Here is a 144,179-nt window from a genome sequence, read left to right as displayed (position 1 = left end):
CAGCGGTAAGTGATCTATCTTAAGCCTGTTATTCATTTCAATTTTGAATTTTTTTATTGAATTTTTTAATTTTTATCATGTTAAAGTCGGTCATTTTCATTTTGTCATGTGAGACAGGATCCTGTCTCGTACGACAAACTGATTAATTTTATTTTGTCGTTTAAAACCACTAGTTTTGTCGTACTATGCCTACCCTTATGTCGTACAATAACATTCAAAAGAGCCCCTTTTGTCATCCTAAGGCTAGTCTTGTGTCGTATGGGAGTCTTTTGTCATAATAGGCCTATTTCTGAGTCGTACGAGTTTCTGCCCCTGTGATGTTTTGTCGTTTGGAAAATAGTGAACATTTTTGAAGGTCCAAACTTAAAATTTTGACTGTGCAATTAATGTAGTTGGATTTGCATGGTGTTTTTCTTCTCTTATATGCTTATTTGAAATGTTTTTTGATGCTCCGTTGTTTGATTTTTGCAGGTTCGATTGCCTCATGTGTTGTTCAGATGTGTATATCCACCGACGATGATATTAGTGTGTCAATTGTCAGATGTTGATCGGGCACATATTGATTTGTGCAGATTGACCCACCTTCTTGATTTACCTGATATTTGTGTGAATCATGGTATGCTGACCGCATTAGTTCAGAGATTCCACTCAGAGCATAACACATTCCATTTTCCAGTTGGGGAGATGACCATCACTCCCGATGATGTTTACAAGATTCTTCATATCCCTTTTGCTAGGGGTAAGGTTGATTATGATGCAGCACAGCTTCCTGGGTTGCTAGCTGTTAGACATGTCTTTTAGGGATCCTAATATTCTGACACGTTCTATCAGTTGGGACATGATGATGGGTAGGTACAGTGAGGACTTTCCACTTGCTTGCGTCTTGGCAGGTTTTATCCGTTGTTTTCTGATGCCAGACAGGGGACAACAAAGATTTTTGTGTGGATGGGGTAGGATTTTAGAGAGGCTTATTGAGACCCCTCAAAGATTAGGTTGGGGTTCTTGTATATTGGCACACATGTATCACGAGATGCATGAGATTGTATATAGGGAGGGGAAGAGTATGGCTGCAAGAGTTTTGATTTTATAGGTATGGGCCTAGGAGGACCTCCTAGTTTGCAGGCCGATTGTAGATGACGACAAGGATCTTGGTCAACCCATTGTATACAAATATTTAGGATATGTTACTCAGCCCCATTTGGGCAAGACAATTTTTTGGAGACGATAGCTAGATGACTTGATAGCTGTGATATGGAGACCGTACAGGGGTCTAGAGCCATGGGACGATTGGAGGGTTGTTCACAGGGATTTGTCCGTGACTCGACCACTCATCGACAGATCACAAACTCTAGTTGAGCGATTCATTGTTTCCTGAGTGATGAGGAAGTATGGTAGACCTCAGGGGATCTCGCGGGAGTTCACTGCATACGCTCGTTATGTAGATGAGGAGAGGCAGGGATGGGGACCTAGGCTATCATACACCTTGAGCATGCAGGAGATGACTAGGTTACAATGACTCAGATGGGACTATATGGATGATGTTGTAGATGCGAGGGTATTGCCCCAGTACAAAGATTGGTTCCAGCAGATTCTATTCCCGAGATTCATAGATCCGGTTGAGAAGGCACCTCGCATAGAGGAGGTAGAGGATGATGCACCTATACAGGGACAAGGACATGGACAAAGGCAGGGATAGAGGGTCGAGGCTCTGAGGTGGGCAGGTGGTGATCTTGGTGCTAGCAGCAGTAGGGTATCGACTAGTGGTACACAATAGAGAGGAGAGGGTGGATCCTTAGGGATGGTTAGAGTGAGATTGAGCAGAGTGAGGGTGTGGGAGGGTGGAGGGGAGGAGAGAGTAGTGTCGAGACAGGTCAGGCAGAGGAGAGAGGAGCAGGGGGGCCATAGGTGGAGATGGAGGAGAGCCTGCAAGGGAGCAAGGAGCTGATGCAACGTGGTTGATGAGAGCACGCCTAGCAGGTTTGCAGTCATAGCCGACAATGGCACAAACTCAGTTGGCAGAGCGAGATCGATAGTTAGCAGAGATGAGAGCAGAGCGAGACTCTTTGTGACAAGAGGTTATTCATCAGACGAGTCAGGCAACCTACTATGTTGCGGCTTACAGCGTAGCAATTCCAGTAGCGCAACAGGTTGTACCATATTCACAGTATATGGCTTGATCAGAGGGAGCTCGGGCACCTAGGCAGGATCTAGATTAGCAGGCTCCACCTCCTCCACCACCTGGCGATGAGGGAGAGGCAAAGAGCTAGATTTTCTTTTTGTAGCTCTGAGATTTTTTTGTAGACACACCCATTTTTTGTAGCCCTTACAATTCTTGCTCCAATGGGAGTTTGTATTTGACAGTTGACATTATTTTGTACCCTGAGACTTGATATATATATATATATATATATATATATATATATATATATATGAGATCTTGATTTGACTTCATTTTACTTGTGTCGATCGATTTATGAGATGTTTTTCTATATGCTTTATTCTATATGTATGCATATCTTTTCAGTATGGATGTAATGTAAATGAATATGGGTGTTTATTTTTGTTTCTTTTTATGCAAATAAATGATGATGCAAATAAATGAGGAGAATGAGCAACTAGTAATGCAAATGTCTTTCATTTTTCAATGCAATAAGATGAATGCAAATGAATGATAGTGAATGTATGAATCTATATAAAATGCTTATGTATGCAGCTAAAACATCTCAATACACAAGTACTCAATCGAAGAAATGGTGAAGAAGAGACCACTTAGCTAAGAAGTTATGAAGCTTCAAAATCTCATTCAGAAGATAAAGAGATCATTGTTACCATACGGAAATCACTCTAAATTGTTAAGATGTAGAATGAAATGCGAAATGAGATGCAACCTAAACCTAGTCACTGGATTTGAAAAGCTTAATTTTCATCATTGAGCATTTTACAACCACAACATGCAGATTAGAGTTCCTTGCTTTACATGTGCAATATGAATTATCTTGTCCACAATGACCCTTTTTTCGTTCATATCCTTGGATAGATTTCACAGGGACCTAGATTGCATGATAAAGAAATTCCCTCAAAATAGACAAAGAAATGATGGGAACCTCCCTATAGCATTCAAATAAGCAAAGAAAAGGTATGTGTGGCGATTTCACCTTAATGTGAAGGTACTTATCACAGACAACTAGTTGATTAGATGTTTTCAGATCACCAGGATCATTCCTACAAGCAAAAAACAAAGAAAAGTATTATGCCCCCGATCCTTGCTCCTCTTAGTCAAGATAGACTTCCTCGAGTTACTCAGAGGGATAATAATTGAAAACCAATATAAAAGACAACACACAAAGAAAATTTCATGCATATCTCAAACAGTTTAGTGATTGTTTTGAATAGTCTTGTTTTGCTTTTGTACTCAGTGATAAAACTCTTCAGTAGTTAGGAGACCGGTGACTGACTCAGAGTGGATGACGGGGTTTGATTGACGTAAAGTCGACTTGGGTGATGCTACTTAGGACATGTAAATTGCTTAGTTGATTAACCTAAGACTAGTACATTGATCAGTTTCAAGCCATGAGGGTTCCAAAAGAACCAGGATGTCATGAAAGTGACTAAGAGAAAGCAAAGATGCATGAAAACGGGAATTGCCAACATTGTGTTGATAGATGGAGCGTTTGAGTACAAGAGGCACCTGTTTGCTAGGTTTTCACCTACTTGGCAAAGATTCTTCTTTTTTTTTTTTTTAACCAAGGTTCTTGTTTACTAGGTTTTCACCAAGGCATTTTCTCTCTTTTTCTCTTTTTTTTTTTTTTTTTTGATTTTTTCAAGATATTTTCTGATTTTTAGGATTTCTTTAGGACATTTTCTAATTTTTAGGATTTCTTCAGGACTTCTTCTGATTTTTAGGATTTTTGTTTAGGACATTTTCTAATTTTTTAGGATTTTGTTCAGAACATTTTATGATTTTTAGAATTTTTGTTCAGGACATTTTATGATTTTTAGAATTTTTTCAGCTATGCCCCCAGTATGAAAACCTATATGACATGATGATCTGCCGAATGCATGTGGAGACAATGAATTTTTTGATATTTATATTAATGCAATATGCATGATGAAGATGCATTTCCTATTTGAACAAGGATGACCGTGTTTGTTTAGCACTTTGTAATACATCAATTGAATTGGAGGTATAAAACATTTCATAGATAAGTGGTCAATTGATCCTCAAGGTCCCTTGAAACATCCAAATTAACACACATAGTGACTAGGATTTACAAATAGAGACACATAAAATTTCCTCATTGATTCTTGAAACTTTGATCTTCTTTTTCTCATGTGAGTGCAAATGAGTTAATTCTCGCTCTTGTTTTCACTAAAGATCCTTAGCATCCTATATGACTTGCTACATGGATTATTCTAACTTCAAAAGCATCCCAAATAGAGCCTCGCTGCCAGCAAGCTTTTAGAGCTCCGACGAGGTTATAGACTATAATTTCTTGAATATTACTCCATTTCGAGTAGGCGTCCATAGCCTTGATGGAGTTACTCGCATGTTCCCATAGTCAAGATTTTTGTCGCACTTGTATACATGATATTTCAAATATATATCATTGCTCTTTTGCCTTGAGATGAATATTTGGCATAACACTTTCTTTTTTTATTTTCTTGCCTTGACTTGTAAGTGATGAAACCTACTTAGGTGTGACAATTACAATGGTGCTGAAGTAGAATGTTGGATTTTTCACTAGTCATATGATCAACTAGGTGTCTATAATGAATTAGAGATTTTATTAATGTGTTTGAGATATAGAAATTGATAGATTTTGGGTTAACAAGTCTCAAATAGTGAAATCACTACCCAACCATAAGTAAAGCGTCGTCACAGGGTAATGTTGGAAAATGAATGACCTTATGACCTCAAGGACTTCATATCTAAATATTTAAGAAAGGAGAAGATCCTTGTTTGTCTTGAATGAAAAAAAATGATAAACTTAGATAGTTTCCTTGTTTGATTAATGCTGCTATATGCAAATGCATAAATTTTGTGAATGCGATGCATTTGAAAAAGAAACTATATGCAATGCAGTGCTTTTCAAAAAATGATATGTAGTGCAAAAAGAAAAACCGAAACTAACCCAACCCTTGGATATATATCATTTAAGGTGCATGTTGTTCATAGGCTCAAGGAGTTTTATGTAGGTAGTTCATTGGTCTAGCGTAAAGATGTCTTTCCAAGAAGGACTCAGCTAAGTGTACATGTCCAAAATTTCCAATGTTGATTTCCTTAGTTTTTAGATTTGATGACGAAACTAGGGTAAAGTCTTATGCAAAGGATCGGATAAGGGGTATGGAAGGATGAAAAAGAGGTGTTGGATAATGGATAAGATATTGAAAGTTTGGTGCATGAGCGAATGGAAATGTTTGCAGGATCATCATTGGCACACATCTTGAGGGATGGTGGATTGATGGAGGAAAAGTGGATCTCATAATTTGAGATTTGGATGGAGGAACAATTAGGGATTTTGGGACATAAGGATCCAAAATGGACGAAGGAGGTGATGGAGAACTAGATTTGGAAGGTTTGGATGGAGAAACAACAATCTTGGCTATTGATTTGGATTTTTCTTTAGACTGTTGTGCTTCAAGGAGACACTTAGGGATCCATATGGTTTTTGGCTTTTCATGCTTTTGCAATTTCTTGGAATGCATTGCTTCTACAAGTGCCTTAGGAACCCATATAGCTTTATTTTTCTTAGTGAGCCTTTGTATCCTTTTAGATAGATGGAAGGTATGCGAAGATGTACGCCTTTGTTGATCTTGCACAAGGGATGGAGGAATACAGGGTCCTAAAATGGATGGAAGAGATAAAGGGGAAGTTGTGTACTTGGATTTTGGTTTAGTAAGGATACCAACATCTCGAGGAATTTCACTGAGACCATGACCCTTAATATTGTCTTTAGCATGGAGGGTTTTTTTCTTGTGAAGGTCTACCCCTTTGCGTTTATAAATATTTTGACTTGTAGGATCATGAGAGGGTTTTGTATGCATGACATATCCTTGAGTGGAACGTGGAGGATTATGACAAGGAGATGAAGAGATACTTTGATCTTGACATGGAAGATGACCATTGGATATAGTAGGAATGGTGTTTGACTCTTCATTTTGAATAGGATCTTTTTCAACCATTGGATGGGATTGAGGAGTTTTGGTGTCTTGATCTTGATTTATGATAGGACTTGTTTCTTCATTCTTCAAATTATTCTCCTAACACGGAACCACTTCTAAGGAAGGAATAAAATTTTACATAGGCGTCGGGGATTCTTGGAAGGTCACCATATTTTGGCATGATGGGGAAGCATTTTGAGTGGGATTCTCTGGAGTGGGAATGTTTGGAATTGGAGTGCATGATGGCATAGGATCTAGGATTTTTAAATATTTAGAGGAACTTGTATCAATATTGGCATTAACTTAGATTTCCATAGGAGATAGCCCTTGAAGGTAAACATGATAAGTTTTATTGTTTGAAGGAGATGGTATGGATTGTTGCTGAGAAGCTTTAGGAGATGAAGGCATCATGGAAGAGATGGAGGCTACATGTAAGCCATTTCTAGACACAAGTTCATAAATTTGACCATGCTTGGAAATGGTTCCTTCTTTTTCTTTAGGTGAGTCATTAGGATCTTCAATTTCAATGAAATTGTTATCAATGAGATCTTGAATCTTATGTTTTAATTCTAGGCACATTGAAGTCTTATGTTTGTTATGTCTATGATATGCACAATAATTACTCAAAACTTCACATCGCCATGTGGTCTTTTTAGGCAATATGATAAGATTGCGCTTAAGAAGATCTTCCAAAATCGACTCAATAGATTGCCCCAAAGGTGTAAATTGTCTATCTAGAGGATATTTGGAGGAAATGTCTTTATGTCTTGGTGAAGGTTTCTTGTGAGCTTGTTTGAGATTTGGTCTTTGGCTGTCAATTATTTGTTGTTCCATCTTATTTAATTGTTTCAACATTTCTTGAAGTCTAGTGTTCTTGATATCATGAAGTTTTATCTCAAGAGGTGTCATTGAATCTTTTCGTTGAGCTTTAATGTCATATATTTCTCTCTTGAGATCTTGAATTTGTTGAGCTAAGGAAGCCATGGGCTTCTTTCTTTTGTCAGAATTTATAACCGACGAGACCGAGAGCTAGATGGTTTGAATATGCATTTATAACCGACGGGACTGAGAGCTAGATGTGTTGCAGAAGTCAAGATCAAATTGTAGCTAGTTGTTCGTTTAACGTAATGATTGAGTGAAGTAACTAATATCTAGTTTGGTTTCAGGAATGATCTATCCCATGTAAGACATCATCTAGATTAACTTAGGTTTGATGAGATGTTGTTTGAACTAGCCGAGAGATGATCGACAAAATTGTGCAATGCAATGACAAGGGTACAATATCAAGGTTGTTTATGCTCAGGGGGATGATAACCAGTTTTAGGCCTGCTGTAGACTGATTTTAGGCAAGTTTGACTATTTTGGATTGGCAAAATTAGAGATTCGTACGATAGGATTTACAGGACCAGACGATAGTATAATAGCTTCAAGAAAATGATAGTACTATTTTGTACGAGTTGTTGCCTAATACCATACGATAGATGGGTATGTCTGAAATGACAAACTGATAAATGCAAGGGTTTATCATATGACATAGGATTCAAGATAAAATGATAGTTCTTAGACTCGAGCAACAGACAATCAGGTCTCGTATGACACAGGATGGAGACTAAAATGACATACTGTTAGGACTAATGGAATATCGTATGACATAGAATATGAAGAAAAATGTAAAACAGAAGGCTCGTACGACTGTGTCTAGACAGAGATTAAATAATGAGTTTTTTTGATGACTGAGTATGACCAGTTTTGAGGCGGACTGAGTTTTCACTGACTGACAAAGACTAGTTTTTGACACTGACAAAGTTTATCACTGAGTTATTTGGTATTGTTTTCTCCATTTTTGGTATTCCAGTTTTAGTTTCAGGGATGAAAACATAGAAAACATGCAATACGAATAATAAATTCAATCACAACATGCAAACCCTATGGAAGTTAGCTTAGAGAAGAAAACCTTTTCTTTTCGACTTAGGTACACACCCAATAGCTAATCAGAATATGACCACTGAGTCTCACACAATGGGTTCTCAACACCGTATTAGCCGACTCCAAACGCTAATGGGGGCACGATATGGCAAGTGTCTTGGGAGAGTTACTATCTCTCTTGCACAAAGATTATCAACCTTTTGGAGGTGAATCGGGTAGCTTCTAATTTGAATTGGAACTAGTAAGGGGTCCATTCGGTGCGTTGAGGTATAAACTCAATTAAGAGGTCTCCTAGCCTTGAAAACCAAGGTTTAATATACCCGAAGGTATAGAGGAGAGCTATTCCCGAGCACTGCTGTTGACTTGATTTTCATCAAATCACATTTATTTTATAGTGGGTTGGAGTACTTGGTGTTTAGCCATTCCCACTTGGGTCGTTCCCCTCTCACTGATTGTAATGGCTATAGAGTTATTAGCTCCTTGGGAGGGTAGGCCTGCTAAAGATGTACAAATCTCAAACTTAAAGAAAATGCCTCAAGGGTTTGGATTTCTGATTGTCTATACAGACAAGAGCATACTCTCCTACCTCTCAAAATTTTCTTAAAACACGAAAACCAAATTTGTTCTTTAACTAGATAGCAAGTTAGGTGCCTAAAAAATGAATTTAAAGAATACATGATGTTTAGTTGATTCTCTTTAGGCAACCTGCAAAAACAATGTATCAGTAGTCATGCTGTTTTTATTATTTGACAGGCCTATGTTTGATTGATAAATTCTTTGACAAGCATCCTACAAGAAACTGGTTAGGCTGTGAAAATATTAGGTAGACAAAAGACGATTCAGGGTTAGCGTTAGCGTAATCAAAATTGGACAGAAGACCTGAAAAGTGAAACTTGTTTTAACCCAACCGAATACAACATTGTATAATAATTATCACAGAGTAAAATGACAAAAGGCTTTTATCATACAAGTTAGAACTGAGCATAAAATGACAGAGTACAAAATCAGATATTCAGAACAAAATTTCATATGATACCCTTTTCTGATTCGTATGACAAATCAGAGGCTTTGATAGAATGTCGTACAATGCAGTAATACCACTCGTATGATATTTCATAGAGATTGTATGGATGAAACCTACAGGATAGAAAAAGTTCTTTTAAGGCCAAAAAAAAGTAGTCTTTTGCCCCACAGTGGGTGCCAAAACTGTGTGTGTGAAAAGTGGACCTGTATCTGTATCTGGAATACACAACACTTCAATTAAGTCATTACATGTATGGTTAGACAGATATAAGAATGAATAATAAAACCATAACAAATCGACCCATTACCTTCTAAAAGATGCGAGTATAAGATTGCTCTCGTATTTGTATAAGCAATACTAGTGACTAGACTACACCAAGATGAAGGATTTAATCTATATGAGCATGAGATTAAGCTAAATGGATGCAAGATTAATCTAACATGATTTAACCAATATATAAATATTTAAGCTAAATGATTTAAGCAATATGAAATAACTAATATGCAATATCTCAATGCAAACTCTCAATGAACCTAGAGCAAAAAACAACATAATAACAATATATTCTCCAGGATTTTTTTTGAGAGATGAGAGCCTGAATTTATAGAAAATTCAGAAAGAAACCAAAGGCTGAGATCAAATGATGATGAGTGGTCAAGATTTTCCAAGAAGAAGCACAATCCAGGTGAATTGATGTGATTGGATGCTTTTCTCAGTTTTAAAGAAAATTGAACTAAAATTAAGATAAAATCAAGAAAAAAATGATTTATTCTCTATTTCATTCAATTTTAATATTTAATTGTTTTAATTGCTTTCTTTGAGATTATTTATAAATTTTTAATTTGTTTTTTCAAGATTATCTCCAATTGATTTCTTTTCTCAAATTTTTAATTCTTTTTTTGGTCAATTAATTCCTTTTTTAAAGATTTGATGGCAAATTGATTTATTAAATTAAATATGCTAGGATATTCAATAAAATAAATAGGATAATTGTTTAAAAATGATTTATTTGGAATGATTTAATTAATTAAATAAATATTTAATTAATATTGAGTGATTAATTTTTCCATGTGACATTTGATGATTAAAGAATTAATTGTGTGCTCAAGATTTATTTAATTGCCTTTGGTTAGGACCTTGGTGACATTGTCGAGATTAGGGGCTCATGGTTTAGATGACCATTTTTACGGTATTATATGAACCAGATAGGGTCTTCATTACATTCCCAATCTTTGGGGTTAAAACTTGGTTCCTAGTTTTTAAGGGTCAGCGAAGCTTTGCCTAGCATCGAGGGACCTCCTGCCAAAATAGATCGAAGATCTTCTTCATAGGCGAATGAAAAGGAGAAGAAGTCACCAACCATAGCAACAACATCAATTTGTCCTTTACCTTTCCATTTTCTAGACACCCAGGATATAACAGCCTCAATATTAGAACGTGGTCCAACGAATTTACCCACCAAGACTAAGTTCATGTGAGCCATATTGTGATCCACAATATAGTTCAGAATAGAGATGGAGCAAGCGCCAGAATCCCGGTCAACTTTATGCGTTACCAATGAAATGGCCTTACCCTTAAGCTTAGTTGCAAATAAAGAAGCCCATTTCTTGTTGCATTCCATAGACAAAATATTATTATTGGGGCCCTCAACACCACCAGGTTTGTTGGAGATGGCAAATTTACCATTGGTAGTAGTCTGCATGGTACCACCATCCCATGTATCATTTGAGGCTCCATCCAAGGGATTAGGGACCGATTCATTGGGGCAAGTCATGGGGGAATCCCTTGGACTCCCAACACAAGAGCCATTCAAATTCAAACCTAAACTTGCTCCCGTGTCAACTCCTACTCCTGCTCCTGCTCTTGGAAAGTGTGCCACTTTAGGGGTTTTAGTGTATAAACACTATTTTGGCTTCTTTGTTTAGTTTTTGGGACCCATGTCACTCTAGGTTAGACCGAAGACTTGTTCCTGGGTTTGTATCTTCTGTCATGTAATTTATAGAGGTTATATGAGTGTTATTTAATGGATTCATGTTTCTCCTTTGAGTTATATGCATTCATTCATTATGGTTTGTTGATTCTACATTCATGAAGATGTCTTGAGTATATTTGGATAAAAGAATGTAATGTGTCTCAAAAAGTGAATTATGGTTCATCATCTGATTTAGAACCAATGTGATGTGATTTATATGGTTTAATTTAGTATGGAGAACTAGTTTTGGATTGGTGATCACATGGCCAATCCCATACTTTGATGATTATGAATCAATGGATTCAAGGCTCAATGCTTTTATTGATAGTGGTATTATGAAAGTTTTGTTTTAATTTATGAGATTAATTGTGATGAATCATTATATGTACCTTAGATGTCTATGAGGTTGTTGTGATCCTTTTTGTGTACCCATAGGTTAATGGTTTCTAGATGCAATCTAGGGGAGTGACTTCAAAGTGAGCGTTGGGCCCCAAAGTGGCTGCTAAGATCACTCATTGGAAATTTCTTTAATAAGTGATAACATTAAATAAAATGAATTAAGGGGTGGGTAGAAAACACACATTAATAAGATAATTATTGGTGCCCCATTCATGCCTCATGTGCTCACATAGATAGAGGATGAAATCTCATGGCCTGGAGTGCTTATTTAGATTTAGGATGAGATTGTGAAGGATTGTATGGAAGATCGACTTCCTTGCATCCATGGAAGGATCGATCATTTCCACATGTGCAGTCAAATAGGTGTCGAGGTCTAGAGTTTGGAGAGGTTCAGACTACCAGGATCAACCATGTCGATGCCATGTGATGGCACTCTTCCCTAGTTGTATCCTGGTACCCTATCCTATGTGGTGTTGTGGAAGCCTCTGGTAGTTAGTGTCATGTATTGTTCTAGTCCTTGTGATTGTTGCATACGTGTGTTCATTGCATTTCCATGGTTGTGTTAGTGTCAACTTTAGTGGTATGTCAGATGTGTGGGGCCTTATGTCATTGTCCGGAGCTAGGGGGGCTAGAAATTTGGGTTCCACATGGTTGGGTGGTTGATGCTTTTTTCCATTGGGAATTTTGGTGATATGTTCATGAGCTTCATGGATGGACTATGTCTTCTTTAGTTACAAGTACTTTGAAATCAGGATGCCAATTGTATACTCTTATGTAATGTTTTATTCATATATCTAGAATAGATTTCCATTTATATTAATTATGTTATATGAACACTCTATTTGAGAGGAAGATGTAATGTAAATTTAATCATGTGATTATTTATGAGTTTAGATAGTATGGTATTGGTACTATGTACCCATTATGAATGATTCGATTATTAGTGAGTAAATGTTATATGTAGTGCATAAAATTTCATTTGATGAGAATATCATTTATTAAGTTTAGTTGTCATGGTTATATGCTAATGAGGAAAGTAATCTTAGGAACATTTGGATTTTGCATTTAAAATGAACCTAGTTTCTAGGAGTAACTATGTTGTTTAGTTCTTATATGATAGCATTTGTTTTTTAAGATTTATCTATTTAGGTTAAGGCATTATGTTATGCTATGGTTAGTTTAGATTTTATTCTTATGCCTTAGTAAGTGTTAGTGTTGCCTTCTAGCAACATTAGGGGACCTTAGAGGATGTAGGTGTTATTATTTTTTGTTGTTTCCGCTTGTGCTTAGATAAGTTCTCATGTTAAACATTATATTATTCATTATTATAGTTTAATGAGTTAATGTATCTCATTAGAAAACAAAATGTTTGCCTTCTTGAGGTTAGTTAGTTAGGTGAGCTATCCTCTTGGGCTCCTTAGCAGGGTGTTACATTTGGTATCAGAGCCCATGTTGCAAACACTGGGATCTCTAGTTAAGGTTGTGTCCTTAGTCTTGTGTGGTGTGCTATAGTGTTCTCTTCTTGTGCTTGTCCTTCATGATTTATGTTTGGAAACATTCATTAGGACCTTGGATGTTTTATATGCTTATGCTTTGTGCTCTCTTTCTCTCTCTCAATCTTTTTGAAAATTATATTTGTGTGTGTCATGTGTATTCATCTCTTGTGCATACCTCCTTGATGCAAGCAATTGTTATATGATGCTATGTTCCCTTGATTTTCCTTGTAATTTCTAGTGTTTAATCTAATTATAAAGGTGGTTTAGGTGTATAATTGATCATGTTATAGAGAAAATTGTACGTATCCCCTTAACTGCTGCTATGTTCTTATGACTAGCTTATTACGTTGGAATAATGTATTGCTTTATTTATGAATTGTAAGGTGATGTGCTTGTGTTTTACATATGAACTTGACTTAGTATATATTATAATGCATATGTGAAGAACTTGTATGGAATGTATATGTGGTAAGTAGATGCATTATACAATTAAGAGGACATGTCTAGAAAATCTAATCATCCTTCAATTACCTTGCGTGATCTAGTGTGTGTATATATATATGCATACAATTATTGTTTGGCAACTCTCTTCTTCTTCTCTCTATTTGGATATAAGGTTCATAAGGATGTTCTTAGGAATGCATTGTTAGACAGTTCAAATAACCAGAAGACAACTGAGAGGGGGGGGGGGGGGTGAATCAGTTGTCACAAATTACCAGAACATTTAGCAATTAAAACTTTAATACCAGAACCCAAAACATTAATACCACAATGCTTAAACCAAATACCAAAATAGCAGTTAAACCAATTAAGGATAAACAACAATCAGAGAATAAGCAGCATCCACATGACACCAAGATTTATACGCGGAAAACATGGTAAAGGGAAAAACCACGGTGAGAAGCCTACCCGCATTTAGATAATACTTCTGCAGTAAGTATGTGAATTACAATTGAGGGGCCTACACTTGTAGGAAGGCCAACAACCTAGAGCGCACTGCTCATCACAAAAGGAGTCTCATTGACTACATAGAAATCCAAACTACAGTCTGAAAGAAGGAATGAACTGCAAAGATAGCATCTCCTATGCCTAAGTATAGTTCCTATTAAGCTCAATATCAGAGGAATAAATCCTCTTACATAAACCCAATTTTATCTCCAATGATTGACCAAATCCTTTGCCTGAATGATATTACATTATTCGCACATTACATATCCATATCCCATTCCATGACCATGATCTACAATGAGATCTTACATCATATATATACAAACCCTTGACCATAAACAACCAGGTCGACCGCCAGATAATAAACCAATTATATAATTACAAAATATGTCAACCTTAGACCAAACAAATAATATCCAACTCATAAGAAATCTCAGAAACACATCGAGAGGTCCAATCCACATGTTACATTAAGTCGTTCCATAACCTAGATCAATCAGGACCCAATATAGGTCCACACACCAAAGAAATGATCCCAATCCCCCAAGTCTTGAACATGATCACCATCAACATCTTGAATCCATACCAGAAGCTGCACCAACACCACTTATGCATATCATCAAAGATCTTCAACAAAGATCTGCTGGTGAAACCCTCACCGAAACCACAAACCAAGCTTCCAAGAAAATAGGATAGCATCTGATCATCAGACCAAAACCAACTAACTGAATATGAACATGAGTAAGCCAATTCCATAACCAAATCATACCGAAGCATACCAAATCATGCCAGATCCAAACCAACTAGAAACCACTCAGCCTAACGGGACCATAAGGGTGTCGGTAAAGCATCCAAAATAGCTAGTGTTGACATCAATGAAAAAATATCAATGCAACACATAATCAATTCCTCCAAATGGCCAACAATCTCTCCCTTTAGCATTGATGGAAACACTAGATGTGAAAAACATCAAAGTACCAGGAAATGCCAAACAAGTCTCCCCCAATGGAAGACAACCAACAATCTCCCACTCAAAGATATAGCAATGAAGTTCTGAAACAAATACCAAACTCCCCCTTTAAATAATATCTTTGTAAAGCTCTGAATTACACATATATCTCCCCCCTAATGTATACAACTCCTTAAGTTTTTCACATCAATATCTCTCCCCGTTTGACATCAATACCAAAAATTTGACAAGAATATCAAAGCAAAAACATAAACCATTGAATCACAAGGCTAACTACTCCCCCTAAGCAGTAGCATCCCCACATCAATGCTAGAATGAATAATATCTCTGATAATACATACCGGACTGATGCCAAAAAGAATCAATCAGTTCTCCATCGGAGGGGAAGAAACCCCTAACCTATCTCTCAGGTATTCAAATGGTTTTTTAGGCAAAGATTTAGTGGAAATATCTGCAATTTTCTCTTTAGTGTTCACATAAACCAGTCTAACTTCATTTTCTTCCACTTTATCCTTCAAAAATTTATACTTGATAGATATGTGCTTTGTCTTAGAGTGAAATACAAGATTCTTTGATATGTCAATAGCAGCAGAGTTATCACAGTGAATAACTACCGGTATAGTGCAATGCACTTTGATATCCTTCAACATTTGCTTCATCCATAGACCATGTTTATAGTTAGTAGCAGCAACAACATACACAACTTTAGTAATAGATAAAAAAGTACACGATTGTTTCTTGCTGATCCATGAAACCAACTTCTTTCCAAGAAAGAAAGCTCCACCAGAAATACTTTTCCGGTCATCAGCATCACCAACCCAATTAGCATTTCCTACCAGTCCTTTAGGTACTCTTCTAGCAAATAGTTCTTCAAGTTTCTCAAACTCATCATCTTCTCTCTTCATATAATCCAATTCCTTTGCATATAAAGCTTTCAAATCTTTCTTATCGGTTGGTGATGAAGATGCATGAAAAGAAGGTTCAAACTTCACATCTCTAGAAGGTCCAAATTCTTCAAGCTCAAAAGAAGATAATTTCCCAACCAAAGTATCTATGTTGACATAAGTATTAGACATTGTTCTCAATTTATTAATTGTAGTAGCCTTCATCTTGTAAGCCGGTGGTAGGGCTCTTAGAACTTTAGAAACTATTTCATCTTTACTCAAAGTTCCACCACAACATTTAATTCCCATAGCAATCTCATTTACCCTTTCCATGAATGCGGTAATCCTTTCATCTTCTTTCATCTTCAGGTTTTCATATCTCACTTGGTAACCATCAAGTTTAGAAATATTTACAGTAGGGTCACCTTCATTAAGAGTCTCCAACTTATCCCATATAGCCTTTCCAGATGATTTGTCGGTTAATCCAATTATTTGCTGACCAAAAAGTGCACACAAGAGGGTTTCTCTTTCTCTACAATCATTCTCAAGCTCCTTATCCAATTTTTTCGAAGGAGGATTACCAGATGCTAGATTATGAGGTGTAACACCATCTGTGTGATCTCCCAAATCCTTTATGAAGACATCTCAGATGAGTCTCCATCTGAATCTTCCATACTGTGTAATTTATTCCATCAAGCCTAGGAATATCTCTCCAAAAGATAGCTCCAGATGAACTAGATGAACTTGAACTGTTAGTCACCATAGGATCTTCCTCAAGCGGTTAAGCTTTCTGTAGAGAGGACTAGAGCTCTGATATCAATTGTTAGATAGTTCAAATAACCAAAAGATAATAGAGGGGGGGGGGGGTGAATCAGTTTTCACAAATTACCAGAACATTTAGCAATTAAAAATTTAATACTGGAACCCAAAACATTAATACAAGAATGCTTAAACCAAATACCATAATAGTAGTTAAACCAATTAAGCATAAAAAACAATCAGAGAATAAACACCATCCACATGACACCAAGATTTATACGTGGAAAACCTGGTAAAGGGAAAAACCATGGTGGGAAGCCTACCCACAGTCAGATAATACTTCTACAGTAAGTATGTGAATTACAATTGAGGGGCGTGCACTTGCAGGAAGGCCAACAACCTAGAGCGCACTGCTCATCACAAAGGAGTCTTGCTGACTACATAGAAATCCAGACTACATTCTGAAAGAAGGAATGAGTTGCAAATATAGCATCTCCTATGCCTGAGTACATTTTCGGTTAAGCTCAATACCGGAGGACTAAATCCTCTTACATAAACCCAATTCGATCTCCAATGATTGACCAAATCCTCTACCTAAATGATATTACATTATTTGTACATTATATATCCATATCTGATTCCATGACCATGATCTACAATGAGATCTTACATCATATATATACAAACCCTGGACCATAAACAATCAAGTCGTTCACCAGACAATAAACCAATTACATAATTACAAAACATGTTAGCCTTAGACCAAACAAATAATATCCAACTCATAAGAAATCCCGGAAACACATCGAGAGGTCCAAACCACATGTTGCATTAAGTCGGTCCATAACCTAGATCAACCGAGACCCAATATAGGTCCACACGCTAAAGAAATGATCCCAATCCACCAAGTCTCAAACATGATCACCATCAGCATCATGAATCCATACCAGAAGCTTCATCGACACCACTTATGCATATCATCAAAGACCTTCAATAAATCTCTACTGGTGAAACCCTCATCAAAACCACAAATAGCATCTGATCATCAAACCAAAACCAACTGACTGAATATGAACATGAGTAAGCCAATTCCATAACCAAATCATACTGGATCATGCTAGATCCAAACCAACCTGTAACCACTCAACCTACCAGGACTAGAAGGGTGTCAGTAAAGCATCCAAAACAACTAGTGTTGACATCAATGACCAAACATCAATGCAAAACATAATCAATTCCTCAAAATGGCCAACATGCATTTGATATCAAATAGAAGCATTGAATGCTTATTGATGAATGCCATTTGGCATGTATAAAAGAAAAAGTTTAGTTAGAATACATTTTGCATTGAAGGCCTAAATTAATGCATTGCATCTATGACCCCATTTAAAAATGAATGAGTTAGGTAGAATATATTTTGTAAATATCAGATCATGTTATAGTATAAGTGTTGAAAAAAAGGTAAAGTTGGTGCATTGTATGTAAAATGTGTATAGGAAATTTGAAATCATTCCTTCATGTTCCTATTTGATTTGGAAAGATAAAAATCTTTATCTTTGTGAAAGATCTGCATCGTTTTGAAGAAATGTTGTGTTTAATCAAATGAATGGGTTAAGCAATGGTGTTGTCTCATCACCTTATTTGAATTTAAAAATGATTGTTCTTTCTCAACAAACTTAAGTAGAATGGATTAATAATGAGATGAATGATATTATAACATGTTAATAACTAACAATCTTCCTTCATTAGCAGAAGGCATTAAGTTTTTGAATGATCATATTTAAGTGTTGATAAGAGGTGAGTTTGGTAAGAATATATACATATTTGAATTAGTGTGGTGTTTAATGTAAGTTAAAATGAAATTATTACAAGTAAGGCTGTGGTAATTAGTTCCATGATTTGATTAGTTAGTGATTTGTTAGGAAAATTATCATAGATGATATGAGTGATTGTTATTGAAATCTAATATTAATTTTTGTTTATGATTAAAGTAATGGGATTTGTCTCTTAAAAGTAATGATGTGATGTGTGAGTGAGTATTTAAAGGACTAAATTGTCTTACAACATCATGAAGGGAATTCTAATTATCTGTATGCTATAGATTGTGCATTATGAGTGTAGTGTCACAAACTGTACACCCTTGCATCTTGCATCTTGCATTTCTCATTCCCCTTTAAGCATTTAATTAATTAATTTAAATAAATCTAAGGTCATGTCTCATCACTTTACATATCATAAAGTTGGGCCTTTTACCCTAAGTGTGCCCCTTTTCATCTTATTCCTCCAATGAATCATTTAATCATAAACCCTAATTATGTCTAATTTTGATTGTTTAGGCCCGATTTCGTATATCAAAACATCTTGAAATCAACTGTAACTTTGGGATGTGCTCTAATATCATCATATCTAATGACCCCAAAGATTTAGTGAAAAGTTGGTCGAACCGTGGCGAGAATGCACATGGTCTGCAACTTTTTCCCTGAAATTTTGGGAGCACAATCCTATGATATTATAATGCTTAACCCCAAAATACCAGCAGGAAATTCAAATCCTAGGTCGGCCTAAACATGAAATTAAGATCTAGGGTTTCATACTTAAGAGCTCTCTTTCTTCATTTGAAAGGGTCTTCTTCTAAGAATCTAAGAGCAAGTTTTTGGAGCATTAGAGTCTTATTTGCAGTGAAAGAGTAGATGTTGGAAGTCTTCAACAAAATTCAAAATTCATCAAGAATCATTTTATCAATTGGGGGCTTTTGAAGATGTAGAAGAACAATAGGAGATCACCGACTGGTGATTGACTTGTACCTTTCCCTTGGGGTTGGGTATTGTTTCATGTTGTTTTCATGTCTTTGCATAAGCTTCATTTTGATTCATATCATACTTTACATCACTTTGCATTGTGGATTTAGAGCATTTACTTTGTCAATTATAAGCAATTAGGGGGTTTACTCTTTACGGTTGCTCTAGGTTGTTTACTTTCATTCTTAGGATCTTGCACACACACAAGGTTCTTGCACACACATTTTCAATACATTATCGGCTATTCATGGAGGTGGAAATCACCAACATGGGGGTTTGACTAAGGAAAAATGCTATTTATCAACCCCAAACCCTCTTTTTTAGCTTCAGGTACAGGTTTGGTTCTGAGCGTCGCTGGAAGTTTTGGGATGGAATGAGCACCCAGGGACAGTTCTGGGTTGTAGATCTTGGCAAAAAACCCAAGGACAAGGTTGTGGTGCCCTGGTCCTTCCTAGGATAGTGGCATGGGGCTATGGTCTTGTCCTCTATTAGTAGGACTTGCCAGAACAACACTTTGCAGGCTCCAAAATCCCTCCTGTCGGTTGTAGCTCCAGAATTGCAGATTTAGGACAATGACATGGCACCCTGGTCCCAAAGTTTTTTGCTCAGATTTCAAACATAGGTGAGCCTCTGATTTTACCTTCTGATCTGTACTTTTCAGTAGTGTATCAATTGTTCTTTGATCTACATTCTCAGATTAGGGTTTGCTTGCTTACTTGCATTCTAGGTTAGATTGCATTTTGCATCATTCCTCTCTCATTGACAACAAAGGAATAGAAAACCTAAGAGGTAATACATGACTCTCTCTTAATTAATAAGTATCCTACGTGCGTTACCTCCCTAGGCTCTTTCATATTCCATGAGTGTTTCTAAGAGTGGGATTAGGGTTACCATACTTAGTCTCACTTTTTCCCCTACACATCCTTGGTGAACTTGACGTGAATCCAATTTAATTTTCATTGCATTGCATTGGTAGATATAGATCTAGTTTATTTAATTTTCTTTCAAAACACACACAAAAAAAGAGAGAGTTAGGTTTCTTTTATTTTTCTTGCATTGTGTGTTTAAGTTTCATGCAATTTTCATTTTAAAATGTCAGATTTCTATTTGCAAGAGGTGCATGCTTTTGATGATGTATGCAATTTTGTTGATTATGAGTTTAGTAAGGATGAATTAGATGAAGCTATATATTATTTTTTGAACCCTAAGCCTTCTAAACCCTCATTTTGCCAAAAATTAATCAACCTTGTTACTATGCCATTTTGTGGTGATGAGAAAGATAAGTTGAATGATTCCTCTCATGGGTACATTCCTATCAACTCCTCCACTAGATATAGCAACATGGTTGACTCTCATGATTCCCTCTATGATGTTATGTCTCCTTTTGAGTCCAAAGATAATCCTTTCAATCACTATGACCATCCTTTATTGGATGATGCCCTTGATGACTTCATGTCTTTGCCTAAACTTTCAAACAAGAATAATGCATCTAAAAGGTTAATCAATATGATCAATGTGAATAAACATAGAAAACCTCTTTTTGTTGTCCAAGGTGCTTGTCGTTCTCCAACTTCACCTCTTCCTAATCAACCTCATTTCATGGTTCAAGGTGGATATAGTCATGATTCCTTTAGCACTCCAAACAAGCCTATCATTACAGTTCAAGGAAGGAATCCCACTAGGAGTCATTACAGATATGCTAGACAACTAAATAAGGAGAGTTCTAATGCAATTGCCCATACCTATAACACGAGAAACAATAGGAAACCTAACCCTCCTCCAGATGTTCCAACTCCCTTACCTGATTCTCAACCTATTCTTCCTCAAGCACCTCGTATTTCACAAACCCTTGGTAAGGAATATGATCTTATCGAACAACTTAAAGCTACTCCTGCCAAGATATCCCTTTGGGATTTTCTTCAAGCTTCCTTGACTCATCATGGAATGCTACAAGATGCCTTGAAAACATTGAATGTCCCACCCGTAGTGAAATCCAATAATATGGCTTCCTTGATTCACTCTATTACAACACCTAAGGCTCAAATTGTGTTTACACAAGATGAGTTGCCCTCTAGTGAAGTTAAAAAACAATATGATCCCTTAATGATTATGGTCATTATAAATGATAGTGCGATGAGATGAACATTAGTGAACAATGGTTATGGCCTTAATGTTTGTAGCATTAACTTGTTGCATAAGATCAATGTTGATACATCTCTTATTAAGCTTGATTCTCTCACTATCCATGGCTTCGATAATGTTGCTAAATCTTCACTACGTATCATCACCTTTCCTGTTAAGGTAGGTCATGTTACTTTACCTACACCTATCCATGTCATGTCTACAGAGTTGACATACAACTTCTTGCTAGGGAGACCTTGGATTCATAGCATGCAAGTTGTTCTCTCTACATTGCATAGGCAAATCAAGTTCATTCACAACAACACAACATACACCTTGTTAGGTGACACAAGATTCCAAACTTGTTTGCAAAAATCAAGTTCTAAATCCTCTTCAATCAATTCTTCCCCAACTATCTTAGATAATTCCTCTAAAGAGTCTACTTCGATTAGTGTGACCAGTTCATTGAATCTGTCTCCTATATCTGAATCAATTTCCAATTCTTCCTCAAGTGGACCTAAGGTTTTTGAGGAAGAGTCTTCTCAGCCTGACCCTACGATTCATAACACTTTCTCTCCTTAAAAGATTCTTGCAGAAGATGGTTGGGGATCCCTTTATTTCAATCCTACTTTTGTAGAGGAATACAAAACCCCCCTAGAGAACCTAAGGTTGAAAAGAAGAAGGAAGAAGAAGAGCCTAAAAAGAAATCTACTTTATCTGGGTCGTTGAGTAGTAACTTTGTGGTGGCTTCTTAGACTTCATCTCCCTTAGTTTCTGGTCTGGAGTATTTTGATCCTTCACTTTTTGAAAATCCTCCTTCTTCTTCAGAAATGACTTACCTTTATGGTCTTGGTTTTCACATCCTAGCTGGGTGTGGATATAACAGAAATGGACGTGGTGATCAAGAACAAGGGATTAAGGTTCCCTTGGAAAACAAATTTTGTGATATGACATTTGGGCTTGGTTATGATCCTTTCAAGCATACTAAAGACTCTAAGAGACCATCTATTAGTGTTAATGTCATTTCTGCTTCTCTCACTAAAATATCTAGAATATATTGACTGTGACCCTTCTTCTCTCTTTGCTTTGGATGTTTTTTTCTACCGATGATTCTTTAGCTGAATTCTTGGGAGCTTATGAAAACCTTCCTCATTATCACCATAATCATAGTTTTCCCTATTGTCTAAATGTAGAATCTTACTTTGGGAAAGAAAGAAATAACGATGAGATAGTTAAAGAATTTCCTCAATTAAAAGATGCTCCTCAACAAAGCAATCTCCTAATAAATGACACCATTGATATCAAGATGGATCCTTGTGTTGAAGATAAAATCATCAAGATAGGGAAATGTCTTGATGAAGAAGAGAAAAAGCACTATGTCGAGTTGTTCCATGAATTTCCTAAGAACTTTGCTTGGATATATTCTGGCATAGATCCTAAGATTGTCACTCATAACATTGTCCTAATTCCTGATGCTAAAACTATGAGTCAAAAGATTTGAAAGATTCACCCAAAAGTGGCATTACTTGTTATAGTTAAAATTGAAAAACAATTGGATGTTGGATTCATTTATCCTATCGATTATTTCCCATGGATTTCAAACATTTTGGTTGTGGCTAAAGATGAAAACAAGATTAGGATGTGTAGTGATTTTTTGTGATTTAAACAAGGCCTCTTTAAAGGATGACTTTCCTCTCTCGAATATCAATATGATAGTGGATTTGGTAGCAAGACATGCTTTATTATCCTTTATGGATGGTTTCTCAAGATATAATCAAATCTTCATCAATCCCCAAGTTCAATATAAAACTACTTTCACCACCCCTTGGGGTACATTTTGTTAGATTGTGATGCCTTTTGGATTGAAAAATGCAAGCGCAACCTATCAATGTGCTATGACTATCATCTTCCATGACTATATGCATACAACCTTAGAAGATTACGTTGATGATATCTTAGCCAAATCTGTTCTTCGTACAGATCATGTTAAGATCCTTCATCAAATCTTTGAGAGAATTCGTAAGTATAACATGTGTTTGAATCCCTTAAAATGTTTTTTTGGTGTGGATAGTGGAGAACTATTAGGATTCATAGTTTCACATCGTGGCATTGAGGTAGATACGAAGAAGATAGATGCTATTTTTAACATGCCACCTCCTAAAAAATGTTTCTCAACTAAAAAGTTTGTAAGGAAAGATCCAAGCTATTCGTAGGTTCGTCTCTCAACTTGCAGATCTTACCTTTCCCTTCACACAATTGCTTAAAAATAATATCACTTTCCAATGGAATGAGGATTGTTGTCAAGCATTTGAAGACCTAAAGACCTATTTGGCCAATCCTCCTATTCTTCAACCTGCTGATCCTACTAAGCCTTTTCTTCTAGACACCGCTGCTTCCCCTTAAGCTCTTGCAACCTTATTGGCACAATGTGATAAGGATGGTAGAGAATGACCGGTTTATTACATAAGTCTCACTCTACTCAATTATGAATTTTGATATTTTGCGATAGAAAGATAGTGCCTTGCTTTAGTCTTTGCAACTCAAAAGTTGAGGCATTATCACTTGAATGCTGAGATCCATGTTATCATTACATTCGATCCTCTTAAACATATTTTCTCCAAAATTGACCTTTTTAGACGCTTATCTAAGTGGGTTATGATGTTGACCGAGTTTGACCTTAAGTTTGTCTCACAAAAGGCAACAAAAGATCAAGAGTTGACTGATCACTTAGTTGATGCTCCCTCACCCTTCTCCCTACCTAATCCAGAGTCTTTTCCTGATAAATACATTTTTTCCATTAAGGTTGACGAGACCTTGGAACTATACTTTGATGGTTCTAAGTGTCGTACATGATCGGAGGCAGGGGTGGTTTTAATCTCTCCTAAAAAGAAGCCTATTCCTTTATCATATTGTCTCAATTTCTTATGTACCAACACCATTGCTGAATATGAAGCTCTTATAGCTGGAATTAAATCAGCCTTGGCATTGAATGTGAAACATCTACATATTTATGGAGATTCTCAACTAATCATAAGACAAGTGATAGGAGTTTATCAAGCTAAGAAAGACAAATTATCACAATATAGAGATCTAGCTATATCCTTGTTGGAAAAATTTGATTCTTATACCATGGAGCCTGTTCCTCAAAAATATAATCGACATGCTGATGTGATGGCATGTGTTGCATCTCTTGTGTCTCTAGAGGACCCCTTGGTAGATCTTAAATTCACTATTCACAACCTTACTACCCCGACTATTTCTGATAATCCTAGTGATGTGGCATATTGTTGCATTATAGATTTTGATGATTGGTACTCACATATCGTGAGATATTTGAGTGATGGTAGCTTTCTTGACTCTGCGAATAAGAATACTAGGGATAAGATTCACAAATTAGCTGCTAGATACATTATCCTTTCTAATGTTCTTTATAGGAGGGGTTATAATGGTCTTCTTATTCGATGCTTAAACAAGGTTGAAGTCCCTATTTCTCTTGAGGAAGCACATTTAGGTGCTTGTGGGGGGAATTTTGGGGATAGATCCTTAGTTCAGAGATTGCTCCAAATGGGATATTATTGGCAAACCATGGAAAATGATTCCTTTGCATTTGTTAAAAAATGTCATCAGTGTCAACAACATAGAAATTTAATCCATGCCCCTGCCCAAGAGCTTTGATCACAGGTAGCATCTTGGCAATTTTCTACATGGGGTTTGGATCTTGTTGGTAAAATATCTCCTCCTTCATCTCAAGGATATACCTTCATCATAAATGCCATTGATTACTTTATGAAGTGGGTGGAAGCTATTCCTCTTCGATCCACTACCGCTGAAGTAATTTGTCAATTCATTTTGGAAAACATTATTTCTTGATTCGGGATACCTTCCGCCTTAGTTTCAGATAATGGAACGTCATTAAAAAATAAGGATGTGAAGAAATTTCTTGAGAAATATCATATTCAACATAAATTTTCTACACCTTATCCTGAATTAAATGGTCAAGCTGAGTCTTCTAATAGGATAATTGAACAAATTATTCGGAAGACTATAAACAAGCATGGTAAGGATTGGCATACTCAATTGGCCTATGCTTTATGGGCTTATTGCATGAGTTTATGTGTTTCTATGGGTTGTACTCCTTATAATCTTGTTTATGGTGCTGATGCCATTATGCCTTTGGAGTTAGAAATTCCTTCTTTGAGAGTTTCTCTTAGGGGTATAGTGGATGATGATTCTGATAGAGAGAAAAGACTTCAGCAACTTGAGATGCTCAATGAACGATGTATAAATTCCCTCGAGCATATCTTAAAACATTGCAACGAAACTACAATGATAAGGTTATTCAACTATTCATACATTATCGACTATTTGTGGAGGTGGAAATCACCAATACAGGGGTTTGACTAAGGCAAAACCCTATATAGCCACCCCAAACCCTCTTTTTCAGCTTCAGGTATAAGTTCGGATCCAAGTGTCGCTGAAATTTTTGGGACCGAAAGAGCACACAAGGATAGTTCTGGGTTGTAGATCTTGGCAAAAACCCCAAGGACAGGGGCGTGGTGCCCTAGTCCTGCCTAGGACAATGGCGTGGTGCCCTGGTCCTGCCTAGGACAATGGCATGGTGCCATGGTCCTGTTCTCTATTAGACTGACTTGGTAGAACAACACTTTGTAGGCTCCAGAATCCCTCCTGTTAGTTGCAACTCCAGAATTGCAGAACCAGGATAGTGGCATGGCACCCTGGTCGCAGACATTTCTGCTCAAATTTCAGACATAGGTGCACCTCTGATTTTGCCTTCTAATCTGTACTTTTCAGCAATGTATCAGTTGTTCTTTGATCTGCATTCTCAGATTAGGGTTTGCTTGCTTACTTGCATTCTAGGTTAGATAACATTTTGCATCATTCCTCTCTCATTTAAACTAAAGGAATAGAAAACCTAAGATGTAATCCACGACTCTCTCTTTCTCATACGAAGTAGCCGACGTGTATTTTTGATTAATTAAAAATAGGTTTTAAGTAGCCGACGTGTGTTACCTCCCTAGGCTCTTTTGTATTCCATGAGTGTGTATGAGAGTGGGATTAGGGTTTCCATACTTAGTCTCACTTTTTCCCCTACACAATGAGAAATGGTGTATGTTGTAGTATGTCACCAAGTGATTAATTATGAATTTTATGTCTATTTTCATTATAGCCATAATGTGGTGAATGTGATTATCTTGTGACTGAGTTATCTTAAATTAATGCTGGTCATATATTAAGTGAATTCCTCATGTGTGTATGAGATGTTATATCTCTCCTTTGCATATGTATTCTTACATAAAGGATGATTGCATAAATTCTCCTGTAAAAGGAAAAAGATAGCATTGCATTAATGATGGCAAAATGGTTGCTCGTAAGTACAAACCATGATTGCTTTTAATGTTGCATAATTTTTTAATGATTGTGTCCTTGGGTGTCATGCAACAGTTACTCCCTCTAGTTTGGCTGATATTATTCCCCTCATTATGTGGTACCGAATGTGTTGATTGATTTGCCTTGAGTTATTTGTGATTTGTACCTGGTGTCGTTGGGATAGCTTGATTTTTGGATTTCCTTATGCTAGGACTGGCCACTAACCTCTTCTTTCTATTTATTTTGTGGCACTTGTCACACTTTGTTTACGGTTTATATTGCTGATATTTAAAGTGATTTAATGTTGAATTTGAAAATTGCCCCATTTGGGTTTCTCTTTTGATGTCTTTGGTGGTCATTCCTAATGTTTAGTATTGTGGGCCCTAGTTATGTATTAAGTATTGTTTCTATCATGTTCATTTTTGAACCTCTGATAGAGAGTATAAGGGAGGACACTATGGAGAAGTGCATTAGGCATGGTGGAAAATTAGATGAAATGCATTTGTAATTTCATGGGCTATATGAAATGTTAGAGAGAAGCGTGTTTGGATTAAAGAAGTTTGAATATTATGCTATAGTTATATGTTGATGAATTGCATGTTCTCTATGAATGATTATGTATGTTTTGTGTATAATTATTGAAAACGATTCCTATGAATAATTTTTTGGGTGAGGAATGCATCAAGTGTTTGTAACATGTATTGAGGTTCTCTCCTTCTCTTAAGTTGAGACTATATTGTACTTCATGCTTAGAACTTTTGGTGTGGATGTTGAGATGTTTTATACATAGTGAATCTTGTTTTCTTTTATGAGCATGGATTATGGATTTTGGATATTGTATGATATCTTAATTGCAATCAAATTTGATAAACTTATTTCAAGAAACATTCTACTCATATAGATGTGTGTTGTAAATTATTTGGTAATATAGATGAGTGTGTATGTGTTAAATATTGTGTAAATGTATATCTATCTTCCTTATTGTGTATATAGATGTTAAAGAACTATTGTCATGACTGAAAAAGTGTGAGTTGCTATGCTTTGTGTTTTATGGATACCAACTTTGTGATGGGGAATATGATTGAAAATTATATCTTGCTATTAAGGATAATTCTTGTTGTTACTATCTTGTTGTGAGATAAGAAAATGATTGGAATAAGATGTTATTTTTACCTATTGATGAATCCTGTAATGAGGAGATTAGCTATATTGCTTGTATTTATCCTAAAGGAAAGGTATACTTTAGTATCATTCAAATACAATTTCAAGACTAAAGTGTGCATGTTTTCATCTCAACCTTGCAAATTCCAAGAGTAGGTCGAGTCTTAGGGGGGAGGATGTAGTGCCCCTCCATGATTCACACTCTATGATGGTTATGATAGATACTGGTAGCCTCTTCTCATGTCTGGATACTTCTTGTTTCATGCTTTGCTCTTTTATATTTTGAGATGCTTCTTGATATCAGTAGATACAATATGGTATTTATGATGATGATTTTATATTTAGGGTTACTTGATGATGTTAGGGTTTACTATTTGATGGACCTTGTGATAATACATTTCTTAGGTGATATGGTTTCTGTTTACTACTTATGGTGTTATATCTTGTGCTAACCCTAATTCAGATGATCTCATTGAATGATAGTAGTTTGATTATGTTATGTTTATTAATATGATGTTTTAGTGTCTACAAGTGTGTAAGGGATGATATCACATCACTCATCATGAAAAGGATGTGATGTTATAATTCTCTTTCACCTAACTATGTTGATATGATGTACACATGTACACACACACACACACACACACACACATGCACATGCCTTGCCCTTTGATGATGTGCAAAAATGTAGGTACTAGACACCGACTCCACCTGGTTCCATAGGTTTGAGCATGCCTCCTTTCCTAATGGTAGTTGATCAGAAGTGACACTAAGGCCCTACCACACCTAACCCTTGTGTGTGTCTTTGGTTTTTTCCTTTTGTCATGCTTGCATTATCATTGGCTTATTCCTCTCTCAGGGTGTGTGGTCTTGAGGATGGTTATGTGTTTTGTATGTTTTATTCCTTTTACTCTATTGTTTTTATTTTGTTTAATTGATATTTATTATGTTATAAGGTTAATTATTATTAATATTTATTTATTAAATTAATTGAATGTTATTTACATTAGATTAAGTGTAAGCTATAATTATATTATTCTTGTATTATTTATATGTGTGTTTTTTAGTAAGTGTGATTGATTATTTTTTGTGATTGTGATCCCTATTTTCATTCCTAATTTTTAGGAGGAATTATTTGATTAGTAATTATGTTTTATTAGTGGTAAAACATATTTATATGCATAAACTATTATAAGTGGGATATTATATACATACGACTAAATATTAAATGAGCTTTGATTTATATAATTTAATCTTTTGTTGTGATTGGCTGGGGGAAATTTTGTTGTTTCTAGTAAAACACCAAATAATTTTTTTTGGGAATGGTATTGGTCCAGGAAATAACAAGGTTTTGATGGGGATTTAGTTGGAGAGTTTTGGGTTTTTTCGAGATGATTGTGAATGATATTGACAACCTCATTGGTATTGGTTTGAGAGGATTTTTTACAGAGATTTTGTGAGTTTGTGAGGAGATTTCTTTGAGACTTTTGATAGAGATAATTTTTGTGATTTTCATGATTGGTTTTCTTGCTTGATTAGCTATAAATTCTATTTGTGAAGCGGTTGTTCGTGCAAGAGATCGTTCTTCCTTCTTTCTCTTGACCTTTCTCTTCTATAAACAAGTTGGATCCTTAAGCCATTTGAATTTTATTCATTGAAATGATTTATGGATTTGCAATTTTTTATTTTATTTGTGTATTTAACGCCTTGATTCCATTCTAGAAATATTATGTGTTTGTGGTTTAAAATTTGTAAGTTAGATGTAGCAAGTGTTTCCATTGATGTGTTTTTCTTGACTATTTCTGGTGTTTTGGATCTTGGATATTTATTATGTATATTGGGGGTGATTAAATAGAATTTATGGAAAGGGTCTCACCCCTCTTGAATGGGTCTCTATTATTTTTTTCATTTTGATTGGTTTGGTTGTCAAATTTTGAGCCCAAAGTCAACCCTGGGCTTCAAGATTACTTGATGTTGTAAATGAACTAAAACAACATGAAAATGCACCAAAAGAACTTGAAAATGTGCCAAAATAACTAGTAAATGCACTAAAAGAAGTGGTAAATGCACCAATTCAAGGGTTTTGGTGTAGAAACCCTATTTTAGCTTCTTGGTTCAATTTTCGGGGCTCATGTCGGTCTAGGTCAAACCAGAGGCTTGTTCTTGGGTTTGTATATTTTTTCATAGAATTTATAGAGGTTATATGAGTGTTTTCGAAAGGATTCATGTTTTTCCTTTAAGTTCTATGCATTCATTCATTATGGTTTGTTGGTTCTGCATTCATGAAGGTGTCTTGAGTACATTTGGATAAAAGAATGTAATGTGGTTCAGAAAGTGAATTATTGTTCAAATTTTGATATAGAAACAATGTGATGTGAATTATATGGTTTTATTTATTTATGGATAATTGGTTTTTGATTGATGATCATAGTCCCAATCCCATTATTTGATGATTATGAATAAGTAGATTTGGGACTTAACCCTTTTGTTGATAGGGGTACTATGGAAATTTTGTTTTAATTTATGAGATCTTTATTTATGAGATTGATTGTGATGAATCATTATACGTGCCTCAGATGTGTATGAGGTTGTTATGATCCTTTTTGTGTACCCATAGGTTATTGTTGTCTAGGTCCAAGTTAGGGGGAGTGGCTTCCAAGTGAGCGTCGGAGCCCAAAGTGGCTATCAGAATCACTCATTGGAAGTTTCTTTAACAGGTGATAACATTAAATTAAATGAATTAAGGGTTGGTTAAAGTACACACATTAATAAGATAATTATTAGTCCCCATTCATGCCTCATGTGCTTGTATAGATAGAGGATGAGATCTCATGGCTTGGTGTACTTGTTTAGACTTAAGATGATATTTAGAAGGCCTGTATGGCAAACTGACTTCCTTGCCTCCATGGAAGGATTGATTGGTTCCACATGTACAGTCAAATGGGCATTGGGGTCTAGAGTTTGGAGAGTGATAGACTGCCAGGATCACACATATTGAAGCCAAATGATGACACTCTTTCCAAGTTGTATCCTAGTACCCTATCTTATGTGGTGTTGTGGAAGCCTCTAGTAGTCAGTATTATGTATTATTCTAGTCCTTGTGATTGTTTTTGATTAAGGTAAAAATAGGTTTTGAAGGGACCCCGAAAACCTTTACAAAAGGACCTTACAAGATGAAAGCATTAAGCAACTAAGAGGAACAAACCCAAGAAAAGCCAGCAAAATAACTAGAGAAAACCAGCGAAAGCCCCAAAAAACTAGCAAAATCCGGCTAGACCCAACAAAAGGAACTAATTAATATTTTTCAGGGCATTAGCCAAGTTATTGCTAATACCATATAGGTCTTTGATATTTTCCCTAAGATTAGGGATCTCCTTAGCAGATGCAGCAACAACTTTCTTAATGCTCGCTCTGGTTCTCTTTGCAGCTCCACCCGATGTAGCTTCACCACTTCCAATCTCGATAGCATCTTCATCCATGTCAAGGTCCACCACCGGTTTGGGAGAGCTGGAATTATCGAGGACCTTCAAAATATCCTCAAGGTTTTTTGTGACCACAAACAAGATATTCAGGATAATACCCAACATGTTTTTCATCGCCACTTTCCCTTCTTCTAGCAAGTTAATCTGAGCAACCATTTTTTTAACTTTCTCCTCCATGTCCTTCTTTCATTGCTTGTGATCCTTGTCATCTTCCTTCCTTTTCTCATCAATATGTTTCCCATTTTTTTCCAAGTTCTTCAATAGTTCATATGTCCATCTGTCATAACCCAATCTAGCCTCAGTGAGGCTTTTAAGGTTATCCAAGAATAAACCTTCTCCAACACTTTCCTTATCCTCACTCAAACTATCCTTAGCCATATCCTTCTCAGGTTCCTTGTTCTTCTCCCTCTCAGAAATCCTAGTCCTTGTGATTATTGCATATGCGTGTTCATTGAATCTCCATGGTTGTGTTAGTGTTAGCCTTAGTGGTATGTCTATTGTGTGGGGCCCATGTCATTCTCCAGAGCATGGAGGGTGGACCTTTGGGTTTTAAATGGTCGAGTGCTTGATGCTTTCTTGCATTGGGAGTTTTTGTGATATGTTCATGAGTTTCATGGATGGACTATGTCTTTTTTAGTTACAAGTGCTTTGGAATCAGGATGCAAGTTGTATACTCTTATGTAATGTTTCATTCATGTATACATAATAGATTTCCATTTATATTCATTATTGTAAGATCATAAATTGTACACCCATAATTAGGGTTGTCTTATTTCACGCTTAGGTTGGCACCTGCCTTAGTGTGTTGTATTTTGCATTTTAAAGTTCCTTTAAGAATTTTAGTAATTAATTTAATTAAATCTAAAGTCCCCTCTAATCATTCTATGCATTATAAAATTGGTCCCTTTACCATAAATGTGCCCCTTTTAATTTTATCTTCCTTAATCAATTAATTAAATCCTAATAAAGTCCTATTTCAACCTTCAAGGCTCATTTTTGCATATCTAAACACCTTGGATTGACGCACTGAGTTGGATTTAACTTTCAAATCATGATACCTTGCATCCCTAAAAATTTGGAAAAAAAGTCGATTGGACCATTATGGTACCATCCTAGTCCCGACTTTTTCTTCTCGAATTTTGGGATCACGTTTTGGTGATATTATAATGTTTAAATATTACTTTATGCAAAATTTTATCAATTTTATGTTGGCCCATGATCAAAAATAAAGTTAGGGTTTCATATATATAACTTTTTCTTTCCTCATTTGAAGGAACCATTCTCTAGCAATTGAAGGAGACCTCTTATGAAGTGAAAGCACACGTTTTATGTGGAGTCTACAATCAAAATCTTCATCATTCACCCAATTGATAATCAAGTTCAACTAGATGGACTAGGTATGTGGCAAATGTACTTTGATGGAGCATGTAGTAGAGAAGGTAATGGAGTTGGAGTGGTTTTTATTGCATCTAGTGGCCAAAAATTCAAGTACTCTTTCCTAATGTCATTTGAATGCACAAACAACGTGGTAGAACATGAAGCTTTGTTGTTGGGAAAGAATTAGGCTATTAAGCATGAGATAAAGTCATTACGTATTTTTGGAGATTCTAAGTTAATTGTCTCACAAGTTAGGTCGAAATACTCCTCTAAAAACAAAAGACTACAATAGTACAAACATGTTGTATGAGATTCAATAGAAATATTTGATGCCTTTTCAATTGATTGGGTTGAAAGATCAAAGAATATAATGGTTGAATTTTTGGCAAATGTTTCTCTAAGACAATGAATTGACCCTTGTTGGTATAACATAAGTGTAAATCGAAACAAGGCCTTCAGTACCCGATAACATATATCATTGGTAGGTTTTTAATGATGATGATGATTTGTTAAAATTCTTGCATTACACATACCGATATGAATAGTAGGAGATAGACTATAATGCTTTAGTCCAAGTTGTGGATGGCTAGGAGACAATGTTTGGAAATCAAATGAAGTTGTACAATGAAAGACTAACAAGGTACCAAAAGTCTTGTTATCTTTCGATCGAGTCTTTGATGGAAATGATAGATTGAATTCTAAGGCAACCCCTATCAACAATGAGGATTTGAAAGAAATAAACCTAGGAACTGACAATTATCCAAATAAGGTATATATTGGTAAAAGGATCAACCCAAATATTAAACTAATGTTTATAGACCTACTCAGATAATATAAACATGTATTTTCCTGGTCTTATGATGATCTTAAAGCTTACAAGGAAGATTTATTTCAACATGAGATTTCATTGAAGCCTAATGAAAAACCTTTTAGGCAAAAGAAAAGGCCTATAAATCCCATGCTGGCATAAAAAATACAGTATGAGTTGCAGAAACTTAGAGATGGTAGTATAATCAAACCTATCAGACACTCTTCATGGGTTTCCAACTTGGTACCTGTAAGGAAAACAAATTTTGATATAAGGTTATGCATTGATTTCAGGAATTTGAATATATCACCATTAAAAGACAACTATCTATGATGGATGACTTCTTAGGCTATAATCAAGTCAAGGTCAAAGAGTCTGAATAGTACAAAAACATATTCACTACTCCTTGGGGAACTTATGTTTATGTCATGATGCTATTTGATCTTACCAATGGAAGAGAAACACTCAAAAGAGCAATTGATGTAGCCTTTGTAGATTTGATCAATATTATAACAGTGATCTAGTAGGATGATTCAACTACATATTCAAAGGTGGAAGATCACTATATTCATTTGGAAAAAATATCTATCAAGGCATTGGAATATGGCATTTCACTAAATCCTAAGAAATACCATTTTTCTATTACTGAAGGTAAATTGCTAGGGCATATAGTTTCTAAAGATGGGATTAGGATTGATCCAAAGAGAGTTGAAGCTATAGATAAAATCCCTATCCCTTAAACAATAAAATCTATTCAGTCTTTCTTCGGCCAAATAAATTTTCTCAGAAGATTCATTTCCAACTTTTCTAAAATTGTCAAACCTATTTTGAAGATGTTGAAGAAGGGGGAAAAGCTTGATTAAATGGTTGAAGCTATAGATGTGTTCATGTATCCATTAAGAGGGCTATCAAAGAGGCCCCTATATTAAAGTCACTCGACTTTAGTAAGACTTTTCAGATTTTCTCATTTGCCTCTTTCCACACCATTGTTGTTGTCATGTTACAAAAGAATGATGAGGGGTATGAACAACCTATCTCATTTTTTAGCAAATTGCTTCAAGGGGCTAAATTAAAGTATGTCATTACTAAAAAGAAAGCCTATGCATTGGTGAAAGTTGTAAAAAAATTTAGACCTTACCTAGTAGGAGCACAAGTAGTTGCCTATATCCCAAATGTGGTAGTAAAGGATGTGTTTGCGCAGTTAGAAGTCACAGGAAGAAGGTGCAGATGGTAAATAGAATTTAAGAATTCAACATTGATTTTAAATATGCCAAATTGGTGAGAGGATAAGGTTTGGCAAAGCTGATGGGCGAATCAAATTTGGAAGAATACTAAGTAAATAATGTGGATACAGAAAAGGATGTTACTTATAGAATTGAACACACCTCATGGTATACAAATATAGTTTATTTTCTTAAAAACATGAAGTGTCTGGATGGTATGACTGATAATAAAAAAATAACATTGAAGCTCCAAGCATCTAGGTATGTTTTTATAAGTGGTAATTTGTTTTAGAAGAATAATGATGACATTTTGTTATTATGTTTGGATGAAGGACATGCCAATGCTATTTTGAAAGAGTTGCATGAAGGAGTTTGTTGTGGACATTTCTCAGCCAAAACTACAACACATAAGATATTAAGGGTTGGGTATTATTGGTCACAGGTGTTCTTTGGTGCTCATCAATATGTAAGGAAGTGTGAAGCTTGCCAATTTTTTTTTGGTAAATTAAAATATTAGGGGGCCTTACCTTTGAGACCCATGTAGGTTGAAGCACCATTCCACCAATGGGGAATTGAATTCATAGGATAAATAACTGATTAGTCTAGTGGAGGGCACAAGTGGTTCTTGGTAGGCAAAAACTACTTTAAAAAGTGGATAGAAGCAATTCCTACAAAACAAGTCACTAGTAAGGTGGTAATAAACTTTCTAATGGAAAACATTATGACAAGGTTTAGGGTTCTTGTTAGGCTTGTTATGGACAATGGAATGTGCTTTAGATAAGAAGAATTTAAAGAATTCTGTGAGTCATATGACATAGCAATTTCATACTCTTTTCCTTAGCATCTTCAAGGAAATGGGCAGGCTAAATCAAGCAACAAGATTATATTGAAGATAATCAGGAGGATGCTTGAAAATAATAAAAGGCTGCAATATGGGTTGATAGAATAAAAATAAAAAAGGCTATTGGGAAGTCTCCTTTTGAGCTAGTATATGGGACCTAGGCTAGGATGCCAATGTACAATCTCTTGCTTATATATAAATTCATCTTACAAGACAATTAAAATGTTCCTGAACCCATGGAGGAAAGAATGAAGTAGCTAGCGGATTTGGATTAAATTAGGGTTGAAGAACATAAACAAAATGCTAAGGTACAATAGTAGACATAATATTTGCATGATAAAAGGGCCAAAGAAAGGAAGTTCATGATCAATGACCTTGTCCTCATGTGGAATGCAAGGGGTCAAGATAAAGGGAAGCATGGGAAGTTTGAGGCTTTATGGTTAGGACCATTTATTATTACAAAAGTGTGGAGAAGATTCATACTATTTATAGAACATGGTGAGTGAAGACTAGTAATTGCTAGTGCATGGACAATTCCTGAAACTCTTCTTTTCTTAAGAAGTTCTCATATTTGTGTATAATATTTTATTTTTGTCTAGTCTTGTTGTGTCAATTGTGTTTTTGTTTTAGGTTTTGGTCTGCCTCCCAAAGTTGTTCTTGATTTTTGTAATGATGAAATACGTCATTCATCCCCAACAGGAGCCACTATTAGAACCGCAAAAAATACTTTTGGAGTCCTAAGTTTCAATTTTATATCTTTTCCCCTTCACATTTTGAAATATTTAATCACCCTTATGAATTTCCATATGTCTCAAGTTTTTCATATCTTTGGAATTGTTGCATTCTTATTTGGCCATAGAAAACCCTTTTCAAAGTTGTCATATTAGCTCGTAGTTACCTCCTCCCCGGTTTCCACAACCACGCAATGGTCATGTCCAAGAATGATTGGGAAGTCGTGGGATGGCGATAAGAAGAAAAGTACAAAAATTAATATATCGCATTCTAGTGGTCCTTTGTAATTAGGTTGCCTAATGTTTGGTGGGACAATGATAATAAAGGAGAAGAGTAAAGATGTCCCACTATCCTGCAAAGTTAATTAAACATTTGTTGAGTAGGTTTGTGGCTTAATGGTATAAAATAAGTTAGTCTAAGGGCTTACTGCTATCTCGTAGAACTAAATATTCAACTTATGGGTCATATGGCGGAGATGCAATAAAAAAAAATGTTACTACATGCCCCCGAAGTCCTACAAGGAGATTGATAAAGACATGTAAGTTGTATGCGGGTTGGCAGTAAAGGTGATATATGGTACCACAGTCCCATAAATGGGATAATCAAGATCAGAGACATACTTGTGATATTGTCGTCTGAACCATGACCTTGCAATAAAAAGATATTGCTTAGTTGGCCAAGTTGTGGTGTTACTATAGACATAAAAGGTGGTGGAAAAGAGATTTTGGACCATGCAAAGATCTAAATGACATTAATTCGGAGTTAATATTTGAGCTTCAAACTAAGAAAGTTGATAAGCTTGGCATGAGGGAGGTAAATGATAAAGTGATGTTCAAAACATCCAAGATTCATAGCCTCATTCATTCAATCATTTCACATTTGCAACAAATGTCATTGGAGATATTTGAGTGTTGGTATTTTGGATATATTGATATGGTTTTGTCATTGATGTCAACACCTATTAACACTTATCAACTCTGGCACTTTGGAGATTTGGCAATGTTCACCAGCAAGCAAGTGACTTTATGCACAGTCATCGATATCTGGTTCATTGACAGGATATATTATTCACTGGCACTTGGAATGACATGGAAAACACTTGGTTATGTTGAAGACATCGTTTGGATGCTTTGTCTTGGAGATTTGTTCATTGGTATATTCGTGTTTGCATATTTGCTTTTATCGACAAATAGGTCCAGAATAAGCACCCAGGCTTATCTACTCCAGATCAACATGACACTTTTTGGAGATGATTTATCAATGTTGTAAATGCATTAAGCCGACATGTTGAATCAGATATTGCATCAGTTATTGATTTACTTGTAATTGATTTTATTGTAATATCTTTTAGAGTCGACCTACTAAAATTGGTCTTAGGTTATGATATATATGTAAGATCTTATTTGTATTATCGATATGCAATTGGGAAAAAGAATTATAAGAAGGTGTATGCAAGAATAAGCAGAGTTATACATGTAGACATCATTTGAAGGTGAAGCAAGGTTTTTGTGAAGGCATATCAGAACTACACCGGTACTGAATCCAGCATATGAAGATGCTATTTTGAGCAGTACATCATTATTGGATTTAACCATCCAATTGTAGTTAGTGTGACTCCTATTTGTGATTGAGAAGTGAGCTCTAGGCACTTGGCCTTTCTGCATGTGTAGACCCCAATTGTATACACATACTATCTGCAGTAGTATCATCTGATTGTGGGTAAGGTTTCCCATCGTGGTTTTTCCCCTTATAGGGTTTCCATGTACAAATATTGGTGTTATGTGTTGTGGATGTTATTGTCTTTCTGTTTCATGCATTAATCCTTACCGATACTCCAATTAATTGATAAACTGTCTATCGACATAAAATTTGGTTTACCGATATTAAGCATTAAGTCTGGATAAGTTTTTTTTGGTTTGAATTTATTTGACAATTGATTCACCCCCCCTTTCAGTTGTCTCCAGGACCTAACAATTGGTATCAGAGCGTAGTCCTCTTTTGCAGAAGTTTAACAACTTGAGGAGATCCAATGTCTACTAACTATTTCAGGAAGGACAGTCCTAAACTTGATGGAACCAACTATGGCATATGGAAGATTAGGATGGAGACACATCTAAATTGCATTGGAAAAGACATCTGGGAAGTTACAAAGAATGGCTATACTGCTCCTACTCAAAATCAGCCTAATCCACCTACCTTAGGAAAAGATGAAGAAAATGATTGCAAAGCAAGGGAAGCACTTTCGAGCGCATTATCAAATCAACAAATCATGGGATTATTAGATAGATCTGTTGGCATTATGTGAACCGACATGAAGACATAATGATATTGTATGTTGTCATTGATGTCAATATATGACATGGTGTGAATCGGCACATGAGATAGGTGAAAAGAGAGAGGAACTGACATATGTATGAACTGGTTTATATGCCAAAGTGAAGCGGCATATTTGTTCAAGCTGAACTGACATGCAGTTATGGGAACCGGCACATGGAAGCATTGTGTTATTATCGGTTGGTAGGTAGTTTCCACTTCAGGATTTTCGGTTCGAGTACCTCAAGCCTGTGTGAGTCAATCGGTGATCTTTGTGTGATGAGTTAGTAGTATAATGGAGAATAGATCATGTTGCCACGTAAGCTCTGTGCGTGTGAAGGATCTTGCATGAAGAAGACTATTCCTATCTACCTCGGGAATGTGCAAAGTCTGTCAAACGGTGATAACATGTGATGGGTTATCAACCACCATGAAATCGATGGAAAATGGATGATGGAGAATGTCTTGAGATCGATTCAAGATTGTTGCATTTAATGTAGTATGATTCAACGGTCAGGATTGAACCGCTTGAATTTCTTAACCTAACAGTTTTAGGGTTTAGGGTTTTTGCTATCGACCTGTCTGTTTCCTATAAGGTCAATGTTGTGTTTCTTTCTAAGTTTGTTGGAAAAAGTTGTAAGTGTGTATCCAAGGGAAGTGATACGCGATTCTTTCTAGACCAAAGGAGAGAAGAGATATCTGCAAAGTGAATGTGCAGAAGGAGAAGATGAGCCAAAATGGATCTGCATTAGCATTGAGTGCTGTTATCAGATCATTGTAATTCCTGTTGATCTTTAACCACTTCAACAGTTGTGAAATCCCTTAACAGGGTAGTCTTAATAGGCTTGATTCAAATCCCTTAACAAGGTAACTCGAGGTTAATGAGTTCTGAGAAGCTATAGAGCTCTTGAGATCCATTAGCTATTGAGTTCTTGAAATCCTCTAACAAGGTAACCCTAACTGAGTTTAACCCTTAATTGGGTATTATAGCCATCCCTTAACTAGGTGATCCCTAACAGGATTGGTTCCTAGCAGAACCTATTGTAATGTCTTTAATCGGACAAGGCTCCTAATAGAGCAGACTTCAAAAGAGTTCAAAAGCAACTTGTGGGTATTCATCCCCATTGTGGTTTTTCCTAGTTGGGTTTCCACGTGAAAAATATGCGTGTCATGTGTGATGCTTTTATCTTGTGATGCTTTGTTTTTACCTGTTGAGCATATGATGGTTCTATGTTTTATGCCTGTCTATAAAACATATTGAATTCACTGTTATGAAGATCTGATGTTAGTTTACCTGTTCATGCATGAGAGTGTAATGGTACTATAGTATTGAGCTAAGAGGAAAGCTTAGTGAGTGACCCATTTATGACTGTTTGAGCTGTACTGGATGTTATCGGTTGCATTCTGTTTTAACCAGTATCCCTATTTGCTAGTTGTTTGGAGTATTTGCTGTCAAACCAGTTTTGGATTGTATTTGTGTTTGTACCAATTCACCCCTCTCCTCTCAGTACCGGTTTGGTACTAGTGGTTCATCATTGAGTTATCAATTGGTATCAGAGCGCCTCCAGGTCCTCTATGTTGTAAGCTTAACCACTTGAGGAAAAGATCCTAGTCAAATGATGAAGAGGGAAGGTCCAAAGTTTAACAGGGAAAATTGTGGTATATGGAAAGACAGGATGAAGATATTCATCAGAAGCATGGGTCTTCAACACTGGAGTTATGTTGAAAATGTATATGTTGTTCCTACCGGTACTCTCACCGATGACCAAAAGAGAGAGATACAAGAAAATGGGCAAGTCATGGAAGCCCTCATCAAAAGTCTATCTAACATTGAGTTTATTGATGTTCAGGACAAGGCAAATCCCAAAGAGGTATGGGATGCTCTTGAAAATATCTATGGTGGTGATGAGCATGTAAAATAGGCTAAGGAAGAAAGCATGAGAGGGAAGTTTGAAGACATGCGGATGGTTGAAGGAGAGACCATTCAGCAGTATGGAATAAGAATCAAAATGGTTGTTGGAGAAATCAAGAGTGCAGGTGGCAAAATAGAAGATTCCACTGTGGTAAGTAAAGTCCTAAGATCCCTGTTGCCGGTCTATGCAATAAGGGTTGCTTCTATTCAGAAGCTGAGATCAATAGATAAGTCTAAAGTATCCTTGGACTCCATCATAGCCAAGTTAATAGCCTATGAGCTAAATATTTTTGATGGCAGTGTTCAAAAGACTGAATCAACATTTAAAGCCTCTGCTATACCATCCAGAAAAGGAAAAGAGGATAGTACTAGTGGGGAACCTAGTTAGAGAAGAGAAATGAATGATGAGGAGATTCTGATGGCATTTGAAGCTCTCCTTGCCAGGAAGCTTCCTAAAGGAACCAGTAAATACAAAGGTAAGCTACCTTTGAAATGTTTTTCTTGTAACCGGATAGGACATATTGCTATTGTAGACACCTAAAATTGTCATGTGTAATTAAATAAATATTTTTATTTATTTAATTATCTTAAGCCTAATTCTTCTATTAATTAAATAAATCTTTATTTATTCAATTAATTCATTTATCCTCTTCTAGCCTTATTTCTCATTTAAATAAATACATTTATTTATTTAAATTATACTTTTCCTAAATTAAATAAATATTTTATTTATTTAATTTGATCCCACTTCCTCTATTAATTAAATAAATCTTTATTTATTTAATTAATTCATTAATCTTTTCTACCCATGACACATGCCATTCATCTCTTAATTCATACACTACCTACCCTCTCATTATTTTTTTATTTTCTCTACCTACCCTCTAATTGTAGCCGACCATTTATCTTTTACACCTCTCAATCTTATCCCTCCATTTCATATAGTGTCTTCTATATAAGAGGATACTTCCTTCATTATCAACCCTAATCAATCTATGCATCCTAATCAATTGATTAAACTCACTATGCATTCACCCTCGACTATGCTTTCGAACTTGCATATGCAATCAAGCCTACTTGCAACCACATTTCTGTTCTTTGTTGAGCTCTTGTGCACATATAAAATCTGAGAGCAAATATATCAAGAAAGATCAATGGAGATAGGAAGAATGGAGATCCAAACCCTATTGGACATGTGATGGTATAATCTTTGTGATTTCATTTGATTTTCATTGTCTTAGGTAATCTTCATATGTTATGGTGGATCTTTGTTGTTGTTAGGCTAGGGTTTTGTGGTTGAATTCATTTAGTCTTTCAATATTATTGTTGTATCCATTTTCACCATATACAACTATAAACTGTCCTAATGGCGATAACAAGGACAAACCAGAAAGGTTTAGGAAATTCAAAGGAGGAAACCAGAGAAACTGTTTTGTGGTAGTTGATGAAGGTGTCATAGATGAGGAATCAGAAGATGAAGAGAATGAAGACATTGTGGTTGTTGCTGTAAAGGAAGATGTGGCAAACAAGAAGGCTCTTGTCTCCCGGTTTGATAATTCAAATGAGTGGATCATTGACAGTGGTTGTTCTCACCATATGACTGGTGACCGGAGCAAGTTTCTATCCTTGGACGAGTATGATGGTGGTGTGGTTCACTTTGGCAATGATGCACCATGCATGGTCAAAGGCAGAGGGTCCATCTCTTTGAATGGAAAGAGCAGTGCTAACAATGTGTACTGGGTTGATGGTCTTAGACACAACCTTCTAAGTGTTGCCCAGCTAAATGATAGTGGCCTCACTCTGGAATTCAAGAATGGAGTTTGCAGAATTAAAGGAAAGATGGTAAATTGGTGGCCACCGACATGCAGACCAAAGGTAACCTATTTCATCTGAATGCTAATGTAAGTACATGTCTTATGGCTAAGCTTGATGATAGCTGGATATGGCATAGGAGACTCTTCCATGTAAACTTTGATAACATTGTGAAGGCTAGTAAGATCAAGGCAGTTAGAGGGTTGCTGGTGCTAAACAAACCGGATAATACCTTGTGTAGAGAGTGTCAATTGGGGAAAATGTCTTCCTCAACCTTTAAAGGTAAATCTTTCACTGCTGACAACTTGCTTGATCTTGTACATACTGATTTGTGTGGTCCTATGAAAACTAGAAGTGTGCAGGGTGATAGGTACTTCATGATCCTCACTGATGACTGCTCAAGAATGATGTGGGTCACATTCTTGAAAGACAAGTTTGAAGATTTTGGGAAATTCAAAGCTTTCAGAGAATTAGTGGAGAAGGAAAGCGGTAAAAGGATCAAGTGTCTTAGAACTGATCAAGGAGGGGAATTCACTTCCGATGAATTCAACAAGTATTGTGAAGAATTTGGCATCACGAGATAGTTGTCTGCCTCCCAGACTCCACAACAGAATGGCCTAGTAGAGAGGAATAACTGGACTGTGGTTGAAGTAGCTAGAACCATGTTGATTCAAGGAAAGGTAGCTCACACCTTTTGGAGAGAAGTGGTGAGCACTGCAGTCTATACTATGAACTAGGTACTCATCAAGAAAGGTAAGGACAAAACTCCTTATGAGTATTGGACTGGTAAGACACCAGTGGTTAGCTACTTTAGGGTATTTGGTAGCAAATGTTACATCAAGAGGAGTGAATGTTAGGGCAAATTTGAAGCTAAATGTGATGAGGGAATATTTCTAGGATATTCCACCAAGAGTAAAGCTTTCAAGTGCTACAACAATAAGACTCAGAGAATTATAGAAAGTATCAATATATGAGTTGATGAATCCTCTGAGAAAAATGAGGAAACCGACAGTGAGCAAGCTGTAAATGAACCAGTTGCAACCTTCTGGGAACCGGTTGTTAGTCAACCAAGTACCAGTAACAGTGTCCCTGAATTGGTGAACGCTGATACTGATGAAGATGAGGATGAAGAGGAAAAGCAAGAAGAACCAGTTAAGACCATTCCTCGGTATGTCAAGTTGAATCATCATCCTAAGCAGATCATAGGTGATAAGGATGCAGGAATCCTTACAAGAAGAAAGATCAGAGAAAACTCATGTATGATCTTTGAATTTGAGCCTAAATCATTCAAAGAGGCTCATAAAGATGAAGACTGGATCAAGGCAATGGAAGAGGAACTTGACCAGATAGAGAAAAATGGTACATGGTCCTTGGTACCCAGACCAGAGCATAAAAATGTCATTGGCACCAAATGGGTGTTCAGAAACAAGTTGAATGAGGATGGCACAGTGATTAGGAATAAAGCCAGATTGGTGTGCAAAGGATATGCTCAAGAAGAAGGAGAAAACTATGGAGAAACCTTTTCTCCTGTAGCCAGATTGGAAGGAGTTCGCATGCTTCTTGCATATGCAACTTTTAAAAGGTTCAAAGTATATCAAATGGATGTAAAATCTGCATTCCTGAATGGTTTACTTGAAGAGGAGGTATATATAGAGCAACTAGATGGGTTTTCCCTATCTGAAGATAGTGATATGGTGTGTAGGATACATAAAGCCTTATATGGTCTAAAGCAAGCACCCAAGGCATGGTATGAGCACCTACATTCCCATCTTGTGAAGATTGGATTTGAGAGAAGAAGTGAAGATAGCAATATCTACCTGAAGTTTGAAGGAGATCAGATCCTGATCTGTGAGGTTTTTGTTGATGACATTATCTTTGGAGGAGATGACAAGATGAGTCATGAGTTTGTTGATGAGATGAAGAAAGAGTTTGAGATGTCACTCATAGGGGAGATTAAGTTCTTCATTGTATTGCAGATCCAGTAGATGAAAGATGGAATCTTTATCACTCAGTCCAAATATGTCAATGAGGTGTTGAAGACCTTTGGCACGAAAGATAGCAAACCGGTTGGTACACCAATGGTGACCAGTTGCAAATTGACAAAAGAGGATGATTTCGCACTGGTTGATGAGAAGGAATACGGATCAATGATTGGTAAGTTGCATTATGTAGTGCATAGCAAATCAGATATTGCACATGCAGTTGGCATTACTACAAGGTTCCAGAAGAGTCCCAGAGAATCCCACTTGATTGCAGTCAAGCAGATTCTTAGGTATCTGAAGGGAACAGTTGACTATGGATTGTGGTACCCATACAACAATGATTTCAATCTGAAAGTGTTCACATATGCTGATTGGGTAGGTAATGTGGATGACCGGAAAAGCACAACCGGTGGTGCATTCTTTCTCAGTGGTAGACTTGTCTCATGGATGAGTAAAAAGAAGAGTTGTATCTCTCAGTCTATAGTGGAAGTGGAGTATGTTGTAGCTTTCATGAACTGCACTCAGACAATTTGGATGAAGCATGTACTGGAAGGCTTCAAGATCCCTGCATCTGAACCGGTAAGTATATTTTGTGATAACACAAGTGCTATCAATATATCAAAGAATCCGGCTTTACATTCTAGAACCAAGCATTTTGAGCTTATGTATCATTTCTTGAGGGAAAAGATTTAGAATAAGGAGATTGCACTAGAACATGTTTCCAGTAAGGAGCAGCTAGCAGACATATTCACCAAGCCTATCCCAAAGACTACATTTGTGCACTTAAGAGGTGAATTAGGGGTATTGCCCCTTCAGGAGGTGAACTAAAAGTAATTGTTCCACATCAGTCAGGTATTGCAAAGTCAAATTTTTGTTGATTGATGTGTTGAAGGATGCTACTCCTTAGGGGGAGCAGCATAATGGAACAGAGATGCTTGTGCCTCCACTTTGGCATTGTTGTCAAAGGGGGAGAAGGAGTGAAGCGAAAAGATATCTGCAGCAAATGGGGGAGAAGATGTGAAGTGGAGAAGATATCTTTGTATATTGCCATCAATGCCAAAGGGGGAGATTGTTGGCATTATGTGAACTGACATGAAGACATAATGATATTGTATGTTGTCATTGATGTCAATATGTGACATGGTGTGAACCGGCACATGAGATAGGTGAAAAGAGAGAGGAACCGACATATGTATGAACTGGTTTATATGCCAAAGTGAAGCAGCATATTTGTTCAAGATGAACCGGCATGCAGTTATGGGAACCGACACATGGAAGCATTGTGTTACTACTGGTTGGTAGGTAGTTTCCACTTCAGGATTTTCGATTAGAGTACCTCAAGCTTGTGTGACTCAATCGGTGATCTTTGTGTGATGAGTTAGCAGTATAATGGAGAACAGATCATGTTGCCACGTAAGCTCTGTGTGTGTGAAGGATCTTGCATGAAGAAGACTATTCCTATCTACCTCGGGAATGTGTGAAGTCTATCAAACGGTGATAACGCGTGATGGGTTATCAGCCGCCATGAAATCGGTGGAAAATGGATGATGGAGAATGTCTTGAGATTGATTCAAGATTGTTGCATTTAATGCAGTATGATTCAATGGTCAGGATTGAACCGTTTGAATTGCTTAACCTAACAGGTTTAGGGTTTTTTCTATCGACCTATCTGTTTCCTATAAGGTCGATGTTGTGTTTCTTTCTAAGTTTGTTGGTAAAAGTTGTAAGTGTGTATCCAAGGGAAGTGATACATGATTTTTGCCAGACCAAAGGAGAGAAGAGATATCTGCAAAGTGAATGTGCAGAAGGAGAAGATGAGCCAAAATGGATCTGCATTAGCATTGAGTGCTGTTATTAGATCATTGTAATTCCTGTTGATCTTTAACCACTTCAACAGTTGTGAAATCCCTTAACAGGGTAGTCTTAACATGCTTGATTCAAATCCCTTAATAGGGTAACTCAAGGTTAATGAGTTTTGAGAAGCTATAGAGCTCTAGAGATCCTTTAGCTATTGAGTTCTTGAAATCCTCTAACAAGGTAACCCTAACTAGGTTTAACCCTTAACCGGGTATTATAGCCATCCCTTAACCAGGCGATCCCTAACAGGATCTGTTCCTAGCAGAACCTATTGTAATGTCTTTAACTGGACAAGGCTCCTAACAAAGCGGACTTCAAAAGAGTTCAAAAGCAACTTGTGGGTATTCATCCCCACTGTGGTTTTTCCTAGTTGGGTTTCCAAGTGAAAAATATGCATGTCATGTGTAATGCTTTTATCTTGTGATGCTTTGTTTTTACCTGTTGAGCATATGATGGTTCTATGTTTTATGCTTGTCTATAAAACATATTGAACTCACTGTTATGAAGATCTGATGTTAGTTTACCTATTCATGCATGAGAGTGTAATGGTGCTATAGTATTGAGCTAAGAGGAAAGCTTAGTGAGTGACCGGTTTATGACTATTTGAGCTATATTGGATGTTACCGGTTGCACTTTGTTTTAACCAGTATCCCTGTTTGCTAGTCATTTGGAGTATTTGCTGTCAAACCGGTCTTGGACTGTATTTGTGTTTGTACTGATTCACCCCCCCCTCTCAGTACTGATTTGGTACTAGTGGTTCATCATTGAGTTATCAAGATCTACTACTAAAGCTATTTGGGACCATTTGGAAACATTGAATGAAGGAGATTCCACAGTCAAAATTGCAAAACTTGAAAGCTTCCGGGCCAAGTATGAAAAAATGAAAATGGAAGAAGATGAAAGGATTTATGCTTTTGTGGAAAGAGTTAATGAAATTGTTTTGGGTATTAAATGTTGTGGAGGAACCTTGAGTGAAGATGAAATTGTTTCAAAAGTTTTAAGAGGATTGCCACCGGCATACAAAATGAAAGTTACTGCTATAAATGAGTTAAGAACAATGCGTAATACATCAGTAACTAGGGATACATTGATTGGAAAACTTTTAGCTTTTGAAATTGAGTAATTTGGTCCTATTGCTACTATAAAGACAAATTTAGCTTTTAAGTCATCAACATCATCTGCACCATCATTTGACAAATTTGATTGGAAAGTCTTTTATGCAAGAGAACTTGAGGAAAGTAGGAGAGAAAATGAAGAACTTGAAGAACTTGAAGCACTATTTGCAAGGAAAATGTCTAAAGGTCTAGTTGGAAGTAAGTATGAAGCTAAAGCACCCTTTAAATGTTTTAACTGTAATAAGATTGGTCATATGGCCTCAAGATGCCTGGATAGACATGCTAGACTAAGAGAAGAATTTAGAAGAACATACAAGCCTAACCCTGAATATCAGAGATACAGATTTAAGAAGAATAAAGATAAATATTGTTATCTTGTTGATGAAGGAGTCATTGATGGTTCTATGAGGATCCGACAGACAATGGATGGGTTTTTGTTTCTATAACAGAAGATCAACCGACACCTAATGTTCAACCAGTAGAGCAAGCCCTGGAAGCTAAAGTTGAAGTTAAGGATGAATGGATCATTGATTCAGGATGTTCACATCATATGACTGGTGATAAAGGTAAATTCTTGAACTTTCAGGAATATAATGGAGGTCTAGTAAGATTTGGAGATGATAAAGCTTGTTTGATCAAAGGAAAAGATACCATATCTATTGATGGTAAGCATAATATCAACAATGTTTACTATGTAGAAGGTTTAAAGCATAATCTTTTGAGTGTTGGTCAATTAGTTGAAAAAGGATTTCAATTACAATTCAAGAATGGAAAATGCAAAATTATGAACAATACTGGTTTGCAAATTGCAATTGGTAATCAAACTAGAGGAAACATCTTTCATTTGAATAACAATGAAAAGACATGCTTGATTGCTCATATTAATGAAAGTTGGTTGTGGCATAAGAGACTTTGTCATGTAAATTTTGATTGCATGGTGAAAATCAATACTACTAAGGTAGTTAGAGACTTACCTAAGATTGTCAAACCTCACAATCCAGTATGTAAGGAATGTCAATTTGGAAAACAAGTTAGAGCATCTTTTAAAATTATTCTTGAAAAATCCAATAATGCTCATGACTTAATTCATACTGATTTATGTGATCCAGCTAGAACTAAAAGCTTACAAGGTGATAGATATTTCATGCTAATCATTGATGACTATTCTAGAATGTGCTGGGTTACTTTTCTCAGAGAAAAATCAAAAGCACTTGGAAAGTTCAAACTATTCAAGGTAATGGTAGAAAATGAAACCGGTAAGAAATTCAAATATCTGAGATCAGATCAAGGAGGTGAATTTACATCTAAGGAATTTAATGCATTCTATGAAGTGAATGGAATCAGAAGACATTTATCAGCACCCCAGACACCACAACAAAATGGAGTTGTAGAATGGAAAATATAACTATCTTGGATGCAGCTAGAAGTATGCTATCAGAAGCAAATCTACCACATGTATATTGGAGAGAGGCAGTAATCACAATGGTCTATACATTCAACAAAGTTCACATGAAAGGTGAAACTGGTAAGACCCCTCATGAACTATGGTTTTGCATTACTCCTACTCTTAAATATTTCAGAATATTTGGAAGTAAATGCTATATTAGAAGAGATGAGTATATTGGCAAATTTGATCCTAGAATTGATGAAGGAATATTTTTTAGTTATTCATCTAAGAGCAAAGCATATAGATGTTTTAACAAAAGATTGCAAATTTTTTTTGAGAGTACAAATGTGAAGATTGATGAACAATTTAGAGGAACTTCAAGGTATATAGACTCTGAACCGACAATAAAAATACTGAAAAATGAACCTACATTGAACCCACTGGTATTGAACCCACCGGTATAGAATGAAGATCTAGTTACACCGGTATCATCTGAAAAATTCCACTATAACTGAGGAACAACAACAAACGAAGACACCCCGATATGTAAGACCAAATCACTCTGAAAATCAGATAATTGGGAACAAGTATCAAGGAGTTATGACAAGAGGAAGACTAGAAAATGAAGAGGTATGTCTTATTTCTCAAATTGAACCATCATCAATTAATGAGGAATGTGAAGATAAACACTGGATTAAAGCTATGGAAGAAGAACTAGAACAAATTGAGAAGAATAACACATGGACATTAGTTCCCTAGCCTAAAGTCAAAATTGTGATTGGAACAAAATGGGTATTCAGAAACAAACTTAATGAAGATGGTAAGGTAATCAGAAATAAAGCAAGACTAGTGTGTAAGGGATATTCTCAGAAAGAATGAATTGATTATAATGAAACCTTTGCACCGGTAGCTAGAATTGAGGCAGCCAGATTATTCTTGGCTTTTGTAGCACACAAGAACTACAAACTATATCAAATGGATATTAAATGTGCATTTCTGAATGGAGATCTTGAAGAATAAGTTTACATTGAGCAACCTGATGGATTTTCTTTGACAGATAACAAAGATATGGTTTGCAGGTTAAGGAAAGATTTGTATGGGTTGAAGCAAGCTCCAAGAGCTTGGTATGCTAGATTGGATAAATATCTTTTGAAGATTGGTTTCTCTAAAGGTAATGCTGACAACAATTTATACTATAAAGTGACTAATGATGACATCTTGGCTATAGAATTTTTTGTTGATGATATAATCTTTGGAGGAGAAGATGGATTATGTAAAGACTTTTCTATTGAAATGCAACAAGAATTTGAAATGTCTATGATTGGAGAGATAAAATTATTTTTAGGATTGTAGATTTCATAGTCTGATAAAGGTATATTCTTGAGTCAATCCAAGTACTTGAAGGAGTTACTAAAGAAATTTGGGATGGAAAACACTAAACCGGTAAGCACACCTATGACTACAAATGACAAATTATCACTAAGGGATGAATCTACACCTGTTAATCTGATTAGGTACAAATCTATGATAGGAGGTCTACTGTATTTGACACAAACAAGACCTGATATTATGAATGTAGTATGTATTGTTTCAAGATTTCAGAGTAATCCTAAAGAAAATCACGAGTCAATAGTAAAAAGGATTTTTCGGTACTTACAAGGCACTACAAATCTTGTTTTATGGTATCCTAGAGATGAAAACTTTGAGTTATGTGCATACACAGATGCAAATTGGGTAGGAGATGTGGATGATAGAAAAAGCACCACCGGCAGAGCATTTTTTCTTGGAAGCAGATTAATTTCTTGGTTGAGTAAGAAACAAAGTTGCACATCTTTATCAACAACTGAATTAGAATATGTTGCAGCAACAACTAACTGTACATAGGTATTATGGCTTAAGTAGATGTTGAAGGATGTAAAGGTAAAATGAAAGGAACCTATAACTATCTATTGTTATAACACAACAATAATTGATATATCTAAGAATCTGGTCTTCATTCCAAAACTAAACATGTTTCTATCAAATTGAATTTTCTGAAAGAGAATGTTGAAGCAAAAGAAGTAAAACTGGTTTATGTGAATACTAAAGAGAAGATTGTAGATATTTTCACTAAGCCTTTGCCTAAGGAGAATTTTGAATATCTCAGAGATCAGCTTGGGGTCATACCCCCACCAGTAGAGACTTAGATAGTTGATGTTTGTCATCAACCGATAGAATTCACTGAGAAATCTTTTATTCCAGCTTTGATGCTACTTCTAAGGGGGAGTAGTTGGTATACTAAATTGGTTGGTATTTTGTATTTGAACTTGGTTTTTATACTAGCTTTGGCATTTGATGTCAAAGGGGGAGAGATTGATATGGAAAAACACATGGATAACACATGTTACACCTAGGAGGAGAGACTTGGGGAGTGATTGTTACTTTGGGGAGAGATTTATTACTTTATGTATCTAAATTTTGATTTCTGGTTATGATCTCTTTTGGGAGATTGTTGGTTTTTGGTATTTGGCATTTCTGTTTTGGCACTTTGATGGTTTTTCCATCTTGTGTTGCCATCAATGCCAAAAGGGGAGATTTTTGGTATTTTGGATATGTTGATATGGTTTTGTCATTGATGTCAACACCTATTAACACTTATCAACTCTAGCACTTTGGAGATTTGGTAATGTTCACCAGCAAGCAAGTGACTTTATGCACAGTCATCGGTATCTGGTTCACCGGTAGGATATATTGTTCACCGACACTTGGAATGACATGGAAAACACTTGGTTATGTTGAAGACATCATTTGGACACTTTGTCTTGGATATTTGTTTATTGGTATATTCGTGTTTGCATATTTGCTGTTACTGACAAATAGGTCCAGAATAAGCACCGACAGGCTTATCTACTCCAGATTAGCACGACACACTTTGGAGATGATTTATCAATGTTGTAAATGCATTAAGCCAACATGTTGAATCGGATATTGCATCGGTTATTGATTTACTTGTAATTGATTTTATTGTAATATCTTTTAGAGCCGACCTACTAAAATTGGTCTTAGGTTATGGTATATATGTAAGATCTTATTTGTAAGATCGATATGCGATTGGGAAAAAGAATTAAAAGAAGGTATATGTGAGAATAAGAAAATCTGTACACGTAGACATCATTTGAAGGTGAAGCAAGGTTTTTGTGAAGGCATATCAGAACTACACCGATACTGAATCCAGCATATGAAGATGCTATTTTGAGTAGTACATCATTATTGGATTTAACCATCCAATTGTAGTCAGCGTGACTCCTATTTGTGATTGAGTAGTGAGCTCTAGGCACTTGGCCTTTCTGCATGTGCAAACCCCATTTGTATACACATACTATCTGCAGTAGTATTATCTGATTGTGGGTAAGGTTTCCCACCTTGGATTTTCCCCTTACAGGGTTTCCATGTACAAATATTGGTGTTATGTGTTGTGGATGTTATTGTCTTTCTGTTTCATGCATTAATCCTTACCGATACTACAATTAACTGATAAAATATCTACCGACATAAACTTTGGTTTACTGGTATTAAGCATTAAGTGTGGATAAGTTGTTTTTGGTTTGAATTTATTTGACAACTGATTCACCCCCCCTCTCAGTCGTTTCCAGGACCTAACATTGAGAACTAGGGAGAACTACAAGTCAGGTCAAAATTCAACAATAAGTAAGGTGTCTATGCCACAACTTGTTAAGCTCAAAATTAAAATTGCATCATTTAATCCATTTGATAGAAGCTAGGTAAGGAGAGAATTATGTCATAATGCCCCATAAGGTTACTAGTTCCAAACAAAAGGGTGAATCTTCGAACCCTACAAAAAAGAAAAGGCCATTGCAGTATTCTCTGTTGGATATTTTGCCACAATCAGAGGATACAGGTTCTAGAAAGGTGTTTAGAGATGATATGCAGGGTTGCATGGATGCCCTAATTCCTCTTGTTGAGTGGGATTTGTTAGGTACTCTATGAAAAATGAGATGGGAAGGTTCTAGTGTCAAACTCATGGACCTTGCCAAGCTAATTGTGCCAAATGTGCTTGTGGATGTTGAGATGATTCAATTGTTGGCAGAGCACTACCATCCTATTACTAGGACCATCAAAATGCCTAGTGGAAACCCTTTGCTAGTTGTGACAAGGTTAGCTATAGTTGATTGTTTCGTGTTGAACAAATAGGCCATAACAAAGATTGATTAGGAAAAGCTTAAAGAAAACTATGATAGGTTGAGAAAAGCCTACAAGAGGGATGAGCTCCCACTATACAACAAATGAGGTTTTAATAATAGGGTTATGGAAATTATGGAAAATGAACCATTTGTTGTTGATGAATTTCAAGTCTACTTTAAATGGAAATACTTTTCCCTGTGTCAAGTGTTAGGAGAAGATGCAAAGGATAAGATGCTAGTTTCTCTAATGTATATGGCTATGAGGATACAAAATTCTAAACTATATCTTGAGTTTGACTTTGCCCTAGAAATTGAGAGGAGAATTCATGAGCAATTTTCTATGATGAAAGAGAAGAAGGGGTCATGTGATTTTTGAAAGTACTCATTGTTGTTTCATTTTGATTTTATATCAAAATAGGAAACCTTTGGAGCAAAAATTGAGACTGAGAATTATAGGCAATATGGGAAATACAATGCTTGTTTAGATGTGATGCTATTTGTGGGATAAAAGGTGTAAAAATAATGACTACATAACATTCCATGATGTTTTTGTTGTCTCAGTAAAGCATTCTTTGAACCAGTTTATTGAAAGATTATCTTCTAAGACTATGGAATTAATAAGGCCTCTTGCTATGAAATCCAAACAAAAGGCATACCCATAATTTTGGAGATTGGTTTTATATTGTTGAGTGCACATTGATCAAGGTGTATGGTTGTCCACATGCCCTTCATCACTTGTCATTGTTTATATCTAATAGAATAACATTCTTATAATTTATGTGGCAGATGATGTGGATAGAGAAATGGGTAATGGATAGATAGAAAAAGGGGACATTCTTACCCCATGTCACTAAGTATGCTGGGTTTTCCATTGGATCTGATGTCCTTGAAGAATTGCAGGGATATATAAAGACACATTATTCTATGAAATTAGGATAGGAGAGAGTCTATGATCCTGAGGGTCACATTGATTTTGTTAAACAAAATTTTTTGACCAAGATAGGGGTTACCCATGAAGTGTTTCATGATGAACATGTGATTAGGAATGTTATCACTTTTAATGATACTCTTTAGATAAAAATAAAGTGGAACATCTTGGTCAGATTAGAAGAGGAAAGGAGGAAAATGATCCATGTTTTCCAGGATTCTTTGTAGAAGAAAAGGAAATTCTTAAAAGGATTGATCCATTGTTAAACAAATTTGAAAAATTATATGGAAAGTCAGTTGGTGATGATCCACCATCTAATACTTGATGTCATGTATGTTCAAGAGTCTTCACCTAGTCCACCCCCAATAAATAAACAAAAGAAAGTTGACCCTATACTCTTTGTGTCATATGCTGATACCAAAGGGGTAGGTGATGTAGATAAGGCCATTAGTGCTTTGAGATCTTTGAAAGATGGTGAGGGAGTTGATCAACCCCAAGTATCACTTCCAAGATTTGAAGAAGAAGCACATGGACATAATGCTCGGATTGAGGGAGAGGCATTGCCTTAACACCATGAGGTTGAGAGGATTTTTGCATCTATGAGATTTGTAGAGGATGATGAATTCATTTGGATACCTAAATTAAAATATTTCTAGATTAAAATAAAAATGGAGTTTGAAGAGAAAAAATAAATGAACATCATGGGTGTTGAAGAATATAAACATGATGAGATTGTTTTGTGAGCATTTAAGGAGTTGAGATTTGACGATATAGATGTTACCCCAGATGAGGATAGGGATATGGTGTTGAAAATAAATATGTTGATTGTTCTAGGGATGACAATGAAAAAATGATATTATTGGATCAAGTTAGACACCAAGAGGACCCCATGTTACTTGCAGAATTCAACTCAGAACAGGGAGTGAGTGGGAAAGGGTACAACCTCTGGACAAAGACCTTGGCTACATGGGTGAGATACAAGAGCACAAACAAACCTAAATTGGTTGATATAGTTAAGGAAACCAAAAGTTCTGCTATACTTAATACATCAAAGGATACTTCTCCCTTGGAGGTTGCCACAATGACTATGCATTCAACTATGTTTCCCATGGATGTTGTGAGGAATATGTAACAAAAATTAGTTGAATATTTAAAATCCAAGCTGACATGAATGAAGAAATCAACAAATTGTATATTAAAAATATTAAATTGAAAGATCAGTTGAGGGTGGGGAAAATCAAAGTAAATAAATTGTTCTCTACAAGTATGTAGTACCAGAGCCCACTAATGATACCATTGATAACAAGAAATGGATTGAAGAGAAAAAAATATGAAAACTAAATTGAAGATTTGAAGAAGATAAATGAAGACACTAGACAAGGAGTGTCAAAACAAATTCTTTCTACATTTGAGAAGGTGTTACTACATAGGGTGAAATACATGTCATTGATGGGATAGAGGATGTGTACAAAAGCTATGAATCAATGCTGAAGGTGTTAGAAAAACTTAAGGAAAACAAGCTTGTATTAGAACCACTATTCAAAATGTGGCAACCAGTGCACCATACCTTGATCATTTTGTGTAAAATGTTGAAAAGGGACCCAAAAACCCCTCCTGCTACCAAGATAACCAAAAGAATGGTGAAGATGGTAATTGATGAGCTTAAGTATATTTTTGTAGAGGATTCAAAAATAAAGGCTAAAATTGATTCATTTCATACATTTAAGCACTGGACTATCCCACCAATTGTTGACCAAGACAAAAATTTCAAAGGCTTTGATGACTGGAAGAGTGAATTTGGTCAAATAGTTCCATGAGTTCTTTCAAATATGCAAGAATAAAAGGATGTCAATGTTTAGAGCCTCAATCTTTTCCTTGATAGTATAATTACATTGGATAATGGATATGCAAGATTCATCTTTGAGGTGCTTGGGATCATAGATAAAAGGTGGAAGGATCACTTGGAAAATATTCTAGAGGCTCAAAAATATAAGTGGCCCAAAGATTATGATGTGTACAAATGGGAGACCATGTATCTAAAGTCATCAAAAGAATGATGAAGTGCAACAAAGATTAGTGAACATAGGAGAACACTCCAACTTTCAGTAGAACCTTGTCAGGCCAACAGGTCACGGGTTGCTACTCGAATTATGAAGATAAGGAGTTATTTTCATGTTCACTAGCTTTCTCTCTATTTGATTTATTTTCTATAATGTTGACTTTGTTTTAGCTGTAACCAATTGAAACAATATAATTATATTATGTTAGCTTTTTAAATGAAGAGACATGTCTTTTCATTTTCAGGTGGGGTAACTAAACAATTTCTTTTGTAATGGTTTGAAGTTTGTTGCTTCTCCCATTTTGTATATACGGAAGAAACCAAGACCATGTAATGGGTTGAAAGATATTAAGGAGAACACATACATTTATTAGTAATGCCTTTTTTGTAGTGGCAATAATATAATGATAGAACTTGGTGTCTGAATTCTCAATTTCAATTGTTTGTGATAAAATTGATAAGTATTGTTTGGTTGTCTCCAAGTAGATTTATTTCCTATTATTTAAATCAATATATCAAGGATATTTATGATTTACCAAAGTAGTAATATTGCTTTGTGTGGTTTATTTGATTGGTTTCTACAAGGCGGAATTAAATTCATTTAATAAGTCACAATAACTTGAAAGTGTCTCTTGGATTAAAAAGAAGAACCCGATAATGTACATTCCTGCATGTTTATGCAAGGAATGAACAAATAAAGTGTCAAATAATTTGAGATATAATCAAAAGGAAGGCATATATCATTTAGAATCCATTGCCTTGCAAAGAAAGGTACCATTCATAATTGTTCTCAGAACTTCTTTCAACTGAATTTTTAATCATTTCTTTTTGTTTCAGTAGTAGAGGTAGGAGTTAGATTGATATTTTTATTATCTATTTCAAGTCCTCAATGCTATACTGAAATAGATAAAGGAAGGGATATCTAATTGAAAACATTATTCATACAAACCTTACTATTTGTATGAGGGTAATAATTTGCTTTGTTATCATTAGTCGTTTCAAAATAAGTAGAATATTGTTGATGATAGAGGTACACTCGCCTAGGTGAGCCTAAAGAGAAGAAGACACCAACCCTCAGATTGGCACTTGTTCATTGTCCATATCACTTGTGAAACTTGATAATAGAATTTGGCATACTATTAGGTTTTTACAATCTGTCAATTTGGTAGCCAACAAATTGTATGACTCACTTTGATGTGTATGTTGATAGGCGAAAAAATCCCGAATTTCCACTAGTATAGGACAAACAAGGACGATTCAAACACTCTTTACAAACTAAATGTCAAGCAAGATTATCGAAATAGATTAGTCCCACACTTGGTATCTCAAGAAGGTAGTCCACGACACTATTATTGTTCAAGAGAAGGATGGATAAGGGCCCTAGGGATGGAGGAATGATCCAATCACCCTCTTTTTGGAGGCTACAATTAGCATATGTAACCAAGAAATTTCTATCTCAACTAAAGGAGATACAAATGGTGAGTATCTTCATGACCGATGTTCATCCCTTACACTAGTCTATTCGAAGACACAAAAAGGCTTCTAGTCTCAAGGTTTCTTGTCAGATTCATGGATACCCACACATATACATTTGGTGGTGAGACAATAAAGCCTCTAGTCAACCCAATATGGTCTTACAACTACAAATTTTCACTCTCACCCTTTCTATATAGCATCCTGAATGAAATAGGGCTCAAGGTCAAGCCAAGGGTTCATGAAATCCCTAAGGAAGCCTCTTATACAAAAGAATCTTATGATTTTGTTAGAAGTATGTGTTGTGGTTGTCATTGATGTCAAACATGTTGTTACAGATATTTGTTGGTTTGGAATGTCAATGGTGTAGAGATATCTTGTTGTATTGGTTTTGCAGTTATTCTATTGGTTGTTCCAGAAGTGTTCAGGTCCAAAAACAGTTGTTGATGTTGTTTTATACATTGTTATCTTATTTGGTTATGTTTTTTGGCATTGTGGATGAGTTATTTTTATGGTCCATAAATATCTTTATATTCTCCAAAAGTTGTGGTATATTTCATAGCAGGTTGTAATATTCTATGTTAAACCTATATTTGGGTCTAGATATGATTTGTGGAAGGCTATTTGATATGTTATAGGTCTCACAATAGTGTTTGGAGATTCAGATAAGAGTAAGTTGTATTGGAGAGTTTGTTTTGACCATTAATTGTTTATATGGATGTGCTGCATGTTGGGATGTTGAAGTTTTTATTTTGGTGATTTCAGATTGGTGGATTGATCTCTGGAAGATATATTTTGGTCCCCTCATTCTCCTAGAGTGGATTAGTGTGTGTATTTTTGGTCCAGAAGGTGTATTGTGTTTCAAGCCAACTTGATTAAAGCTTTGATGATCTATCTTGTATATAAAGGATGTGTGTCATTAAGTTGTAAGGATATAAAGAAAGTTAGAGGATGAGAGGAAGTATGTGATGTGAAGTTAATCAAAAAAATTCAGAGAAGAGAAGAAGAGTTTTGTTCGAATGATATGTGAATTGTTTGAGACAGTGGTAGAGGTATGAGACATAGTGTTGATAGATGAGGTTTGAGTTGTGTGTGTGGATGTTGGCCACTTGATTCAGAGTTCAAGGACAACTTCATGGTCAAAAGATCCTTCTTTTCAAAACATTTTTGTATCTTGCCTTGTTGTAGTTAGCATCAAGTTTGCAAGTCCTCTTTTTGTATCTTGAGCCAAGAGAAGTTAGCCTTGGTTTTCAAGTCCAGAGAAGTGAGCTCATTCATTGTAATTTGATATACATAGTGGATATATTTTGTGGGTAAGTGCTCACCATGGGTTTTCCTTGTTTGGGTTTTCCATTTAGAAAATATTGGTGTCTGTGTTGGATATGTGTTGTTGATTAATTGTTTATGTATTGCATTAATTTTTGTTTAGACTGATTCACCCCCCTCCTCATTCTTGCCTTGGGTTAAAAAATTGGTATCGGATCATAGAAAGGTTCCTCTTAAGTAAGCTTAACCGCATGAGGTAGATCTAGTATGGCACATGACATGCATTATAAGGTTCCTATCTTTGATGGTACAAACTTTGTGTAATAGAAGGAGAGAATGTAATCACATTTGGAGACATTGAAAAATGGAATATGGGAAATCATTTAGACTAGATATACATCCCTTTAGGGTTGTTGTCAGACTCCGTATGAGATAAAGTTGAAGGAGACTAATGGGAAAGCTAGAGATATAATTTTCAGTTGCATAAGTGATTCAAGGTTTGAAAGAGTAAATTGATTGAAAGAAGCTAAAGCAATGTGGAGCAAGCTATGTTTGGCATTTCAAGGAGATTCAAAGACAAAATAGGCTATGCTAATGAATCTGAAGTAGAAGTATGAATATCTGAGAATGCTTGAAGATGAAGATATTGAGGACTATATTCATAGTGATTGATCTTGCTGATGGCATTAGAGATATTGGTGGACATTTGGATGAATGTAATGTTGTTCAAAATATCTTTCTAACCCTACTGAAATCCTACAAAGGAACAAGGTGTGCCATACAAGAGAGTAATGATTTAAGAAAGTATACTATTGATCAACTTACTGGTACCTTAGCAGCCTTTGAAATTTTAGAAATGGAGTAAGAGAAAAGAGAAAATAAAGAAGCAACATTTAATGTTTCAAATAATGAAATGAGACTTGGACTCGACTTGGACTCAGCAAGGCCAACTTGACTCGGGACTCGGACTCGGCAAAATAAACTTGGCTTAGACTCGACTGGACTCGAGAAAGTGAAAAACTCAAGAAAATTAGAGATTATTAAAGATTTAAAACTTGTTTCATGCACCCTTTATTAAATACACCTTAAAGACATAATAACCTCATCAAATAGAAGGCAATTTGATTACATACACAAGTATACATCAATCACATAAGCATAAACGCAAATTGTAGTTGAAGGAAATAACAAACATAGATATATAAATACTATCAAATGTATACAATATTAAAAATCTCATTGAATAAAAAATCCATGTCATTATATGATCAGATGCTCCATACAAACATCAAAAGTAAAAACAACTACAAGCCTATAGCTTAGAGGATCCTGCATCCCTCCTATGAAGCATCTAAGGTAGATCCTCGATGATTTGACAACCATAGCCTCTCCCTGTGACATCGTGCCACCCTCACCAAAATCAAGTATATAAATATATATATCTGTCACTGTCTACCTCTGGCTCTGCTATCTCTACTCCTCCTCTGCCATGGCTATAGCCTTAGCCTCTATAGCTACCTCCTTGACCCAATCAATGTCATTGTGACTAAAGACAAGTTTTGTACCCTCAGTGGTCCACTTGGCTTCAGGGTCAACATCCTCTAGAATGATAGGGGAGATGTCATTTTGTGCACTCCTTGTCTGTCTGAGGTGGAGGTTGTAGTGAACAAAGACAAGATTGTTCAACTTCTTCACATATAATCTATTGCACCTCTTGGAGTGTATGTGCTCAAACATACTCCAATTGTGCTCACAACTAGATGCGCTGCATGGTTGGCTCAAAATGCAAATAGCCAACTTCTGAATATTTGGTGTTTTTGGGCCAAAAAGGTTCCACCAATTATCTAAATTTGAAATGAGAAAAATAAAAAAATCAGTTTCTCTTAATTCTCATTTAACGATATATAATAAAATTAAAATTATGCCTTAGAATGTATTTTTACCTGGCATCATATCTGTCCTAATTTATTTGCAGATAGGATGAGAGAAGTTCTCCCCTTGAGCACTAGAAAACAACTATATCTCTCACATAACTTCAGTAGTAGTACAACCAACAGGTTCCATATGCTCTATGACTGAGTACAACCCACTAAGAACCTCATCATCTGCCTTGAAAGTAGGGTTGAAATGGAAAGCCAGATTAAGATACTATGCTACTGCATGGATGGGCCTGTGAAGCTGGTTATGCCACCTCTTATCAATGATATCTCAAATGGGACGATACCTACTCTCATCTTCTCCTTGGTCCTATCCATGCTCGCATATATGTAGCCCATTGCAACCTTTTCCCCATTAGCAACTCGTAGGAGAACCACCAAGGGCTTAACAAACTGCAAAATTGCAAATATTGTGTAATTTTAAAAAAATGAGCAAATAAGAGAAAATGATGAATAAATTATAAAACAGAAACTTAAATTGTAGAATTTATAAAAAAATTACCTTCACAATCTCAACACAAGGGGTCCAAAAGCCTCCCTCATCAAAAATGCAATCTGCCATATCTATCCCTGTAGCGGTAGCAGTATAGGATGAGGAAAGCCACTCCTCACCAACAATCATACATCTCAAATCTGCCTTACGCTGAAGCATGGACTGTAATGTAATAAAGTTAGTGACAAATTTGGTGATTCCAGGATGAGCTAACTCCCTCTACTCCGTGTATTGCCTCATAAGAGCTAACACCCATGAATGATTATATACAAATTTGCAAACATTTCTTTCCCTTTCTACACATCTCTTAATCCATGGGAGTTTCCCAATATCCTTTAACATGAGGTCAATGCAATCGATGACACATGGAATCCAAAATATAGATGGGTGCCTCTCCATTAAAAGTCTACCTACAACAACATAATTTGTAGCATTATCCGTGACTACCTGTACCACGTTCTCCTCACCCACGTCATGCATCACCTCCTCTATTTTATCACATAGGAATGTGACATTTTTATAGTGTGCAGAGGCATCAATGGACTTGATGAAAACAATGCCCCTTGAAATTAAAAATAAAGCAAGATCAATGATCATTCAATAAATCATTAAATAAAAATTAAAAAAAAATTAATGACTAAATGAAATTAAAATTAATCAATTACTTGCGAAAGAAACAAGAAAATTAATGAGAGTTCTATTTCTCCTATCTATCCAGCAATAAGTCATGATGGTGCAACCTGTCCTACTCCATATTTGGCATTGATCTTGTAATTCACCCTTCACATCATGCACTAAATCCAATAAAATTGGTCCCCTTAAATCAGATTCATAAGGGTCTTTGAACCCCGACCCACATATGGTAGTGGCATCAACCATTTCCTGTCAATAAGGAGACCTATCACAAATAAATTAAATGAGATAAGTTAAGTATGTACTAAGTAAAACAAAAAATCAAACAAAGAATCAAACTATAAATATTAAAACAATCAAACAAAAAATATTCATTTGGCTACAAAGAATGGAATAATGTAGTAGACCCAAAACCCATCGATTGCCAATCTAGCGGTGTCATGGACCTCTTTGTTCCAACCCATGCTCTCAAGAGACAGTTGGGAGCTAGGAGTAGTGCAAGGCTCAAAGTAGGAATCCAAGATATATTTACAAATTCAAGGACCAAGGCTAACACTTCGACTACCACAAGCAGTGCTAGGACCATGAGCACTAGCGGAAGCAGAAGCACTAGCAGCGGGACACTATGGAGGTATGAAAGAAGGCCCTCCAACACAACCAATGGCTGTCAAATCCTCCTTTTGCTTCTTCGCTTCTTTCCTTCAAGTGCTTCAACTGCCACATAACACTCATGTGTAGTCTCAATAGTTGCTAATGTGCATGGCTCGGTATCATGGCCAAGTATGATGACAAGATGATATTTTAATCTATATATTCCTCTATGGAATATTATTTTGCAATATTTACACTTTGTTTGTCCTTTTTTTCCTGATAAAATCTTCATGATATTTCCAAGTGGGGTCCTTTCTAACTGGGAGTTTAGAAGTAGACATTGTATGTTTGTAATGTGAAAATTGAGGTAAATAAAAAAGTCAAGGTTGTTGCAATAAGACATTATTACAAATACAAAAAAAATTAATATTTGAGAATTTGTGTATTGTCATAAATTAATATAAAAAAAATTGTACATTTTTTTCAAAAAACTAATGTAGGTACTAAACTAGGGTTTGTAAATTTTTTTAATGATCAAAACCTACATTTCTTTTTAAACAAAATTAAAAAACCCTATGTCTTACCTACATTATATTTTGGAAGAAAATGTAAAACTTTCAAATGAAATGAATAGAAAATTAATCAAACAAATTACAATGATATTTTTGCTTACGAGAAACAAAAAAAACTCAAAAAATCAATCTTACCTCTTACAACAAGCTCGAAATGAGATGAAAACTCTTCCTTTCCAACTCTTGATGCACCAAATCAAAGTATAATGCAGCCCCAATGTGATTTATGGATGAAATCTTGAGCTTCCTCTTTGTTGTTTTTCCTTCAATGAACCCTTGTTTCTCCTCACAACTCACCTTTCTCCTCCTATTTTGCCAAAATAATGAAATGAAGTTCACTTTTAGGCTCAAAGAATAATATAAACAAAAAAAATTAATTCAAAACATATTGCAAGTTTTATTTTTTTAACTTAAAATGTCATGCCGCTGGTCGAGTTTGGGAGTCAGGACTCGCCAAACTCGACCAAAATCGCTGAGTCCGAGTCCAGGCAAAGATTATAAGAGTCTGGATGATGATAAGAAGAGAAATAAAACTAAGAAGTGTAAATTTAACAAAAGAAGGGCGTATGTTCTATAGAGGAACATACATCTAAATATGAAATTGATGATGACACAAATGAAAAATCCTTGTTTTCTAGCAATGGAGGAAAAGAAGAATGCATTAGAGAAATTGGAAGAGGAAAAGGCAGTCAAGACTTCATTGCATGCTAAGATATAACCAAATACATGGATTATTGACTCCAAATGTTCAAACGATATGACTGGAGATAAAGACAAGCTTATTAATCTCAAGATATGATGATAGAACAGTGAAATTTGTCAAAGAAGATGCAATAGTTATTCAAGGTATTGGAAGTGTTTCTATTGATGGTAAGCATAAAACTGATGATGTTTATTATGTTGAAGGGTTAAGACATACTATTTTAAGTGTTAGTCAGATGTGTAGAAAAGACTATGTAGTTTTTTTAGTAGCACCGGATACGTAATTACAAAACTAAAGACTAATAACAGAGTTGCAGAAGGAATTAGAACAAGTAGAAATGTATATTACATCAAAGATAAGACAAAAAGAAGATGTTTTCTAGCACATAAGGTAGAGATTGGTCCAGAAATTATAGAGAAGACAAGTGATCCTAAAGAGAACAAGGAGAAAGAACCAAATGATGATGATGAAGAAGAAGAAGAAGAAGAAGAGGAAGACTCAACAAAAGTTCCTACTAAGTATGTTCAAAAGAATCATTTAGAAAATTAGATAATTCAAGACAAGAAAAAAGGTGTTTAGACAAGAAGGAAGATTGAAAAAGCTCAAGAACAAACCAATTACTATTTTTTATCAATGATTGAGCTGAAGACTTATGAGGAAGCAAGTAAAGATGAGAGTTGGATAAAAGCAATATAAGAAGAACTAAATCGGATATAGATGAACAAGACTTGGGAGCTAGAACCTAGAACGATGGAAAAGAATGTGATAGGAACTAAATGGGTGTTCAGGAACAAGCTAAATGAGAAAGAACAAGTTATAAGGAAAAAATAAAGACTGGTATGTAAAGGATATTCATAGATGGAGGGCATAGAATTTGAAGAAAATTTTGCTCTGGTAGCAAGGATGGAAGCTATACATATGCTTCTTTCTTTTTTTTTCTTACAAGAACTTTAGAGAGTATCAGATGGATGTCATGTCAACATAAATGGAGATCAAGAAGAAGAGGTATACATTGAGCAATCAGATGGGTTTAGATTGTTAGAAGCTTCAGATATGGTGTGTAGATTGAAGAAAGTGTTGTATGGACTTAAACAAGCAGCTAGAGCTTGGCATGCAATATTAGATACGTATTTGCTACGACAAAAAATTAGGAAAGGTACAATAGATAGTAATCTTTACTTCAAGATTGATGGAGATAAGTTATTGATTGTTATAGTTTATGTTGATGACATTATATTTGGAGGAAATGATAGCTTATGTAAAGAGTTTGCTAAAGACGTGGAGAATGAGTTTGAAATGTCAATGATTGGTGAGTTATCTTTCTTTCTTGGGTTACAAGTTATTCAATCTATAAGTGGAATTTTTATCTCACAAAGAAAGTATGTGAAAGAGATGTTGAAGAAATTTGGTTTTGATGATTGTAAACTAGTTACAACTCCTTTAACCATTGGATGCAAGTTGATAAAGGATGATGAGTGTTTGGAGGTTGATCATAACAAGTACAGATCGATAATTGGTGGATTGTTGTATTTGACTGTTTCCAGACCAAATATCATGCATGTTGTGTTTTTGGTGGCTAGGTTTTAGACAAATCCAAAGGTGACTCATGAGAAAGTTGTGAAAATAATTTTCAGATATTTGAAAGGTATTGTGAATTTTGGACTCCCGTACAAAAAAAGGTGGAGATTTCATGTTAGAAGATTACACTAATGCAGATTGGGATGGAAGTGTACTAGTGGCGGTTCTTTCTTTTTAGGAGATATATTGGTCTCCTGGTTCAGTAAGAAACAAGATTTAGTTTCCCTATTTACTATTAAAGTAGGGTATATTGCAGTAGCATCATTTTGTACTCAGGTAATGTGGAGGGGAGAAAATCTTAAAGATATATCAAGGTAACACATGATGAAGAAATTCCTATTATGTGTGGCAATACAAGTGCAATAAACATTTTAAAGAATTCAGTTATTCATTGAAGAACAAAACACATTTCAATAAGATATCACTACTTAAGGGAGAAGGTTGCTTAGAAGAAACTTTGATTGGAATACATTTCTACAAAGGATTAGGTAGTAGATATTGTCAATAAGGCATTGGCAAAGGATACCATTAAGTTTCTTCAATAGAAGCTTGGGGTTATTGCCCCTCCTTCTAGCTATGTGCATTATGAAGGTGCATCTTTCCAACTTTCATGCCTATTTCTTTTCTTGGATTGATGTTGTGGCCACTCTCAGGGGGAGCAGTGGGAGTGTAGTGCTATTGTGGCCTTTGTCTTTGATGGCAAAGGGGGAGAGATTGAGATATTTTGGGAGAGATTGAGCAATTTTGGGAGAGATAGAGCAGTATTTGTAGTGTTTCTGACAAAGTAGTGCATATTGTTCAAGTATTTCCATCAATGACAAAGGTGGAGATTTTTTGAAGTATGTGTTATAGTGGTTGTCATTCATGTCGAACTTGTTGTTATTGATAGTCGGTTCAAAATGTCTGCAATGCAAAGATATCTTGTTGTATTAGCATTGCAATTATTCTATTGGTTGTTTTAGAAGTGTTTAGGTCCGAAAAGTGTTGATGATGTTGTTATCTTCTTTGGTTATGTTTTTGGCATTATGGATGAGTTAGTTTTTTGGTTTGGAAATATCTTTATGTTCTCTGAAAGTTGTGGTATATTTCATAGCAGGTTGTGATATTCTATGTTAAACCTATCTTTGGGTTCGAATATGATTTGTGGAAGGTTATTTGATATGTTATGGGTCTCACTGTAGCATGTGGAGATCTGGATAAGAGTAATTTGCATTGGAGAGATTGTTTTGACCATTAATTGTCTATATGGATGCGTGGTGTGTTGGGATGTTGAAGTTTTTGTTCTGGTGATTGTAGATCAGTGGATTGATTTTTGGCAAATGTTTTTGGTCCCCTCCTTCTCCTGGAGTGGATCAATGTGTTTATTTTTTTTCCAAAAGGTGTATTGTGATTTAGGCCAACCTGGTTCAAGCTTTGATGATCTATCTTATTGTAGCATCGTAAATTGTACGCACTTGCTAGGGTGGTACAATTTCACACCTAGTTTAGCACCCGCCTTGGCGCATTTTGCATTTTGCATTGCATTTCCCCTTTAGCACTTAATTAATCAAATTAATTAGGTCTAAGGTCCTATTTTATCATCTCCCATATCATAAAGTTGGGCCCTTTCATTAAAGTGTGCCCCTTTCATTTTATTCTTCCAATACATCATTTAATCAAAAACCCTGATTAGGTCCTATTTCGAACTTGGGGGCTTGATTTCGGGGGTCAAAACATCTCGAAATCACCTGTAACTTCGGGATTCTCTCTAAAATCATCATATCCGACGGCCCTGAAAATTTGGTGAAAAGTTGTCGGGACCATGGCGCCCGGAGTGCAACATGGTCCCGGACATTTTTCTCGAAATTTTAGGAGCACGATCCAATCATAAAATAAAGCTTAACCTCAAGAAATTGGTGGGATATTCAATCTCTAGGTCGGCCAAAAGTTGAAATTAAGACCTAGGGTTTCATATATAAGAGCTCTCTTTCTTCATTTGAAAGGATCCGATTTCTGATTTCGGAGACCTCATATGCAGCGAAAGAGCAGATCTTTGAAGACTTCAACAACATTCAACATCCTTCTATCAAGCATCTATCAATTTAATTCCTTCACTTAGGGCTTGGAAGACATTGAAGAGCAATAGGAGATTACCGACTGAAGATTGGCTTGTACTCCTCCCTTGAGGGTTGGGTATGATTTCATATTATTTTCATGTCTTTGCATAAGCTTCAATACATCATTTATTCATGCTTTAGATCACATTGCATCTTGATTTAGAGCATTTACATTATCATTTACAAGCAATTAGGGTTTACTTTCTAGGTTGCTCTAGTTTGCTTTCTTGCATTTTTGGACCTTGCACACACACTAGGTCTGCACACACAATACATTTTACAATACAACTTGGCTATTCGTGGAGGTGGAAAACACCGAAGTGGGGGTTTGACTAAGGTAAAACCCTATATAGCCGCCCAAACACCTTTTCAGATATAAGTGCAGGTTTCGGGACTCGGACGACGCCGCAGGTTGCAGATCCGGGAGAAGCAGACTGAGACCGACCTTCCCACCAAATTTCAGAGAAAAAGACCAGGACAGGGGCGTGGGGCGCCCTGGTCCTGCCAGGACAGGGGCGCTGGGCGCCCTGGTCCCTTCTGGGCGCCCTGGTCCCTACTGGGCGCCCTGGTCCTTGGGACAGGGGCGCTGGGCGCCCTGGTCCAACAGCATTTTCAGCATTTTTGACAGCTTTTTCCAAAGTGCAAAAACAGCAGTTTTCGGAGCAGTTTCAGGGGCAGAATCAGGACAGTGGCGCCCACGCCCCCGTCCCGAACATTTTCAGTCAGATTTTAACTCCGGGTACGCATTTTCATTCTTGTCTTATCCTTGTGTTTACAGCTTTCCATCATTTAAGTTCAATTCTGCAATCTTGTCATTAGTTCCTACTTGCATTTTGAGGTTAGGGATTGAACTTGCATCATTTTATCTTTCAATTTCAACAAGGGAATAGAAATCCTAATAGATATCCTGTGGCTCTCTCTTTCACAAAAAGAAGTAGCCAATTATGCGATATCTCTAGGCTCTTTCGTATTCCGTAATGTGTGTCAAAAGGTAGGATTAGGGCATGTTAGCCTAGTCTCGTTTTTCCCCTACACATTTTGGTGAACCCGACGTGAATCTATCATTGCTTCCTCTTGCATTGCATTTGTTAGATCTAGATCTAGATTTAGTGTGTTTTCATTTCATTTTCAATAAAAAGAAAAAAAAAAAAAAAAGTGTGTTTCTTTGCATTGTGTGTTTAAATTTTATGCAATTTCAAAATGTTAGATTTTTATTTGCAAGATGATCATATTTGTGATGATTATGAGTTAGATGAAGCTTTAGATGAATTTTTGAAACCTAAATATACCAAACCTTCATTTTACCAAAAACTCATAAACCTTGTTACTATGCCATTTAGATGTGATGAGAAAGATAAGTCAAATGGTTCCTCTCAAGGGTACATTCCTATCAACTCTTCCACTGAATCTAGTAACATGGTTGTGTTCAATAATCCCCTCTATGAGGAAATATCTCCTTTTGAATCAAAAGATAAACCTTTTAATAGATATGATCATGCTTTGTGGGATGATGCCCTTGATGCCTTTGTGTCTCCTAAAAAATGCTCCCTTCATGAGGATCCTTGTGTGCAAGAAGATGACATTATCCCTACATTTCCTAGTGATGGCCTTTCCTTTTCCAACAAAATTCCCACTAGAGATGATGAATTAATGATAAATGCTTACCCTTCTCCTAAAGTTTGTCTTACCCATAAGCATCCCTTAGAGAAAGAAGATGAAATAATAAGCAATTTCCTTAATTCTCTCTCCCCTAAAGATCATATTGAACATATTTTGAGGAAAGAGGATGAGTTTAACACATTTATTGATGCTTTCCCTCCTAAGGATGAAGAATTAATAAACAATGTTATCTCCTCTCCCGAAATTGACAATACTTTAAACATTCCTTTCAACAACCTCACTATTTGGGATGAACCATTAGAAGAAGGTATAGATTATTCTCTACCCCTAGCCAAAGGGGATGAAATCAAGATTGGAAACTCCCTTGATAGTTTCTCCCCTTCCTTGAATCTCAATTATTCTCCCTCTAAAAATAAAGCATCTCCCTCTCCTCAACTTGGTTCTACTCATAAGGAAACCCTAGTTCAAAGCAAGATGGTTAACATTTCTTTCAAAGATCTCCCTCTCAAAAGTGAGACTTTAGAGAGTAGTGTTGATCCTTCTCCTAGAGAGTTTATTCCCCATGTAGATCCTTTGATGATAGAGGATGATATGACCTTTCCTCTTCCTACTAGAACATCAATGCTTACCCCTTGTCTCTCTCCTAAAATTGATTTAATCCGTGATAAGATTTTAGTGCAAGAGAAGACTATCAATAATTCTTCCAACACTTTTGTTCATTCCTCTAAACCATCCTCAATCAATTTGATACATGTGAATGAGACACCTAACAAACCTCTCTTCACTGTCCAAGGTGCTTGTCCTTCTCAAAATTCTCAACCTTTAAATAAGCCTATCTTAGTGGTTCAAGGTGGTTATGCTAATGATTCTTTTTGCACTCCTAAGAAACCCATTATTACTGTGCAAGGAGGTTATTCTTCTAAGAGCCCTTATGAGTATGCTAAGCAACTAACTAGAGAGAGTTATCATGCGGTTGCTCATACCTATAACACAAGAAACAATAGGCAACCTAATCCTCCTCCAGTTATTCCAACTTCACTTCCTCCTTCCCAACCTATTCTTCCTCAAGCTCCTCGTATTTCACAAGTTCTTGGTAAGGAATATGATCTCATAGAACAACTTAAAGCTACCCTTGCTAAGATATCCCTATGGGACTTGATTCAAACTTCTTCCGCTCATCATGGAATGTTACAAGATGCCTTGAAAGATTTGAATGTTCCTCCACCTAATACATCTAGTAATATAGTGTCTTTGGTTAACTCTGTGATGAATCCTAAAGCTCAAATTGTGTTTACCCAAGATGAGTTGCCTACTAGTGAAATTCAACAACAATATGATCCCTTGATGATTGTGGTTATCATAAATGACACTGCTATAAGATGAACACTGGTAGATAATGGCTCTGGCCTTAATGTGTGTAGCATTAATCTATTGCATAAGATGAATGTGGATACATCCCTTATTGAGCCTGACTCTCATCCCATTCGAGGCTTTGATAATGTGGCTAAGTCTTCATTAGGTATTATCACCTTACCCGTCACAGTGGGACCTGTTACTTTGCCTACTCCTATCCATGTTATGTCTGGAAATCTAACATACAACTTGTTATTAGGGAGACCCTGGATTCATAGTATGCAAGCTGTCCCCTCTACATTGCATAGACAAGTTAAATTCATTTATAACAATAAGACATATACCTTGATAGGTGATACTAAACTTCAGGCTTGTTTGCAAACATCTACTTCCAAAGGGAGTTCTTCTAAGCCTTCCTCTTCTAGTGATGACTCGTTAAACAAGATACCTATGGATGAATCATCACCCTCTGATAATCAAAATTCTTTGGATGAGCCTAAAGCTCCTGAAGAAGATCCTTCTGGACTTGAGTCTACACATGAAAAGGCTTTTGATCCTGAGAAGGTTCTCGCGGAAGACGATTGGGGATCTCTTGATTTTAATCCCACCTTTGTAGGTGAATATAGGGTTCCTCCTAGAGATCTTAAAGGTAAAAAGAAAGAAGAAACTAGAGATCAATCAGTCTTACCTGAACCTATGAGCAATAATTTTGTGGCCACCTCTCAAACTTCTTCTCCTCACACCTCTAATTATGAAAAGTTTGATTCTTTGTCTTATGAAAAACCACCCTCTCTTCCTGAAATGGCTGATCGTTATGGTCGTGGTTTTCGCATTTTTGCTAAGCATGGGTATCATGGAAATGGTTGTGGTGCTCATGAACAAGGGATAAAAGTTCCTCTAGAGACTAATTTTCACAATTATGCCTTTGGACTCGGCTATAATCCCTGCAAACGCACTAAAGCATCTAAAAGACCATCTCTCAATGTGAATGCTATATTTAGTAGTGATGATGATCTCACTTCAACTAAATCATCTTCTACTTCTATCAACTCTCATTCCCCTCATAAGGAAATCTTGGCAATGAACAAATCTCTTTATGAATCCCCTCAAATTTCTAAATCCACTTATGAATCTTTATCTCCTATTCATCATAAAGTCCTTTCCTCCAGGGATAAGGCTCTAATAAATTACACTCATCCCTCTTCTAAGAGTTCTTGTGACTTTTCTTCTTCAATTTTATACATGTTTTTGATCTCACTTATAGTTGAGCATTTAGCATGTCATATTCAAATACCTCATTCAATCTATCATGTCTTTAAATAACAGTAATGGCTATTATGTTGCTCATCATTATGTGACATTGGTAGCTCATTTACTGGGGGCTCATTGTCATTCGTGATGGTACAATTTCAAGTGCAATCATATTTTTTTTTTGAAGCAACATAATAGCCTAATTTTCTTGTTCTTATGGGGACAAGAGTGATTTCATACATCTCTTCTTTTGCTTATGTCCAAATCTCTTCCTAGAAGATTGTGTAAGTCCTTCTCATTGAGGCAATAATCTTTCCTTATTTTTATCTAAGGATCCACTTTTTCCTATTTTGTGGATGGTGTGGACTTTATTACTTGATGTTATGCCTTGTACGCATTTGTTGTTGTTTGTTCAAGGATTCTCTCTTACAAGAGGACTAAGTCCTTGACTACAACCTCTTTTGCACTTGGTAAAATACATCTATAATGAATTCACTCTCCCAATTGGGTTAAAAGGAGCATCATCCTTCATTAAGAATCACTTTCAACTCGCAAAAGAAGGAAGTATTGCATTCTTATTCTCTTCTTTGTCTTATTCTAGAAGATGTTATATTTGTCTAAGACAATTCCTCTTGGGGATAGGTGTCTTTTGTACAAAGATCTCTTCTCCTCTAAGGATCTCCTTTACACATACTACAAGATATCCCTTTTCAACTATCTCATCCTTGCTTAAAGAGTGCAAAACTCTCTTGCTTGGATCTATGACATTGTTGTATTTTTGGGGTATCTTCTTTTGTGATGAAGGTAGGTATCCTTGTTCTACTTTTCTTATGACATAAACATTACACATGCACGAGGTTGAGTGGAACTAGCGGCATAAGGCTAGAATTTCTCACTCTCCTCCCTTACATGGATCACCTAGACAAGATCTAGGGGCGAGAAGTCCATGTTTTCTCTCTCACTATTCTTCTCATGGATCACCAATGTGTGTATTCATGCTTTTTTCCTTTCTTTTCTTCTCCTTGCATTTTGTTTCCATTTACATCCTTCATCTTGTGTTAGAGAACTCTCAAATCCTCACACTCTTTGTTGTGTTGGAATTGAGATTTAGTCCTCTTTCTTACCAAATGATTCTCCATTAGTTTTTGATCTCATATCAAATCCTCTTGTGAGAATTTGTCATCAATAATCTTTAACAATTCGAAGTGGTAAACATGATACCCTGTTTCAACTCACTAAAATTAGCAAGCCGAAACAGGGGGGGGCATATAGCTACCCTCGAATTTTCATCACCTTCCTTAGTAAGCATTAGGTGATTTTGTGATCTAACGTGTGTTTTGTAGGGTGCGGTTCCTAACTGTGTACTGCAGATACTGCTGGGGCTTCGTTCGACAGACTTATGGATATATCCTTTTTCAAATAATGTTTACTTTTCTGTACTTTAGCTTGCATATGCACGTAGTGTTCATATGACCGCTAAAGTGGGGGCTAAATGTAGCGTCGTAAATTGTACGCACTTGCTAGGGTGGTACAATTTCACACCTAGTTTAGCACCCACCTTGGCGCATTTTGCATTTTGCATTGCATTTCCCCTTTAGCACTTAATTAATCAAATTAATTAGGTCTAAGGTCCTATTTTATCATCTCCCATATCATAAAGTTGGGCCCTTTCATTAAAGTGTGCCCCTTTCATTTTATTCTTCCAATACATCATTTAATCAAAAACCCTGATTAGGTCCTATTTCGAACTTGGGGGCTTGATTTTGGGGGTCAAAACATCTCGAAATCACCTGTAACTTCGGGATTCTCTCTAAAATCATCATATCCGACGGTCCTGAAAATTTGGTGAAAAGTTGTCTAGTTTGCTTTCTTGCATTTTTGGACCTTGCACACACACTAGGTCTGCACACACTATACATTTTACAATACAACTTGGCTATTCGTGGAGGTGGAAAACACCGAAGCGGGGGTTTGACTAAGGCAAAACCCTATATAGCCGCCCAAACACCTTTTCAGATATAAGTGCAGGTTTCGGGACTCGGACGACGCCGCAGGTTGCAGATCCAGGAGAAGCAGACTGAGACCGACCTTCCCACCAAATTTCAGAGAAAAAGACCAGGACAGGGGCATGGGGCACCCTGGTCCTACTAGGACAGGGGCGCTGGGTGCCCTGGTCCCTTCTGGGCGCCCTGGTCCCTACTGGGCGCCCTGGTCCTTGGGACAGGGGCGCTGGGCGCCCTGGTCCCTTCTGGGCGCCCTGGTCCCTACTGGGCGCCCTGGTCCTTGGGACAGGGGCGCTGGGCGCCCTGGTCCGACAGCATTTTCAGCATTTTTGACAGCTTTTTCCAAAGTGCAAAAACAACAGTTTCTGGAGCAGTTTCAGGGGCAGAATCAGGACAGTGCCGCCCGTGCCCCCGTCCCGAACATTTTCAGTCAGATTTTAACTCCGGGTGCGCATTTTCATTCTTATCTTATCCTTGTGTTTACAGCTTTCCATCATTTAAGTTCAATTCTGCAATCTTGTCATTAGTTCCTACTTGCATTTTGAGGTTAGGGATTGAACTTGCATCATTTTATCTTTCAATTTCAACAAGGGAATAGAAATCCTAATAGATATCCCGTGGCTCTCTCTTTCACAAAAAGAAGTAGCCAATTGTGCGATATCTCTAGGCTCTTTCGTATTCCGTAATGTGTGTCAAAAGGTAGGATTAGGGCATGTTAACCTAGTCTTGCTTTTTCCCCTACACACTTATATATAAATGATGTATGTGATTAAGTTGTATGGATATAAGGAAAGTAAGAGGATGAGAGGAAGCATGTGATGTGAAGTTAATCAACGAAATTCAGAGTAGAGAAGAAGAGTTGTGTTTGAATGATATGCGAGTTGTTTGAGATCGTGGAAGAGGTATGAGACAACTTAGTGTTGATAGATGAGGTCTGAGTTGTGCATGTTGATGTTGGTCACTTGATGCAAAGTTCAAAGTCAATTTCATGATTAGGAGATCCTTCTTTTCAAATCATTTTTGTATCTTACCCTATTGTAGTTAGCATCAGGTTTGCAAGTCCTATTTTTGTATCTTGCTCCAAGAGTAGTTTGCCTTGGTTTGCAAATCCAAAGTAGTGAGATCATTCTGTTGGAACCCTAAAATTTGAAGATTTTAGAGTTATAGATTCATGCCAAAAAGCGGGTTTCTCAATGCAATTGTATGCACTACCTATGATTAGCTCTTGAAAACCTATGAACACGTTAAGAGGTCAATTTCCAGGTATGTATATGTATTCAAAAGTTGAATTTTCAGGTATGCCCTTTTGAACCATAATTTCTTTCCATCTAAACATTATTATGTCAAACTAATTATTCTTTTGCATTTTGTGTATATCCAAGTACCTTTGTTTAAAATTTCGGATTCAAACGGTGTCATTTGATATGTTTTATAAAGCTAACTCAAATGCTCTTTTCTTGAAATTAAAGTATACATTTTTAGAATTTTTATCAAAATGAGTGCATTTGGATATTAATAATTATCTCTTGCAAGAACATTACATTGATTGGATCATGCCTATGAATTGTCTATATCATTATATGATGGCATGCAGAATCTTGAAGCATCATGATTTCATTTGATATTTTTACAAAATCCATTTTATTTACAATTTATTTAGCTTTGGATATTATATTTTTGCTTCAATTAATATTTTAATGTTATTTATTTAAATTATTTATGTTGCAAGGTAACAAAGGTTTATATAACATTTTTAACTAACATGAATTATAGTTTGTTACCTGCACGGAAAAGAAATAATGAGTTTATTTCAAAAAGAATTAAAATTAGCTCATAAAGATTAGTTGAAGATAATAAACAACATCAACAAAAAAATGCATTCACGTTTTTGCAGTCCGGGCCATCTTTTGGAGCTAGATATGAGTGATTAATGATGTTTTTAGTCTTAAAAGATTGCCCTGACCATATATCTCACCTCGGAGGGCCTTTTTATGATATTTTTATTGTTTTCAAAGTGACGGTGAGCCCATAAATAACCTAGATTTGAAAGTGACGGTCTGAAAGTGACAGGTGGTTTTTCATTGGGAGATCGGTGCAACAAAAAGAATGCTTCCTTGATGACATATGTTACTCCGATGAAAATCCACTATGAAGGTATTGAATTTTATTTTTATTTTTGCCATTGGGGATAGGAGAAAATTATATCTATTGGGTACATATTAAGGAAGTATTTTCTACCCAAAGGTTTTAAAAATAATATTTTACTTTGATCTTTTATCATTCATGAAATTACTTTGCAAAAAGTAAATTATTATATTTTTCTATTTTGAGGGCAATATTTATAAATTTTATTTATAATATATTGTAAAAGAAATGTTTTTTATCAAAAGGGAAATATATTTACATAGTTCTTCCTACCTTAAGTTTTGACGCATGGTGAAATGATGACTTAAATTAACTTTACTAGAGTATGATTGTCATCTTTCATTATTTTCATATGAATATTTTTTACTCTAAATATATGAATTAAATACATATTAGGGTGAATTTTATTTATACAATATGATTGATGTATTTTGAGACCAAAAGTGAGTTTCTCATCGGGTATGGTATAACTTAAAATGTACTTCCCCGACAATGCATAGCTACCCCGATCAGTTTGAGGTAATATTGTTTTAATTTTTGCAAAAGGGGGTGAATATATTTTAATCTTTTACTTTTGAGTTAACGTTTGAGAGTTAGAATTTTAATTTCCAAAGAGGAGATTAATAAGGTAGTTTTATTTACTTTGGGAAGTTTTGTGACTCAAAAGTAAAAATATTCTCAAATGCTATATGCTTGATATGCTTATGTCTTGAGGTTTTTTTTTTTATCAAAATGATTTTTTGTCACTTCTCTTGGTAAAAAGCATTTTTGTTCCAATGATAAAATGACTATACTATTATGGATTAAAATCAATTTTAAGGGCAAAAGTATTTTTTATTTGTATAGGTATTATATTACTGAAGATTTTATTTCTCTAAAATATCCCTAATGCAAATTTTAAGGCTTAATATAATATTTGGAGATATAATGATTTTTATTTTTGCAAAAAAATCTTTAAATCATTGTCTCAAATATAACATTTTCTCACTCAATGTTATTTTGTAATATTATTTACTAGCGAAGAGTATTTTGTCAAGGGAATTACATTTTATTTATAAAAGCCTTTTGACATATAGTGAAAATAATGAATAACATTTGATTATCAAATGGTTGATATTTTCTTTCATCAAATATATTTACCCTAAGTTTTCAAAAGGGAAGTATATTCTTTTATGAATCATATGTTATTATTTGAAAATCTATACTAGGGTAAATTAATATTTTTCAAAAGGGTTGAAATACTTTGATTACTCTAACCAAGTATTTACATGCAAGAAAAGGTTATTAATTTTTCAAAGGCAAACCCTAATCAAGGGTAGAATATGATTAATTCTTAAATCAAGGAATTTGATTGGCTTATATTATGTGTAGGAGATCTTTGGGTGATAATGAATATTTAAACATTAGCACAATCAAGCCTAGGAACTTTATCAAGGTGGAAAATGAAAGAACATTATTAAAGCATTTATTTAGTATGTATTTTAGGGTTATCATTTGTAATTATTTGTTAAACCAAAGGGTGTGTCCTTTGGGAATGAAACTGTCTGCAACTATCTCTTATGTTTATAAAAAGGAAGTCACACGGAACAAAGAGGGGGACAATTTTTCATTTTTCAGATAATTTCCGTCGCTGGTTGGGCTGCAAGTGTTATGTTTTAGAAAGATCTAATAGGAATGAGAAGTTTATTATGTGCAAATTGAATGTATTGGAGTATTTGTAAGTGTAGTTTTTGTGTATAGTCTTATTCTAGAAGTTAATATACAAGATTTCATGTTTTTAATCTTTTGATCATTGTGTCTAATTTTGTGTTTGATGATATATGTCCTCTTGATAAATTTTGTGTTTGATGTTGTATTGAATGTAAAATTGGGTTTTTATTGTTCATGTAACACATAATGAAACCTTCACAGTGATGGTCTTATAATTGTCTCTTGAGTTGATAGTGATTCTTGTCCACAAAGTTATTCATTAATTGTCAGATAAAGGCACTGGTCTATTATTAATCTTTGCTGAATAAGTTTGTATGCATTAAGTTCTTATCAAAGAAATAAATCTTCTAATTTCTAGAAGTACTACTCTTTTTCATGATGGCTTAAAGTCCTAACAGTAATCTTTTACATAACACAACTATATTCACACTTATTTTATCAATTTTAAAGGCATTAAATAAAAAGCACTTCTGTTAGCATAGTTGCAGGAAAACCTTTTGCCATCCCTACAATTGCTAATTCCCACAGTTTAAATTCACTCAAAACAAACCTCTTTTTTGCTTGAGAGTGTAAGGTACACCCACCTAGGTTTAGTGGAGCCTAAAGTGCAGAGGGATTCGGTCTTCGACCATCCCTGTTCATTGGCCAGGGCTACTTGGATCAACTAAGGATTAGGCAAGTCTTTGGTTTTCCAATCTGTGGTTTTGGGAACCAACACATTCATTGCAATCTGATATACATAGTGGATATATTTTTTTAGGAAAATGCTCACTGTGGTTTTTCCCTATTTGGGTTTTCCACGTAGAAAATCTTAATGTCTATGTGTTAGATATGTAATGTTGATTATTTGTTTATGTGCTACATTAATTTTTTTTTGATTGATTCACTACCCCCTCTCAGTCCTACCTTTGGTTTAATAGAGCTCTCTTACACCCAAGTTCCAGGAAGATAAGGGGAGAGGGTACTTTCATAAGATTTTGGGATAGATGATAAAAAATTGTGTAAAAGAAACAAACAGTCATACAAAAGCTGATTTTCCTTTAAGAAATCAAAATGCGAGATAAATTATTAAAACAAACATACAAGAGATGAAAAAAAATCCTATTGTAAAGCCTTGCAACACATGAATTAGTAGTTTGATTTTTAAGCCTTGATCCCTCATTTGCCACAATTTCTAAAAACACTCATTAGTAACAAAAAAACCTTAATCTAGGAACTGAAAAAAATGCAAAAAATAGAACCACAAATTAATAGAAAGATGAATTAAAGAAGGTAAATATTGGAATTTCACCTTCCAATTTTACCAGTCAAATGTGTGGCTAATTGTAGTGCATGAAGTATGCAGTTTCTCGTATGTGGTATATGATCCTTTGTATGCAGTAATCTGCTTGGCTTATGTGATGTTCTTCTCTTCTTATGTGGTGTTTTACTCTATGAATGTGGCACAACACTTGTCTTATGTGGTATTTGGGTATTTGTATGAGCTGCACAATTCATGTATGTGACATAGATTTTGCAAATGTGATAAGGAAATGAGTAACCTGCCAAAACCCAATAATAGAAAGAATAGATTTACAAAATATGTGTTTTCATGTCTAGTTCACCAAATGTAATGATTGAAAAATTGAGGGAAACCTGCAATAGACTAAATAAGAAACCATGAACTAAGATCTATTAAAAATTCTCAATAATAAACAATTGAAGCATGCTAACAAATTTAACACAAAAGATAAATTAATAATAACACAAACCAAAGGCTGAATTCAAGCAAGTGGCTTCCATTGCTCTTCTCTTCCTTGTTGCATATGATGGTAGTTGCTCTTAGAATTTTACAATACATGTAGAGTGATTACGAGAATTTGAAGAATGTGTTTGATCATGATTGAGGATGACATTGAATTTATTGATTTTTGAGATTGAAATCAATGATTAAAATTGATTTAACAACAAAAAGATCAATGGTGGAGAATCAATGAGACAAGGTAATTGGGAGTTGATTACTCATTTAACTCGATTGATTGATAAATTAACTTAATTGACTGACTTTTTTAGTGGAAAGTGATTTTGAAAATGGTGGACTGATAGACTAGTTAGAAAAAGTGATTAATGAGTCAATGGACAAGTCAGTAGTGGAACTGAGAGTTAGGGATGAAATTAGCATTTAAGTTGAATTTGGAGAAATCTGGTTTTTGAAAAGCGAGGAAAATTAAATTAAATGAAATGCAAAATTAAATTGAAATGTGAGGGAAATGAAATTGAATAAATTGGGAAATTTATTTAATTGAGAAGACATTATTAGCTAATTAAATAATTTGAAATAATTATTTAATTATGGGAAGATAATGGAAATTGATTTAATTACATAATAAAGATTGTTTAATTAAAGGAAGTGAGGAGGATTAATTAATTAAATAATAATATTATTTAATAAGAATTAGAGGAAAATTAGTTAATTAAATAATTTAAAATAATTTAATTATGCAATCTAAGGGAAATTCAAATTTTGAACTAGGAATGGCAGAATAATATTAATTAGAAGAATGAAGTGAGATTAATTAGATAATAAATTTAATTATTTAACTAATAGAGAGGAATAATTAGTAAAATTAGCATTTCCAGGTATGGTCCAATTTTAGGTGTCTAGAAGGAGGACAACCTCCCCAAAGCAACTTATAACAACAAAAATGTGATTCACTTCTCATTTAATTTCCACACAAGACAATAAGAGAATAAATTTGTCTCTATTGATGCCTCAAAAATATTTTTCCTATTGATGTCTCACATCAATTAAAAAATGTAGATCCCTTGTCCTCAATTATGAAGACTCTAAGGGTATCTTCACTTGTGGAGATGATGACTCCAAACTCTAATTCATAGACCCAAAATGTCAAAACAATAAAATAATGCCAACCAAAATGAACCTTAAATATTCTAAAGGGTGAGCTACAAGGAAGCTCATTCTACTTTAGATGGTTGTTCCTTTTTCTTCAAAGTATCATAGACTATCTAAATAAATAATTACTTTGAACGAGAAATTGTGTAGACTTTGAATCATAGATCACATCTGTAGTGCCCCTCCATGATTCATACTCTATAATGGTATATGATAGATACTGGTGGACTTTTTTCATGTCTTGATACTTCTTGTTCTCATGCTTTTCTCTTTCATATTTTGAGGTACTTCTTCATATTAGTGGATACATTATAATATTTATGACGATGTTTATATATTTAGGGCTACTTGATGATGTTAGGGTTTACTATTTGATGGAATTTGTGATAATGCATTCCTTAGGTGATATGGTTTATGTTTACTACTTATGGTGTTATATCTTGTGCTAACCCCAATTCTAATAATCTCATTAGATATGGATGATGGTTGTTTGATTATGTTATATCTATGATTATGATAGTTTACTATCTACAAGTGTATAATGGATGATATCACATCACTCATCATGAGAAGGATGTGATTTTATAATTCTCCTTCACCTGACTATGATGATCTAATGTATATATATAGGTACACATTTTTTCCAATGTTGATGTTGTGCAAGAGTGTAGGTACTAGGCACCGACTCCATCTGGTTCCACAAGTTTGAGCATGCCTCATTTCCCAATGGTAGTTTATCGGAGATGACACAAAAGTCCTACCACATCTAACCCTAGTCCATGTATTTGGTTTTGTTCTTTTGTCTTGATTGCATTATCATTGACCTAATCTTTGTTCAGGATGTGTGGTCTTGTGGATGGTTATGCGAGTAGTGGTGCTTTATCCTTCTTTTTTTTTAATTTATTTAATTTATTATATAAGGTTAAGTATTATTAATATCAATTTATTATATAAGATAAGGTGTAATGATAATAATAATACTATCCTTTGTATTAATTATGTATGTATTTTGGTTAAGGGGTATTGGATATATATATTTGTGTTTCCTATTTTCCATCCGATTTTCTAGGAGGAAATTATATGATAAATTAGTATGTTTTATTATTGGCATTTAATATTTATAAGCATAAAATAAACCTTGGTGGGTTATTATTTTATATGTTTATTTTTATGTGAGTTTGAACTATATGATTTTATTTTAGCTTTGATTGGTTGAAGGAAATTGGTTGTTTCCCGTACAAACAACAACTCCCACTTTGGGAATTGCATTTGTCTAGGAAATTCAAGATGATTTTGGGGTTGATTGTTGCTAGAAAAATTCTTGGATTTTGGGGTGAGATTGTGACCTAAGTATTTGTAGCTCTATTTGTGTTGAATTTGGAGGATTTTGGAGAGGGTTTTTGTGAGGATTGTGAAGAGATTCTGAGTCGCTTTTGTTGGAGATTGGTTATTGTGTATTTTGTGATCAGAAAGCTTTCTTGATTGGTTGGATTTTTTATTCGTGTGGAGTTTATATGTTCAGGATTTGTTCTTCCTTCTTTCTTTGTCCATTTTCTTCAATTTCCAGGTTAGATTTTTAAGCCCATTTGATTTTATGAATCGAAAAAAGTAATGGATTTGGAAAGATTGTATTCTCTATGTTTTTAATGTCATGGTTTCATTCTAGAAAGATATTGCATTTGTGGTTATTAGCTTGAATGTTTGTTGAAGTACGTGTTCTCTACATTGCATTTTTCCAAACTTTTTTTAGATTTTTTCCTCTTGGAGTTTTTTTTTAAATCTTGGGTTTGATCAGTTAGCGTTTCTGGGAAGGGGACTCACCCATCTCAAATGGGTCTGAGTCAGATTTTGCAATTTTTATTGTCTAGTTATCAAGAAATGAGCCCAAAATTGACCCAAGATCTCTATCCTTGTTCTATCTCAAAATAACTAAAACAGAGTGAAAAAGAGCTAAACGATCTCGCAAAAGCACAGTTTGGGGGTTAAATATGCAAAAACCTTGGTTTGACCCCCAAAATAGTATCTAGGAGCCCATGTTAGTCTGGGTCAATCGAAAGGCTAGTTCTTGGGTTTGAAAACTTTTGTTATGAATTTCTAGGGGATGTATGAATTTTTTAGATGGATTCATGTATCTCCTTTCAATTTTATGTTTTCATTCATTATGGTTCATTGATTCTGCATTCATGATGATGTCTTGAGAGCAAAATGGATAAAAGAATATTATGTTGATTAGAAAGTAAGTTATGGTTCAGATTTTGATATAGAACCAATATGATACTTCAAGGGATCTTGTATGTTTATGTTTCATGTTAAGAACCTTAGGATAGGGGTGTCTAGTTACATGTTAGGGGGACTAGTTTCCAAGTGGGTGGTGGGGTCTAAGTGGCTACCAAGAGATCTCATTGGAATTTTCCTTAAGAAGTGATAACTTAATTAAACATATTAGGGGGTAAGGTAGATCTCAAATTAAAAAGATACTAATGATGCCCCACTCATGGCTTAGAGTGCTTGTACAATCTCAAGATGAGATTGAGAAGGCCTGTTGGCAAGACTGCACCTCCTTATCCTCATGAGAGGTGGTTTTGGTTCCGCATGGCTATCACATGGATGCTGAGGCCAAGAGAGCCTCCTGGATAACTCATGGTGATGGCATGTGATTACACTCTTCCCTAAGTGTATCCTTGGACCTTATCCTATGTATTGTGCAGAAGCCTTTGGTAATCAAAGTTATGTATTGTTCTAGTCCTTATGATTGTTGCATTTGTGTGTTCATTGCATTTCCATGGATGTGTTAATGCTAGCCTTAGTGGTATGTTTGGTGTGTGAGACCTTATGTCATTCTCCATATCATGGGGGTGTTAGGCCCAATATAGAAAGCTAATGTACTAAGAGGGGAGGGGTGAATCAATACTCCAAAATTTTTCTTTTGTGATAACCTTACTGTTATGCATAAACAAAATAGTGCAGTAACATAAAATAAAACTATAATCAACAGATAACAATCATACATGATTCACTCCATAACACATATATTTTGGTCACGCAGAAACTCTTGGTTAGAGAGAAAAACTGCGGTGGGGATGGCACCCACAACTTCACTACTGCAATAATAAAGAATGCTCGGTTAGAGCTACATTTATCCATTTCTGATAGCTTACCCTATTAGGAGTATTAAGATCAGTTAGATCTACCTTACTAAAGGATTTTTACAACACTATATAAGTGTAGCACCTGGTTAAAGGATTTACAATTTATAGACTTGGTTAGAGTCTTTTACCCTGTTAAAGGTTTCTCTTACAACTTCAAAATATTGCAATATAATCATTACAAATATCTGCAACTTTACATCTGAAATGTTAAAGCAGATTCTATGTGCTCTGAATAAGATTACCTAGCTTGTAGCATACCTCGGTAACCCATAATGAAACTTGGTAAACCCTTTTGTTTACTCTATTCTTCGATTGTTCACTGATAACCTTCTCGGTGACCTCTCTGTGTCTCTGTAATAGTCTTCCTTCATGCATACACACTGCTATCTCATTGCATCTCTTATCACATCATATCATGTCATATGTCTAACCCTAGAATCATGCTGTATAGATAGATCTCTTATAGCGGTGATCTGATTCATTGCTTCAATCTTACAAAAAGATTCTTCTAATGAAAAACTAAACAAAATATCTCATAGGTTAGATTGGCCTTGTAATCATACATAATTTCATAGTGCAATTTCCAATGCAAAAATGGTTAGATGTGCCTCAATCTTGTAACACGTTTTCATGTGCATGTCCAGGTTCAATGTATTTAGTAAAATGTTTCACTCGGTGACTATCAACTCGGTGAGTTAACTTTACCACTCGGTAGCCATGAACCTTTACTCGGTAAACAGCTCGGTGAATACTGTGTTTTGTGACTACTTTCTTCAGTAATCAACTAGACTGTTCATACCAACTTCTCTATGTGTATGAACTGCATGATTCGGTAATACTAACCGACTAGAATATAGTATGACTTTGGATACAAAACTAATGGCAATTTGATAAGTAGTAACAATCTCCCCTTTTGACATTAGTTGAGATGTTTGAAAAAACTACTTACAAAGTCATAACTCAAAAAACTATATACTTGACAAAATGACTATACTTGACAATATGTACAATAGTCAATAGTATATGCAGATATACTCCCCTTATCATTATCTTGTACATAACTCTGAATTTTGCATGTTCGGTTCGGTTCTGTACTATACTTGTGTGCTCTGAATGCTCTGTATATTCTACTCGGTATACTCCCCTTGTATACAATACTCAAAATTGTCTTATCAAAACTGTACTACTCTCCAAGTGTAGAATTACTCCCCCTTTGCTGGGTTTTCCTCCCCTGTGTAGTAACATAATATTACTCCCCCTTTTTGACAAACATTAAAAACTTAAATTGCATCCAGAGGCGGTAATTGATAAAAAATAGTCTTATACTTGGTCTGGGCATCAGTGAGGGCGACTGAGAGTGAGTCCTTGAGACTTTCCATTAATGAGTTCTATGCTTGAATATCAGATAAGAGTGATATCAAGCCATCAAGAGTGCTTCCCTCTTGGGTAGTTGATGAGCTTGTAGCTCGGTTAAGCTGCTCTTGGACTGATGAGAGATGAGGAAGGAATAATGTTTGAAGGGTCATTATATCCATCCTAATTTTATGCTCTTCATTCCTCAGTTCTAACTGTTGAGCCATGAGCTGTTGTAGCTTTTTGTAAAAAGTCTGAACTGAATTAGGCTCAGTGGTCAACTTGGATGAGAGATCGATGATCTCTTTCTCAATTGCATCAGTTTTATTTTTGATGTCTTTAATAAATAAAGAAAATGTACACAATTTCTGGAATAAATAAAGAATGTGCTTGAGTTGAGGGGTCAACTCAGCAATGAATTTGACAAGTTTTACCTTGCCAACAACAATTGATTTTTGGACTTCCTCTATCATTTTTGCTGTGAGCTCTTTATCCTTGAGCTTGCTTAGGTATTCAGATGCATCAACTCCAGATGTTTCAATCTGATTAAGGAGTTCATCCAACTGAATATGGATGGCTGCATCGATTGACACTGTTGCTGATGGTAGCATTTCTGTGAGCAGTGTCCTAACCTTTTGAAGTACCTTGTTCTTTTTCTATATTGCCAGTTGTTTCTCCTATTCGGCCTTTGCTTTGCATAGTTCACCAAATTCAGTGAGTGCTTGCCCTTTTAATTTGGAGATGTCGACATTGGGCAACACGATCGATTTAGATAAGTCAAATTTAAAACCATGCTTTCTCACCTTTTTCTCTTTTCCTTTTGTCTGGGGCACTAAGACAAGTGCTTGTGAGGCTTGCTATCCCTCGGTAGGTTGCTCGGTAGATGAAACACTTTTCACTGTTTCTGTAGCAGTTGCAGTGTCTTTGGATGGCTTGGTGCTAGGGGTCTCTACTGTAATATTTGCTGTGCTTGTCTGTCCCTGAGACTATTGATCTTTTGTTGTGTCTGCTGCAGCTTCAGACTTGTTACCTGTATCTTCTGCAGCTTCAGATTTGTTACCTTCAGTAACTTGTTCGGTGTCCTTGGGGGCTTCGGTTGGTACTGTTGGCTTCACCGGTGGATAGGGCTGAACTTGTTCTAAGACTGATTCACTAGACACAAGTTTTGCATAAGTGGCGCCTTCAATCATTTCTTGCTCCGGTGCAGCTTCATCCATTACATCTTCATGAATTTGTATTGTGTCAACCGGGTCTGGACCTTGGTCGGTGGCATCTGGATCTTGCTCGGTGACATCAACAATTTCAATTTGAGATTGTTCACTGACATCCTTTTGTTTGAAGATCTCCTGCCACTTGGCCTTAGTCTCATTCTCCACATCAATATATAGCCCATTCATCAATTTTAAGGCTCTTTGTTTCACAAGAAATTTTGAATTGTATGTGGACAAATGCTCCTTGATTTCAGCTATGGACATGTCAGGAAATAAGTGGACAAGACTTCTTTCTCTTATTTGTCTCTCTAAATCCATTGCATATTTCCATCTATTATCAATATGTGAGTAGAGTTCACTTGGAAGTGACTTTGCTAGTTCCAATGGTGCTAACCAAAACTTCAAAAGTGTACATATGACAGCTTCTTCAATCTGTCATTTCTCATCATTGTTCCTAGACTCATACTTAACATATCTGAATCCTGCAAATCCACCGTATTCCTTAAGATTGGCACAATAGTTTTCAACACTGTGAATGTTTGCCTTTTTGCTCTTCATAATCTGGAATTTGTTAGCATCATCAGACTCTGTATCACTCAACTCTTTTGCCAAGATGAGTCTCTGAGTAGATTTCTTGTAAGTCTTTGTTACCTTAGGAGTGGCAATAATCTTTTGTTTCTTGCTCGGTGATGCAGCTGATGCTCTAGTGTTGGGTCTCTTTGTTGGTGGAGTCGGCAGGGTCTTTGTGATGTCCCGTTTCTTTCTTTTTAGAACTTTTCCCTTTGGCAACTCTGTGCTCAATGTTATTGTAGCCTCCTGTTCTTTTGATTCTTCCTCGGTAATGGCAAGATTGCCTTTGATAGGTGTAGATGAGGATTCTTCTCCGAATTTCTTAGATAGAGCTTTTATCATCTTTGTAGCTTTCCTTGTAGCCTTAGGAACTAAAATACTCATTTTTACTTTCTCCTTTACCTCTTCATAGGTTCCATACCTTAGTTCAGTTGCATGCCTTGGCAATGATAGGTAGGCATCAATTTGTTGCTGTGTGATATCATAATCAATATCATAACCCATTGGTTGCAATGACTGAATCCTCAGTTCAACAACATTTACATAGTAGTAATCAGTGTCGACTTCAAAACAAATATTGTCCTTGTATTTTTCAACCAGCTGTGGTGGAATCCTGTACCTGTTATGCATTTTCTCTTGGAATTTGCTAAAGTAATCATCCATGATAAAGTTATCTCCTAACTTCTTGATGTAATCATTGATCTGATGGGTGATAGGTCGGTGTAGCTCCCATACTACTTTACCGACTGAGGGAAAGAACTTTTCAAAATTAAAAAAAAAACATACAGACAAGTAGTGAACCGAACTTGAGTGTGTTTGCCAAGTTGTTCTTCTTCGGCTTCCTTATTGTGTTTAGGTTCTCAAATAAGTTCTTTAGTAGTACTTCACACAAGTCTACTTTCATTCCCTTCTTTACTATTTTGTAGGCCAGGTCTACTGCAACACATGGTACACTGTTTTCCCTTGCAGATTAGAAGAAACAATAACAAATGACTCTTATTGCAAATTTCAGTTCAACATCAATGACATTATTCAATTTTAGTCCTCGGTAATTAGATTCTACTCTGGTTAGACTAATTAGCTCCTTTTCTGATATCATTTTCTGTGCACGAGCATGATCGTAGATGGGATATCCAGTGATCAGGTGAATGACTTCTTTCATGATCTTGAACGGTTGCTCTTGTAGCCACATGAAATCATCATGTACTCTGCTCAATAAAAACTTAACCCATTGGGGTTTGAACACAGGAGGATAGACTAGGGCTTCAGTGAATCCCTTGATTATGATATGTTCAAATTTACTATCTAGTTTGCCGTCAGTGCATAGTTCATCATATGTGTCACTAATCTCTACATGACCGAGTTCCTCAACACGACACTTGGTAAAGAATCTGACATCTTCTACCATTAAGACTCGATCCAGGATAAGTGAAAATGCAGTTTTATCATCTGGTTCTGAGGCAACTTTAGGAGTTAGGGAATACTTCAGAGATGGCTTCTCCACATTTTGGACAACTACAGGGTCTTGGATCTTGGGTGCCATGGTAGATCTCGAGTAAAAATTTGACAGGTTATCCTTAGGGTTTACAAGTAGCTTACTCTTCACACTCGGTAGACACTAGCAATTTGACTAGATCAGAAACTAGCTAAACAGTGTGAATAGATTGATGTAAATACCTTGAAAATTCGCTCTGAATGAAGTTTGGTTGCTTTAATTCGCTTTGCTCTGCTTCTCGAAAACTTGGGTGAATGAAAATGACCGCGAAAACACTTTTAAGTACTCAAAAATACCTTATCGGGCTCCGTGAAAGTTAGGTCATGATATTAAATGCACTCGGTTCACCTTTTACCGATTTACTTCATTTTCTGTTTTCACTGAGTATCCAACTTTGCTTTGTTAACCAACTTGACAGGTTTCCTGTATAGTATGCAAACTTTTCTAATTGCATCTTAACTATGCAAATTTTGAATTCTATTCATAATAAAATAGGAACTGTTATGATTTAGCTTTTAAAGAATGCAGTCCCTTCATACCTTTTCTTGATTAATTTGAAATAGGTGCACCTAACTCGGTAGGTAAGGTGCTTTCTTCATCAGACATAATTTCTTTCTTTTTCCAAATCATCTTGAATTTTTCTTTTATCTCCTCAGTGTCTCTTCTCGGTTGATCTCTGCAATCTCCAACTAAATGTCCAGCTTTGTGACAATGAAAACATGCCATACCGGGATTTCTCCATGATCTCCGATTGTTCATTCCAAACCTTATAAAATAGTTGGCACTTATATGTCCATATCTTCCACAACATTCGCACCATATCCTTGTATTGTAATCCCATGGTACTGCTGCATATTGTCGGTAAGAATCTGTGTGAGTTCGGTAACCTCCAGTGTTTGCTCGGTTTGGATACTTCATGTAGTTCTTTTGCTTAAACTAGCATCTCTTGGTACTATGTCCATATCTATTGCAGTTTTTACAAAACCCTTTGAATTTTGCCTTCTGATGGTTGTTAACAGACTTTGTCCTACATTGATTAGGTATATGACCATATTTTTTGCAATTATAACAATATCCATTGGACTTAGAGATATTCGGTTGCTTACCTTTTTTGATCTGGCATATGTTGGTAGTATGACCTTGATTTCCATAGTAGTAGCAAATAGGCTTCTTCCTTTTGATGTTATTTCTTTTTTCAGCTTGTTTTGATGATTCTCCTCTCTCGGTAGTATTAATTCCTTTCTCGGTAGAGTCTTTTCCTTTGTAACCGAGTCCTCCATCTTTGTAGAGTATTCTTGCATTCAGTTGCTCATCCAACATCTTTGATGCTTCATAACTTTTCTCCAATGATTCTTTGGATTTCTTTTATGTTTCAAGTTCATCAGTCAACCTTGATACTTCAAGTTTCAATGATTGATTTTCATCATTCTTCATAATTGCTTCATGATGAGCATAACCTAGTTGATCTGTCATATTTTGTTGAATACCAGTTAACCTTATGATTTCATCATCCTTATCAGATACTAGAGCTTCAAGTTGTTGTTTCTCTCTTTGTAGATCTCTTGCTTTATCCTCAGCTCTCCTTAATGCATCTAGATTTTTCAGTCATTTGTGTACTGAAATGTTCATGTTCTCTTTTCATTGCTTTTAGTTGATAAGCCAATGCTTTGTTCTTTTCTTTCAACATTCCAATCATTTCTTCAGTTTCTTCAGATATACTGTTCTCAGATGATGTCTCAATTTGTTCCACTAGCTCTTGAAAATCCTGCAAGTCATTAGATAATCTTCTCCTTACTTTTAGAGATTTTTGCATTTGCCTCTGCATGTCTACAATCACTTGATTTGCATTATCCAGCTCTTCTTGAAGATGCACAATCCTCTGAGATTGTTTGTAGCCTTCCATTGCTAAGATCTTTCTCTTTAGGTGGTTAAACCCTTTTCCAAGATTCAAGCTCTGATACCAATTGTTAGGCCCAATATAGAAAGCTAATGTACTGAGAGGGGAGGGGTGAATTAGTACTCCAAAATTTTTATTTTGTGATAACCTTACTGTTATGCATAAATAGAATAGTGTAGTAACATAAAATAAAACTATAATCAACAGATAACAATCATACATGATTCACTCCATAACACATATATTTTGGTCACGCAAAAACTCTTGGTTAGAGAGAAAAACTGCGGTGGGGATGGCACCCACAACTTCACTACTGCAATAATAAAGAATGCTTGGTTAGAGCTACATTTAGCTATTTCTGATAGCTTACTCTGCTAGGAGTATTAAGATCAGTTAGATCTACCTTACTAAAGGATTTTTACAACACTATATAAGTGTAGCACCTGATTAAAGGATTTACAATTTATAGATTTGGTTAGAGTCTTTTACCTTGTTAAAGGTTTCTCTTACAACTTCAAAATATTACAATATAATCATTACAAATATCTGCAACTTTACATCTGAAATGTTAAAGCAGATTCTATGTGCTCTGAATAAGATTACCTAGCTTGTAGCATACCTCGGTAACCCATAATGAAACTCGGTAAACCCTTCTGTTTACTCTATTCTTCGACTGTTCATTGATAACCTTCTCGGTGACCTCTTTGTGTCTCTGTAACAGTCTTCCTTCATGCATACACACTGCTACCTCATTGCATCTCTTATCACATCATATCATGTCATATGTCTAACCCTAGAATCATGCTGTATATATAGATCTCTTACAGCGGTGATCTGATTCATTGCTTCGATCTTACAAAAAGATTCTTCGAATGAATAACTAAACAAAATAGCTCATAGGTTAGATTGGCCTTGTAATCATACATAATTTCATAGTGCAATTTCCAATGCAAAAATAGCTAGATGTGCCTCGATCTTGTAACACGTTTTCATGTGCATGTCCAGGTTCAATGTATCTAGTAAAATGTTTCACTCGGTGAATATCAACTCGGTGAGTTAACTTTACCACTTGGTAGCCATGAACCTTTACTCGGTAAACAGCTCGGTGAATACTGTGTTCTGTGACTGCTTTCTTCAGTAACCGACTAGACTGTTCATACCAACTTCTCTGTGTGTACCTACTGCATGATTCGGTAATACTAACCGACTAAAATATAGTATGACTTTGGATATGAAACTAATGGCAATTTGATAAGTAGTAATAGGGGGATGGACCTTTGGGTTCCACATGGTCAGGTGGTCGACAATTTCTTCCATTAGGATTTTGGTGATATGTTCATGACGTGCATCAATGGAAGTATGTCTTCTTCAATAGCAAGTGCTTTGGAATCAAGATGCATGTTGTATTATCTTATGTAATGAATCATTCATGTATTTAGAATATATTTCCATTTATGTTCATTATGTACTAAGAACACTCTCTTGAGAGGAAGATGTAATGTAAATTTAATGTAATAATGTTAACTATGTGATTGTTTTATGAGTTTAGATAGTACGGTGTTGGTTCCGTCTATCCTTTATGAATGATTAGATTCTTAGTGAGTAATATGTTAGTTGTATTGCATAAAATGATATTTCATGAGCATATTATCATTTATTAAGTTAGTTGTTATGGATATATGATAATGTGGAAAGTAATCTTAGGAATATTTGGATTTTGGGATTTAAAATGAACCTTGTTCCTAGTAGTAATCCTTAGTTTTTATATTATATCATTTCTATGTTTAGACTCATTTATTTATGTTAAGGAATCATGTTATGTAATTGTTAGTTTATATTTGATTCTTATGCCTTAGTATATGATAGCGTTTCCTTGTGGCAACACTAGGGAACCTTAGAGGATGTAGGTGTTATTGTTTTAAGTTGTTTCCGCTTGTGCTTAGATAATTGTTCTCATGTTTAATATTGTGTTATTAATTATTATAGTTTAAGGAGTTAATCTATCTCTTTAGAAAAGAATTTTTTTTTGCCTCCTTGTGGTTAGTTAGTTAGATGTGTTGTCCTCTGGGGTTCCTTAGCGGGGTGTTACAACATATATAACTCTAACTAAGAAAGTGAGTAAAGGAATGTCTCCACCTTAGATACACTTAGTGATTGGGTCATATTATAAAAAGATGTATGATCCTTCAATTTATTTTCTAGAAATTCACAGATGTGGTCCTTTGACAAAATTGTTTTTCCATCAAGAAATGGTGAGGGGAGTCCTAATTAGACCAGTTGTTCAATGTGTTCCTTCATCTCTTAGACTACTTGTTCCAAAGGCTTCAAATGCACATTGCATCTCAAGGTAGTCTTATTATAGCTTAGAAACTCATTTACTTTCATGATTGCCAATTGCTTGTTCTCGACTCCTACACCCTGGAGGGGGTTTCATCTAAAGTATTGTAGGTTTTTTGCACTAGCAGTTATGAATCAGTGTCTTTCAATGTAACAAATGATAGAATCTACTCCATTGTAGAAATCAAGTCAGTACTAAAAGATTGAGAGTTATAAATGAACTTGAACTTGAGCTTCAAATGCGAGGCCACTTGATTCTTATGCAAAATTAAATGGGGGAGAATCATGGAGGCTTTCTAGCATTGATTCATTTATTCTTTCAATTGCAAAATCTATTGATTTCTGGTATGAAGCTATTGCTACAACTGCTAGTGAGAGTTCATGGAGTCAAAGAGGCTCTTATGTACCTAATTCATTTCCTCCTCCTCCTCCTCCTCCTTCTCTCTCTCTCTCTCTCTCTCTCTCTCTCTCTCTCTCTCTCTCTCTCTCTCTCTCTCTCTCTCTCTCTCTCTCTCTCTCTCTCTCTCTCTCTCTCTCTCTCTCTCTTATATGACCTTGACCATTAATTCTTTCTTGCTTCAAGGAATCAATTAATGCTTGAGCATTAACCAATTTAGTCTATAGCTTATTTTTTCCACTCTGCTCAATTTGGAACATTTGTGTTGCAGCTCCACCTTGAATATCAACCATTAACCTTCCAATCTCTATATCCTTGGCTTTATTATGCATTGTTACTCTATCGACATTAACTTTTACCTATGACAATTTCTTCCTTTTCTCAAGTATCTTGCTTGATTTGAAAAATTCAGAAGTCACAAACTTATAGGTCTCTTCCAGCAGCTCCACTTTATCTTGAGGAGTGGCTTGAGAAAGATTGGGACTGACAACATGAATGCAATAATATTTTGGTCTCATTGATCTTGCAACTTTATGATATTATGAATCATATGTGTAATCATCAAATATTATTGTCAAGGATACAATCATGACATGCCAAGCATAGCAAGAGACCTACCTTCTTTCCTTCTCTTCTTTTTAAGACAAGCCTCTCTAGCTTCCTTGTTGGTCTCAATTTGTTGATAGAAGTATGTTAGGAGCTAAATAATTCCTCCAACAAAAGGAAAATATTGTGGCAAACCATATGGGATGGCTATCTAATTTTGAGGAGTAGTAGATTTAGGGCCGATAGCCAATGTTGGTTGTAGTATCAATATGGATGGTGAGAAAGGAGGGAGATTTAGAAGAGGTAGAGAAGATAATTATGTAATGTGTGGAGAAGAGAAAGAAGGTGGAGGGAAAGGGATGGAGTGATAGTGTAGGAGAAAGAATAGGAGGGATAGAAGAATAACAAATAGGAAGAGTGAAATGAATACTTACCTATCCTCCCATTGTTGGGGATTGTTATAGAGATTGAAATTATTACATGTGTTTCATCTTCCTCCTTTTGAGAAGTAGGTTTCTCATCTCATGCCACGAAGTACAACAGGGGTGGCAAATTTTGTGCATAGTAAATTTTGGTTTCTCCTTCCTTTGAAGCTTCATGTTCTTCTTCTTCTTCCTCTACACCTCCAACTACCACTTTTGCAAGAATTTTATTGACATCATAGGGAGAAGAAGATGGTTCATATGATTCTAGTTTCTCTCATCTCATGAATAGAAACATCCTTGAAGTTTCTTTCCATCTCATTAATTTTGTTCCTCTATTTCCAATAAGCTTCTATTTTCTCCACACTCCATTCAAATTTCATGAGTGCTGCTCAAAGAATACAAGTCATCAATCTTGAAGGATCATATTTTATAATTAGCATATAGATCTTCCATGGTCGAATGTAGTCTTCGCTAGGTTCTATGTCAATTTTATATAGACATTTGATGAATAAACAATTGGTGATCATTGGGTTTCAAGGAATGGCCTATTTTCATGAATGCATATAGTTGTAAGCCTTAGGCTAGCCAAATAGACATTAGGGTCATAGTTCCATTGATAAATAAATAAGTCTAAACCTCTGTTACCATGAATTTTCAGGATGGGGATGACAGGGAACAAAGGGATTAGTTTCCGGGACGATTATTTTTTTGCTAATTTTGGGGACAGCTAGGGGGTGGCAAAGGGGACAACTATATAAAAATAGGAAAAATTTAAATATATAGGGAAATTTAAAATATTCACATCAAAATATGGATAAAACATGCACACATACATTATAGAACCTTAGCATATAAGAACCGACAGAGTTATTATGGCAAATTAGTGTTAAATTGAACATCAAATTCAAATTTCTTATAGAATTCCTTGTCAAAATTCACTGTCAATATGCAAAATTTATAGGGAAATACCCTAGGCATCCCCTATCCTTGGATGTCCCAGGGAAGGGGACACCTATAAAAAAAACTCAAGGACACGTCCCCTGGTAACTTTAGTCTAAACCTAGTTCAACTAGCTTCTATGTCAATAGGTATTCGGCTACCCGCTTTACTGCCGCGATGCCTCCTCTAGAAAGAGGGAGGTCATATAATGCCTTTTTATTTGGCCAACCCCAAACTTTGAGTCTATAACATCCAACTGGAGAGTCAATTCTATAGTGAGAATTTATTCCCTCAAGAACCTTGGGATTCTAATGAGATCCTCCTTAAAACCATGGATGTGGATCATAGTAAAATGGGCTCCAAAGAACCAGTCATAAGGAACCTTAGAATTCATCATCCACCCCCTTTTATTAACACTTACTCTAAAAGTGATTTCCTCTATACTTACGTTAATCAATGTTGGGGCTAAAAATTTATTAGATAATTCATAGTAATCAAAAGTAAATGAGAGTGAGTCGATTCTTAAACTGGGATGATCTTTTGTGGATTGATACAGTCATCTACCATGGCTAAATGGATAAAGATTGGAAAATTTGGGAAATTTGGTATAGCATTAGATGTAACAAAAAGACTGGTACTTGAAAATATGTAGATGATTAAAAATGGATGGTTGATGATGCATTTTATATGTGATGACCTTGGTGAAGTCCATCCTCTAGGCCTACTTCCAAGTGACCATGTTTAGGTGAATAATCACCACCGACTCAAAATTTTGTACATCCACATCATGATTCAAGCCAAAAATAAATGCCAACATTGAGAAGGCACCATACATCTCCCACATGAAGCTAGAGGAAGCAATAGGGAGAGGAGGCAGCCTTGTGGTATCTCGGTTGAGAAGAAGCTCCAAATTTAGGAACTTGAGTTGATTGTTCCTAGAATGCCACAACTGTTGCAACTTGGGATAACTAAAAATTTTGGCAGTTGAGGACTAAAGACATAAGGAGAGCAAGGAATGAAGAGAGAAGAAAAAGTTATAAGATTGCAAGAAGGCCTATAATGACCTCTTTTAGGTATAGGTCCATCTTTATGGTCTCTTCTATGAATATATCATTTATCATGACATTATCATGGCATTTTTAGTCTTATGTCCTTTAACTTGGCCTCTTTTAGGGCAATAGTCTTTGTTCTAGCATCTTTTAGGGTCTATATATTTTTCATGGTTTTTGAGGTATATATGCCTTGTTATGGCTTCTTTTAGGTGGTACCCAACGATTGCATTGTAAGAATATTTAGTATTTCTGTCTATAAGCAACATATTCTTTTATTTCATTTTTTATCTTCATCCATCCATGTTTTATGGTATAATTTAGACTGATGCTTGGTTTTGGATTTCTTTAGAGAGAATATTAGAAGCAAATTTTGGGGTTGGATTCATGGCCAGGTCCCTTGGTCTCTTTTTTTGTTTGTATGCTTTGATTTGACTGTATTTAACTGATTTGCTTGGGGACTGAAGCCTCGGAATATGGTTGTGTCTTGTGTTAATCTTGCACATTCTTGCCATTGAAGATTTCCAAGGTTTTATTGAGTCTAGGCCATAGAATGGTCATTGTTATTTTGCATTGTAAGGTTTTGTGTTTTTCATATGGGTACATTTTTTGGAGCTCCTTTCTCTCCAATTGAGGCTGGTTTGGTAATGTTTCAGCTGCTGGTTCATGGATTCCACTGGTCTGTCAATATGGGTATGACAGGATAATGGTGTGCATGACACAGGAGATGTGATATAACTGATCTGACCCTCATTGGATTGAAGGGAGCTCCAATGAATCTGATCTTATTGGCAACTTTTCTTTGCATTTTCTGCAGGTGTTTTGTTTTGGGTTTTACATTTTGATATTCATGTAGATTCTGGAAAGAAAAAGATGTCGGAGATCCAAGGATTGCTAATATATCTACATAGTGTGAGGAGATATCTTCTTAAGTTATCAATTGATTTTAAAAGTTTTTAAATAGAATTCTTGTGTCATTAGGGTTGTTCTTTAGATTGTGATGATATGAGATAAATTATTTTGAAGATCTGATTCAATCTTTTGTTTGTTTGTTTCGATGAAGTTGACCGTTGATATGGTTTTAGCCGTTCTTGTTTTAACGAGGAGACTGTTGATCTGTTGTTTTTTACAATGGCTTGCATTTGCTGGCTTGGGTAGCAGGTAATCTGTTTTGGTCTATCCAACTTGGCTATTCATAAGAATTTGCTATTGTTCTTTTTTTTTCCAAACTTGCCATTCATAAGAATTCGCTATTGGTCTTTTCCTTGTTAACAATTTGCCACAGGTTGAAGACTACCAATTTTAGTTGATTTTATTTTCACAATTTTTACAATCTATAAGTGAACCGTTTAACTGTTTTTGGATTTGATTTTATATATTTCTTTATATCAATGTTTCGGATCATACAGGATTATACGTTAGAATCTATCATCTGTTTCAGATCATACAGGATTACACGCTAGAATCTATCATCTGTTTCGGATCATACAGGATTTCACTCTAGAATCTATCATCAAGATGTTAGAGAATGTCACAAGATGATATTGAAGATTACCAATTTATCCTTTGATAAAAATAAGACACAAATGGATTTCAGGCATCATAACTGAAAATATATCTGTAATTTATAAGAAAGTAATGGGCACTGGGGCTTTAATGATTGAAATGATATCACTAGTTTATGAGAAGGGCAATTGAAATGTCTATTAGAATCTCTGAGGATGTTGGAGAGTTGTTGGGCTGTAAGTTTTTGTATCATAAACCTAATTTAAAGCATGAAATTTACTTTACAGGCAATGTAGCATCGTTCATATGGGCTATTGTAAAGTTCTGGTACTGCAAACTATCATTTTTCTTGTTCTTTATTGTTTTTCTTTATTATTCTAGTATATTTCTGAAATCAGCTTTTGTGAAGAATTTGCTCATCTTGCAATAAAAGAAAGTTCTTAGATTTTTATGGTGTACTTGAGTATTGCCATTTCTCGATTACATACCAATGCAGTTGCAGATTGTGATGCGATTCTGAAAGAATCTGAAAGAAGAGTTGTCTTAAATATTATGTTTTGAAAAAAAGAAAAAAGGAAGAAAACATGATGTTAATATATGGCCTATCTAAATAATATTGTCAATAAATTCTTCTGCATACTTTTTAAGTTTTAATGAATAATATTTATTTGTTATTATCACGTATGAAATATAAATGTAGAAAGTTCATAGTAAATGATTTTGCTTGAAGAAATTTGTACATCATAATTCATTTCTTGATGATATAAAGGCAAAATAACTGATTTTGTTACTTTTAGTAATGATATCTTCACTCAGAGTTGAGTATTTTTGTCAGGGTAACTTCTATTTGTATAAGTTTTATTTATGATTTATATCTTTTATGATATTTATGTATACTGATAATAAGGTTTATTAAATGATTATAATGGTTAGATTTTCAATCTTAACAGATTTTGTTTATTATAAAGATTGTAATGGAAAATTGACATATTTTGATTGGATTTACTTTGATCTAATAAACTGGTATAATAATACAAAAATGATTTAATTAAGAGTTTACATATTTCTTAAACTTTTTTTTTTTTCATTTATTATTAATAGTCAAATTTAAAGTTTAAAAATGAAGTTGGTCTGATTTTTTCAGATGAATCAATATTTGTTTGGTTTATGGTATAATATTAAATTTTATTTATTTTAATTCAAAATTCAAATTGCATTTATTGCCCTCATCCAACATTCTAGTTTGTCCTATAAGGGGGAAAAAATATTTAAATAATATTCTAGGGTGTTTGTAGAGAAGGACAACTTGTTTTAATAAGCACATATCAACATTCATTGTCACATCATCATCTTGCAATCATAGTAACATATAGGTATATTACATGTTTATTGTCTTCAATCTTTGCCATAAGCTATTAAATCTATTTTCCTAAACATTTGACTAAAAAGATTACAATCTTTTCTTAACAAGTTACTATAAATTGTTTGTAAGTAGTGCTCGTCTATTTATTAGAGATGAATGTATTAGAAGGAAAAATAAATAATTTTTAAATCACATACAATTGAGCCAAAATTAACTACGTCATAACTTTTCTTAGATTGAAGTGATTGTTAGCTATCCATTTGGTAGAGAATAATAGAGCTAGATTTGACATCAAAGAGTCATTTTGAATCACAAAACAAGTTTGCAATCTAATACCATAAGTTGCACATAGAGGTAAATAATCCTAATCTATCATTTATCATTGTGGAAAGTGTGCTTGTCTATTTTAGATACCGCATCTTAGTCTTATTGTTTATATATTATTTTTTATGCATTTTATGGATTTTAGAGTATTCTACTTCTAGATTTATGTTCCTTTTTTTGGGCCAAGTCTCACTAATATCATCCTTTTTCCTTTGATAAGAAGTGCTTGTATCAATCCTAGTATGGCTTATCATCTAGTTGATTATTATATTTCCATTTGTTCTATGGATGATGATCAACATGAGGGGAATGATTTTGATCATGAGGAACATTTTTACAAAGGAAGAGGGTTTGTCCTTACATAAATGTTTTTTCAATAGCTTACTAATTGTATATCACTTATATAATTATCAAATTATCTTTATAACTCCTTGATTAATGCACCTCTAAGTTTGAATATTTTACAAGGCATGGGGGTTAAGATTATATTTTCTAGTTCTTTACATAGCACATGGTCCCCTCTTCCTACTAAATCTTCTCCTACTATTGTCTCCCCTCCCACTTATAAATTTCCTCCTAACCTACCTCTCAAGGACCTTGATCAATTATGTTCCTACCAATGTTCCATTTCCCTCTAATTTTACCTCTTATCTATTAGTGTTAGATCTATTTCATAATTTCGATTAATGTAATTATGTCACTAGATTTATTTCTTCATCTAATACTATTAATAGAACACCTTCATCTTTGCCTCATATTATCACTTCTTCTCATGATATTTATTTTCCTCTTATCCCTCATCCTCTTTTATACCCCATCTCTTGTTTGCCATGCTCTTTCTACCACCACTATCCCCACCTCAACCCTTTCTTCTTATTTTTCTCATGTTGTTTCTTTTTCTCTTATCCACCATCCTCTTTATAATCCATAATGATTTCCCATTCTTTTTCTACCCTCCATCTACACCTCTACCCTTGATGAGAATAGGGTTGATTATATACTCCAAATCTTACTCATATTTAACTTTATATTATTTTCATGTACCTTATGTTAGTTTTGTGGTGCCTCATTGAGTTGTATTACGATAAAAGGTGATACAATGCACATTTATAGGATCTTCACAATTCAAATTTAGATTGTGTATTTTTGGTTAAGTTATTTCTTAACACTTTGAGTGACTATGTTATCTAGTGGTTTTCGTCTTTACCTTCAAGGTCCATTCATTCTTATGGCCAATTAGCCACAACTTCTCTTACTCATTTTTGTGTGAATTTGGGATAGAAGATGACAAGTTTATGTGCACAATGATCAAATAAGAGGATTAATGATTATGTGATTAGATTTTAGTCATTATGTTCTAAAATAAAACATCATCTCCCTAAGATGAGTTGCAAAGTTCATATATTAAGGGATTGTTCTAATCCATTAGAGAGAGTGTATTCTTGAAAAATTATGCTTCATTTATGGATTAGTGTGCTCATCTAAGAATTTAGAATTAAAAAATATTTTTCTTTTTTTTTACCTTCCCATCCTTAGATGTTTTGAAAGTAAAATATTTTTCAAAAATTTAGAGATAAAACAAAAACAAACATAATTCTCAACATGGAGATTGTGCATCCAATTCTATTTCTAATAAAATTATTAAATTTAGAAACCCTACTAAGTTTAGCGCACCCTTAGAGAAAGTGCTTCAGATTTTGATTATTGATAGCATGAAATTATTCCTATTATTCAGTTGTTGGATACTTATATAGGTTTACCTAGAGTATATTTATTGTATCTATCGTAGAGTTAGTTCAATACTACACAACATATTGGTATCAAATATAAAGTAAAAGATCCTTAAATTGTCATTGCAGTCACACTCTCAATATCAAATATGTAATAAATAGGTCTTCTCTTGTTTATTGTAGACATATAAAATTGTCTCTTACCTAGCCACACCTAATTCTAGTCTACCTTAACCTTTTAATTGGAAAAATATTTATTATTTATTTAATTAACACCATCCATGTCCTAATACCCTTAATTAAATAAATATTTCTATTTATTTGATTACTTCACTTTTATCCTATCCCATTAATTTCAAATATTAATTAATTTCATAAATTCATAGTTTACCTTTATGTTTTGTCCATTCAATCCTAACCCTTCAACTTGTTCACATGGATCATAATCTAATTTTGTTGTCATGTGACAAGTGTCCCACCTTGTCTCCTTCACATGAATAATTAATTCTTGTCACCATTCATTAAACCTAGACAACTATCCAAAAGTCAACCCAGCTTTATATCCTAGATAAACCCACCTCAACTTAAATCTCTTAATCCTACCCATTTCTATAAGGATATTTCCCTAACCTTATCCCAAACCCTATACCTTTCCTATCATGTGATGCTTGTCAAATAACTATAACTTTTATCTAAAGCCCTAACCCTCAATCAATCTTATCCTTCCACTTAACCCTTTCATCTTACCATTAATTTTGCCTCCTGGAATTATATAAAGTAGAGGCCTCCCATCCCATTTGATTATATGGCTTTATCATACTATAATGTTATCCATTTTATCACCCAATCATCTTGATCATAGTGTAATGTTGCTAGATTAATGAGAAATCACATCCAATCTATCAACACATCATCAATAATTTGATCTTTTTAAGGTTTGTATGTATTTGGTTTGATTTAGGATAGATTTTACGCATATTTCAGCTATTTGTCATTTGTATGCAAGACATTTACCTTGTAAATATTTAGTTGAAGTACATCTAGAAGATTTAGTTATAGAAAAAGAAGCATGATTTTCCTTGGAATTTCTTTCAAGCTTCCTTTAAATTAATTTTTTTCACATAATTCAAGTTTGTTGACATTGTTAAGAAATTATGTTCTAGTGCCTATATATTTAAAATTCTTGATAGATGACGTATTGAGTTCCTTTAACTATTGTAGGTTTTCAAGATATTATTCACCACAAGGATAATATACTAAAGATATATCCTTATTCATATCATTTTATGAGAGACTAATTTTTTCCTTAAATATTGATCAATTTATCTACAATGACATGCATCTTCTGTTAGTGTAATTTTTAATTTTCCTAATGGGTTATTTAATTTTTCCTTAGTCATAGGTTTTTCCTACACTTTTATTAAGATTTATTAGGTCCATAAAGTGAGTTTTACTAGGACATGATGTTGAGGCTCCCCTTCCTTAAAAAGTGGTATCCCCATCCTTAAAGGGTGTAGCATTTTTTATTTTTAGATTACTTTTTGGTCACACCCTATTGGTTGGATCTGTCACCTCCGTCATGTCCTTAGTTCTATATAAACTCACTACCTAGCTTTTATTTGACCTTTTTTATGTACATTGTGATGCTCTTGCATAGGTTGGCATTCATGTACTTCGATTCATGCAGTCATTCTTCTGCAACATCTCTTTGAACTCCTAATGACGTTTTTTCATCTTGACATTTACACATCACTTGGAATCACAGGCCCATAGTTGATTTGTTTTATTTATAGTTTTGTATCTTCTTTCTCATAAAAAGATCTTGGTTATACATCTATTTTAAATTTCTAACATGATATTAGGGTAGTAATTTTGAGAGTTTTGATACTTGGATTCCTAATTAAGAGATTGGTGTTTTTTGTATGATCTAGCAAATCCTCGTATGCTCATATCTTGCATTTTCATGTGATCTTGAGAATTAAAAAGGGTTTGTAGAGATTTTTTAATCCCATATTTGTATATGTGTTCTTGGTGAGGTATGATGATTTTAGCTATTTTGGCTATAGTGGTATCATTTTTTACTATCTAATTGCATTTGGGTGATTTAGAGAATGTAAGAATTGGCTTTTGTTTCACTCTATTTGGCCATTGTATGGAACAATAGAAAATAAAGGTTTAAAGATCAAATATAGAAACCAAATGTTTAGTGGAGCATTTTTGGCCAAAGTGTATATCACCATTGCATCTGAGAGACTAAATAGATGAATTTTGACTATAGATTCACTTATATTCCAAATTAATTATTTGTGAGGCAAAAAAAATTTGTGAAGCCCGGTCGTATGGCCCCCTCGATTGTGTATGTACATTGCCATAATTTAAAAATAATAATTAATTACTAATATAAGCATTGCATGAAGTGCTTAGAATTTTTGCATTGCATTAAGTGCTTAGGATTGTTGCACATGGCTTAAAATCCATGTTTTTATAGTTGCATAAATTTGTAAACCTATAGGTTTATTAACCGTGATCGAAATTTTGACCACGACTGGCAAAAGTCATGGACCCTACCCTGCACAATGACCTATCTAGTTAGATGATAGCCACTAAGCTATCAAATTTTATATAGTGTACTAGTGGATATTTTTCTAGTTCTAGTTATGTGGTCGATTAGTGCCCAATCCCCAAGGGCTAATTTTTTTTTTTTTTTGTCAACTATTTTTTTTTAAGTTGTTATTACTTTTTCCCAAGGTATCAAATTTTGGCAAATAAGATACCATAAAGAAATTGGCTCAACAAACTTCATTGTGGTGTAGGTGAATTTTGCCAAAATTACCAATTTTTCTAGATATCAAAGGTTGAAGTCGATACCTAATTTTTTTTTTAGTCAAAGGTCATAACTTTTGCCCTAGAGTTTCATGGGTTGAAAAATAAATAAACATTGGAAAGGTATTGAAGAGCACTACACATCTATATGATCAATTTTTCTAGATTTTTCAGTGCTTCATTTTGTATTTTTTTTTTTTTTGGCCATTGTGGGCTTATTGAGCTTTGTAATTTGGTAAAAACCTTTTAAACACACTAATCATAAATGCCAAGACTATAATATCTTTGGGGTGATGTTTGGACTAGTGGAAAGGGGGGTGTCTCTTAGTGTTTATTTTTCAAATTGTTTTCTCTTTTCATGCATTCACAAAAAATCTTCATTTTTGCTTAAAAATGGATCAACATTAGTTTCAATGCTAACACCCTACAATTATTTTGATTGGAATAATAAAATGACAATTTAGTTGAAAAAGTTATGATTGTATAGGGTAACAATGGGCCTAGAACACGGGGGCTTCACTTAGTGAACCTAGGTTATATCATGTGCATTCATGGAATACTAAAGTATCCCCCTTGTTCAACCTAACAATAAGAATAATAACACTAGTTGAAGTCTCAACCCGAAGTTTGGACATTCACTTGGTAAAGTCACTATTTTCATAGCTAGTGTTCATTTGATTATCAACCCAAGGACATAATACTTGAAATGGGTTTGCACTATATATGCACTAAGTTCCCACAACAACTACTTTGCATTACTGTAGCAACTAACATTATGCGGAAAAGATAAGCAATAATTGAAACTATGGAAAGGCTATATGAAAATTTTTGCATTGACATAAATTCATTCAAGCAATACTGGTTAATTTCAATGCTGATAAACAAAAATTACTCTATTTTGGTTTGGCTGCAGGAAAAGTCAATGCAAGAACGTCTACTGCAGCTAAAGAAGAAAACTAAAGCTAAAGAAGAAAACTAATCTTAACAAAGGCACATAAACACTCACCAAGTGGGCCCCCTTGGATGAGTGATTCCAGGCTTCCCAAAAACAACTCTAAGTGCTTAGAATAACACATTTTTATTCATTGTTCTTTGGAAGTCATTACATGATTCAACATCAAAAGAAACTCAAAACAATTGTAACTTTATTTACAAAAATCCCCTGCTTTGCTTTTTCTCTTTTTCCATCTAACCTTAGAAAAGAGATAAAGACCTTTATTTGAAAGAAAACAACTACTTCATATACACAAATCACGCCAATTAAAAGAGGTGGACAACTAATCAAGAAAGGAAACAGACAGAGTTAAGTTGCTGATAATGTGGATCTAAACCAAACCACAATCATAAAACATCGTGGCGGTGTTTTCAACACTAATGTCTACTTTGAGTAAGACATCAGTAAACTTTGCGTAATTACTTTTCCTCTGTTGTTCCTTATGCCCATCAACATTTCTACTGATTTGATCTTTTAGTCCCTCCTTGAATGTCTCCTACTGCAACTGGTGCGACAAGAGAGCCTTCCTAACAACATCAACTTATTCCCGCAATCCCCAAAAGAAAGAACATACACATCCATTTTAATTAATCAAAATATCTATTAATTTCACACATGATATTGCCTAAACAATCCGTATGGCAACAAGAATGAATAACATGGCTGCATGAATAAACTGGAAAAGACAAAACATGATTTAATAGGTTCAGGCTAACATCTGAAATACATATAGTAAACTTTTGATACATCATTACTATTATGTAAATCAAAATATGACAAAATCTTAAAAGTTCTAAGGATAAAAATATGCTAATGTATTAACTCATCATGCCCCCCAAATTTAAGGTCTTGTTGATCCTCCAGCAAGAGGGAAATTCCTGATTGTGGCACTAACTCTTAAGTCACCAACGGTTCCTTGACCTGTTCCTCCTGAAGGCAAATTCTAGTAAAACCCCTTCATCTTTTCTAATCTAGACCATCTAGCCTCCTCTGTAGCTGTGTCATAAGGATGATCTATAACCTTACATCCCAATAATGGACACATAAGTATAGGGGGCTAAAAGATCAAAGGTAACTAGTTATTGGTTTTCATCCTGCCCAGTTGGATATATTTAGGGGCTCTTTACATAGCTGCATAAAAATTTGGCAATGAATGAGGTTCTCCTTGTTTCAATTCTTCTAGCAAGTTATTCTAGCACTGACTTAGGCCTTCAATTGTAGCTGCACTTTCATTTTGCAATAAACACTCATATGCTTCGAATATTTCTTCCCTCATTGGCAACACTTGAATCCTCACATCTTGCCTTACCAATAGCTTTTGCCATTCATAATAGAGAACTCTTGGTTCTTTTGATTCTTTCCTCAATGGTAATGGACAATCAAATTCAACATCCCTATGTGTTCTGGCCTGTGCTCCCATGCTGATCTCATTTTGAATCCATAACATTAAGGCTTTTATGTGGATATCCCCAATGTATAACAAGGGATTCCACTCACTATCAAAAGTTACAACATAGTTATGCAAGTAAAGCTCACACAATAAATATTTTTACAGCTATTGGGGAAGTTTGATAGGCATCATAAAATTCCTTAGGGGTTTCTAAAGAAGGGCTAAGGTCCCTAACAATGTTTAATTTAAAATTTAAATACCACTCTTTCAAATACAAAGCATAAAATCTTGGCAGTGCCCTACATTGCATTAACTCCAGGACCATATCAGTGATCGTATCAACTCTAGCTTCTAATTCTACAATTTTATTGTCCCTTTTTTCAATTTCCTTCTATTATTTGTCAATAATCCCCTGTAATCTAGCCCTTTCTATCTCCCATTGCCTATAAAATGTTAATGCAATAGATAAATTGCTGAGAGATGATGGAGGTCTAATAGATGTTACCTTTGGACGTGGAATTTCTTCAACAAGTTCCTCAAGCTGTCCTCCCACATATGCCAGACTTGAAAGTCTGTCAACATCATCATCCTTCTGAATTTCAACCTCTGTTGGGCTCTCTTCTTCTGATACTTCTACTGAAATAATATCTATTGCATCACTTACTGGATAAATTTTTTTGGTAGTACTCCTAGTTCCTCTTGCATAAACCTTTGGAGTGGCTGCAGGAATGGTTTCTACTTGCGTCTTTGCTACAAGAGTTTTTCTCTTTGGTCTACGCCTTTTGGCCAAGAGAAACTTGAATTTCCTGCGGCTGAACCATAAGTTCATCTTCTGCATTAATTCCTTCTAATTCCTTCCCTTTTTTTTTAGAAGATGTTGATTCCCTTTGAAAATAAGTGGAGGGATACTCTACATTTGTCTCAACCATCTCTTCCTCCGTAATAGTCACAGCTCCTTCAGCGATGAGAAATTCATTCTCTACAGAAATTATGGGAGAAGAGGGTTCTCCCATTTCCTCCTTTTCAATTGTTATCTCATCCACAACAGGAGCATCTTCAACCCTAAACCGCAATATGTCTTCAAATACCCCCCATTCCATCTGTGAAACACCCCTAAGAGAACGTTCTACCAACAATTTTATCAAACCATGATGGCTGATAGAATGATTTCCATTCTTCCATGTTTCTTTGGCACTTGTGGAAATGAGGTGATATAAAAAAATAGGAACATTCACTCTTCGGCCATGCCGTAAATGACTAAGCAATTTGAAATGGGGTGAATGTAAATTTGAATACCTCCCTTTGCAAGTAATGTACTTCATTACATATAAATCCACTTGGGGCCACTCTGTTGAAAGGGAAACCCTCCTGGTTCTTTTCTTGTCCACTGTTAGAGGTCTATCTGTGGGAAGTGTAAATTCTGCTCTGATGCTTCTAGCGTCTTTTGATTCTGGAAACAATTCTCCTTCCTGCAGCAATCCTGTAACTTCAGCTATCCGCTACTCTATAGAAATGACCCTTAATCCTTTAACAATAGCCTCTCCTTCATTGAAGGAATGCATAAACTTTGAGGCAATTTCTTCATTATAATCCCTTATTTTCAGAAATTAGAAAATCCAACCATGCTTCCTGAAATAATGCTCACAAAGAGTGTCCTGCAGCAACACATCATGGACTGTTGGTTCATGGCGGATTGGATCTCCACCCATTTCTTAATCTGTTAGTGTAGCAAACTCTGTAGCTGAGAAACAAAGAACCAAAATATTCTACAAACTTAAAATTGAAACTTCCTTACCCATTTCCAAATTTGGTGGTAGAGTTCATTACTTTCTTATTCCAAAGAATATCTTATTAAAGAAATGATGATAAGCAATCAAATCAAGGTACTGAAAATGATGAGCAATTACTAATTTTGGAAACCGAACCATAAAACACCCCCCCAACTTACTTTGGCACGTGTCCACACAGGCTGAAAGGATTTAGCGAAGTATATGCGGATCAAAGGCAATAATCATAATGAAATAATAAATGCCTAATTAAAATAAAATAAAATATGTACATACCTGCAGTTGTGTGAAAAGAATGGCAAAATGAAATGAAATGACAGATAAAGAAATGAGATGGGATGACGTGGATGGAAAATTTTATTTATGGAGAATAATATTTCCATAAGACATGAAAATATTTTTGTGAAATGACGTGAGGAGAATTATGAAGTGGCAAGCATGTTCACTGCAGTGGCTACAAGAACTTGATCAGTTGCTATAGGAACTTGTGTTTGATCCTTTTTAGCAAATTGCTGGAGGAACTCCTCCTTGCTGGCCATCTTATGATAAAGACACAATCTATGACTATTTACCAAAGTCTTGAACCGAACCAGGTCAATTATGGTCAAACGAACAACTCCATTGTTGAAAACTTCCTCTATCTCATATGGACCTAACCATCTAGTTTGTAGCTTTCCTATAGTATCTTTAAATCTGGAATCATACAATATTGCCTAGTCACCTGCTTTGAGCTTTTTCTCTTTGATGTATTTATCATGCCACTTTGCTCTCTGATTTTGTATCAGTTCTGTCTACTGGACAACCATTTTTCTCCATTCATCCAAAGCATTCAATTGTTGAATATGTTCCTTTTGTGCTTCAAAAAGTGTCATATTTAATTGCAAAGTTGTCCTCAAAGTTTTATGCTCAAACTCAATAGGCATCATTGTTGCTTTTCCATACAACATCTCAAAAGGTGTAAAACCAATTGGTGTCTTCCAAGTTGTTTTGTATGCCCAAATTGCTTCTGAAAGTCTATGAGACTAGTATTTTTTGTGAATAGCTATTGTCTTAGTAAGAATAGCCTCAATCTCCCTATTTGTAACCTCTTCGTGTCCATTATCTTGTGGATGATATGGGGTAGATTTTCTATGCCTTATATTGTATTCATTGACCAAGGTTGCAATCAATGTTGAAGTAAATTGTGGGCCTTGGTTTGATACAATTTCCCTTGGTACTCCATATCTTGTAAATATCTCTTCATAAAGGAACTCAACCACCTTATTATCTCTTGCATGTGTCATGGTGCGAGCCTCCACCCATTTGGTTACATAATCTCTACATACTAAAATGTAGGATTTGCCATTAGAAGGGGGTTCAATTGGGCCAAAAAAATCTAATCCCCATTTATCAAATGATGCTACAATTATTTGTGAATACAATGGCATCTCATCAAATTTAGTAGGTCTCCCCATGCGCTAGCATGTGTCACATTTTCTTGTATACTGTGTTGCATCCTTATATAATATGAGCCAATAGTATCATGTATTCAGTATTTTGAGTGTTGTTCTTTTAGCAGCAAAATGTCCTCCACATGGCTCATCATGACATGCATGCAAGACATCATATGTTTCATCCTCTCTTACATGTATCTTCTCATGACTTGGTCTGGTCTAGTGTAAAGCAAACAATCAGCAATCCATGAGAAGTTAAAGCTTTTCTCCACTAACAACCTTCTTTCCTTAGGAGAGAAATGAAGTGGCATTTTAGTAGCAGCTAAATAGTTGGCAATATCAGCATACCAGGGAGTGTAGGATTGTATAAGGAATAGATGTTCATCCAGAAAAGAATCATCTATGGCTGTAGGATCTTCCTGTAACTGAAGTCTTGAAAGATAATGTAAAACCACATTGGACTTTCCTGGCTTATCAATAACTGTGATATCAAATTTCTGCATCAACAATAACCAGTGAGCTAATCTACCAGTAATTGAAGACTTATTCATGAGATATCTAATTGCAGTATGATCAGTATGCACAAATATGGTACACCCTATTATATAGTGCCTAAATTTGTTGAGTGCATATATAACTACTAACATTTCATTTTCAGTGACTATGTAATTTAACTCAGGCCGCTGCAACTTCTTGCTAATATAATATATTGCACTTTCAAAGTTATCAATCTTCTATCCTAAGACTTCTCCTATTGCATAATCAGATGCATCTGTACAAATTTGAAATGGTAAAGACCAATTCGGACCTTTAAGAACTGGTGCTTGGGTCAAAGTGTGCTTAAGCTTCAAGAAAGCTCCATTGCATGAAGAAGTCCATTTAAATTCCATATCCTTGGTAAGTAGAGAATATAACGGACTTGCAATTTTTCTGAAATCTTTGATAAACCTTCTATAATATCTAGCATGACCAAGGAAACTTCTAACATCTTTTTGCTTTACCGGTGCATTGATATTCTGAATGACTTCAATTTTTGCTGGGTCAACCTGTATTCCTTTTATAGAGATATGATGACCAAGGACTACTCCTTCCTGTATCATTATAAAGCACTTCTCATTGCTTAATGACAAACTATAGTCTTCACACCATTGCAAAACTTTCTTCAAGTTCCCTAATGCTTCTTCAAATTTAGAACCATAAGTTGTAAAGTCATCCATATAAATTTCTATGATGTCTTGAGAAATATCTGAAAATATACTGATCACTTCTCTTTGAAAAGTGGTTGGAGCATTACACAATCCAAAAGGAAGAATAAAATATGCATATGTTCCCCAAGGACAAGTAAATGTAGTCTTCTCTTGGTCCTCTAGGGCTATCTGAATCTGATTGTAACCACTGAATCCATCAAGAAATGAAAAGTGTCTCTTCCCAGCCAAAGAGTCTAATACCTGATCCACAAATGGTAATGTAAAATGATCTTTTCTTGTTGCTAAGATCAAAGCTCTATAATCAACACATACCCTCCATTTTCCTCCTTTTGTAGGAACTATTACCAAAGGTGATACCCATTGGCTATTAGAGATAGGATAGATAAACCCAACCTTTAACAACTTCTGCAATTCCTCTTTAACTATTTCTTTTAATGCATGGTTAATTCTTCTTTGTAGTTGTCTGAGTGGGAAACATTCTTCTTTTATATAGATACGGTGGGTACAAACTATTGGATATATACCATGCATGTCTTTGTAATCCCATGCAAAGGCTTGTTTATGACATTTAAGTAAGTCCATGTGTCCTAGTTTTTGAGTATCTGCAAGATCATTATTGATATTCAAATATTTATTCAAATCAAATTCTACTTTGATAGTAAGATCAATCTGGGATATATCAGAAAAATGAGAAGTACAGACTTCCTGTGGCAATAGAGTATGCAATATATCAGTGGCTACATGAAAGTCTAAATCTGCAATATTTGGTACCAACTCCTGCAATTGTTGTTCTTGTTTTAACTCATTTGTCAGAATTTTATAAAGAATTGAGTCTTCATCATGTGATTGCATGAATGACCCTTGATTAATCATCATAAGGTGATTAATAGAGTCAACTCCCTCAGACTATTCTCCCAAAGTAGGCCAAATGACTTGTTGTTGATCAAACTGGGGCTGAGCAGGGGAATACAAAGCTAATGTTTTTGTAGAGCTCCCATATGAAATAGTCACATCCCTAGAGGGGGAGGGTGTGAGGCCCTACCCTGACCCATCCTAGCATTTCAGTGATTTTCATGTTGGAACTATTATGGATGCTTTATTTTTATGCATTATGAATATAGAACTTTATATGATCCCAGGGATTTGATAACATTGATATATTGATGCTTCATTTCTATGCATTATGGATATAGAATTTTATATGATTCTAGATTAGGATAACATTGAGATGGTGTAGGTCATTATTTGATTTGCAGGACTTTATTATGATGCTAGAAATATGATGCATATCTTATGAATAGATTAAGTTTATGAGGACGATGATAATTGTTTATGTGAATTTGCTTTGATATATGGTAAATTGATTTGTATGATGTCAATTGTATGCAGAGTGATTGATTTGTATTCTTATTTATGTGTTTAATATTATATGAGACTATTGGAAAGTACTAATGTGTAATTGAGATGCGCAAGAAAATTATCCATGTGACCATGGAAACATTATGGAGAATCAAGTCTAGGCCTATGTACATTCGTAAAACCAGGGGTTGTCTACTTGGAGAGACAACACTCCATATGTATTATATTTTATTCGTAAACGTAAATGTTTGCATGTGTGTAAATTGTATTTATTAAATTGTTTAAATCATTCAAGGGACAATTGCCATGTGTGTATTTGTGATGTGAAATTATTTTGTAGTGTCACTTGACACATATGTTGTATGTTGTGTTGGCAATTGTCATGTCACCTTTTTGAGAGATTTAATTTTTATTTAATTGATGTATTTCCAAATTATCCTTGAAGGTTCCAAGAAATCTAGGATAGTGAGCCATAAGGAGGGTCAACTCAGAGTTGACCCGTAGGTTAACTTTAGGTGGACTTTCAAAAGGTTAAATCAACTCCTAGAGTAAGTTTTGGAGCATTTTTATTGGGCCTCATGGGGTACCTATGGGTGAAGGCCAAATTTAGCCATGTGTCCTTCCCCTAGGACTTGTTTAACCACCCAAAAAAGTGGGTTTCCCTAGATGGCCGAATTTCATTTTTAGGAGTGCCATCCTTGGTTAGATAACCTTCTTGGTAGGTGTCATTCCTCTTCTCCATTACATTCCTCTTCTTGAGGCACCTTGGTTAGGGAGTGTGTAAGACCTAGGGAAGACCAGCCAATGGGAGCCTCTCACTCTATCCAAGGGGTTGGAAAGAATGGGAGAAGCCTTCTTAGGCAAGAGATTGAGACTTAGTGAGTTAATCGCCCACTCTCCATCTTTGGAGATCTTGGAAATTTGAAAGAAAATCAGTTTTGGAATAGAAATATTGGCTAAGTGTTGCAGAAAAGATTTGTGGAATTGGGCTGCTCTTCTCCAAGCTATCCCTAGAATACCCTTTGCAAATTCAAGGTCGGTGTATTTTCTTACTTGTATGTAGGAAATCTTCTTGTAGGTTTTCTTGAATGTAAATGTTGTTTTCCTTGCTCTTTCCTTTGTGAAAATATTATGTGATCTTCCTGTTGGCATATGTGCAGAGTTTGATGACATGATGATATTGTATGATTGTCATTGATGTCAATATGATGAGGAGTGAACCGGTATATTGAAGTAAGCAACTTGCAAAAGAACTGGTATGATCCAGTATGATGTAGTAAACCGGTATATGTGAAAAAGTGAAAAGAATCGGTATGATGTAGTGAAGCAGTATGTCTATCCAAGTGAATCGGTATGTTGGAATGTGAACTGGTATATGGATTGTTTTGTATCAAGGTTTCATACGGTATGACTACCGGTTGGTAGTCTTAGCTTCAGGGTTTCCGGTTGAAGTGTTCCAAGCTTGTGTGATTCAACTGATGACGTTGTGCGATGAGTTAGCATTGTAATGAAGAACAGATTGTGTTGCCATGTCAGCCTTATGCGCGTGAAGGATCTTGCATAAAGGAGATTGATCCTATCTACCTTGAGAATGTACGAAGTCTCTGTAAACGATAAAGAATGCGTGATGGGTTATCTGCCTCTAAGAAGTGGTGAAAAATGAATGATAGAGAATGTCTTAAGATCTATTCAAGACTATTGTATTCAATGCAAAGTGTTCAATGGTCAGGATTGAACCAACTAAATTGCTTAACCTAAGTGTTTAAGGTTTAGGGTTTATGCTACCGACCTATCTATTTCCTATGAGGTTGATGTTGTGTTTCATGTTGAAGTTGTTCGCAAATGTTGTGTGTGTATCTAAGAGCAGAGATACATGATTCTTGCCAGACCAGATAAGTGAATAGATACCTGTAGAGTGTGATTGCAGAAGGAAGGAACTGGAGTGGATATGCATTGGCATTGAGTGCTGTTACCAGATCATTGTAATACCTATTGATCTCTAACCACTTCAATAGTTGGAAAATCCCTTATCAGGGTAGCTTTAACGAGCTTGTTGTAAATCCTTTAACAGGGTGACTCAAAGTTATTGAGTTATTGAAATCCTCTAACAAGGTAACCTTTAACAGGATTTAACCCTTAACCGGGTGATCCCTAGCAGGATCGGTTCCTAACAAAACCTATTGTAACAATCTTTAACCGGACTAGGCTCCTAATAGAGTGAACTCCAAAAGGGTTCAAAGAAAAACTTGTGGGTATTCATCCCCACTGTGGCTTTTCCCAGTTGGATTTCCACGTGAAAAATATGTGTGTCATGTGTGACGCCTTTTCATGTGATGCTTTGTTATTTTCTATCAAGTGGTAAATCATGTTGAACTAGCAGGTTATTATATTTCTGATTGTAGAATACCAGAGTATGCGTATGGGTGAAGTGGAAATAAAATGTTAGATTGTGTGGAAAGATAAGTGTTACCGGTTTAGTTCCTTCACCATCTCACTGTGTTTAATCGGTAGTAATTTGGTTTAGACTAGTGTTAGTGATTGCTAGTCAAGTGCATTGTCTGCAGTCAAATTGGTTCAGGAAGAATGATTTTTGTTTGTACTGATTCACCCCCCCCCTCTCAGTACCGGTTTGGTACTAGTTGTTCATCATTTATTCATCACTTCCTCTTATTTCTATTTATGCATTTTCTTGTGTTTTGGGAGTAACCAAGGCCTTCTTACCCTTGGGAGGGTAGAATGGTCTTGGGGGTGGAAGGAGTTTGACAACCTTAGAGTGAGAGGCTCTCATTATGAGAGTGATCTCAAGGGTTTGTTTATGTGACCCTTGCTCCATAGTTTTGTTTATGCATTCGGGGGTCATAAGGGGAGAAAATATGACATGTATGCCTTGGGGGTCATAAGGATGTTGGGTTAAGATGATTTTTGTTGTGTTCTTGGTTTCCATGAGTTGGTTGTGATCTACTATCTTGCAATTCTCCTCAAAGGTATTTGGTCCACTTCCACCCTTGTAAACATCACATTAAGTGATGAAGTTTCAGCCTTGGGATGGGGATGTGTTTGCTTGAGTTTATCCCTTCCTTGTTTATGTTGCTTGAGTGTAACCCATTTAGGACTTGATTCTTCAAGCTTGGGGGTGGCTTCTAGTAAGCCTAGGCTGGGAGGTGAGCACTCCATGGTCACAGCCTAAAGACTTTCTGTGCAGGTTGCTTGGAAAAGAAAAAAAAGAAAGAAGAGAAAGCTAGGAGTTGCTGATTTCAATTTAGTTGCAGAAAAAGAATAGGAAATGTAATATTATATTTTAGTTGCAGAAATGTAAATGAGGAGCTTTATGTTGTATTTATTTTTGTATAAAGAAATGTAATATTTTATTTAAGTCCTCATTATTAGGAATGAGAGACCAGTTGGGGTATTTCACCCATTGTACAAGTTGACTATTGTATTCAGATTATTCTTGTTAAAATTGCATCCTTTTAAAGTTGATATTGCAAAAAATAATAATAAAGTGATTAAATGGACATTAAAGGAAAGTTAGTTCTGCATTCTTCACTTTTAATATTTCTAAGTATTTCCTAGTCTATACTATTTTTCTATCATTTATCTAAATATGTCATTTATCTGAAAAACTGTATTTTATTTAAATTTGTCTTTAACTAAAATTTGTCATCTATTACCTCTGTAATTTATATAAAGAAAAAAAAAAGAGATGCAGAAAGAGAAATGAGAATGTTTTAAGTGTTTTTTTTCTGTAATATTTAAATGCTGTTGTTATTGTATTTATTACTATCATTTTTCTACTTCAAAAAAAATGCAGAAAGCTAAAGTAGGCCAATGTAAATTTACTTTTCCCTATAGATATCTATTAGAAGTTTAAAAAGAAAAGAGATGTTGTAGATAAACCTGTTAGTTTAAGAAGTCTTTGGTTTTGAGTTTGTTTTAAAAAAAAAAGGAAAATGGATGCATACACAGACTTAGAAAACCAGAAATCTGCAAATAGATTTATGACTATTTTATCAAACTGATGAAACTAACAGACATAATATTGTTAGAGCTGCCTAATAAATCATTAAAAAAAATAAAAAAATCTATATCTATTTTAATGCTACATCTATTTAAATGTTGTCTGTATATTTATGATATTCCTGCATGTTAATGTTTTTATTTCAAAAAAACAGAGAAAACTCACCTAATATCCTTAGCTTTAAATAAATATAAATATATATATAAATATACTTATATACATATATATATGTATATTTATGTATCTATATATATATATTTTCAATTGTTAAAATAAAAAATAAAAAATAAAAAAGAGGGGGGGATGTTACCGTGTTGCGACGTGGCCGAGCCACTGTGTTTAAACACAGGGGATGGCGGGGGCCGAGCCATTGTGGTTAAACATAGTGGACAACGGACGACCGAGCCACCATGTTTAAACACAGTGGATGGCACGGCCGAGCTGCCACTGTGTTTAAGCACACTGGATGGCACGGGGGCCGCCATTGTGTTTAAACACAGTGGACAGCATGGGAGCCGCCACTATGGTTAAACACAGTGGACGGCACGGAGCCGCCACTGTGGGTAACCATAGTGGACAACTCACAACCGACCACTATGGGTGTGCCCGGAGAGCCTCCTCCACCCCTTCAACCTTTGCCGCCCTACCTCCATTTCGGTCACCGCCTCATGGCCACCAAACCTTGCATCACATAGAACACACACACACACAAAAAATATATATAATAAACCCTAACCCCATTTTGGGTTAGGGTAAAAGCATTAAAGAAAAAAGAAAAGAATTCTAGTTGTTAAAAATACAACCCTAACCCAATTTCAGGTTAGGGTTAGCATTTAAATAAAAAAGATATATTAGAAATGCAACCCTAGCCCATATTTGGGTTAGGGTTAGCATATAAGAATAAAGAGAAATTAGAATTATAGTTTTTATTTATAACTTTTAAATTTAGGGTTTATTTGTAAGTTGTAATATAATATTTAGTGGGTATAGTTGGTTTATTTTATTAAAAAAAATAAATGTATATATAGGTATAAATTTAGATTTGCTTTTCCAACTATATATATATATATATATATATATATATATATATATATATATATATATATATATATATATATATATATATATATATATATGTTAAGTTGAAACCTATTTGTTGTTATTTTATTGATAAATACTAATGAATGCTTAAGTAATAATTCGACCCCTTTCACTTTTAGCTAAAATTAAATTGGGGGATTAATTTAATATAGTTCTAATATCGCAATTATTGATGTAATTTTATCAAGGATTATTAATAAGGATATTTCATAGATAATTTTTGTATTTAATTAAATGTGGACGTCAAGTTAAATTTAATTTGGGGGAGATTTGTAAATGAAAATGATTAATTATTTTATACAAAATTTTAGCTTATGAGGCCAATTTTGGCCAAATTATTTAATAGTTAAAATTTGAAGGTTTAGGGGAAATTAAAATTGGCTATAGTATAAATTAGATTTATCTGGCAAATGACGTTATTGAATTTGTAACCTTATTGTTTAAATTTAAATAATGAATTTGAATGCGCCCAATTAATTAATCTTAAATTTAAGATAACATTATCATTATTTCTGGTCCGGAATGTTTTAAATGAAATTGAGATATTTAAATATCCCTTGACCTTAATTAGCGGCAAATTAATTAGGTTGATTTAATTAATTAAATTGTGATGATCCTCTTAGGAAATAAATTAGTCTTCATTAACTATTGTCGCCCTATTGATTGAATTAATTATTCCAATCCTAGTAAACAATACTATCTACATCTTAGTTAAGACAAAACTTAATTGACTTCGTTATAAAAGTAGATTATTCTATGAGATTTTGATGTTCAAAAAAAAAAATTGTTGTTCTATTTTTTGCCCAAAAGTTTGGGCACGACATTTGGCATTGGCTGAGAGGGCAACTACGTTGGTTTAGGTGGAACAACATTGGTTGCAGGAGGAGGAATTATTGCAAGCGATTGTCATTGTTGAATAGGTTGTTGATATCCAGAAGATTGGGTAGTCCATGGTTGACTCCCCCTCTATTGAGGAGTAGGTTGCCAATTCCCTTGAAACTGGTTCCCTTGTGCCTAAGGTGGATACCAATTTCCCTCTGGCTGCTGCTACTGTGGCATTTGATTAGAAAAATGCTTCCCTTGGCCTTGAGGACCATACAACTTTAGATAATTACCAAAATTTTGAGCATATGGTGATTGCCATTGATTATTTGGTACATAAGAATTTCCACTATAACCAGAAAAAGAAAGTGGATCTGGAGGCATACCTTGGCTTTGGAAATTTGGCTTTCTTTGAGCAACATAGAAAACTTGTTCATCCTCACCTTGTATTGGCTTGAAGTCAGGAACCTCAAGATTTGCAACCATTTTACGTCTACAGTCCTTTTTTCTCTGTCTATAATGAGGGCAAAATTCTGCAAGAAATACATCAGCTTCTTCATGCTTCTTCTTAGCTGAGAGTGTATCCAACTGAGTAGCCATATTATTTATGATGTCCTCCTTAAAGTCCTTCAACAAATGGCTAAGTTCCATTCTAGAAACTCCAGTACTAGATGCCAATGAAGGAACTCCTGGCTTGAAACGTCTGTTTTTTTTAGAGGTTGGTCTAGAATACTTATTACACATTTCTCCTATCTCATTCCATGTAGATTTTGTAATGTCACCTCCTCCCATAAGATCTAAAGCATCAGTGCATTCATCATTGATTCCTCTTAAAAATATCAGCTTGAGGGAATCTTCATTTAGAGTACTATGCTTGGACTTTTTGACACCAAACAAAAACCTTTCCAGGTAATCTTCAAGACTCTCATCTTCTTTTTGTGTCATTCTAAAAATATCATCCTCATGGCAATCCGTGCCTCTACAATAGTCTTTATTCTTTGCAAGAAACAATCATTTCATCTCATCCCATGTATTGATTGTGCTACTACCTAAACTTATGAACCATCTTAAAGATGATCCTCTCAAAGTGGCAAGAAATAATTTGAGTCTATGGGCATCTGTAGTATAATCAAAACTCCTGTAGATAGCATCAAACTCAAAGAGAAATGTGTTTAGATCCTCTGTCACTAATCCATAGAATTTAGGGAGGGAAGAAGCTGACATGCTCTTGAGATTAGCAATATCATGCTGATTATATATGGGGAACTCAAATGTTGGGTCCAAAGGTGGATTATTCCCACCTGGAGGTGGATTTCCTCGCATTGGACTAGTGGGGGGAGTTACAGAATGAGATTCTTCTTCTAGTATTCCAAAAAGGAATTGAAGACTGCCTTCTGAAAATTCAGATTCGGGATGGTTCAAATTCTCTGGGGTTTGATAAAGTTCAGCAAAAGGATTTATATTTGGGGAATTAATTTCTGCATGATTAGGATGACTAGGTAGAAATCTACCTAGAACATCTCTTCTTCGCCTATGCATGCGGATTCATAATTTTTTTTTTCAAACAATCAAGTATGCCAGAAAAACAATTAACTAGAAACTGAAAAGACAATAACCATAACAGGTTCTTAGTTTGACACCATTCCCAACAACAATGCCAAAAATGTTCAACCCAACAATAAGAATAATAACTCTAGTTGAAGTCTCAACCCGAAGTATGGACATTCACTTGGTAAAGTCACTATTTTCATAGCTAGTGTTCATTTGATTGTCAACCTAGGGACATAATACTTGAAATGAGTCTGCACTATATATGCACTATGTTCCTGCAACAGCTACTCTACATTACTGAAGCAACTAACATTATACGGAAAAGCTAAGAAAGAATTGAAACTATAGAAAGGCTACAGGAAAACTTTTGCATTAACATAAATTCATTCAAGCAATATTGGTTAAGTTCAATGCTGATAAACATAAATTACTCTGTTTTGGTTTGGCTGCAGGAACAGTCAATGCAAGATCGTCTACTGCAGCTAAAGAAGAAAAATAATCTTAACAAAGGGACAGGAACACTCACCAAGTGGGCCCCCTTGGATGAGTGATTCTAGGCTTCCCAAAAACAACTCTAAGTGCTCAAAATAACATATTTTTATTCATTATTCTTCAGAAGTCATTACATGATTCAACATCAAAAGAAACTCAAAACACTTATAACTTTATTTCCAAAAATCCTCTGCTCTTCTTTTTCTTTATTTCCATCTAACCTCAGAAAAGAGATAAAGACCTTTATTTAAAAGAAAACAACTACTTCCTATTACACATATCATGCCAATTAGAAGAGGCGGACAACTAATCAAGAAAGGAAACAAATGGAGTTAAGTCGCTGATAATGTGGATCTAAACCAAACCACAGTCATAACACATCATTGCGGTGTTTTCAACACTAATGTCTACTTTGAGTAAGACATCAGTAAACTTTGTGCAATTACTTTTCCTCTGTCGTTCCTTATGCCCATCAACATTTATGTTGATTTGATCTTTTAGTCCCTCCTTGAATGTCTCCTACTATAACTAGCGGGACAAGAAAGCCTTCCTAATAGCATCAATTTATTCCTACAATCCCAAAAAGAAAGAACATACACACCCATTTTAATTAATCAAAACATCTATTAATTTCACACATGATATTGCCTAAACAATCTGCATGGCAAGAAGAATGAATAACATGGCTGCAGGAATAAACTGAGAAAGACAAAATATGATTTAATAGGTTCAGGCTAACATCTGAAATACATATAGTAAACTTCTCATACATCATTACTATTATGTAAATCAAAATATGACAAAATCTTAAGAGTTCTAAAGATAACAATATGCTAATGTCTCAACTCATCACCCCTATTTTCAAATAATATTAACCCTAAACTCTTTTTTCGTCACCCCCTCCCAATACACAGCCTGAATTAAAAGCCACCCTTTTTTCACTAGATATTGTATTTTTCATAGCTTGAATTAAGAACCCACCTATTTTCGCTGATAGGCAATATATTGTAACCTCAATTTGGGGATATTAAACCCCCCAATAAGAATGCACGTGATATAATATTGCCTAGCTAGTGAAGCCCCCGTGGCTTAGAAATTGAATCAACAATTGACACAAACAAGCCTAAATGGTTTAATAAGTGAGATTAAGCTTTGGAACTTTGTGTATGTTTGTATCTCCATATTTTTTCTTTCATGTTGAATCTTCCTCTACACCAAATGAATTCTGGAAAAAATTAGAAAATTCTTTGGTAATAAAGATGAATCAAGAGGTTATCAAATGAAGAATGAGCTAATAGGTTTAAGTCCTTCAAGTTTTGGTAGTATATATGAATTATTGACCAAAATTAAGGCCATAAGATTGCAATTGAAATAGTGTGGAATTGAGAAATATGATAATCAATTGATCTTAAAGTATTCTTTCAAATCTTTCTCCAAATTATTTAATCTTTGTTTCTACATTCCATGTTACTAAAAGTGTCTTAGAAACTTCTTAAACAATGCCTTCTCCTGATGTGTTTGAAATTGAACTTGTAATTTAAGAGAAAGATAAGTTGGTTCAAATGGGAACAATTAAACCTTCTAAGTCTAACACCTTAACTACAAATCAAGGCTATAAAGATTAGAAAGGTAATGCAAAATAAAATAAGAAACAAAGGAATCAAGAAGAGAAGAAACAAGATCATAAAAAACTTGTCTCAAATACTAAAACCTCTTATTCAAAAGACAACAAGTATAAGAAGGACAAGGTTAAGTGTGTATTTTGTAAACAATCTTGTCATGATGAGCATAAGTTTTTGAAAAAGCAAGTAGTTCATCTCAACATCTTCTTGAAAAGAATAACATCAAAGTGCTAGTTTGACAAAGAAAGATTTAGGAGAATTTTCAAAGGTCAAGTTAATTACAATAAAGAGAAAGGAAAAGGTAAGGCCCTCTTGCCATGATTTCATAGTCAGATTCATGGGTGATTGAATTAGGTGCTTCTCACCACATGGCCAACTCAAAGGAGAGTCTCACATCCTTAGAACCATGTTTAGTTCTAGATATCTTTGTGGGTAATAACTCATCGGAGGAGGTTATTGGAAGAGGGTCTTGGTGAATGGAAATTTCATGATGTTGTACATGTGCCTACTTTGTCAACTAATCTCTTTTTGGATTATCACATGACCCACACAAGTTCAAGAAAGAGAGCTAAATTCACTCCAGGTATAATGGTTATAAGTGAACTACATGATGTATCTATAATTGATTTGGGGAAAGTAGATAATAAATGAAGGCTCCATCACTTTTCTCACTTGGTTCCTATTTGTCTTTTGATAGCTTTGTTTATTCCTTCAAATAAAGAAAAAAAAATGTGGCATTTGCGTTTTGCCCACTTGAACTACTACTATTGGGCATGTGCACCAACACGGATAACTGAAAATCAGTCATTCCACTTTTTGGCCCCAATGAGAACATAATGCACACACATTACAACACACTCACATAATGTTAATTTTTTAACATAAGAGCAAAAATACTCATTTCATTACCCATATTGGTATAAAAACCCTCATGCCACATCAATGTGCATCCAATTTTCCACACACACATTCTTACAAAGTCTATTTTAGTCTCCTCTTTGCCAAATTATTATCAATACACCACCAAGACATCGTGGAGGTCAAATAAGTATTTTTAATTTTTTAGTGTCAATTTTGGATTAAAAGGTAGTATAAATTATTTTTAAAACAAATTTTGTTTAATATTTGGGAGATGATGATGCACCACCAAATGTTCAAAATCCTCAATGACCTCCTCATCAAAACCCTCCTAAAGAAAAACCTCAACAAATGCCCCCTTAAATTCCTTGACATCCTCCTAAAACAAAACAAAACATATAACAAAAAATAGAAAAGAACATGAGGAGTTAATTACAAGGTTGAAAGATCCTAAAATAATAAACTCTCATAGGATGAACCTTACTGAATCATGCCAATCTATTGTTTCTCAAGTATTATTAGTGAGTGGGCAAATAAACCGTTGGTTTGAGACAAGGGAACAACTAATTTTTTTTCTATGTAGACAAACTATCATATGTGCAAATTAAACAAAAAAGGTTTGAAATCTGACATGTGTGCACTCTTTATCAACCCATGAGCCAATGAAACCTTACACATTGCATGCAAGAGGTTCTCTATCTATTCATGCCACTACCAATGGATAAAAAATAATTTTTGGGAAAAGTGGTGGATGGTTTTTGACCATCTTCCATGTAATAGCTATGAGGTACCGCAATAGTTTTTGAGAAAACTCTATTGCGAGTTTTTCCTCAATCAAATCCCTACTTATTTTTACATGCAAGAGTTATAAGGTAGAGGTGGGGGCTCTACATAGAACAAACTGGGGGCACAATGTGACCTAAACTAGGCACTAAGACCATGGCTAGAACAAAGTTTGAGCATGCGACTATCCCTTCCATCGTGTAGGATAGCACGCTCGAGTGGAGACCTTAGAGTTGATTAGCTCACTGAATCGGACCTATATATTGCATACTAGGGTCTATATCCTTTTCAATGGTTTTTTAGGTCTATATGCCTTGTAGTGACTTCTTTTAGGTGGTACCGAATGATAACATTGATATAATATTTAGTCTTTCTGTCTAAAAGCAATATATTCTTTTATTTGATTTTTTATCTTCATCCATCCATGATTCCTTTTTCCAGTAAAAGATTCATGGTTAGTTTTTATGGTATAATTTAGGAGGATGCTTGGTTTTGGAATTCGTTAGATAGTGTTTTAGAAGAAAATTTTAGGGTTGGATTCATGGGCCAGGTCTCTTGGTCCCTTGTTTTGTTTGTATGCTTTGATTTGAGAATATTTAACTAATTTGCTTGGGAAGTCAAGCCTCAGAATATGGTTGTGTCTGGTGTTAATCCTGCTCATTCTTGCCATTGAAGATTTCCAGGCTTTTATTGAGTCTAGACCATGGAATGGTCATTGAGGGTTTGTTATTTTGCATTGTAAGGTTTGTGTTTTTTATATGGGTACATTTGTGGGAGCTCCTTTCTCTCCAATTGAGGCTGGTTTGGTAATGTTTCAGCTGCTGGTTCATGGGTTCCACTGCTCTGTCAACCTTTGTATGACAGGATAATGGTGTGCATGACACAGGAGGTGTGATATAACTGATCTAACCTTCCTTGGATTGAAGGGAGCTCCAGTAATTCTGATCTTATTGGCTACCCTTTTATTTTTTTCATTTTCTACAAGTATTTTGTTGTAGGTTTTACATTTTGATGTTCATGTAGATTCTGGAAAGAAAAAGATGTAGAAGATCCAAGGATTGCTAATATATCTACATAGTGTGAAGTAATATCTTCTTAAGGTATAATATGATTTTAAAAGTTCTTTTAATTAGATTCTTGTGTCATTAGGGTTGTGCTTTAGATTGAAATGATATAAGATAAAAGATTGTGAGGATTTGATTCAATCTTTTGTTTGTTTGTTTTGATGAAGTAGACTGATGATCTTGGTCTAATCTGTTGTTTGTTTGTTTCGATGAAGTTGATCGTTGATCTGGTTTTAGTCGTTCTTGTTTTAACGAAGAGACTGTTTATCTGGTTTTTACAATGGCTTGCACCTGCTGGCTTCGGTAGCAGGTTATCTTTTTTGGTCTATCCAATTTGGCTATTCATAAGAATTCTCTATTTGTCCTTTTTATTGTTAAGTTGCCATTCATAAGAATTTGCTATTGGTCTTTTTCTTGTTAACAATTTGCCAGTTGCCACACATTGGAGAGATTTTTACAATTCATAAATGTATTATTTATTTAACTGTCTTTGAATTTGATTGTGTATATTTCTTTATATTATCATTTTGGATCCATCATCAAGAGGTGTCAAGAGATGTTGAAGACTATCAATTTATCATTTGGTGAAAACAAGAAACAAATGGAAATCCAAGCATTCATAACTGAAAAGATATGTGTAATTTATAAGAAAGAAATGGGCACAGGGGCAAATGAAATTTTCCAAGCATTCATAACTGCAAAGATATGTGTAATTTATAAGAAAGTAATGGGCATAGGGGCAAATGAAATTTGAGGCATTAATAATAGAAAGGATATCTCCATTAGAATCTCTGAGAGGATGTTGGAGAGCCATTGGGCTGTGAGTTTTTGTATCTTAAACCTAATTTAAAGCATGAGATTTACTTTACATGCAATGTAGCATCGATCATATTGGCTATTGTAAAGTTCCGGTACAGCAAACTATCATCTTTTCTTGGTCTTTATTTTTTATTATTCTACTATCTTTGTGTAATCAGCTTTTGTGAAGAATTTGCTCGTCTTGCAGTAAAAGAAAGTTCTTAAGATTTTTATGGTGTAATTGAGAATGCCATTTCTCGATTTCATACCAATGCAGTTGCAGTAAATATTTTGCCATCTCCATGTGATGCCATTCTAAAGAAGAGTTGTCTCAAGTATTCCGATTTAAAAACATGATGTTAATATATGGTTTATTGTCTAACTAATATTGCTTCACAATAAATGATTTTGCTTCAAGAAATTTGTATATCATTAATGTATTTCTGATGATATAAACATAAAATAGATTAGTACTTGCAGTTAGGTTAGTACTATTGCAATCAATTGCATTGTTTTTTTGTTATCTCATTAATATTCAATTGTAGAATTATGTATTTTTTTCTTTGATCTCTGTTTTTTAATTTTTATAAAGTTAGCATACATGATTTTTAAGTTTCTAAATTATTAAAAAATATTTTTCTTTAGTAATATAATTTTCTTAAATATAATGAAAATAATTTAATTAAATATTATATAATAATAATATAATACTAGAATAAATAATATAATAATTAAAATGCATAATATAATAATAGAACATTTAAATATCTTTGTTTTCAATTGTAAATTTATGTTATCCAAGAACATTGACATTAAGCCTAACTTAACTTTAAATCTAACCCTATCTTTAATTCAACCTTAAAATAAGGCTAAATTGAAGATTTAAATAAAACCTAACCTAATGATAATTTTAAAAGTAATCATAACTTAGCATTAATCATAACTCTAATTAACACTACTCCTAACTCTAATTGAATCATAAACTTAATTATTAACACATCATATTAATATTGGGTATATTATTATTATATTAATTATATTTATATTTAATTTTATTATTATTATATTATAATATAATATTATATTACTGACATATTAATATATAATTCTTATTATGATTAGATATAATAACATAATGTAATATAAATTATATATAATTAATATATATATATTTTTTAAAATATTAAAATAATTATATTTTTTAAAGATATTTATGAATATATATACCAATTACCAATAATCATAATTTATCAAGTGAACTTTTACAAAGGTTTTGAATGTGGAAATCTATGACTTCATTTTCTCTTACATTGTTGAATATTTTAATGGTTAAATGTTTGTGGATTTAATTTTAAAATTATGATTAAAATTAAGTTGAAATATTTATAATTTATATATAGAATGAGAGTTATATATATTATTATAATTTCATAATTATATAATTTTAAAATGAAAATATATTAATTATTATTTTAAATTTTAAAATAATTATACAATATAAATATTTTCATCAATTATATTATAATTATGATGTTAATTAATAATTATTTTAAATATTTAAATTAAATAATTATTAATTAAGATTAAGATTTAGTGATTTTAAGGTTATAATTTAAAAAAATTATTATAATTTAAGTTATAATTATTAATTATATTATACCTCTAATCTTAATAATTATAATTCTAAAATCAATATAGTTAAGGTTAGAGTTAGGCTTAGACTTATATTAAGGATTTGATAGAAGTTAAAGGAAAATTAGAATCGGGTTTTTATTTAATGTTAAAATTTAAAGGGGTTGTATTTATTGTTAAAATTAGGTCTATAGTAAAAATTTAATGTTAATGTTAGAATTAGGGTTGTGGTTAGAACTAGAATTTGAATTAGGATAGACATAAGATTAAAATTAAAGTTAGGGTTAAACTTAGATCAGGGGTTAAGATTAGGGTAAGGATTAAAATTAGATCAAGGATTAAGATTAGATCAAGGATTAAGATTAGATCAATGGTTATTGTTAAATTTAGAATTAAATTTATAGAGATTATTGTATTCTATTATTATATACTTTTAGAGTTGGAACATAATAATTGCTATTTTAAAAATTAGAATAATTATGCAATAACTATAAACTTTTAATCACTTGAACTTTGAATTTCAATTTTTTTATTATTAGAATAAGTTATAAAGACACTACAAGTACTAGCCACTAGTGGCACTTGTTTCTATTTGTGTTAGTTTTATTTATAATTTATATATTTCTTAATAACATATATAATGATTATAAAGTTTACTTAATGATTATAATGGTGAGATTTTTCAATCTAGATTACTTCTATTTGTATTGTTTTTATTTATAATTTATATCTTTCATGATAATATATATAAGGATAATAAGGTTTACTAAATGGTTATAATGATAAGATTTTCAATCTTAATATATTTGTGGCTATAGATTTTATTTATAATTAAAATTATAATAAAAAAATTGACATATTTTGATTGGATTTACTTTGATCTAATAGATGGGTGTAAGAGTATAAATGGTGTTTTAATTAAGAGTTTCACATATTTTTTAAACCTATTTTATTTTTTCTCCATTTATTTTTAATAATCAAATTTAAAGTGTAAAATTGAAGTTAGTTTTATTTTTTTGACATGAATTAATATTTGTTTGGTTTTATGGTGTAATATTAACTTCAATTTGTTTTTTATTTCAAAACTCAAATTGAATTTATTGCCCTCATCAAACTAATATATATCAACATTCTAGATTGTCCTATAAGAGGAAAAAATATTAAAATAATATCCTAGGGTGTTTGTATAGGACAAATTATTTTAATAATCATATATCAACATTCATTATCACATCGTCATCTTGCAACCATAGTAACATATAGGCATATTACATTTTTTTGTCTTCAATCTTTGTCATAAGCTATTCAATTTATTTTCTTAAGCATTTGACTAAAAAGAATACAACCTTTCTTAACAAGTTCCTAAAAGATGTTTGTAAATGGTGCTAGTCTATTTATTAGAGATGAATATATTAGAAGGAAAAATAAATTATTTTTGAAATCACATATAGTTATTATTTTCCTAAGATTTTGACTAAAAAGACTACAACCCTTTCTTAACAAGTTCATAAAAGATGTTTGTAAATAGTGCTAGTCTATTTATTAGAGATGAATATATTAGAAGGAAAACTAAATTAGTTTTTAAATCATGTACAGTTAAGCCAAAATTAAATGTGTCATAACTTTTCTTAGATTGAAGCAATTTTTAGCTATTCATTTGTTAGAGTATTATAGAGCTAGATTTGACATCAAAGAATCATTTTGAATCACAAAACAAGTTGTAATCTAATACCATAAGTTGCCCATGGAACTAAATAATCATAATCTATCATTTATCATTTTGAAAAGTTTGCTTGTATATTTTAGATAGCCCATCTTAGCCTTATTATTTATATATTATTTCTTATGCATTTTATGGATTTGGGAGTATTCTATTTCTAGATTTATAAGTTCTCTTTTCTTTTAATGCCAAAGTCTCACTCATATCATCCTTTTTCCTTGATAAAAAGTGCTTGTATGAGTCCTAGTATGGCTTATCATCTAGTTGATTATGATACTTCCATTTTTTGTATCCATCCTAGTATGACTTATCATCTAGTTGATTATGATATTTTAATTTGTTCTATGGATGATAATCAACATGAGGTAAATGGTTTTGATTACAAGGAACATTTTTATGAAGAAGAGGTTTTGTACTTGCATAAATGTTTTTTCGGTAGCTTAAGCTAATTTTATATCACTAATATAATTATTGGATTCTCTTTCTAAATCCTTGATTAATGCACCTTTAAGTTTGAATATTTTACAAGGCATGGGGGTTAAGATTATATAATCTAGTTCTTGACATAGCACATGGTCCCCTCTTCCTACTAAATCTTCTCCTACTATTGTCACCCCTCCCACTTCTAAGGCTCCTCCTACCCAGGGTCTTTTAGAATGAAACCTACCTTCATCAATTATGTCCCTACCAATGTTTTGTTTCCCTCTAATTTTATGCCTTTTTTCTTATCCTACAAGTGTTCCACCCATTTCATATTGTATTAGTCTTATTATGTGACTAGATTTATTTCGTCATCTAATAGTATAATAGGAAACCTTCATCTTTGCCTCATATTATCACTTCTTCTCATTATAGTTCTTTTCCTCTTATCGCTCATCCTCTTTTATACTTCATCTCTTGCTTCCCATGCTATTTCTATCACCACTATCCCCACCTTAACCCTTTCTTCTTCTTTTTTTCATGTTGTTTCTTTACCTCTCATCCACCATCCTCTTTATAATTTTCATAATCATTTCCCATTCTCTTTCTACTGCCACTATCTACACCTCTACCCTTGGTGAGCATAGGTTTGATTTTATGCCTAGCGGAGGGACTATAGTTGAATATATTCCACCAAATATTACTCATATTTAACTTTGTATTATTTCCATGTACCTTGCGTTAGTTTTATGACACCTTGTTGAGTTGTATTATGAAAAAAGGTGACACAATACACATTTATAGTATCTTCACAATTCAAATTTAGATAGTGTAGTATGGAAATTTATATCCTCTTATGAGAGTAATTTTTTTCTTAAATGTTGATCAATTTATTTACATTGGCATGCATCTTTTGTTACTGTAATTTTTTATTTTTCTAGTGGATCATTTATTTTTCCCTTAGTTCTAGGTTTTTCCTACACTTTTATTAAGATTTATTAGGTTCATAAAGTGAGCTTAACTAGGATATGATGTTGAGGTGTTCCCTTCCTTAAGAAGTGGTGTCCCATCCTTAAAGGGTTGAGCATTTTCTATTTTTAGATTACTTGGTGGTCACACCCTATTGGTTGGATTTTCCACCTCCACCATGTCCTTAGTTTTATATAAAATCACTAGTGAGCTTGTATTTGGCCTTTTTTACATACATTGTGATGCTCTTGCACAGGTTGGCATCCATGCACTTTGATTCATGCAATCATTCTTCTACAACATCTCATTGAACTCCTAATGAAGTTTTTTCATCTTGACGTTTGCACATCTCTTGAAATTACAAGTTTTTAATTTTTTTGTTTTATTTATAGTTTTATATCTTCTCTTTCATTGAAATATCTTGGTTATACATCTATTTTAGATTTCTAACATGGTATTACAACACTAATTTTGAGAGTTTTGATGCTTGGATTCCTGATCAAGAGATTGGAGTTTTTAATATAATCCAGAAAATTATCATATGCTCATCTCTCACGTTTTCATGTGATATTGAGAATTAAAAAGGGTTTACAAATTTTTTTTAATCCCATATTTGTATATGTGTTTTTGGTGAGATATTATTATTGTAGCTATTCTGGCTAAAGTGGTAGCATTTTTTACTATCTAATTGCATTTGGGAGATTTGAGGATATAAGAATCGGGCTTTTGTTTCACTCTATTTGGCCATCATATGACACAATACCAAAAAAGGGTGTAAATATCAAATATGGAAACAAACTTTTTATTGGAGGATTTTTGGCCAAAGAGGATATCACCATTGCATCCAAGAGGCTAAATAGATGAATTCTGACTATAGATTCACCTACATTCCAAAAAAAATATTTTTGAGGAAAAATATTTTTGTCAAGAGGGTCATATGGCCCCCTCGGTTGCACATGTACACTGCCACAATTTAAAAAAAGAAATTACTAATATAAGCATTGCACTAAGTGCTTAACATTGTTGTACATTGTTTAAACTGATGTCTTTAAAGTTGCTTAAATTTGTAGACCGATGGGTTTATTAACTGTGGTAGGAATTTTGACCACAACTGCCATAAGTCGTTGGTCCTACCCTCCAAAACAACCTCTAGGTAGTTAGATGATAGCTACTAAGATGTCAAATTTTACATAGTGTATGAGTGGATATTTTTCTACTCCTAGCCACGCGGCTGCCTAGTGCCTAGTCCCCAGGGGCTAATTTTTTAATTTTTTTGTAAACAAGTTGTTATTTATAAATTGCTATAAATTTTGCCCAAGTTATCAAGTTTTGTCAAATGAGATATAATAAAAAATCTAGTTCAACAAACTTGATTGTGGTGTAGGTGGATTTTGCAGAATTTGCCATATTTTTCTAAATATCAAAGGTTGAATTTGGTACTTGTTTTCTTGTCAAAAGGTCATAACTTTTGCCCCAGAGCTCCATTGATAAATAAATAATAAAAATTGAAAAGGTATTGAAGAGCACTGCATATCTATAAGATAAACTTTTCTAGATTTTTCATTTGTTCATTTTGTATTAAAAGTAGTTTTGGCCATTGTGGGCCTATTTCAAGCTTTGTAATTTTGGTACAATCCTTTTAAACACACTAATCATAAATTCCAACATTGTAATATCTTAGGAGTGATTTTTGAGACTAGTGGAAAGGGGAGTATCTCTATTTTTTCAGATTGTTTACTCTTTTTATGCATTCACAAACAATCTTCTTTTCTGCTTAAACATGTATCAACACATAGTTCCAATCCTAACACCCTACAATTATTTTGATTGTCAGAGTAAAATGGCAATCCAGTTGAAAAAGTTAGGATTGTATAGGGTGGCAATGGGCTTAGAAACTGAACCAACAATTGATGCAAACAACAATAAATGGTTTAATAAGAGATAAAGTTTAGAACCTTGTGTATGTCTTTATATATTTATATATATATATATATGGGAAAAAGCATGGAGTTGTGTCACACTTTGGGCCAACAGAGGGTAGTCCGGCCAAACTAAGTTCAACCAAACTCAATTCGGCCAGACTACTCCTCGGTTGTGTGACACCACGTGGCGCCTCTGTGGCACCGAAATGGCACTAGGAGTTCAGCCGGACTCCCTTAGTTGAAAAGCCACCATTAAAAAAAATCATTTTTTAAAAAAAATGTTGAAACTAAGGGTAGTTCGACCAAACTATCCTATGTGGCACCAAAAAGGCCATGTTTTGTGCATTTTTGCCAGATTAAACTTCTAGCTAATTTTTCATCAATTTGATTTTTTTTTTCAAAAAACAAAAAATACCCTTTTGCAGATCTCGAAGTCACAAATCCGGTCATATACATCAATTTTTTTTTTTTTTTTTGTTTAAAATTGCATATATATGTTCTCTAATTGGAAAAAAAATTCTGAAAAAAAAGAAGTCCATTTTTCATTTTCTTGTGTGGCGCCAACTAAAACCCCTCATTTTCAGCATTTTTTAGCAATGAAAAATCTGTCGTTGAAATTATAAAAAAAATATCAATTTTTTTCCTAAAAAATATAAAAACTAATAGACATAAATTTCATTAATATTTCTACATTTGGTCAGTTTACATCATTTCAATATTCAATTTAAAAATGTCACTTTTCTGCGGTTGAAGTTAAATAGTTTTAGTTTTGTTGGTCAATGCCTTTATAAAAGTGTGACACAACATTGTGCTTTTACCCATATGTATGTATGTATGTATGTATGTATATGTATATGTGTGTGTGTGTGTACATATACATACATATGCATATATGTATATGTGTGCATGTGTGTGTGTGTCTATATATATATATATAGGTGCATATGTACATATGTATATATATGTACACATTGATATGTATCTGTATATATATACACGCACATATATATATGTACATACACACACACACACACACGCATATATACATACACACATATGTATATACACACACATATACATATACATATACATATACACATATATATATATATATACATACATACTGTTGTCGTCGATTTCGTATATATATATATATGTATATGTATATGTATATTAATATATATATATATACATATATATACATATATGTATATATATGTACACATATATATGTACACACACATATATATACATACATACATACATATATATATATACACACACACACACACACCTATAAATATACATATACACATATGTATATATACATACATATTGTTGTCCTCGATTTCAGCATGGCCAAAATCGCGAGGCAACCCTACGAAACTTGTCCATTTCGTAGCCTACATCTTCCAAGGTCAGTCGACTTCCCTCATAAGTCATGTTGGTTTGCGTCTTCATTTTTGTCATTTTTCATGTTTTTTGCCTTCATTTTTCATTTCATCTTTTATCTGCACTTCGGGTTTTAAAACCCAAAATGCAGTGTTTCTTATATTTTCATGCACGCCAGGTTCTAAAACGCGAAGTGCAGTTTTGGTCTACCAAGTAATGCAGGTCATGAAATTTTTCCCAACCTACAGGTCTGCCTTTATGTGCAAGTCGGGAAATTTTTCCCGACCTACTGGTCTAAGTGCAAGTTGGAGAATTTTTCCCGACCTGCAAGTTTTCCTAAGTGCAGGTCGGGGAATTTTTCCCAACCTGCAAGTTTGCCTATGTGAATGTCGAAAAAAAATTCTTGACTTGCAACCTAGGTTTTGCCCAATTGTAGATTGGGTTTTAAAACCCAACCTGCAACCTTGACCTACTCAGTGCAAATCGGGTTTTAAAACCCGATCTGCTAATTTTCTGTCTTTTTGTCTAAGGGTAATTTTAATCTTTTGGGCATCTTTCTGGATCTTTGAAGCTGGCAATCTGATGGTGAATTCCGATTTTTGTGATGAAATGTTGCAAATTTTGGCGAATAACTGATCTTTCTCCAAGTAAATCCAAAGGTAAGAAAATAAAGAACAAAGGGTCCTCATTGACACCATCTTTTCATGTAGTTGCATTTTTAGATGCTGCAAGTTTTTTCGCAGCTGCATATTTTCTTTCTGCTATAGTTATAGTCAAGTGGGACTGTGCAGTTGAATTAGTTAACTTTGCACACCTTTTTCTCAACCTCTTTTCCTATATAAGGAGGACCCTCATTTGTAAATATTTATCTTTGAATATGCTTAGAAAAACTCTACCAAATTTTTATCTCAATTAAGACTTTGTGCTTTTGATGTAAAAAAGTGGATTGAAGGAAATAAAGATAGCAATCCGCTAGTGTCCAAACTTTGTGTTGGACTTAAGATTGTGATTGTGATTGGAATCATTCTTATGTTTAGTTCTCATAATCATTCTTTATGATCTTGAATATTTTGGTGAAATTGTGAGAGTTTATGAAAGAGCTTTCTAATTGTGGAAATAGACTTTGTATTGTTTACATATTTGAGAAATTTTCTGATGTGAAGTGATTAGTAGTAGGCTTTGTATTGCTACTATTGCTTGTAGTTTAAAGAATTGGAAATTTATACTTGAAGACTTTGAGCTACAAGTTAAATTTCTTATCGTTTGTAATCATTAGCTTAATTATAATTACATTCAAGAAAGACTTTGTGCTTCTTGATTGCAAGTTTTGGTATAATTTGTTGGAGTCATTTATTCATTTCTTTTAATATCATAAGTCATAGAGAATTGTAATAATTACATGCACGAAGATCTCAATCAAGTTGAAATGAATGCTTTCATGCTCTAAGGTCATGAACTTGGACGTATCTTGCATAAGAGACCTACCCCATAACTTGATGAAGATCTTTTCATGAGCACTATAGAAGAGTTTTGTTCAAGTCTTGTTGACAATTCTCTCCAATCAGAAGTTTGTGAACAACCTACTAAAGAATACAATGTAATCATGTTTTCATCTGAATCACATGAAGAAGATCATTCCATTTAGCATGAGGTTGTTATGGTTAAAAAGAAGTTGTTCAAGTTGCAGCTAGTAAGAAGAATTCAATCTTTGTACGATCAAGAGGATGTCCAATCAGACATCTTGCTTGGTTGGAGGCTAACGAAAATCCAAGGGTCCCACTTGTACATGAGCTTGAGGATGTAGTTGAGAAAGAAGCCAAAAAAGTATATTCAGCTAAGCAAGAGTGGTATGGTTTCAAAATTCTACTTTGGGGTAGCAACACATATGATTCATCCCAACAGGAAGGTGGATTTGTTCATCTTTTCCAAGGAGTGTTGCATCAAGTCCTGTTACACTTGTTCGTGCTTCTGTTGGTTGTGAATGCTTATGATCATGCAAGGGACTGCAAGCTGCTAAATAAAGGCAAATACTTTGGTGAGCCCATGAATGGTTTCATTTAGGGGGGTTTCCTTGGTTAGTTAGTTTAGGTTAGATTAGTTTTCTTTTCAATAAGTGCAGTTGCACAAGTTTGAGTCTTGTTTTTAATCATATTATTCTTCTTTTTTTCTATGTCTTTGTCGCTTGACTCTATAGCCCAATGGATACAGGCACTTGGAGTTCTCGATTATACAAGCTTCAAATGGTGTAGCTTGTTTCCTAGTCAGAGCCAGCTATTGTCCTTGATTTCGGCATGGCCAAAACTGTGAGGCAACCCTACGAAACTTGTCCATTTCATAGCCTACGTCCTCCAAGGTCATTCGAATTCCCTCATAAGTTGTGTCGGTTTGCATCTTCATTTTTATCATTTTCATGTTTTTTACCTTCATCTTTTATTTCATCTTTTGTCTGCACTTCGGATTTTAAAACCCAAAATGCAGTGTTTCTTGTGTTTTCCTGCATGTCGGGTTTTAAAACCCAAGGTGCAATTTTGGTCTGCCAAGTAATGCAAGTCGGGGAATTTTTCTCGACTTGCAGGTCTGCCTTTATGTGCAGGTCGGGAAATTTTTCCTGACCTACCAGTCTAAGCGTAGGTCGAGAAATTTTTCCCAACTTGTAGGTCTAAGTGCAGGTCGGGGAATTTTTCCCAACCTGTAGGTCTTCTTTTATGTGCAGGTTGGGAAATTTTTCTCGATGTGCATGTCTAAGTGCAGGTCGGGGAATTTTTCTCGACCTACAGGTCTACCTTTATGTGCAGGTCAGGAATTTTCTCGACTTGCCAGTCTAAGTGCAGGTCAGGAAATTTTTCTCGACCTATAGGTCTGCCTTTAAGTGCAAATCGGGGAATTTTTCCCGACTTGCAGGTCTAAATGCAGGTCAGGAAATTTTTCCCAACCTGCAAGTTTTCCTAAGTGTTGGTCGAGGAATTTTTCCCAACCTACAAGTTTGCCTATGTGCATGTTGGGAATTTTTTCCTGACCTGCAACCTAGGTTTTGCCCAATTGCAGATTGGGTTTTAAAACCCAACCTGCAACCTTGACCCACCCAGTGCAAATGGGGTTTTAAAACCCGATCTACTGATTTTTCTGTCTTTTTGTCTAAGGGTAATTTTGATCTTTCAGGCATCTTTTTGGATCTTTGAAGCTGGCGATCTGATGGTGAATGTCAATTTTTGAGATGAAAATGTTGCAAATTTTGGCAGATAACTGATCTTTCTCCAAGTAAATCCAGAGGCAAGAAAATAAAGAACAAAGTGTCCTCATTGACACCATCTTTTCATGTAGTTTCATTTTTAGATGTTGCAAGTTTTCTCGCAGCTGCATATTTTCTTTCTGTTGTAGTTATAGTCAAGTGGGACTGTGCAGTTGAATTATTTAACTATGCCCATATTTTCTCAACCTCTTTTCCTATATAAGGAGGACCCTCATTTGTAAATAATTATCTTTGAATATGCTTAGCAAAAATATGCCAAATTTTTATCTCAATTAAGACTTTGTGCTTTTGATGTAAAAAAGTGGATTCAAGGAAATAAAGATAGCAATCCGCTAGTTTCCAAATTTTGTGTTGAATTGAAGATTGTGATTGTGATTGGAATCATTCCTATGTTTAGTTCTCATAATCGTTCTTTATGATCTTGAATCTTTTGGTGAAATTGTGAAAGTTTATGAAAGAGCTTTCTAATTGTGGAAATAGACTTTGTGTTGTTTACATATTTGGGAAATTTTCTGATGTTAAGTGATTAGTAGTAGGCTTTGTATTGTTTTTGTTATTTGTAGTTTAAAGAATTGGGAATTTATACTTGAAGAATTTGAGTTGCAAGTTAAATTTCTTATCATTTGTAATCATTAGCTTAATTAGAATTACATTCAAGAAAGTCTTTGTGCTTCTTGATTGTAAGTTTTGGTGTAACTTGTTGGAGTAATTTTTTCATTTCTTTTAGTATCATAAGTGATAGATAATTGAAACAAGTGGAGAGAAATTACATAAACTTTTAAAAAAGAAAGTTATATGCCTAGAACTTACCCACAAATTTTAGTTTTTTGTTAATTAGAGAAGAAATTTCAAAGGTAACCTTCTTTTGATGAGAGGAGAGATTAATTTCTCAACATACCTGTGTGTGCATTATATATTTTGTCATAGGTACACTAGTGAAAAAATATTCAACACATACATACATACATTTATGTATGTATACATATACATATATGTGTGTTTGTGTTTGTGTATGTGTGGGGGGGTGATAATGGGGTTAGAAACCAAACCAACAACTTATGTAAAGAAGAATAATAGATTAATAAGTGAGATAAAGTTTGGAACCTTGTGTATGTCTCTTTATATGTGTGTGTATATATATATATACACACATATATTCTATCATGTTGAATTTTCATCTACATCAAATGAAGTTTGAAATTTTTTTAGTAAGAAAGATGAATTAAGAGGCCATCAATTGGAGAATGAGATAATAGGTTTAAGTCCTTCAATTTTTGATATTGTATATGACGACTTCACCAAAATTAAGGCTATAAGATTGCAATTGAAATAGTGTGGAATTGAGAAATATGATAAGCAATTGATCTTAAGTATTCTTTCAAAACTTGTTCCAAACTATTCAATGTTTGTTTCTACATTCCATATTACTAAAAGTGTCTTAGAAGCTTCTTATACAATGCCTTCTCTTAATGTGTTTGAAAATGAACTTGTAAAAGAGAAAGATAAGTTGGTTCAAATAGGCACAATTAAAAATTCCCATGCCTTCACTACAAGTTATCAAAGCTATAAAGATTAGAAAGGTAATGGCAAACACAATAAGAAATGAAAGGAATCAAGAAGATGAGAAACAAGATCATAAACAACTTGTCTCGAATAATGAAACCTCTTATTTAAAAGACAACAAGTATAGGAAGGAGAAGGTTAAGTGTGCCTTATGTAAGTAATCTTTTCATGATGCGAATAAGTTTTTGAAAAAGAAAGTAGCTCATCTCAACATCTTCTTGAAAAGAATAACATCAAAATACTAGTTCAACAAAGAAAGATTTAGGAGAATCTTCAAAGGCCACCGATTACAATAAGGAGAAAGGAAACAGTAAGGCTCTCTTTCTCATTATTTAATAGATGGGTGATTGAATTAGGTGCTTCTCACCACATGGACAACTCAAAGGAGAGTTACACATCCTTAGAGCCATGTTTAGTTCTAGATATTTTTATGGGTAATAACTCATCAGAGGAGGTTCTTGGAAGAGGGTCTATGTACATTGGTGAATGAAAATTTCATGATGTACTACATTTGCTTGTTTTGTCAACTAATCTCCTATCAGTGTATCAAACGAACTGTACAATTTTAGGAAAGAGAATTTAATTCACTCCACATATAATGGTTATTAGTTAACTACATGGTGGATCTATAATTGATATGGGGAAAGTAGATAATAAATCAAGGCTCTATCACTTTTCTCACTTTTTTCCTAATTGTATTTTGATAGCTTTGCTTTCTCATTCAAATATTGCGAATAATTTGTGGCATTTGTGGTTTGCCCACTTGAACTACCACTATTGGGCATGTGCATCAATATGCGGGACCAAAAAGTTGCCATTCCACTTTTTGGCCCCAATGAGAACATAGCATGCACACATTATGTTATTTTTTGAACATAAGAGCAAAACAACTCATTTCATTACCCATATTGGTATGATAATCATCATGGCCACATGAATGTGCATCCAATTTTCCACACTCACTTTCCTACAAAGTCAATTTTTTGTCTTCTCTTTGTCAAATTATTATTGATACACCACCAAGGCATTGTGGAGTTCAAATAAGTTTTTTATTTTTTAGTGTCAAATTTGGATTAAAACATAGTTTAAATTATTTTTTAGATGATTTTTAAAAAAATTTTGGGAGATGATGATGCACCACCAAATGTTCAAAATCCTCAATGACCTCCTCATCAAAACTCTTCTAAAGAACAAACTCACCAAACACCTCCTTCATTTCCTCGACATCCTCCTAGATCACAACAAAACATATTACATAAAATAGAAAAGAACATGATGAGTTAATTACAAGGTTGAAAGATCCTACACTAAGAAAATCTCATAGGATGAATATTACTGAATCACTACAATCCATTGTTTGTCAGGTAGTATTAGTGAGTGGACAAATAAACAGTTGAACGATGAATTTTTTTTAATATAGACAAACTATCATATGAGGAAGTTAAATAAAAAATATTTGAAATCTAACAAGTGTGCACTCTTTATCGACTCTTGAACCAACGAAACCTTACACATTGCATGCAAGAAGTTGTCTATCTATTCGTGCCACTACCAAGGAATGAAGAATAATTTTTGAGAAAGATGGCATATGGTTTTTGACAATCCTCCATGTAATAACTATGAAATACCACAATTATTTTTGAGGAAACTCTATTGTGAGTTTTTCCTCATATCAAATCTCTAACTATTTTGACATGCAAGAGTTATAAGATAGAGGTGGGGGCTTTGCATAAGACAAAGTGGAGGCAGAATGTGACCCAAACCAAGCACTAAGACCCATGACTAGAACAAAGTTTGAACATGTGACTATCCTTTCCATTGTGAAGTATAGCTGGAGTGGAGACCTTAGAGTCGATTAGCTCACTAAATCAGACCTTTATATTACATATTAGGGTCTATATCTTTTTTCATGCTTTTTTAGGTCTATATGCCTTGTTATGGCTTCTTTTAGTTGGTACAACGATAACATTGAAATAATATTTAGTCTTTCTATATGGCTTGTTACGACTTATTTTAGTTGGTACAACAATAACATTGAAATAATATTTATATTTAGTCTTTCTGTCTATAAGCAGTGTATTCTTTTATTTGATTTGTATCTTCATCTAAGCAGCGTATTCTTTTATTTGATTTGTATCTTCATCCATCCATGGAAAAATGATTCCTTTTTCCAGTAAAGGATTCATGGTTAGTTTTCATGGTATAATCTAGGAGGATGCTTGGCTTTGGAATTCTTTAGATAGTGTTGTAGAAGCAAATTTTAGGTTTGGATTCATGGGCCAGATCTCTTGGTCCCTTGTTTTGTTTGTATGCTTTGATTTGGCTGTATTTAACTAATTTGCCTGGGGAGTGAAGCCTCAGAATATGGTTTACTTGCGTTAATCTTGGTCGCTATTGCCATTGAAGATTTCCAAAATTTTATTGAGTCTAGACCATGGAATGGTCATTGAAGGTTTGTTATTTTGCATTGTGAGGTTTGTGTTTTTTATATGGGTACATTTGTGGGAGCTCCTTTCTCTCCAATTGAGGCTGGTTTGGTAATGTTTCAGCTGCTGGTTCATGGATTCCACTGGTCTGTCAATATGGGTATGACAGGATAATGGTGTGCATGACACAGGAGATGTGATATAATTGATCCGACCTTCCTTGGATTGAAGGGAGCTCCAATAAATCTGATCTTATTAGAATTCTTTTGTCAAGATTATGAGGATCTGATTCAATATTTTGTTTGTTTGTTTCGATGAAGTAGACTGATGATCTTGGTCTAATCTCTTGTTTGTTTGTTTCGGTGAAGTTGACCGTTGATCTGATTTTAGCCGTTCTTGTTTTAATGAGGAGACCGTTGATCTGGTTTTTTTACAACGGCTTGCATCTGCTGGCTTGGGTAGCAAGCAATCTGTTTTGGTCTATCCAATTTGGCCATTGATAAGAATTTGCTATTGGTCTTTTTCTTGATGATATTTTGTTGCAGGTTGAAGAATACCAGTTAAATTTTATCAGATTTCTACAATCTATACATTTATCATTTAATTGTTTCTAAATTTGATTGTGTGTATCCTCATCAAAATATTAAAGAGCGTCAAGAGATGTTGAAGCATTAAGGATATTTCCAAGTACTGAAAAGATATCTGTAATTTATAAGAAAGTAATGGGCACAGGACAAATGAAATTTGAGGCATGAATGATTGAAAGGATATCTCTAGTTTATGAGAAGGGGCAATTGAAATATCCATTAAAAGCTCTGAGAGGATGTTGAAGAGTTGTTGGGCTGTAAGTTTTTATACCATAAACCTAATTTAAAGCACGAGCTTTGCTTTACAGGCAATGTAGCATTGTTGATATTGGCTATTGTAAAGTTCTGGGACTGAAAACTATCATCTTTTCTGGTTCTTTATTCTTTATCATTCTAGTATCTCTGTGTAATCAGCTTTTGTGAAGAATTTGTTCATCTTACAGAAGCAACAAAGTTCTTATACTTTTATGGTGTAATTGAGTAATGCCATTTTCTCGATTTCATACCAATGGCGCAGTTGCAGTAAATATTTTCATACCAATGGCGCAGATGCCATTCTGAAAGAAGAGTTGCCCTAAAATGTATGATTGAAAAAAAAAAATGGAAGAAAACATGATGTTAATATATGGCTACTGTCTAAATAATATTGTCAATAATTTGTTTTGCATACTCTTTAAGTTTCCTATTTGTTATGACAGAGTATGAATGATAAATGTAGAAAGTGCATAATAAATGATGCTTCAAGAAATTTGTGCTGTCATTAATACATTTCTCATGATATAAACACACTATTGTCTATCTAGGGATCGGATTGCATAATATTTTTTTAATGTAATTGAAAATCAGAATATAAATAATGCTAGTCTATTTACTAAAGGTGAATAAATTAGAAAGAAAAATAAACTAGTTTTTAAATCACATATTGTTGAGCCAAAATTAACTGTATATTAACTTTTCTTACAATAAAGTATTTTTTAGTTTTCCATTTGCTAAAGTATCATAGAGCTAGATTTGACGTCAAAGAAACATTTTGAATTACAAAACAAGTTTGTAATCTAAGACCATATGTTGCACATAGATATAAATAATCCTAATCCATCATCACCAATTTCAAAAGTGTGCTTGTCTATTTTAGATATAACATCTTAGATCGTGTATTTTAGAGTTGAATAAGATAATTGGATTTAGTATTACCTTTAAGATCATTTGAAAAAAATTCTTTATTTCTTTTTCTCATTATTATGACCTTGAATCAATCCTACACCATTAGAGGTTTTTAGCCTTATTGTTTATATTTTATTTCCTATGCATGTTATGCGTTTGAGACTATTCTATTTCTAGATTTATAAGTTTTCTTTTAATGCCAAATTCTTACTAATATAATCCTTTTTCCTTTGAAAAGAAATTTCTTGTATGACTTATCATGTAGTTGATTATGATACTTCCATTTGTTGTATGGATGATGATCAACACGAGGGGAATGATTTTCATCATAAGAAACATTTTTACTTAGGAAGAGATTTTGTCCTTACATAAATATTTTTCAATAGATTACTAATTGTATGTCTTATATAATTATCCAATTCTCTTTCTAACTTCTTGATTAATACACCTTTAAGTTTAAATATTTTACAAGGCATGAGGGCTCAAATTGTCTTTTCTAGTTCTTTAAATATAATGTGGTCCCTTCTTCCTACTAAATCTTATCTTATTTTCACCCTTCCAGCAACTAAGGTTCTTCCTATGCCTTCTAGAATGAAACCCACCTCTCATGGACCTTCCTCAAATATGTTCCTACTCCACCCACTTCATACTTGATTAGTGTTTTATGTCACTAGTTTTATTTTTTAATCTAATATTATTAATGGAACACCTTCATCTTTGCCTTATGTTACCACTTCTTTTTTGGCAACAACAATGAAGGAAAACTGAGAAAGGGGGGTGAATTAGTTTTCACCAAACTTAACCAAATTAACCTCAACTTCAAATCTGATCAAGAACAACAATAAAAAAGATTAACACCACATCAACAACACACATAACACATGGATTTTGATATGGAAAACCCAGTCAAGGGAAAAACCATGGTGGGAACCTACCCACAATATGATGATATTCTGTAGTAGTATGTACAAATATTACAATGGGAAATACACATGCATTTAGACACACTGCCTAGAGCTCATTGCTCAAAAACAATAAAGGGCTACAAACCTGGGAAGGCTCACTTCCTTACAAAGATCAAACAATAATCCAGATTACATGAACTGAAAGAATAGAATCTCCTAATGCTTGATTATAGTTTCAATTAAGCACATATGCTTAAACTTTGTTCTTCACACTTTTGCACACCCTTTCACACTTCATCACTCTTCTCCTCTGCTACCGAATGATCAAAATAATATTCACACATGCAAATCACATCTCTCAAATGAATATTACATGTATTTACACAATTCATCAACCTTAACCTCAAGGTCAGCTCAACACATAAGACCTAATTACAAAATTATATCACACGATACATAAACCAATATGCGTACCAATACAATGTCAGCAAGGATATAGCATGGACTAAAACCAAATCCTTGGACATGCAAAACCATTGAATATTTCACCAAGGTCATCCGCAACACACAAGAACCATCAGGTCAACCAAAAGCCGTATAACACAATGTATACCCCCAAACCAATAATATCTTTAATAACATGCACCATGATCAACATGGATCACCAAAACGCATAGCACATGATAAAAAAAATCAACAAGCAACATGAATTCCACCGCAATAACCGCAACAACTCGAATAACTAGAATCGTCATTATTTCATCACCGGAGCTCAAGAACATCAACAACAAACTAAAATATATGCTTGTGAAGTTCTAAATCATGAACCAATCAAACTAAGGACACACATGAACGTCCCAAACACTCTCCAAAATCTACACAACATAAAGAATCAATTTCAAAGCAATACAAGCTAGAAATCACAACTCTGCAATACAAAACCAACAAAAAAACCAACCACCGCACTAGATCACATAGCTCAAACAAATCACCTTCTGGAACACTGAAACTCATACTGAATCAACTAGTAGAGATAAGTATCTCAAAACCCATTAATCCGCATCAACATATCTGTAATAAATTGTCCAAACTAACTCTCTACAACACCAAAACATAAGAAACATAGGAATATGTTGACATCAATGACAACAACACATTCCAACAACTCTAATATCCAACAATCTCCCCCTTTGGCATTGATAGAAACATATGAATGTGAAAAATAATCAATACAAAGAAAGAAATCAACTCCAGCAATCTCCCCTAGAGATCATGCAAACATAGCATTGATAAGAGTTTTGTCACATGCTTCTCTCCCCCTTTGACAATAATGCCAAAGACACATACAAATTGTATTCATGTTTGAAATCATCAAATCTAAGCTAATTAGGCTAAAAGGACGAATCACACAAATCCTTAACTAAGTTGATTTTAAACACAATGAAATTAAATAAATGATAAAAATAGAAAGATTAAACCAAATTAAAACTCCCTATTCTCC

The sequence above is a fragment of the Cryptomeria japonica genome, chromosome 9 (assembly GCF_030272615.1).
Source record: "Cryptomeria japonica chromosome 9, Sugi_1.0, whole genome shotgun sequence".
Taxonomy (NCBI): Eukaryota; Viridiplantae; Streptophyta; class Pinopsida; order Cupressales; family Cupressaceae; genus Cryptomeria; species Cryptomeria japonica.
This window is presented reverse-complemented; position numbering follows the sequence as displayed.